The sequence below is a fragment of the Neodiprion fabricii genome, chromosome 5, assembly GCF_021155785.1.
Source record: "Neodiprion fabricii isolate iyNeoFabr1 chromosome 5, iyNeoFabr1.1, whole genome shotgun sequence".
Classification (NCBI taxonomy): domain Eukaryota; kingdom Metazoa; phylum Arthropoda; class Insecta; order Hymenoptera; family Diprionidae; genus Neodiprion; species Neodiprion fabricii.
The window spans coordinates 29,132,111-29,264,026 of record NC_060243.1 but is presented as its reverse complement, the minus strand read 5'-3'; the positions used below and the strand labels follow the sequence as shown (position 1 = coordinate 29,264,026).

At 38.7% G+C, this 131,916-nt stretch overlaps 22 protein-coding genes and 1 long non-coding RNA gene across 42 annotated transcripts; 13 read left to right on the top strand and 10 right to left on the bottom strand.

The window, feature by feature from the left end:
• The first annotated feature begins 362 nt into the window (after window positions 1-362).
• LOC124183380 (protein jagunal) lies at window positions 363-2,765 on the top strand. Its single transcript, XM_046571805.1, has 4 exons — window positions 363-852; window positions 1,431-1,572; window positions 1,981-2,196; window positions 2,365-2,765. Exons 1-4 carry the CDS (start codon window positions 761-763, stop codon window positions 2,491-2,493), a joined length of 579 nt encoding a protein of 192 aa, XP_046427761.1. The 5' UTR covers window positions 363-760; the 3' UTR covers window positions 2,494-2,765.
• Window positions 2,766-2,891: 126 nt separating this feature from the next.
• Window positions 2,892-4,934, top strand: LOC124183379 (tubulin-folding cofactor B). The gene is made up of 6 exons (XM_046571804.1): window positions 2,892-3,315; window positions 3,467-3,610; window positions 3,835-3,922; window positions 4,084-4,275; window positions 4,384-4,456; window positions 4,537-4,934. Exons 1-6 carry the CDS (start codon window positions 3,196-3,198, stop codon window positions 4,652-4,654), a joined length of 735 nt encoding a protein of 244 aa, XP_046427760.1. The 5' UTR covers window positions 2,892-3,195; the 3' UTR covers window positions 4,655-4,934.
• LOC124183375 (pleiotropic regulator 1) lies at window positions 4,598-7,700 on the bottom strand. Of its 2 annotated transcripts, XM_046571796.1 has the most exons (10): window positions 7,452-7,699; window positions 7,209-7,315; window positions 6,968-7,089; window positions 6,578-6,864; window positions 6,258-6,407; window positions 5,882-6,076; window positions 5,691-5,809; window positions 5,419-5,598; window positions 5,098-5,251; window positions 4,598-4,852 (listed from the first exon to the last, which is right to left on the bottom strand). In XM_046571796.1, exons 1-10 carry the CDS (start codon window positions 7,452-7,454, stop codon window positions 4,793-4,795), a joined length of 1,377 nt encoding a protein of 458 aa, XP_046427752.1. In that variant the 5' UTR covers window positions 7,455-7,699; the 3' UTR covers window positions 4,598-4,792. The 2 variants fall into 2 exon arrangements, with proteins under 2 accessions (XP_046427752.1, XP_046427751.1); XM_046571795.1 differs by having other exon boundaries at window positions 4,681-5,251; window positions 7,452-7,700.
• Window positions 7,701-21,193: 13,493 nt separating this feature from the next.
• LOC124183301 lies at window positions 21,194-22,399 on the top strand. Its single transcript, XM_046571616.1, has 3 exons — window positions 21,194-21,347; window positions 21,643-21,724; window positions 21,973-22,399. The coding sequence occupies exons 1-3, from the start codon at window positions 21,261-21,263 to the stop codon at window positions 22,320-22,322; spliced, it is 519 nt and encodes a 172-aa protein (XP_046427572.1). The 5' UTR covers window positions 21,194-21,260; the 3' UTR covers window positions 22,323-22,399.
• LOC124183298 lies at window positions 22,188-38,021 on the top strand. 2 transcript variants are annotated; one of them, XM_046571613.1, is made up of 2 exons: window positions 22,188-22,326; window positions 34,813-38,021. In XM_046571613.1, exons 1-2 carry the CDS (start codon window positions 22,319-22,321, stop codon window positions 36,281-36,283), a joined length of 1,479 nt encoding a protein of 492 aa, XP_046427569.1. In that variant the 5' UTR covers window positions 22,188-22,318; the 3' UTR covers window positions 36,284-38,021. The 2 variants fall into 2 exon arrangements, with proteins under 2 accessions (XP_046427569.1, XP_046427570.1); XM_046571614.1 differs by lacking the exon at window positions 22,188-22,326 and adding an exon at window positions 32,384-32,624.
• LOC124183294 (NPC intracellular cholesterol transporter 1-like) lies at window positions 22,395-27,564 on the bottom strand. Of its 3 annotated transcripts, none has more exons than XM_046571607.1 (11): window positions 27,209-27,509; window positions 25,979-26,225; window positions 25,680-25,750; window positions 25,392-25,604; window positions 24,089-25,290; window positions 23,779-23,903; window positions 23,477-23,638; window positions 23,128-23,398; window positions 22,891-23,012; window positions 22,662-22,809; window positions 22,395-22,502 (listed from the first exon to the last, which is right to left on the bottom strand). In XM_046571607.1, the coding sequence occupies exons 1-11, from the start codon at window positions 27,304-27,306 to the stop codon at window positions 22,471-22,473; spliced, it is 2,691 nt and encodes an 896-aa protein (XP_046427563.1). In that variant the 5' UTR covers window positions 27,307-27,509; the 3' UTR covers window positions 22,395-22,470. The 3 variants fall into 3 exon arrangements, with proteins under 3 accessions (XP_046427563.1, XP_046427565.1, XP_046427564.1); XM_046571609.1 differs by having other exon boundaries at window positions 25,979-26,220; window positions 27,209-27,503; XM_046571608.1 differs by lacking the exon at window positions 22,395-22,502 and having other exon boundaries at window positions 22,675-22,809; window positions 23,079-23,398; window positions 27,209-27,564.
• Window positions 38,022-38,204: 183 nt separating the features above from the next.
• Window positions 38,205-41,743, bottom strand: LOC124183295 (26S proteasome non-ATPase regulatory subunit 2). Its single transcript, XM_046571610.1, has 4 exons — window positions 41,516-41,743; window positions 40,443-41,173; window positions 38,682-40,252; window positions 38,205-38,600 (listed from the first exon to the last, which is right to left on the bottom strand). Exons 1-4 carry the CDS (start codon window positions 41,591-41,593, stop codon window positions 38,299-38,301), a joined length of 2,682 nt encoding a protein of 893 aa, XP_046427566.1. The 5' UTR covers window positions 41,594-41,743; the 3' UTR covers window positions 38,205-38,298.
• A 712-nt stretch (window positions 41,744-42,455) lies between these two features.
• Window positions 42,456-47,830, top strand: LOC124183297 (protein DENND6A). Its single transcript, XM_046571612.1, has 8 exons — window positions 42,456-42,961; window positions 43,581-43,853; window positions 44,024-44,209; window positions 44,385-44,632; window positions 45,024-45,214; window positions 45,335-45,603; window positions 45,740-45,952; window positions 46,066-47,830. Exons 1-8 carry the CDS (start codon window positions 42,797-42,799, stop codon window positions 46,264-46,266), a joined length of 1,746 nt encoding a protein of 581 aa, XP_046427568.1. The 5' UTR covers window positions 42,456-42,796; the 3' UTR covers window positions 46,267-47,830.
• Window positions 47,831-48,349: 519 nt separating this feature from the next.
• Window positions 48,350-52,223, top strand: LOC124183296 (carnitine O-palmitoyltransferase 2, mitochondrial). The gene is made up of 7 exons (XM_046571611.1): window positions 48,350-48,630; window positions 48,711-48,751; window positions 48,958-49,537; window positions 49,751-50,284; window positions 50,442-50,928; window positions 51,017-51,209; window positions 51,312-52,223. The coding sequence occupies exons 1-7, from the start codon at window positions 48,586-48,588 to the stop codon at window positions 51,439-51,441; spliced, it is 2,010 nt and encodes a 669-aa protein (XP_046427567.1). The 5' UTR covers window positions 48,350-48,585; the 3' UTR covers window positions 51,442-52,223.
• On the bottom strand, window positions 51,510-55,123 carry LOC124183300 (V-type proton ATPase 21 kDa proteolipid subunit). Its single transcript, XM_046571615.1, has 5 exons — window positions 54,833-55,123; window positions 53,967-54,015; window positions 53,795-53,878; window positions 53,212-53,605; window positions 51,510-53,017 (listed from the first exon to the last, which is right to left on the bottom strand). The coding sequence occupies exons 1-5, from the start codon at window positions 54,891-54,893 to the stop codon at window positions 52,994-52,996; spliced, it is 612 nt and encodes a 203-aa protein (XP_046427571.1). The 5' UTR covers window positions 54,894-55,123; the 3' UTR covers window positions 51,510-52,993.
• Window positions 55,124-56,834: 1,711 nt separating this feature from the next.
• Window positions 56,835-59,172, top strand: LOC124183738 (loricrin-like). 2 transcript variants are annotated; one of them, XM_046572651.1, is made up of 3 exons: window positions 56,835-57,203; window positions 57,277-57,438; window positions 57,768-59,172. In XM_046572651.1, the coding sequence occupies exon 3, from the start codon at window positions 57,771-57,773 to the stop codon at window positions 58,356-58,358; it is 588 nt and encodes a 195-aa protein (XP_046428607.1). In that variant the 5' UTR covers window positions 56,835-57,203; window positions 57,277-57,438; window positions 57,768-57,770; the 3' UTR covers window positions 58,359-59,172. The 2 variants fall into 2 exon arrangements, with proteins under 2 accessions (XP_046428607.1, XP_046428606.1); XM_046572650.1 differs by lacking the exon at window positions 57,277-57,438 and having other exon boundaries at window positions 56,836-57,203.
• Window positions 59,173-59,922: 750 nt separating this feature from the next.
• On the top strand, window positions 59,923-64,680 carry LOC124183739. 5 transcript variants are annotated; one of them, XR_006871033.1, is made up of 4 exons: window positions 60,249-60,601; window positions 62,028-62,241; window positions 62,323-62,511; window positions 64,092-64,680. It is a non-coding gene; the product is annotated as an uncharacterized LOC124183739 (long non-coding RNA). The 5 variants fall into 5 exon arrangements; XR_006871031.1 differs by lacking the exon at window positions 60,249-60,601 and adding an exon at window positions 60,755-60,909 and having other exon boundaries at window positions 60,989-62,241; XR_006871032.1 differs by lacking the exon at window positions 60,249-60,601 and adding an exon at window positions 60,755-60,909 and having other exon boundaries at window positions 60,989-62,241; window positions 62,312-62,511.
• Window positions 64,681-64,765: 85 nt separating this feature from the next.
• LOC124183733 (SET and MYND domain-containing protein 4-like) lies at window positions 64,766-70,576 on the top strand. 4 transcript variants are annotated; one of them, XM_046572643.1, is made up of 5 exons: window positions 64,766-66,162; window positions 66,257-66,291; window positions 66,371-67,301; window positions 67,712-68,330; window positions 68,430-70,576. In XM_046572643.1, exons 3-5 carry the CDS (start codon window positions 66,378-66,380, stop codon window positions 68,903-68,905), a joined length of 2,019 nt encoding a protein of 672 aa, XP_046428599.1. In that variant the 5' UTR covers window positions 64,766-66,162; window positions 66,257-66,291; window positions 66,371-66,377; the 3' UTR covers window positions 68,906-70,576. The 4 variants fall into 4 exon arrangements, with proteins under 4 accessions (XP_046428599.1, XP_046428600.1, XP_046428598.1 ...); XM_046572644.1 differs by lacking the exon at window positions 66,257-66,291; XM_046572642.1 differs by having other exon boundaries at window positions 66,257-67,301.
• LOC124183732 (dynamin-1-like protein) lies at window positions 69,232-74,944 on the bottom strand. Of its 2 annotated transcripts, XM_046572640.1 has the most exons (9): window positions 74,466-74,944; window positions 72,918-73,482; window positions 72,429-72,676; window positions 71,810-72,340; window positions 71,445-71,630; window positions 71,066-71,215; window positions 70,894-70,996; window positions 70,574-70,785; window positions 69,232-70,396 (listed from the first exon to the last, which is right to left on the bottom strand). In XM_046572640.1, the coding sequence occupies exons 1-9, from the start codon at window positions 74,565-74,567 to the stop codon at window positions 70,340-70,342; spliced, it is 2,154 nt and encodes a 717-aa protein (XP_046428596.1). In that variant the 5' UTR covers window positions 74,568-74,944; the 3' UTR covers window positions 69,232-70,339. The 2 variants fall into 2 exon arrangements, with proteins under 2 accessions (XP_046428596.1, XP_046428595.1); XM_046572639.1 differs by having other exon boundaries at window positions 70,894-71,215; window positions 74,466-74,939.
• A 15-nt stretch (window positions 74,945-74,959) lies between these two features.
• On the top strand, window positions 74,960-78,229 carry LOC124183736 (WASH complex subunit 1-like). Of its 2 annotated transcripts, none has more exons than XM_046572646.1 (4): window positions 74,960-75,138; window positions 75,798-75,927; window positions 76,116-76,671; window positions 77,135-78,229. In XM_046572646.1, exons 1-4 carry the CDS (start codon window positions 75,093-75,095, stop codon window positions 77,945-77,947), a joined length of 1,545 nt encoding a protein of 514 aa, XP_046428602.1. In that variant the 5' UTR covers window positions 74,960-75,092; the 3' UTR covers window positions 77,948-78,229. The 2 variants fall into 2 exon arrangements, with proteins under 2 accessions (XP_046428602.1, XP_046428603.1); XM_046572647.1 differs by lacking the exon at window positions 74,960-75,138 and adding an exon at window positions 75,156-75,494.
• Window positions 78,225-84,174, bottom strand: LOC124183737 (congested-like trachea protein). The gene is made up of 5 exons (XM_046572648.1): window positions 83,811-84,174; window positions 83,481-83,595; window positions 82,956-83,270; window positions 79,310-79,483; window positions 78,225-79,178 (listed from the first exon to the last, which is right to left on the bottom strand). The coding sequence occupies exons 1-5, from the start codon at window positions 83,904-83,906 to the stop codon at window positions 78,991-78,993; spliced, it is 888 nt and encodes a 295-aa protein (XP_046428604.1). The 5' UTR covers window positions 83,907-84,174; the 3' UTR covers window positions 78,225-78,990.
• LOC124183734 (carboxypeptidase N subunit 2-like) lies at window positions 79,735-82,949 on the top strand. Its single transcript, XM_046572645.1, has 6 exons — window positions 79,735-79,877; window positions 80,207-80,344; window positions 80,532-80,669; window positions 80,743-81,587; window positions 81,691-82,240; window positions 82,349-82,949. The coding sequence occupies exons 1-6, from the start codon at window positions 79,836-79,838 to the stop codon at window positions 82,520-82,522; spliced, it is 1,887 nt and encodes a 628-aa protein (XP_046428601.1). The 5' UTR covers window positions 79,735-79,835; the 3' UTR covers window positions 82,523-82,949.
• Window positions 84,175-86,421: 2,247 nt separating the features above from the next.
• On the top strand, window positions 86,422-91,279 carry LOC124182057 (5'-AMP-activated protein kinase catalytic subunit alpha-2). Of its 3 annotated transcripts, none has more exons than XM_046568842.1 (10): window positions 86,422-86,526; window positions 86,968-87,081; window positions 87,189-87,330; window positions 87,649-87,887; window positions 88,015-88,221; window positions 88,337-88,442; window positions 88,673-89,007; window positions 89,200-89,378; window positions 89,460-89,622; window positions 89,715-91,279. In XM_046568842.1, the coding sequence occupies exons 1-10, from the start codon at window positions 86,520-86,522 to the stop codon at window positions 89,804-89,806; spliced, it is 1,584 nt and encodes a 527-aa protein (XP_046424798.1). In that variant the 5' UTR covers window positions 86,422-86,519; the 3' UTR covers window positions 89,807-91,279. The 3 variants fall into 3 exon arrangements, with proteins under 3 accessions (XP_046424798.1, XP_046424800.1, XP_046424799.1); XM_046568844.1 differs by having other exon boundaries at window positions 86,433-86,564; XM_046568843.1 differs by having other exon boundaries at window positions 86,449-86,662.
• LOC124182058 (adapter molecule Crk) lies at window positions 89,879-95,795 on the bottom strand. Its single transcript, XM_046568845.1, has 3 exons — window positions 94,954-95,795; window positions 93,836-94,191; window positions 89,879-93,288 (listed from the first exon to the last, which is right to left on the bottom strand). Exons 1-3 carry the CDS (start codon window positions 94,986-94,988, stop codon window positions 92,804-92,806), a joined length of 876 nt encoding a protein of 291 aa, XP_046424801.1. The 5' UTR covers window positions 94,989-95,795; the 3' UTR covers window positions 89,879-92,803.
• A 306-nt stretch (window positions 95,796-96,101) lies between these two features.
• Window positions 96,102-102,070, top strand: LOC124182055 (structural maintenance of chromosomes protein 6). The gene is made up of 19 exons (XM_046568839.1): window positions 96,102-96,463; window positions 96,659-96,851; window positions 96,928-97,080; window positions 97,205-97,449; window positions 97,537-97,656; window positions 97,818-97,948; window positions 98,076-98,276; window positions 98,522-98,718; window positions 98,851-98,997; window positions 99,226-99,410; window positions 99,510-99,820; window positions 99,921-100,140; window positions 100,278-100,448; window positions 100,567-100,754; window positions 101,002-101,167; window positions 101,245-101,358; window positions 101,436-101,633; window positions 101,710-101,843; window positions 101,934-102,070. Exons 1-19 carry the CDS (start codon window positions 96,353-96,355, stop codon window positions 101,971-101,973), a joined length of 3,225 nt encoding a protein of 1,074 aa, XP_046424795.1. The 5' UTR covers window positions 96,102-96,352; the 3' UTR covers window positions 101,974-102,070.
• Window positions 102,071-104,416: 2,346 nt separating this feature from the next.
• On the bottom strand, window positions 104,417-109,500 carry LOC124182056 (serologically defined colon cancer antigen 8 homolog). Of its 2 annotated transcripts, none has more exons than XM_046568841.1 (9): window positions 108,881-109,500; window positions 108,575-108,709; window positions 108,101-108,455; window positions 107,191-107,980; window positions 106,783-107,021; window positions 106,571-106,691; window positions 106,215-106,332; window positions 105,581-105,657; window positions 104,417-105,491 (listed from the first exon to the last, which is right to left on the bottom strand). In XM_046568841.1, the coding sequence occupies exons 1-9, from the start codon at window positions 109,327-109,329 to the stop codon at window positions 104,677-104,679; spliced, it is 3,099 nt and encodes a 1,032-aa protein (XP_046424797.1). In that variant the 5' UTR covers window positions 109,330-109,500; the 3' UTR covers window positions 104,417-104,676. The 2 variants fall into 2 exon arrangements, with proteins under 2 accessions (XP_046424797.1, XP_046424796.1); XM_046568840.1 differs by lacking the exon at window positions 106,215-106,332 and adding an exon at window positions 105,826-105,979 and having other exon boundaries at window positions 108,881-109,498.
• A 169-nt stretch (window positions 109,501-109,669) lies between these two features.
• Window positions 109,670-111,229, bottom strand: LOC124182059 (UPF0488 protein CG14286). The gene is made up of 2 exons (XM_046568846.1): window positions 111,107-111,229; window positions 109,670-110,303 (listed from the first exon to the last, which is right to left on the bottom strand). The coding sequence occupies exons 1-2, from the start codon at window positions 111,125-111,127 to the stop codon at window positions 109,782-109,784; spliced, it is 543 nt and encodes a 180-aa protein (XP_046424802.1). The 5' UTR covers window positions 111,128-111,229; the 3' UTR covers window positions 109,670-109,781.
• A 403-nt stretch (window positions 111,230-111,632) lies between these two features.
• On the bottom strand, window positions 111,633-131,013 carry LOC124182723 (insulin gene enhancer protein ISL-1). 3 transcript variants are annotated; one of them, XM_046570307.1, is made up of 6 exons: window positions 130,020-131,013; window positions 122,411-122,597; window positions 120,397-120,701; window positions 117,578-117,882; window positions 116,421-116,642; window positions 111,633-115,628 (listed from the first exon to the last, which is right to left on the bottom strand). In XM_046570307.1, exons 1-6 carry the CDS (start codon window positions 130,135-130,137, stop codon window positions 115,395-115,397), a joined length of 1,371 nt encoding a protein of 456 aa, XP_046426263.1. In that variant the 5' UTR covers window positions 130,138-131,013; the 3' UTR covers window positions 111,633-115,394. The 3 variants fall into 3 exon arrangements, with proteins under 3 accessions (XP_046426263.1, XP_046426264.1, XP_046426265.1); XM_046570308.1 differs by having other exon boundaries at window positions 111,634-115,628; window positions 116,421-116,627; window positions 130,020-131,012; XM_046570309.1 differs by lacking the exon at window positions 111,633-115,628 and adding an exon at window positions 115,743-115,827.
• Between the last annotated feature and the right edge of the window lie 903 nt (window positions 131,014-131,916).

The window sequence follows — 131,916 nt, the reverse complement described above, 5'->3', positions numbered from 1 at the left end:
TATATAACGCAGCGTAACCGTGTTGAAGCCTGTGTTTCTCAATTTGTGCACCAAAGACCGGAGCGCTGCAATCTCCGAGGCCGGTGTATGCGTATAAGGCCGTGTTCGTAAATTGACTGACAGTACTCAAAATTCCCTAGGACAGAGTCAGAGCTATTCACGTACTTGGAAGCGCAAAAGAGATAAAAGATTGCTAACAGTACTGTCAGTCAATTTTCAAACACGGCCTAAGTAGGCCTCTCCCTAACTAGCGCTAGCGGCGAAAATTCACAACATCGGCTTCATTTTCGAGCACGATTTTACAGCCGGAGTACCCAGAACTGTCTATAAGACCGTGAGTAAGACCTAAAGTTGTAAAACTACTTTTGCCCTGCGTGAAGGGGAAAACGAGCTGTTTTTTGTATTAAGATTACGACAGAAATCAATGCGAAGGAATACTATTGGTCGGATCTAACAGAATGACTAAGTGATGCCAATTTGTGTTGGAAAAAAAACTAATCGACAACAGGTGACTGGGTGTGATCTAACTCTTTGGTCTAACTATTCGTTCATCCAAGCATGAGAACGTGGATAACGTGGAAGCTAGCGTGTCTTCGGTGGAATAGTATGGCAGCGGTTGAAATACGAGGATTACGAAGATGGCTGCGAGTGTTTAAAAATAGTCGTGTCCTACCTGAAAACTTTTTGGCAAAGACAGGCTGCACGAGTTTTTGAACTAAATTAGTAATCGGAGGTACACAACGTTCGCTTACGGAATAATATGGCTTCGAAATTAACCGCATCTCAGGCGTTGGGCACAGATGGTACTGATTTTTTACACAGACAACGAATCGCCGCACAGTATCAATTCAGGTAAATAGTAAAATAAATAAATAACCATCCATATCAAGCTCTTCAGTATCATTTCTAATATCTATCAGTCGCCCTTATATTCCCACGCGTATAATTATGTATTGAAATAACCCCTCCCATTCATACTTTACCAGATACAACTTCTAACAATCTGTTGAATTTCTTTCATTTATTTGTCAGTAGAATTAGAACGTATTTTCTGTCATCAAATCTCTATCTGTGTGTCTCGCACTTTCTTCATTGCCGTCGCATCGTTCACGTATGGTTTTAACCATAGATTAATACAGATAAGTATGGTTTTAACCTCATATTCATCAACGATATATTCCGATTTTATGAAGTCAGCTGTTTACACAGATTTATATCATTTTTGTTCCTTCCGTTTTTTTTTACTGATTCAAGCTTCTGTTAAGTTTTCAGAACTATAACTACCTCTTCTATTTCACTAACAAAAAATACACAATAACTTACATTAACGCTTGATCATTCAATGATGTCATAATCATTTGCAATGTTAATAAGGCACAAGATGAAAAAATATTTAAAAATGAATAAATATAAGAATTTAACTTTTTCAGCGCCATGAATAAGTCCAGATTGAAGTATTGTATATTTTTCCACTATTTACTATTTTTTGTAATGTTGGCGAAATTATCCGCTGACATACTTGATCACTTGGATATATTTGTGTTGGAAATTGAAGAGCTACAAATACCACAGGTAATAATAGCAACAATATTATAAATGACTCATTATCATCTCATTAATTTGCTGATTTACCTTTTTTGTATCTAAAACCAGTGGTAAACCTTTTTTTAGTCCGGGTGTGCATTTCATTACCGTTTTTAGTTCGAATCTTTAAATTGCATCATTTTAATCAAGGTTACTGGAAATTAGTTACAAGTTATCTCATAAAAACTCTTTGAGTTTTTTTTATGTTTAAAATGGTTTAGCCTCACGTTAACATGTTGAAATTAGTATGAGAACTATGACCATTTCTATTGAGCTCGTAGTAATTTAAACGAAGGGTTGACCCAGTGACTGGAATCAATGTGTCGATAATGAAATAAATTCTTTTCACCTGTTATATCCTATACTATGTAAAAACCGGAAATTCTTGAATTTCAGCCGCTCTGGTGGGAATACATATGGTGCGGAAGCTTATTACTTTCATTTTTAGCTTTATCTGCAATACGCTACAATAGAATTAAGACAATACAGAGGTATATGTTTGGAATTGTGGTACTTGGTTATGGTCCACTCATCTATGGTGTAGTATACTATTTCAAAGATGTCTGGACTTATTTGACTACAAACGACAAAGAAAATATACAAATTTGGCAGGTAAGCCGTACTTTCGTTTTTAAAATACGATGCATTAGAATTAATGATGATGAAAGCAAATTCAAGCTATAGGTTTGAGAACTAAAAAAGATTAAAAAATATTAACTAGTTTTACCAAATATCACTTGTTAGCTTAACTCGTTTATTTATTAATTTAATTTATTACAGGGAATGCCATATGGGTTACTGTGGTATGCATTTCTGCTTCTTGCCTCTCAAGTACATTTCTTTTCGTTATACTTCTCCTGGAATCTCCAGTCAGCTTGGAAAGCTCGTGGATCGAAAAAAACTGAGTAAAGATATGTTCAAGGAGTTCCAGTGAGAACGAAAAAAAGGAGAGTGAAAGATTCGGCAAAGGGAAGAGTGGCGAAGAGAAAAAGAAGACAATTATATCAGAATTATACATATGCATGTACATAATTACAAAGAGTTTTCTTTTTTTCCGACCATACAGATTCAAACTGAATGTTCATACATAAATACATAAATTGGAAATATTCAGTTACGGATATTAAATTATTTTATTTAAGGTCCTGCTGCGGAAATACAATATGTTTCGTATTTTCTCACTTATGTCTTGTCTTTTCATAACTGATGTACTTGCTTCATGAGAATACAGGAAACAGTACAAAATTACGGGAAAACACAAATATGTTTCCAAAATTAGTTCAATCTTTTGGGTCGTTAAGTACGGAAGATTGTGGGTTTGGTACGCCTCATTGCAGCCTACTCAACATACGGCTAATAGTGAATGTTGCGGTAGTGCAGGCGTTTCCCTCATTTATTCAGCCGACGCCTAACTGTCAAATGTAGAAGCTATGTTACATTGTCACGATTGGTACAGTTGTGGTACAGTTTGATGATATTCTTTGGTTTCATCTACTGTGTATATTAGTTTTACTGTCTAGATTGACTGGTGAATATCGAAAATCGAGAATTTTTCCAAACCGTACAGTTGAACAAATCTATTTCTTATTAAGCGAATAGGGGTTGTTCAAAATGACAGAATACAGCGTGGTAACCTCAGACTTCGTTAACCTAAACATCACCAATTCGGGGCAACAAACTTGCTGCGTCGAAAGGAGATTTCAAAAGGGAATCACTCTCGATGATTTTAAGGTTTGTAACCGGTAGACCGATGTTGAAATTTTCTTAAAATAGTTGAGCAAAGTTAGGCAAATAACAGTCAAAGAGTAATCATAATCCAATGTCTCTTTTTTAACTCATATTTAGCTGCCAGAATGTTATTGACAACTGACTCTTGTTTCAGGGTAAACTCGAACTCCTTACAGGAGGTAATTCAGCCACCATGAAATTAGAGGTGTACGATAAAAATGACAAACTGATCTGCAAACCTGACCAGGGTGACCGCTTGTTGGGATCTTATCCGATCGATGATGGAATGAGAGTTCATGTAAGATAAAAACTTCATGTAGAATTCTTTTTTCTGTCATGTAAATTCATCATGTTTTCAGTCGGCTTGTTTTTTCTTTATTAAATTCTCTACCGAATATTTCATTGGCTGATGAAAATCTGAGATAAAGTAAAAGAGAAAAAACTTGTCTATCCGCTTCTATTTATTGATTTATTATTTCTTTATATCGAATCGTTATCAAAATATTTTCTCGCTCTGAACAGGTGATAGATAACTGCATTCGACCTTACGATGAAACTGCACAGGTGGATAAATTCGAACTGTCTGAATCGGAGTATGCCAAACGATCCGGTAATTCATACATCTGATGCATGTATAAAAACTCAGGCTTCCAACAGTAAAAACTGGCCCAATGCTACTTTTCCACTAATCATTACTTGGGCATTAAAGAATAATTTTTGAATTTCATGCTTCAATCAATAATCATAATGACAGTAGAAATTTTTTTTCAGACACAGTGAAAGCATTCCTAGAGAGAAACAAGTTGGGTAAATATAATGAGGAAGAAACTAAGAGAAGGGAAGAAGAGAAACGTCGAGAAGAGGAGGCAGATGAAGCCGCTGCCAGAGCTTGCAAGGTCGGCGATCGTTGCGAAACTCAAGTACCAAATCAACCGAGACGTAGAGGAACGGTCATGTATGTTGGTAAGTAGTGATGAGCAACGATTGCCCAATTGCCACAATATTTTGCCTCCATTGTATCTTTTATGTTCATTTGCACTGGGTTGATAATTTTTGAATAATTCTTTGCAGGTAAAACCGAATTCAAGTCTGGTTGGTGGATTGGTGTCAAATATGATGAGCCATTGGGAAAAAATGATGGATCGTAAGTTACTTTGGTAGTTGGTCATTTTAATGTTGTTTTCTAAATAGTTAATATTCATTCAAGATTATTTGTATTTCTAGCGTCCAAGGAAAAAGGTATTTCGATTGCCTGCCGAATTACGGTGGTTTTTTGAAGCCTGCACATATCAAGGTGGGAGACTATCCGGAGGAAGATTTCAACTTGGACGAGGAACTTTAAAACACCAAATCTAATCGTAATCAGCATTTGTGGAAATGGAAGCTTTATTTACAATCAATTCGTAAATCGTCTCACAATACAACTTATCATTAAATTGTTATTGTATAAACACAACCTTGCTTAATGTTTATACATTCACTAATATTTTCTTCGCTTAATGATGTCAGGCCTCCAATTAATCGGATGACTTTCTTCGGACTGTAAAAAATCATTCGCACATTTAATTAATCACGGAAGTGATTATTAACGATTACAATAAATAATTAATGGTGAAACGAAACAGAAATTCCAGACATAGATTACTGTGATACCATTTGGTCGTTGCATTAAATTATGTTTAAGTTTACGATTTGTTGTAACAACAGAAAATAAAAGTAATATGAATAGGAAACAATCATGGTAAATAAGTTCATGCGACACTTAATATAAATTACTAAACGCACCGCTGTGTCGTCTTCCTTGTAGACTTTTATCGTCTTGTCGGCTTCGGTAGTTATCATACGTGTCCCCGACATGTCGAATGTAATACTAAAAACGCCTGCTTCGCTATCCATTGAACCAGGTTGAACTGGGGCTTGAAGTCTCTGGAAGTTGTAGCTATAAAAATAAATCATTTGCTAGAATTATTTCAGTCCATTGATTAACCATAAAAATTATATTACTAACTAAAACGAGGTGCCGGATACAGATTAATTATTAGGATTATTTGAAAAAAAAAAAATTCAAAGTTTCAACAGATGAATATCTAAGATTTGAAATCTCACCCGGTCCTCCAATCCCATAACTGCATGGAACCATTGTCAGCACCAGATACAAGTACACCATCCGCGTTAACGGCCAGGCAATTGACAATTGCATTATGACCAGACAAGTTTTGGATGAATTTTCCTTCTGGGCATTTCCATTGTTTGATATTATCGGGTGAGGCTGACGCGAACATGTATCTAGAATATCGGAAAAGATCAAATAAATGCGGGAAAGTGGGCAACATAAATCGAGATTGAGATGCAAGATTAGATAAAATTAAGATACGCACAACGTCGGATGAAACACAACAGATCTAACGCTCTTTTTATGATTTGTTAAAGTTGCTCTAGATTTTCCGGCAGCTAAGTCCCACAGTCTGATTGTACAGTCGTGGCTACCAGTTATGACCTTAAAAATTCAAATACATTTAGATGCAAGCCCCATTTATAAAATCGGTTACTGTGGAAATCATTCGTTCACCTGAGGTTCTGCTGCCTGACATATCACACTAGCTACTGTATTTGTATGCCCAGCCAGCGTGTGAACGTTCGCTTTCGTTCGCATATCCCAAACGCGAGCGGTCGAATCTCTGCCTGCTGTGACTAGTACATCAATATTTGGATGCAGAGCCATGGAATAAACTGCTGACAAGTGACCATGGTAATGTCTTATAACCTAGGAAATGCAGTTTATTATTCTTATCTTATTGGTCACATAGTATTTTTAGCTTTGATGTCATTTTCATATTTTGGGTACTTTTAAACTTGTCTATCTTTTTTCTTTTTCTTTTCTGTATTGACACTTTTAGGTATTATTGATAATTCCAAGTTCTTACAGCGCTGTACTATATATTTACCTTGTTGTATTCTAGATCCCAGCATTTGACTTGACGATCTTCGCCACATGAGAATAGATACGGGTGTCTATGAGACACGGCAAGACCACGTACGCTACTGATATGTCCGGTTAAAGATACTTTCAACTTTCCGCTAGCAAGATCCCAAATCTGTAAAAATGTTGCATTTTTCATTAATGCTGTACTAGTCGATGTTTTAATGACATTGAAAATGTAGTTAAAAATCTTGTGAGAAATTTTTAACAAAAATGATGTAAATGCTCAGGACGAAATTAAATAAAATCTTTTAATTAACAACTAAGGAATAGATGCCCTTGTACCTTGATAACTCTGTCAGCTGATCCTGTAGCGAACCAGTCGTTGCCAGGTTCGATAGCACAGCACCGTACCCAACCAAGATGGCCACTTATTACTCTATACAATTTCCAAGGAGCATGCCAGCGTGGTTTTGCTATTGCTGGGGTCTTTTTTGGTGGGAGATTCATGACAGTTGACGAAGTGCTGTTGGTATTAGTGGGCATTGATGAGCTCAAACTGACTGAGTTGCCCATTCCGCCACCGTAAGGTACCATCGCAGATGAATTGTTACCTCCATTGAAGGTATCATCTGGGCAAGATAAAAGCGAAATCGTGTGAATAATGAATTCGCCTGATAGTTTCGATTTATTTTGTTCAGTTAAATTAAACAAAGATCGTGACGACTAGCTTACCACCAGGTGGGGGAGGGTCCGAATTGTGATCATGATTAGATTTTAGGTGATTGTTTCTTCTAACTCGATCTAAGACTGGCGAGTAAGAGTCTTTAGATTTGATGGCTTTTTTCAGCAATTCCCTGTTAACAAAAAGAGACGTTTATTATTAAGACGGTCTTTGCACATCAGAATGTGTTGCATTATGTATATGTGTTTAATGAGTTCACAATTGGGGCTACATTATGAGTATGGTACTTACGTTGAAGGATCAACCGGAGGAAGGGTTCCTTGATTTGACAAAAACATATCATGTGTTCTCTTAAGAGAACGAAACACCAGGGTATGTACCGAGTGTCGTTGCACGTCCTGCCAAACATGAGAAAAGAATGGTGAATTAAGACTGAAGTGACAGTAATAATGACGTGGTACATGCTCCATAAAACGATGCGATAAGATTTTGGTCCACAAGGTTGTTGACGACTTATAGTAGATCAATAATTACCATAGCTAATAAACAGTCACTGGCGACAAAAGCAGTCGGTCACGATAATCGCTATACAAGTGTCGGTCGTATTAATTTAACACAAACAATGTTTTTTGATACATTTGCTGATGATCATGTGAAAAACGTTGAGAAATTGAAAAACAAAATTGAAAAATGTATCTGACGAAAGCCAATCAAAACAGACAGAAAATATAACCAAAAAACGAATCCCGCTTGTTTTCTGAACAACCATGGGACCTAATTGTTCAAGATTACGGCTTAAACCTACGCTAGAGTGCTGCGACAGGCGGTTAAGACAGCGACCATTTTCGCAGGCTTTTTGCTGTAGGCGGCGCTATCAACAACGCTCTGCTTGTGCGCTGCACTACTAGTATCAAGCATATGGTAGGTATCAAATCACAAATGGCTCTTCAAATCCTATTGGATTTTTCCACTGAAATATGCCCAATTGGAGAATATACTTGAATAAATTCTTCGGTGCACTACGGACACATAATTTCGGAGGAGGAAACGACAGCGCCCAGTCCCAACACGCTGCGATCAACGCATCAGAAGTTGCAGCCCAAAAATAAGATCCTGTGTTTTTGACTTTTTTCGACTGGTGCTCTTTCCATCGTAATTCCACTGCTGTTGATCCTACACTCTTTTCGCTGCGTTTTCTGAGTTCCTGGGAGTCTAATTAGTCGAGAAAAGGTCATGCTAATCGAATCTGAGACCAAAAATTTTTCGGCCCAAAAATAAGTAATGCTAACCCCTTTGTATTTTTGGTGAAAATTTTCGCGATTTTGAAAAGTGCTGGAATAAATTCTTTCGTACACTATTCTGACGTAATTTTGTGGGAGAAATCGATTGGGCGCAGTCCCAATACGCTGCGAGCAACGGATCAAAAGTTACAGGCAGAAAACCAGAACCTGAGTTTTTCACATTTTTCGACTAATGCTTTTTCCATCGTCATTCGTCTGCTGTTGGTCCTACGCTGTTTTCGCTGCGTTTTCTGAGTTCCTGGGAGTCTAATTAATCGAGAAAAGGTCATGCTAATCGAATCTGAGACCAAAAATTTTTCGGCCCAAAAATAAGTAAGGCTAACCCCTTTGTATTTTTGGTGAAAATTTTCGCGATTTTGAAAAGTGCTGGAATAAATTCTTTCGTACACTATTCTGACGTAATTTTGTGGGAGAAATCGATTGGGCGCAGTCTCAACACGCTGCGAGCAACGGATCAAAAGTTACAGGCAGAAAACCAGAACCTGAGTTTTTCACATTTTTCGACTAATGCTTTTTCCATCGTCATTCGTCTGCTGTTGGTTCTACGCTGTTTTCGCTGCGTTTTCTGAGTTCCTGGGAGTCTAATTAATCGAGATAAGGTCATGCTAATCGAATCTGAGACCAAAAATTTTTCGGCCCAAAAATAAGTAAGGCTAACCCCTTTGTATTTTTGGTGAAAATTTTCGCGATTTTGAAAAGTGCTGGAATAAATTCTTTCGTACACTATTCTGACGTAATTTTGTGGGAGAAATCGATTGGGCGCAGTCTCAACACGCTGCGAGCAACGGATCAAAAGTTACAGGCAGAAAACCAGAACCTGAGTTTTTCACATTTTTCAGCTGGTGATCTTATCGTCGTGATTCGCCTCCCGTTGATCCCACGCTCTTTTCGCTGCGTTTTCTGAGTTCCTGGAAGTCTAATTAATCGAGATAAGGTCATGCTAATCGAATCTGAGACCAAAAATTTTTCGGCCCAAAAATAAGTAAGGCTAACCCCTTTGTATTTTTGGTGAAAATTTTCGCGATTTTGAAAAGTGCTGGAATAAATTCTTTCGTACACTATTCTGACGTAATTTTGTGGGAGAAATCGATTGGGCGCAGTCCCAATACGCTGCGAGCAACGGATCAAAAGTTACAGGCAGAAAACCAGAACCTGAGTTTTTCACATTTTTCAGCTGGTGATCTTATCGTCGTGATTCGCCTCCCGTTGATCCCACGCTCTTTTCGCTGCGTTTTCTGAGTTCCTGGGAGCCTAATTAGTCGAGATAAGGTCATGCTAATCGAATCTGAGACCAAAAATTTTTCGGCCCAAAAATAAGTAAGGCTAACCCCTTTGTATTTTTGGTGAAAATTTTCGCGATTTTGAAAAGTGCTGGAATAAATTCTTTCGTACACTATTCTGACGTAATTTTGTGGGAGAAATCGATTGGGCGCAGTCCCAATACGCTGCGAGCAACGGATCAAAAGTTACAGGCAGAAAACCAGAACCTGAGTTTTTCACATTTTTCAGCTGGTGATCTTTTCGTCGTGATTCGTCTCCCGTTGATCCCACGCTCTTTTCGCTGCGTTTCCTGAGTTCCTGGGAGTCTAATTAGTCGAGAAAAGGTCATGCTAATCGAATCTGAGACCAAAAATTTTTCGGCCCAAAAATAAGTAAGGCTAACCCCTTTGTATTTTTGGTGAAAATTTTCGCGATTTTGAAAAGTGCTGGAATAAATTCTTTCGTGCACTATTCTGACGTAATTTTGTGGGAGAAATCGATTGGGCGCAGTCCCAATACGCTGCGAGCAACGGATCAAAAGTTACAGGCAGAAAACCAGAACCTGAGTTTTTCACATTTTTCAGCTGGTGATCTTATCGTCGTGATTCGCCTCCCGTTGATCCCACGCTCTTTTCGCTGCGTTTTCTGAGTTCCTGGGAGCCTAATTAGTCGAGATAAGGTCATGCTAATCGAATCTGAGACCAAAAATTTTTCGGCCCAAAAATAAGTAAGGCTAACCCCTTTGTATTTTTGGTGAAAATTTTCGCGATTTTGAAAAGTGCTGGAATAAATTCTTTCGTGCACTATTCTGACGTAATTTTGTGGGAGAAATCGATTGGGCGCAGTCTCAACACGCTGCGAGCAACGGATCAAAAGTTACAGGCAGAAAACCAGAACCTGAGTTTTTCACATTTTTCGACTAATGCTTTTTCCATCGTCATTCGTCTGCTGTTGGTTCTACGCTGTTTTCGCTGCGTTTTCTGAGTTCCTGGGAGTCTAATTAATCGAGATAAGGTCATGCTAATCGAATCTGAGACCAAAAATTTTTCGGCCCAAAAATAAGTAAGGCTAACCCCTTTGTATTTTTGGTGAAAATTTTCGCGATTTTGAAAAGTGCTGGAATAAATTCTTTCGTACACTATTCTGACGTAATTTTGTGGGAGAAATCGATTGGGCGCAGTCCCAATACGCTGCGAGCAACGGATCAAAAGTTACAGGCAGAAAACCAGAACCTGAGTTTTTCACATTTTTCAGCTGGTGATCTTATCGTCGTGATTCGCCTCCCGTTGATCCCACGCTCTTTTCGCTGCGTTTCCTGAGTTCCTGGGAGTCTAATTAGTCGAGAAAAGGTCATGCTAATCGAATCTGAGACCAAAAATTTTTCGGCCCAAAAATAAGTAAGGCTAACCCCTTTGTATTTTTGGTGAAAATTTTCGCGATTTTGAAAAGTGCTGGAATAAGTTCTTTCGTACACTATTCTGACGTAATTTTGTGGGAGAAATCGATTGGGCGCAGTCCCAATGCGCTGCGAGCAACGGATCAAAAGTTACAGGCAGAAAACCAGAACCTGAGTTTTTCACATTTTTCAGCTGGTGATCTTTTCGTCGTCATTCGTCTCCCGTTGATCCCACGCTCTTTTCGCTGCGTTTCCTGAGTTCCTGGGAGTCTAATTAGTCGAGAAAAGGTCATGCTAATCGAATCTGAGACCAAAAATTTTTCGGCCCAAAAATAAGTAAGGCTAACCCCTTTGTATTTTTGGTGAAAATTTTCGCGATTTTGAAAAGTGCTGGAATAAGTTCTTTCGTACACTATTCTGACGTAATTTTGTGGGAGAAATCGATTGGGCGCAGTCCCAATGCGCTGCGAGCAACGGATCAAAAGTTACAGGCAGAAAACCAGAACCTGAGTTTTTCACATTTTTCAGCTGGTGATCTTATCGTCGTCATTCGTCTCCCGTTGATCCCACGCTCTTTTCACTGCGTTTTCTGAGTTCCTGGGAGTCTAATTAGTCGAGAAAAGGTCATGCTAATCGAATCTGAGACCAAAAATTTTTCGGCCCAAAAATAAGTAAGGCTAACCCCTTTGTATTTTTGGTGAAAATTTTCGCGATTTTGAAAAGTGCTGGAATAAATTCTTTCGTGCACTATTCTGACGTAATTTTGTGGGAGAAATCGATTGGGCGCAGTCCCAATACGCTGCGAGCAACGGATCAAAAGTTACAGGCAGAAAACCAGAACCTGAGTTTTTCACATTTTTCGACTAATGCTTTTTCCATCGTCATTCGTCTGCTGTTGGTCCTACGCTGTTTTCGCTGCGTTTTCTGAGTTCCTGGGAGTCTAATTAATCGAGAAAAGGTCATGCTAATCGAATCTGAGACCAAAAATTTTTCGGCCCAAAAATAAGTAAGGCTAACCCCTTTGTATTTTTGGTGAAAATTTTCGCGATTTTGAAAAGTGCTGGAATAAATTCTTTCGTACACTATTCTGACGTAATTTTGTGGGAGAAATCGATTGGGCGCAGTCTCAACACGCTGCGAGCAACGGATCAAAAGTTACAGGCAGAAAACCAGAACCTGAGTTTTTCACATTTTTCGACTAATGCTTTTTCCATCGTCATTCGTCTGCTGTTGGTTCTACGCTGTTTTCGCTGCGTTTTCTGAGTTCCTGGGAGTCTAATTAATCGAGATAAGGTCATGCTAATCGAATCTGAGACCAAAAATTTTTCGGCCCAAAAATAAGTAAGGCTAACCACTTTGTATTTTTGGTGAAAATTTTCGCGATTTTGAAAAGTGCTGGAATAAATTCTTTCGTACACTATTCTGACGTAATTTTGTGGGAGAAATCGATTGGGCGCAGTCCCAATACGCTGCGAGCAACGGATCAAAAGTTACAGGCAGAAAACCAGAACCTGAGTTTTTCACATTTTTCAGCTGGTGATCTTATCGTCGTCATTCGTCTCCCGTTGATCCCACGCTCTTTTCACTGCGTTTTCTGAGTTCCTGGGAGTCTAATTAGTCGAGAAAAGGTCATGCTAATCGAATCTGAGACCAAAAATTTTTCGGCCCAAAAATAAGTAAGGCTAACCCCTTTGTATTTTTGGTGAAAATTTTCGCGATTTTGAAAAGTGCTGGAATAAATTCTTTCGTACACTATTCTGACGTAATTTTGTGGGAGAAATCGATTGGGCGCAGTCTCAACACGCTGCGAGCAACGGATCAAAAGTTACAGGCAGAAAACCAGAACCTGAGTTTTTCACATTTTTCAGCTGGTGATCTTATCGTCGTGATTCGCCTCCCGTTGATCCCACGCTCTTTTCGCTGCGTTTTCTGAGTTCCTGGAAGTCTAATTAATCGAGATAAGGTCATGCTAATCGAATCTGAGACCAAAAATTTTTCGGCCCAAAAATAAGTAAGGCTAACCCCTTTGTATTTTTGGTGAAAATTTTCGCGATTTTGAAAAGTGCTGGAATAAATTCTTTCGTACACTATTCTGACGTAATTTTGTGGGAGAAATCGATTGGGCGCAGTCTCAACACGCTGCGAGCAACGGATCAAAAGTTACAGGCAGAAAACCAGAACCTGAGTTTTTCACATTTTTCAGCTGGTGATCTTATCGTCGTGATTCGCCTCCCGTTGATCCCACGCTCTTTTCGCTGCGTTTTCTGAGTTCCTGGAAGTCTAATTAATCGAGATAAGGTCATGCTAATCGAATCTGAGACCAAAAATTTTTCGGCCCAAAAATAAGTAAGGCTAACCCCTTTGTATTTTTGGTGAAAATTTTCGCGATTTTGAAAAGTGCTGGAATAAATTCTTTCGTACACTATTCTGACGTAATTTTGTGGGAGAAATCGATTGGGCGCAGTCCCAATACGCTGCGAGCAACGGATCAAAAGTTACAGGCAGAAAACCAGAACCTGAGTTTTTCACATTTTTCAGCTGGTGATCTTATCGTCGTGATTCGCCTCCCGTTGATCCCACGCTCTTTTCGCTGCGTTTTCTGAGTTCCTGGGAGCCTAATTAGTCGAGATAAGGTCATGCTAATCGAATCTGAGACCAAAAATTTTTCGGCCCAAAAATAAGTAAGGCTAACCCCTTTGTATTTTTGGTGAAAATTTTCGCGATTTTGAAAAGTGCTGGAATAAATTCTTTCGTACACTATTCTGACGTAATTTTGTGGGAGAAATCGATTGGGCGCAGTCCCAATACGCTGCGAGCAACGGATCAAAAGTTACAGGCAGAAAACCAGAACCTGAGTTTTTCACATTTTTCAGCTGGTGATCTTTTCGTCGTGATTCGTCTCCCGTTGATCCCACGCTCTTTTCGCTGCGTTTCCTGAGTTCCTGGGAGTCTAATTAGTCGAGAAAAGGTCATGCTAATCGAATCTGAGACCAAAAATTTTTCGGCCCAAAAATAAGTAAGGCTAACCCCTTTGTATTTTTGGTGAAAATTTTCGCGATTTTGAAAAGTGCTGGAATAAATTCTTTCGTGCACTATTCTGACGTAATTTTGTGGGAGAAATCGATTGGGCGCAGTCCCAATACGCTGCGAGCAACGGATCAAAAGTTACAGGCAGAAAACCAGAACCTGAGTTTTTCACATTTTTCAGCTGGTGATCTTATCGTCGTGATTCGCCTCCCGTTGATCCCACGCTCTTTTCGCTGCGTTTTCTGAGTTCCTGGGAGCCTAATTAGTCGAGATAAGGTCATGCTAATCGAATCTGAGACCAAAAATTTTTCGGCCCAAAAATAAGTAAGGCTAACCCCTTTGTATTTTTGGTGAAAATTTTCGCGATTTTGAAAAGTGCTGGAATAAATTCTTTCGTGCACTATTCTGACGTAATTTTGTGGGAGAAATCGATTGGGCGCAGTCTCAACACGCTGCGAGCAACGGATCAAAAGTTACAGGCAGAAAACCAGAACCTGAGTTTTTCACATTTTTCGACTAATGCTTTTTCCATCGTCATTCGTCTGCTGTTGGTTCTACGCTGTTTTCGCTGCGTTTTCTGAGTTCCTGGGAGTCTAATTAATCGAGATAAGGTCATGCTAATCGAATCTGAGACCAAAAATTTTTCGGCCCAAAAATAAGTAAGGCTAACCCCTTTGTATTTTTGGTGAAAATTTTCGCGATTTTGAAAAGTGCTGGAATAAATTCTTTCGTACACTATTCTGACGTAATTTTGTGGGAGAAATCGATTGGGCGCAGTCCCAATACGCTGCGAGCAACGGATCAAAAGTTACAGGCAGAAAACCAGAACCTGAGTTTTTCACATTTTTCAGCTGGTGATCTTATCGTCGTGATTCGCCTCCCGTTGATCCCACGCTCTTTTCGCTGCGTTTCCTGAGTTCCTGGGAGTCTAATTAGTCGAGAAAAGGTCATGCTAATCGAATCTGAGACCAAAAATTTTTCGGCCCAAAAATAAGTAAGGCTAACCCCTTTGTATTTTTGGTGAAAATTTTCGCGATTTTGAAAAGTGCTGGAATAAGTTCTTTCGTACACTATTCTGACGTAATTTTGTGGGAGAAATCGATTGGGCGCAGTCCCAATGCGCTGCGAGCAACGGATCAAAAGTTACAGGCAGAAAACCAGAACCTGAGTTTTTCACATTTTTCAGCTGGTGATCTTTTCGTCGTCATTCGTCTCCCGTTGATCCCACGCTCTTTTCGCTGCGTTTCCTGAGTTCCTGGGAGTCTAATTAGTCGAGAAAAGGTCATGCTAATCGAATCTGAGACCAAAAATTTTTCGGCCCAAAAATAAGTAAGGCTAACCCCTTTGTATTTTTGGTGAAAATTTTCGCGATTTTGAAAAGTGCTGGAATAAGTTCTTTCGTACACTATTCTGACGTAATTTTGTGGGAGAAATCGATTGGGCGCAGTCCCAATGCGCTGCGAGCAACGGATCAAAAGTTACAGGCAGAAAACCAGAACCTGAGTTTTTCACATTTTTCAGCTGGTGATCTTATCGTCGTCATTCGTCTCCCGTTGATCCCACGCTCTTTTCACTGCGTTTTCTGAGTTCCTGGGAGTCTAATTAGTCGAGAAAAGGTCATGCTAATCGAATCTGAGACCAAAAATTTTTCGGCCCAAAAATAAGTAAGGCTAACCCCTTTGTATTTTTGGTGAAAATTTTCGCGATTTTGAAAAGTGCTGGAATAAATTCTTTCGTGCACTATTCTGACGTAATTTTGTGGGAGAAATCGATTGGGTGCAGTCCCAATACGCTGCGAGCAACGGATCAAAAGTTACAGGCAGAAAACCAGAACCTGAGTTTTTCACATTTTTCGACTAATGCTTTTTCCATCGTCATTCGTCTGCTGTTGGTCCTACGCTGTTTTCGCTGCGTTTTCTGAGTTCCTGGGAGTCTAATTAATCGAGAAAAGGTCATGCTAATCGAATCTGAGACCAAAAATTTTTCGGCCCAAAAATAAGTAAGGCTAACCCCTTTGTATTTTTGGTGAAAATTTTCGCGATTTTGAAAAGTGCTGGAATAAATTCTTTCGTACACTATTCTGACGTAATTTTGTGGGAGAAATCGATTGGGCGCAGTCTCAACACGCTGCGAGCAACGGATCAAAAGTTACAGGCAGAAAACCAGAACCTGAGTTTTTCACATTTTTCGACTAATGCTTTTTCCATCGTCATTCGTCTGCTGTTGGTTCTACGCTGTTTTCGCTGCGTTTTCTGAGTTCCTGGGAGTCTAATTAATCGAGATAAGGTCATGCTAATCGAATCTGAGACCAAAAATTTTTCGGCCCAAAAATAAGTAAGGCTAACCACTTTGTATTTTTGGTGAAAATTTTCGCGATTTTGAAAAGTGCTGGAATAAATTCTTTCGTACACTATTCTGACGTAATTTTGTGGGAGAAATCGATTGGGCGCAGTCCCAATACGCTGCGAGCAACGGATCAAAAGTTACAGGCAGAAAACCAGAACCTGAGTTTTTCACATTTTTCAGCTGGTGATCTTATCGTCGTGATTCGCCTCCCGTTGATCCCACGCTCTTTTCGCTGCGTTTTCTGAGTTCCTGGGAGCCTAATTAGTCGAGATAAGGTCATGCTAATCGAATCTGAGACCAAAAATTTTTCGGCCCAAAAATAAGTAAGGCTAACCCCTTTGTATTTTTGGTGAAAATTTTCGCGATTTTGAAAAGTGCTGGAATAAATTCTTTCGTACACTATTCTGACGTAATTTTGTGGGAGAAATCGATTGGGCGCAGTCCCAATACGCTGCGAGCAACGGATCAAAAGTTACAGGCAGAAAACCAGAACCTGAGTTTTTCACATTTTTCGACTAATGCTTTTTCCATCGTCATTCGTCTGCTGTTGGTTCTACGCTGTTTTCGCTGCGTTTTCTGAGTTCCTGGGAGTCTAATTAATCGAGATAAGGTCATGCTAATCGAATCTGAGACCAAAAATTTTTCGGCCCAAAAATAAGTAAGGCTAACCCCTTTGTATTTTTGGTGAAAATTTTCGCGATTTTGAAAAGTGCTGGAATAAATTCTTTCGTACACTATTCTGACGTAATTTTGTGGGAGAAATCGATTGGGCGCAGTCCCAATACGCTGCGAGCAACGGATCAAAAGTTACAGGCAGAAAACCAGAACCTGAGTTTTTCACATTTTTCAGCTGGTGATCTTATCGTCGTGATTCGCCTCCCGTTGATCCCACGCTCTTTTCGCTGCGTTTCCTGAGTTCCTGGGAGTCTAATTAGTCGAGAAAAGGTCATGCTAATCGAATCTGAGACCAAAAATTTTTCGGCCCAAAAATAAGTAAGGCTAACCCCTTTGTATTTTTGGTGAAAATTTTCGCGATTTTGAAAAGTGCTGGAATAAGTTCTTTCGTACACTATTCTGACGTAATTTTGTGGGAGAAATCGATTGGGCGCAGTCCCAATGCGCTGCGAGCAACGGATCAAAAGTTACAGGCAGAAAACCAGAACCTGAGTTTTTCACATTTTTCAGCTGGTGATCTTTTCGTCGTCATTCGTCTCCCGTTGATCCCACGCTCTTTTCGCTGCGTTTCCTGAGTTCCTGGGAGTCTAATTAGTCGAGAAAAGGTCATGCTAATCGAATCTGAGACCAAAAATTTTTCGGCCCAAAAATAAGTAAGGCTAACCCCTTTGTATTTTTGGTGAAAATTTTCGCGATTTTGAAAAGTGCTGGAATAAGTTCTTTCGTACACTATTCTGACGTAATTTTGTGGGAGAAATCGATTGGGCGCAGTCCCAATGCGCTGCGAGCAACGGATCAAAAGTTACAGGCAGAAAACCAGAACCTGAGTTTTTCACATTTTTCAGCTGGTGATCTTATCGTCGTCATTCGTCTCCCGTTGATCCCACGCTCTTTTCACTGCGTTTTCTGAGTTCCTGGGAGTCTAATTAGTCGAGAAAAGGTCATGCTAATCGAATCTGAGACCAAAAATTTTTCGGCCCAAAAATAAGTAAGGCTAACCCCTTTGTATTTTTGGTGAAAATTTTCGCGATTTTGAAAAGTGCTGGAATAAGTTCTTTCGTACACTATTCTGACGTAATTTTGTGGGAGAAATCGATTGGGCGCAGTCCCAATGCGCTGCGAGCAACGGATCAAAAGTTACAGGCAGAAAACCAGAACCTGAGTTTTTCACATTTTTCGACTAATGCTTTTTCCATCGTCATTCGTCTGCTGTTGGTTCTACGCTGTTTTCGCTGCGTTTTCTGAGTTCCTGGGAGTCTAATTAATCGAGATAAGGTCATGCTAATCGAATCTGAGACCAAAAATTTTTCGGCCCAAAAATAAGTAAGGCTAACCCCTTTGTATTTTTGGTGAAAATTTTCGCGATTTTGAAAAGTGCTGGAATAAGTTCTTTCGTACACTATTCTGACGTAATTTTGTGGGAGAAATCGATTGGGCGCAGTCCCAATGCGCTGCGAGCAACGGATCAAAAGTTACAGGCAGAAAACCAGAACCTGAGTTTTTCACATTTTTCAGCTGGTGATCTTATCGTCGACATTCGTCTCCCGTTGATCCCACGCTCTTTTCACTGCGTTTTCTGAGTTCCTGGGAGTCTAATTAGTCGAGAAAAGGTCATGCTAATCGAATCTGAGACCAAAAATTTTTCGGCCCAAAAATAAGTAAGGCTAACCCCTTTGTATTTTTGGTGAAAATTTTCGCGATTTTGAAAAGTGCTGGAATAAATTCTTTCGTGCACTATTCTGACGTAATTTTGTGGGAGAAATCGATTGGGTGCAGTCCCAATACGCTGCGAGCAACGGATCAAAAGTTACAGGCAGAAAACCAGAACCTGAGTTTTTCACATTTTTCGACTAATGCTTTTTCCATCGTCATTCGTCTGCTGTTGGTCCTACGCTGTTTTCGCTGCGTTTTCTGAGTTCCTGGGAGTCTAATTAATCGAGAAAAGGTCATGCTAATCGAATCTGAGACCAAAAATTTTTCGGCCCAAAAATAAGTAAGGCTAACCCCTTTGTATTTTTGGTGAAAATTTTCGCGATTTTGAAAAGTGCTGGAATAAATTCTTTCGTACACTATTCTGACGTAATTTTGTGGGAGAAATCGATTGGGCGCAGTCTCAACACGCTGCGAGCAACGGATCAAAAGTTACAGGCAGAAAACCAGAACCTGAGTTTTTCACATTTTTCGACTAATGCTTTTTCCATCGTCATTCGTCTGCTGTTGGTTCTACGCTGTTTTCGCTGCGTTTTCTGAGTTCCTGGGAGTCTAATTAATCGAGATAAGGTCATGCTAATCGAATCTGAGACCAAAAATTTTTCGGCCCAAAAATAAGTAAGGCTAACCACTTTGTATTTTTGGTGAAAATTTTCGCGATTTTGAAAAGTGCTGGAATAAATTCTTTCGTACACTATTCTGACGTAATTTTGTGGGAGAAATCGATTGGGCGCAGTCCCAATACGCTGCGAGCAACGGATCAAAAGTTACAGGCAGAAAACCAGAACCTGAGTTTTTCACATTTTTCAGCTGGTGATCTTATCGTCGTGATTCGCCTCCCGTTGATCCCACGCTCTTTTCGCTGCGTTTTCTGAGTTCCTGGGAGCCTAATTAGTCGAGATAAGGTCATGCTAATCGAATCTGAGACCAAAAATTTTTCGGCCCAAAAATAAGTAAGGCTAACCCCTTTGTATTTTTGGTGAAAATTTTCGCGATTTTGAAAAGTGCTGGAATAAATTCTTTCGTACACTATTCTGACGTAATTTTGTGGGAGAAATCGATTGGGCGCAGTCCCAATACGCTGCGAGCAACGGATCAAAAGTTACAGGCAGAAAACCAGAACCTGAGTTTTTCACATTTTTCAGCTGGTGATCTTATCGTCGTGATTCGTCTCCCGTTGATCCCACGCTCTTTTCGCTGCGTTTCCTGAGTTCCTGGGAGTCTAATTAGTCGAGAAAAGGTCATGCTAATCGAATCTGAGACCAAAAATTTTTCGGCCCAAAAATAAGTAAGGCTAACCCCTTTGTATTTTTGGTGAAAATTTTCGCGATTTTGAAAAGTGCTGGAATAAGTTCTTTCGTACACCATTCTGACGTAATTTTGTGGGAGAAATCGATTGGGCGCAGTCCCAATGCGCTGCGAGCAACGGATCAAAAGTTACAGGCAGAAAACCAGAACCTGAGTTTTTCACATTTTTCGACTAATGCTTTTTCCATCGTCATTCGTCTGCTGTTGGTTCTACGCTGTTTTCGCTGCGTTTTCTGAGTTCCTGGGAGTCTAATTAATCGAGATAAGGTCATGCTAATCGAATCTGAGACCAAAAATTTTTCGGCCCAAAAATAAGTAAGGCTAACCCCTTTGTATTTTTGGTGAAAATTTTCGCGATTTTGAAAAGTGCTGGAATAAATTCTTTCGTGCACTATTCTGACGTAATTTTGTGGGAGAAATCGATTGGGCGCAGTCCCAATACGCTGCGAGCAACGGATCAAAAGTTACAGGCAGAAAACCAGAACCTGAGTTTTTCACATTTTTCAGCTGGTGATCTTTTCGTCGTCATTCGTCTCCCGTTGATCCCACGCTCTTTTCGCTGCGTTTCCTGAGTTCCTGGGAGTCTAATTAGTCGAGAAAAGGTCATGCTAATCGAATCTGAGACCAAAAATTTTTCGGCCCAAAAATAAGTAAGGCTAACCCCTTTGTATTTTTGGTGAAAATTTTCGCGATTTTGAAAAGTGCTGGAATAAATTCTTTCGTACACTATTCTGACGTAATTTTGTGGGAGAAATCGATTGGGCGCAGTCCCAATACGCTGCGAGCAACGGATCAAAAGTTACAGGCAGAAAACCAGAACCTGAGTTTTTCACATTTTTCAGCCTGGTGATCTTTTCGTCGTCATTCGTCTCCCGTTGATCCCACGCTCTTTTCGCTGCGTTTCCTGAGTTCCTGGGAGTCTAATTAGTCGAGAAAAGGTCATGCTAATCGAATCTGAGACCAAAAATTTTTCGGCCTAAAAATAAGTAAGGCTAACCCCTTTGTATTTTTGATGAAAATTTTCGGGATTTTGAAAAGTGCTGGAATAAATTCTTGGCTGCACTATATCGACGTAATTGTCTTTGACGGAATCGATTCATTCGAGACCCCTATAATATCGAGGTCATGTTACAAAGGAAAAGGATTTCGTATATGTGTCTACATTAGGTGTGATGAACGCATCGAATTTTACAGCCGAAAACTGATAAAAAATTTTGAACCTCTTCGCCTGTGCGGTTGCACTGTTTTCCTCCGTCGATAAAAAGTCTTTTCATCGTTACGACTACGTTACGACACGGTACTGTATAACCTCAATGCTGCATGCCTGTATCGAGAGACATGGCGAGCACGAAGGATTTTTTTCTCACGATTTCGGAACGGGTATTGAGCAACTGGACCGCTCTAAACGTATGTAATTATTTTCACCAGCATCTCGTTGTCGTTCTATTGTTAATCACAATAATTATCTCCTTTCAACATCATAACCTCCCTTTGCCCGGAACAAGTTGTCTTCTACAAAGCATTTCTGTAGAGTATCATTAATCAGTTCCGCATAGTTTCATACAAAGCAGCAATACAAAACCTGTAATTAAATTGACTTCAATCCTCCGAACTTGTTTTGTAGAGATAATCGATACTGCTAAGCCACGTATGTATGAACAACAATTTCTCTAAATAATGATAATTCAAATTCTTTTTGTAGCTTGCTGTTGATCATGGAATGGGAAGTAGAGATAGGGCTGAAGATTTCCCGGCATACATTACAGAAGTCTTATACATGAATGGTTAGTCTCCATTGCTTACGTATGTAAATATTGCACTTCTCACATAATCTTCTTTATAATCTGACTTCACATTGCTCATATAACTGATTTCAGTTGTGGAAATAAAGTAAAAGTTACTTTCAGCTATACAAACAGTTCAGACTATTTACTTTTGAATGTTCTAATGTGAATATTTTCCATCCAACTCATTTATGATAATTTCATACGTGCGATAATTTGTATCTTATATGTCGAATCTAAATTTGCAGAGGGACTAGATACTGATGATATAGCTGCGGAAATAGAAGAATATATGGACGAGGCTTTCCAAACAGAGTTGCAAGATGATAGCGCAGCAGATGTTGCCAAAGTATTGTTGAGATTTCATAAATATTGTATGGATGGAGATGAAGCCACAGCGGTAACGGAGATGGCGAAATTGCCCCCACTTCAGCCATGGATAATGGGCAGGAAACCCACCAAGGAAACTTTAGCGCAACCTAAACTTCTGGAAGGAGTAAGAGATGAGATGAAAAATGACGAAGCAGTTGAGAAAATGGATGCTGAGGAGAATGAAGACAATGGATGGACAGAGGTGAAGACTAGAAGACAGAAATGAAACTGTGAGTTGACGAATTACCTACAATTATTTATATTAAAATGCGTGGGGGTATAATAAAACATCGTAATGAACAATAGAATCATTCTTTTATTCGATTAAAAACTCGTTTATATTTAAAAACATTTACATTCTATGCAGTCTTAATTTAATCCTGTTGTTCTACGTCAATACTTTGGCCTGAAACAATAAATATTTTTGTCACCATGGAAGTTAAAATAATAAGTAATATTCCGAGAAAAGTAGGAGAATGATTGCTCCAATTTGTTGAGACCCGAAACATCACTAGCTTTTACCAGTGATTTTTTATTTTCATTAAAATGTATAAGGACCGCTTACTTTTATTGTTCATGGAAATTTGCTGTGGTGTCGTGACAATCTCAGCATCCTTTTCAATCTTCAACTCATTTGGTCCGAATAGGCTAAGTATCACAGGTAAGAATAAGAGACCGTGAAAGAGTCCGAATACCACAACGCATGTAAAGAGCTGAAAAAATTATGGAAAAATATATTAGTATGTAATAGTGTTTAGCTATTCTCTTTCAAAGTCACGAAAATTTGATCATACCTTGAAAAACGTACTGAATAAATACGCTTCGCTAGCACCCAGAAGCACGAATGCTAGGAACGTACTGAGGCCACCGTTGAACACAGCGGGTCCCATTACACTTAGCGTTGCCACAGCTCGCTCTGACAGAAAAAGAAATGAAAAACAAATAAATTATGTGTTCATCGAAATTGCAGATAATAACGTACATTTGCAAAGTGATCTGAAACTTTACGAAATGTCCCGAGTATAACGAACCGTTTTTCGTTCCTTTCATCCTGGTAAATTCCATCCCAATGTGGGCTGCATAATCCACTGCCAATCCAGCACAAAGTAGGACCATTATGCTGGACGATATTTCAATCGTTAGCCCCAGGTAGTACATGGAACCCAATAAATCGACAAGTGTGAATAAAACGCAGCAAATTACCCAGAATGAAGCTTCCAAGTCTTGAAGCAAAATTATCGTTACAAGCCCAACGGCTAGAATTTCCAGACCCAAATTTCTGATTAGTTCTTCGCCGATGATCTGAAACAGCATTGTTTTTAAATAGTTTTTACTCAAATTGAGTGAAAGGTAAATTGGAAGTGTTCTTCATGCGATTACCTTGTTTGCTGTCCACGATACATAATCTGGAGAGAATACTGCTACATGCTCGTTACCCATTGAGAAATTTATTGATTCTACAGTCTCTCTGATTAATTCCATCGCGCGAATTTGATCCGACGTTGTATTTATTAACACGTGCTGTATTTGAATCTGTGATGTCTGAAAACGAGCGTTCGTCGTCAAATGATGTATGGAATATTCTAGATTCTCGTGTGAAATCGTAATATTCTCAACTAGATGACTACATTGACTGGTAATGGAAATTTAAGTAGTATTGAAGAACCAAAACCTAAATTTACCGTAATGTTGTAATCGTTGATTGGTATTCTGTTAAATTTGATGTCTTTTATGTAAGCTTGACCCTCTTTCGTGAGCAGCAAGTACTCTGTCAAGTAACTGTGATATTCGTCGTTGTCTTCGGGGTCTGAGAAACACAGAAATAAATAAAACATAGGGCTTAACATTTCAACCTAAGAGTCTACATGATAGTGTCAGTCTTGCCAGAAGCCTAACATGTGAATATAAATTAAATTTTGAAACTATACAATAACTCTATTTATCAGGAGGGTATAACTGTGAAAACTTGATTCTGCTGGGAAGAATATTGACCTAGACTTCGTGCTTGCAACCACTTATCGAAGGCGATGAACCAGCAATCGACGGTTTGGTTATTAACGTAGGGGTTTGCCTTCAAAGCTTCGGTGAAGTTGACCAAGGCCTGGTGGTCCCGATAGTAGTCAACATCGCCGAGATAAATACCGGCCCGTTTACCATACTTGGGAAAATACTCCTTCAGCTTATTGTTGTACAGTATGGGATACGAGTCTTGATTTAAGTACCAAGTGGGGTCGAAGTTCTGCTCAAGCTGACAGATGCCCCATACGTTCGACCCGAGGATGAAAGTGGTCAGAGCTAGGATTGCTATTTTGACGGGAGTCTTCGTAACGAATGGTCCTAAAAATTTCTCGAATATAGTCTGCTGGATGTTTTTCTGGCTGCACCCGGTCGGCTTCCATTCGGGAGTCGGGCGACAACAGCATCCGTCCCTCTGGAGCTGAAGCCGCCTCTCATCGTACACCAAACAGCTAACGAAAAAGGTGATCTCAAATATGTAGAGGAAGAGAATACCCATCGTTGCGAACATGCAGAACGATTCCAAGAACGGCATCACCGTTGTTACTCCGATTGCAAATGCCACAATGTTCGTAACCGACGTCACAGTTATCGACATTCCCGATTGCTGCAAGGCCCGGGCTATGCGTTCCGTTAGATCCGACGGCTTTTCGACCTTGGATATGTTCTCAAGGCTCTGCATAATTACGAACATGTCGTCCACTCCGATACCGAGTAGCAAAAACGGCAGGATAGGATGTATCGGACCGTAGAAGTATCCCATGTAGTAGCAAATTCCGTAGGCCGAAAGGATCGCTTGTCCTATGACCGACACCCCGACTATGGAGAGGTAAATCCTCTGCTGAACAATGTTGCACCTTCCGATCATCAGAATTATGTAAATGACGATCAACGAGAGGCCGCAGAAAAGGACGGTCATATTGCTGTTCAAGACCTGATGAAGAAAGTCGGTGAAACTTCTTGTCGCTACCGCGTAGATCGCCATTCCATCAGGCAAGGTGCGGTTCGAGTAGAGCACCTTCTTAATGAACTCCAATTCCCAATCCGGTGAACGAGGATGCGATTTTTTTAATAAGAAATTTAGGATCGTCGCTTTTGCCCCAACCACGTATCCCCTTGCGTCGTATTCCACTCCGGATAACAGAAGAGAAATATCCAACAGCATGTTGTTGTTGTTTCTGAAAGAGATGAAAATATTGACTTCTTTTCATTTTCAACAATACGTCTGGGTATTGGAGGACCCCATGAAATGGTTCGTTTCTTTCCAACAATAACTCACTGGTCGCTTAGGGCCGCCGTAACATCGGCAAGTATTGAGTCTCTGTTAGCGTTTTGAAAGTTCGTCCTTTCTTCAGGCCTCCATACCTTTAATAACGATTGATATAAGCAATCGTGTTTTATCGAGGTATTCAAATTCGCCATTATTTCAGCAGTGAATTCCGTTTCACCAAGATCCACTGTTCCTTCTTCGTCTTCAAACCACGTCAAGTATCTGTGGACACGAGTCGAATTACCAAATTACTTCGATTTAAAAATGAGAAAAAACTCTACTCCCAGAGCATCTTACCCCGCGCAAACGTCATTCCAAGTGTCATTGTCGACCACGATGCTTTTAACGGACTCCTCTATCTCGTACAGCTGTAAAATGAATGTATAATACATGAGACGTGTGAACTGAAGCATTATCGTTGTCGAATATCTTCTGGCTTTCGCGTCTTTCGTTTCTAATATAGTGTGCAAAAGAAAGACTATGGAAGATACAAAGATTTTCTCATCAATGATTCTCTCAATTCGGAACACATATAGTTACATTCTACCTCTATGTTTCATTTCAAATATCTCTGCGGGATAATCTTAATCACTTACAGCTTGCAAAACTTCTGAATCTAGCACATTTGGAGCAGTAACTATAATACTTTCGTATCTGAGATCGTCTCTGAAGTGTTCCTTGACCCAGGCAGCGTCGGCCCTGACAATCGAATCCAGGGGCATGAAGAGCTCAACATCGTCTACTTCTTCCGCCCAGAAAAGAAATCCTGGACCACACACCGCGCTTATGCAGAACGATATTATTAACCAAAGCCATGGCCGCGTGGCTATGCTCACCCCTATACTGAAAAAACATTTTAATCGCTGCTATGAAGTTTGAAGGTGTAACGTTTTAGACGTTCGGTGATGAGTAACTAAAATCGTTTCAATAAACCTTATGTAATATATGCTGTACACAAAAAGCATCGGTGTTGGTCGAATATTGCGTTATAAGTAGGGTCTAATCAGCAAAGAACCAGCTAAAGTTCTTCATATATTTAATTTTCAACAAGTTTGGTAAAATATAATTGTGTCTTGATTATATATTTGTTATCGATATTAACAGCAAGAAATTGGCAACCGCTTTTATAGATGTAATCGTCTCAAGCCAACATTGACGTGATATCTTTAAACGGATCACGTACTTCTTTATAACTTAAGTACGTATGAATTGTGCTCAATTAAATACGAAGATGTCATCAAGCACATGCAGTCTTCCTTGCATTGTCTATTGACGATAACAGGCGTTCGGATACCGTAGCTTAAAATGCAATCTGACAAATCGATGACCTGCAGTAGTTTTATAACAATCGCAACAAGTAATGATTGTAACTTGTTTGGCGATTTAGCACGCTATCGTTTTATGGCTATTGGAGATGAATGGAAGTAATTACGTAGTAACTGCTTCAATTTTCACTGTCAAAGATTGAGGCTGGTAGTAAAATGTCAGGAGTTTTGATTACATCTATTAATTAAAGCGTGCTAGACTCGGTCGCGTCTAAAATTATGCATTGGCGCGAACGTCAACTGAGAACGTGGACACACATTATGCACTTTATATAGTAGAACAGGTCCTGTGTCATATGTGATCACCCTATCTTAGTCTTCGTGATTCGTTGTAACGGACGAACTATGCGCGGATTCATGATCATTTGAAAATCCTTGTTTCGATCATTCCAGTCCTCTAAATCAATGTAAGGTAATTGACCACCTCATTCATCCCGTTGACAATCGAAAGGGTTAGGATGAATCATACCTTCATGCCGGTTAAACCGAAATCGAACTTACCGATAGAATATCTTGTCGGTATTGAAATGAATCTTGCGTAGGAAAGCCTTGCACCTTTCCCAGAAGTTTTTCGAACGACCGCTTCGTCCAGGTTCCATCTTAAGTTGGGCGTTTTTCACTTTATATTCAAACGATTACTATTACTGGCGTTTCACGATGTTGTTACACTTCCAAGCATCGCTCGTTCTACTCGCTCGCTCGTTCTACATCAGTACGTGACGCGGCAGACGACAAATGTAATATGAAACAATTACGAGCCTTCCATGCCCGGCTCACTTGACAAGAGGCGCCTTGGGTCTAACTATCATCATCATCGACCAATGAAACTGGGGACGATGATTCGAGCTCTTTTATTGGCCGTTGAACTGTCGCCAAGTGAAGAAAAAAGGTAACAGTAAATACCTTTTAAATAAATAAATGATACAGAACACAAAACTATCATCTTCTCAATTACTGATTACATCGTCAACATCTTTGTGCGCTCTTCATCTTCACCGTATCATCGGTACTGAGAGAGAGTATACCTGGACCACCTTTCGCACGAGAGCTGACACGTAAGAAGAATAACCCTTGAGGCGTTATCGGGACCTGCCCCATGGAAGGAAAAGTACATTGGCATATCTTAGGAATACAACGCGTGGCCTGCGTCAGCCAAAAACTGCGAAGACAGTATAGATTTAGATACATATATGAATGTAAATACGTGTATTGCCAATTTTGTTATGCATGGCCCACTTTTGGATACTATGTCACTCTGGTTGCGTCTAATATCTATGCTAACTTCACCTTTAGACCCTCTTCTTTACTTCGTCTTCTCCTTCTTTGGGCTGACGACTGATGTTTAATTGTAAGACGATTCCGGAACTGTTGGTACGTGTGTTTCAAATCACGGACTATACGTTTAGTTTTTCACGAATTTGACCCGCACCTCGTCCAATTTGAATATATATCAGCTAAAACTTTCTCCTAAACCGCGAACACTGTAAGCAAAATCTTGATCGTCATGCTTTTCACGAAACTTGGCAATGATATGATTTCCATATACTTATGCCCAGATAATCACGCATCTGTCTTTAACGAAAAAATCGCGGATTTATATAGTCCCACATTTGCAGATTAATTGATTAATCGTTTTCCAATTATCGATTAATCGACGGTTTCGATTAATCGTTTTTCAATTAATCGATTAATCGGAGCTACCTCATAATAATTCCGTAGGTCAGTCGGTATATGAATCTAAACCGTCGATTAATCGATTAATCGGTAAAACGATTAATCGAATTCGTCGATTCAGCGAATAATTAGAAAAACGATTAATCGAAAAACTCAATTAATCGAATAAAACTAGTAGCGATAATTGTCGTAAGTTTACTGGCTTATTGTTAACATGTGAAGTATAATATCACGTCGTAATATATGCCAGCAAATATATTACTGCGATATTTGCTACAGTGGCATCTTAGGGCGTTCTACCTCCAAGATTCTGTTCCATTTTTGACGGTAAACTTGGCCTTGTGTGGAAATTTGCTACTCTTGGTCTTGAACCCGTGCCTCGTTTCGAACACCTCACGATGCTCCAAGAATTCTGCTAAAGGTCTTCGGAAGCAGAACGGGTCAAATAATAATTAATGAATCACTGGTTGATGTCGGGATACTTTCACTCGTAGACTTACACGCTTGTTTTTCGCCAGCATTAATCGTTTCACGGCTGTATATAAAGAGGCCACCCTTTTAAATTGCATGCGTGAAATTTCTGTGCACATAAAATAGCTAATGGAAAACAGCAGAAATTTCGTCACATAGCTTAAAAAATTTTTAACGTCAATTAGGTGAACTTGTCCGGTATGCAAATTATGTTATGTGCATGGACATTTACCTTGAAATCCCCCCAAGTTTTTCAGCTTCGAGTAATGAGTAACACGTAACTGTACTTTCGATGTAACTAATTGTACGGATATTTTGTTATTCCGATAACGCGGCATCTATTGAATATATTTCTAATAAACCAGTCTAAACAAACATACTTAAAATATACCCAATTCCCGGATATTTGAAGAACTTGTGCTAGATTTCTCTCTGGAATCTTTGGAAACTTCTCAGCGTTCGAATGATGGAAAGAGAAAAAAAAATTCTAAAACCTATGTACAATGATCTTTTTCTTCTTCTTCTTCTTCTTTCTTTTACGACTTCACGTCATAATTTCATGGTCATGCTAATTTTTTTTTACACTGCTCTCATATTCGATTTGACCGATGATAATCGATGAACCATGGTTCAAAAAGCCATGCGTTATGCCATGAGAAAAAGAAAAATATATAGGTAAAACTTTTTGTAACTTTTAGTTGCTACAAATTAGTAATTCCCGGGAGCGTTCCAATGTATTTATCGAATTGATAGTAAACCGGGTTAATAACCTTCACCAAAAGTTTCAATACACGTGTGAGTTGTGGCACAGTTTAAACGAGATGCTGCCTTTCAAAATTGTGTCAAAAAACAAAAACTTTTTTTTCTGATTCGTTACGGCCTGATTTATATTTTATATTATTACAACGCTTGTTGATTGATAGACGATCACTAATTCGCAAATTTAAAATAAGGGGGTTAAAAATTATTCAACATTAATTGTTAATACCTGGCAAAAAAAATTTTCATGGAAAGCTCTAATTGGTGAATTCTTCGGCAATTGTTTGGACAGTATCGCAAATTAATACAGCATATTTACAAAACAGAAATTCTTCACTTTCCCGTTTACGAGCAATATCCTATCCGTATATAATCATTAAAACCTGCGAAAAAAGTAATTATACTTTCTAAACAATCGGTTGTACTACACCGTACGTGGAGTTTGTTTTTAACTTGACTCGCGTCAGATGATAGAAAAAAAAGCTCAAAGAAATCGCGAGAATTTGGAAGTTTAGCAGTCAACTATTTAGGCGAGGAATTTGTTAGAGAATCGCTCCCTACGATGTACTTCCTCCCACGGATGTAATGACATTAAAGTAATTTTACCCAGACGCAATGTATACATGACAATTCCTGCTGCACGCGACTTGCTTTAATGGAAGTCAATTCCAACGAAGAAGGTCTCATAATGAACCAAATTTGAGTACTTTACCAGGGTTAGTTAACAATTTAACCTTTGCTCTATTCAGACTTAATTCCCGACGTGTTCGTGCCGCACTCACACTTCATTCGTAATTCAACACGCCTGCAAATCACACTGTGCCGACATTCAGAGCCTGAGTCTAGACAGTGTGGACGAAAAGATTGATAAGAGTTCCGGTCGCCTATTCTTGGTAGATACATAATTGTCAGAATTTTTTTGTGACGGCACTGAACAACGTTGAATGAAATTCGGTTGAATGTATAATTAATGAGGAATTTTCGCGAATGACATTATAGTGGCGACGATTGCAGTAATCTGGGACAGTAATAACAATAATAAAGTAAACGAGAAGAAGAAGAAGAAGAATAAATAGACGAACCAAAACCACCGTCACAAGTGGGACATAATTCTTATTTCTAGAGCCATCACGCACACATCCACTTTAGAATTCTTTAACAGACTCGACAATGTTTGTCAAAGTACAATTTGCGGTAAGAACCATTCGCAGACACAGTGGACACGCACAGACACAGTGCGTATTCATATCCTGGTCTAACGGCGGCTTTACTTTCCTCAATGAGCATACATACACCTTGGAATCTTGGTTCAAGGTGGGGCTAACCGCGCCACTATCGTACCTCGGACCTAAGTGCCACTAGCACCACAATAAATTCCTGTCAAACGTTTGATCAGGATAGATTTACTGGTTTCAGTAGTCTTAGTACCATTTGAGGCAACACTCGTTGCGTGTAATCTGAGGTTATGGTCATGAATGGTACCGACGTGCCTGGATCTACGTAAACACTGATCTTCATATAACAAAGCGTATCAACTATTAATAACTACCGAGCTAAAACTTGCTCAAAGACGTATTTTAACCATGAATCAAGTAAGGGCGGATAGTTATTCCGAAACTGTTGTTCATAAGTTGGTCAATTCTACGGACGATGACCTCCTGCTGGGCCCCAATCGTCATGCTTTATCGTTGTGTCTGCATGAACGCATCGGCGGTGGACTTACGAAGCCTTCCATTTGGTCTTCTTTCTTTTCTTTAAATCCTGTTCGTACTCATACGTCCTCTTTCAATGTGTGGGGTGGCATTCCCTCCTTCCTTTCTTCTCTTAGCCCAATCTTGGTGAGCTGAGTACAAAGAAAGTGTTCCTCCGTGCTTATTACTGCCGCCGATGAACGGATCGTTACCTTCTACCATACACGCACGGTTTGGAAAGAAGAGTAGCCAGTTATACAAGTATGGTTCTTGTCTCTGCGTTTCGAGGCTCTTTTTCGGCGGGCCAATACCCACGTCCATCAACAACTGTTTGAAGGCCAACGAGAAACCTGTCAGTGACCACTGAGACGTGGTCCCACGTTTGGATCTGGCACTTTAAGGTGGGATCCACTACTTTGGACGTAGTCTAGCAATTGGTATTACTGGACGTTGCAGATGCAATAATGTTTGATCGTCACTCTGTCATTCCTCTAATTATATGCGAAGACAATTAATTCTCACCGCCTGTGTGATTCGTCGATCCAATTGAAGACTCTTCAGTATTCATCTGTCTGATCTGTCTAATTCATCTTTTTTGGTACGATAGATCTCGGTGACGAACTGGCCCGTTACCCTGTCCATTTTTATCCTGAACGTTGCGTTTAGTGGGCGGACTGGTCGTTGAACGATCCCATATCCTGGTGTTCGGTAGATTCTTGTAATGTGGAAATTTTTTTTATATAAATAAGATACGAACCGAAGTATACCTTTACGATAAATCGTAATTTCTTTTACTGGATTCGAACAAAATGCTAGTTAATGTTGCGATAAAATTTCTTGGTTCGTCGTTACATCCCTAGACCAGACCGTTTGGAGTCTAGACTCCCCCTCTATTGCTGACCACTGAGTCGAAGGTGTACAACAACGCATTTAAAACCATGGCAGTGTAAACGTATAAGATGGATAAATTAAAGTGTATTTGTATATGTAGGTAAAATGTGGCTCTATATGTATATCGTCAAGGTGTAGGTTGACTGAGCATCTTCTGGAGGGAATCCACAAACTCCTTTCTCGCTGTGAGACGAGCTCAGTGTCTTCGAATCCTTTAAACCGGCCGGACTCGACGGATGAGTAGTTCCGCGTTGCGCGGTTTAAATTCATATATTCGCGGGTGATTTTTTCAATTTTATTTCATTCCTTTCCCAATTCTGTTTTTATCACCCGTTGTAGCGTCCGTTTCACTTCACTTTCTTCACACGCCAAATCACACCGCATGATTCGATGATTCACGTGCATGGTCGACTACCAGGATCCAATTAGTTGTAAGTACGCGATTCCTCGCAATAGAAATGATTTACCTTTTTCCGCATCACATGATTATCCATACATCAAGTATCTCATGTTCCTATTTTTTAAAAAAATTTATTAAATATGATATAAATATTCGCACATATTCTATTGTTACTGTAAAAGTTGGACAACGGGGTTTCTCGTAAGTGTAAGAACCGTTTTCAATCCGAGAGCCATGTATAGAATATAAATGAGCTTAGATGAAAATGTAATTTCGAATTAATGGTCAATACTGGATTTTCCGGTTCATAAGGTTCAGAAGGAAATATTCATTGATATAACGGTAAAGACCATGAATAAATTTGCGAAAGGCATATCATACTTTGTGCGCAAAATGTATACCTCATCAACAAACTTAAAGATAGATAACGCGTTATTACGAATGCACGCATTCACGGTTGATCACTCTAGCGTGAAGATATTCATGTATATTCAAAACTTATCATCCGCTTGCTTCGTCGTATCAACTACCTTGCAAACAGATCAGCAGCAATTGGCTTGCAAATGCATGACCATTTGGTAAATAATATTTATAATATACTATATACATATAGATGTGTGTGTAACAACAATAACGATAATAATGTATGTAAGTGGAATCATTTGAATTCCGGATATAATTTATTCGGCCGCCGATCGCAAAAATATATCCACCCGACTTACAATTAGATGCCGCGAATGCAAGTTCTTTCAGAAAATGTAAACTTTTAATTTCAGAAAAGACTGTTTTATCCTCCTAAAAACTTGTACATTACAATATATATACATACATGTGCTTAGCTGTAAGGTGATCGTTTTGTATAATGAAATTAACGGTTTTAGAAAGCCTTTTACTATGCGGACGTTATTGCCGGACATTCGATATCTCTTACTGTGACACACCTCGAACTGCTTAAACAACCCGTGAACGTGAATTGTCAGAGAATGTCTTGATGCTGTTCTTTTTTTTCATTCCAGCTGTATTTTTTTTTTTTTTTTACCTTCTTTCGTTCCTTTTTTCCCTTCCCGGTATGGGTACTACTTTCTCTCGACCAGCGATACGAGTCGGCTGGTCACATTTCGTTTATTTTTCGAGGTCGAATCACCCGCACCGATTTCCTCTTTATAAATTTACACCACACAGAAGAAATTGGCATTGTACAGGATACAGGAGCAACGATTGAGAAGGATATCGAGTTTGAAAGCAACAGTTGATTCTCGTTTTCATACTTTATATCTCTCTTCTCTTTCCTTTTCTTTAGACATTCTTTCTCCTTTTAATCGCATTGCGCTCCTGTTGGAGGTTTATAAGGTTCGCTTCATAAACGAGTTAGGCAAATTTAGAATTAAAAATAGAAGTAAAACAATGAAATAAAACTCGAAAGACTCGAATCTGAAACCAGTATGTATTACGTAATACACGAGATGCCATTGATCATTTCCTTGTACATACATATATTATGCAAACATTGAATCCTAGCACTATTGCGTAATTGTAAAACATGTTTAGCGAGGTTTTGGTTCCCATGATATAAACATAATGAACATCGTAAAATTTATTCTTAGACTTCTAACGATGAAACGAATGACAAAGTTTAAGCAAATTCAATAAATTTCCATACATGTATAATGTGCGTGACAAGAAACCGGCGATCGGAAACGTTCTATCGCATGACTCCATCTCGTGTATTTCGGTCGTTTGCCTTGATATTTGCATTATAGTGTCGTCATGATAGCAGTTTTATTTTTTCAACTAATGACGTACGGAAACAATTTATTACAGCGTACATGAATCAGTGTAATAACCCATCATTTGCATCGATCACTAGAGATGTATATACCGCCAAAAGCCAATCACCACCACCTGTAACACGAATTAATCATTCGCTGTATAAGTACAATTTTACCGAATAGCTTACCGTTATGGTATATTTAACTTGCGAATTATTTGATTTGTTTATTTCCAACCATTTGGTGCATGTTTTTAATTTATACACTGACTTTTATCACTACGGTCCATAAATCTTCAAGTCTGCAGGCAATTTCCCATTGAAGTGTAATACAAATTTATTAGTAATTCCGATTTTAGGTTAATCACCCATAACTTGTACTCCATACGGTGTTTATTCGGCAATTGTGGTACACTCTAACGGAATACTTTTATTTTTGTTGTGTTTGCAGAACCATGCGGGTATCCGTGATTCCTCTCTTTTTAATAACGATCCAGGCAGCCTGGGGTCAGTTGAACTTTGATGGTAATCCTTTGACCGAGGACACGATTTACACGGCCGAAGAGTCGCAGTTGGCAGAGAATGCGGCTAAGGGGCGTTCCCTGGAAATCTCGGATACGGAGACAGATTCGTATTTGCTTGCTGCAAAAAGCCTCCTAGCCGAACGGGCCCAGAACAAATACCAAGCTAACGGTGATAGGTTTGTAAGCCCGGGGCCCCCCCGGCTTTCAACGAGAAACGAAATATCATCGGCGGTGAGCTCCTCCGCGAACTCCTACAAGACCATCACGGATGAAGACCTCAAGTCGCCAGTGTCAGCAGCCGCATCATATCCTGCGGAGAAAACGCATACCTGGAACCAGGCCTACCCGGAGAATGCGGAAACTGCGCATCAGCCGGAATTGCCCGAGCAGTCAGATGCGGCCCTAGCGATGTTCCTGAACTCGAAAACACCCGAGGAGTCCAAGGTGGCCCTCGAAGAGTACCTTGGTGGGGCCCAAAAGCCGAGTGACTTGTCGGCCCATCACCAGCCCCACATATCGGACATAGTACTGCCTCAGCGAGAAGACTTGAGTCGCGGAAACGAGCAAGTTAACCTAGCGGGCCAGCCGGAACTCCAGTACCCTCAGTATGCACAGCCGGAATACGCGAACCCACAAATAAAACCAGCCCAAATGCCGTTTGCGGCGGATCGGGTGATCGGCCATAACGCAAACTGGGTTAATCGACCGGTCCAAGGTATGGTCGAAAAGGGTCCGGCGGTTCTTAGGGGCCCACCGGTCCCCTACAGGAGGCGGAATTTCGTTGTGAGGCCGCCGTACGTGGGCGGCATTTATCGCGCTCAGTCCAGAGTGGGGCCTCCAGGATTTCCGCCCGGAGGCTACGGCCACGGAGCTCCGGAAATAATTTACACCAAGCCACCCGGCTACCATAAACGTTATTACTCTAAGGCTCCGAATCCGTACGAAGACGCAAGCGCTTGGTTTCCGGACGCCAATCATCCTCCGCCGGATCTTAACGTTTATCACTCACAGTTATACGCCCAGTCCTACGATCCGTACTACTACAACTACATTGCCAAGTACGGAAAGATCAAGCCTCATCTATACGGGAAGTACCACGAACACCAAAAGGAAAGCTTCTTCTCCGAACTGTTCAAAAGTTTCAAAAAACACGGGATGAAACACGTTATGCACCCCATGTTTCTTCTCGGTCTTGGGATACCCATGGTCACTCTTATGCTCTCCGCACTCGTCGGCAAACGGTCGTTTGCTCGCTCGATTTCCGTCGACGCCAACGGTGGCCGCATCACTGACGAAGACATCGACGAGTGGATTGACAAACTTCGTAAAGCTCTTGACTGCTACTCGGGATCAGCCTCCGAAACTGAGAAGAAGACTGCGTGCTCGGTCTTCGATTAGTGCGATGCCGATTGTTGTGTGTTCTTGGTTGTGTACAGAGGGTACAGGAAGCATTGTACCTAGTTGGTTCCTTCGACGCTCGAAATCGGCTGGAAAGTGATCAAACCTCGCATCAATTTATACGTATTCAATTGACTGAATAGAGGGGTTGGTCTTGAACTACGCAAACGCATATGAACGGGGAAATACTTACTATGTACAATCACGACGTGCACGCGGAGAAACATTGGGGTGGACATAGGAGTATCTGTTCATGTATCGTTTCTTGATTTCTTTTTGTAAATGATTTGTTAGAAAGAGAAGATAGACAAACGAATCACGAAACAATGAATCTTATCGCGCGTTTGAATTCTTAGATAGTTTCCCTTCAATTATCATAGAATCGTTCAAACACTACATGGATTCGTATCAATCACGATGACGATAAATTTATTTTACCTTCTATAAGGGGTCAAAAATGATCTCAGTCTTGAACATTGTATGCACCGTTTAAACATTTCCTAGTCTCCTGACAGGCCGTGACTAAGTCGATTTCACGCTCACAATCAGACATGCCCGGGTTCCTGAAGTAAGAAGCGAAGAAAATCCCATTTGCATTTCACGATCATATCGTGCTTTCATCACAAACTGAAGTTTTGCACTAATAAATGTGTTAGAAACTCACGTTAACCACAAAATGGAATTCAGTAACGGATGCAATGGAGTAGGGATGTTTACTTCACGACTATGAAATATGCAGTGTGCCACCCAATAGTCAGATTACCGAAAACATGCGCACTCACGGCTATTCCAGTTACTACAGAATTGAAATACGTCCGTACCATCGTTCTTCGAACACTCACACGATCTTGAATTGCGAATGAAATATTTTCATCTTTGACGTCAAGGTGCCGCGCAGTCTATAAGGTGTGCATGCCCTTAACGGGCACACATCGAGTTTTACTTACTTGGCAAAAAATGACTCGAGTTCTGCCGGCGTGGAAATTCTTGCGAACTTCAGTGGCGGTTGATAATTATTTCCCAGAATCGCAGATTAATTATATGTAGTGATTTAACGACATAGTAACATTTTTAGTCACGCGGCCTGGTTAGACCGTTGTAACGTATATGTAGTCATCTTTTGCGGTCAGTAACTTTAGGCTTTCGAAGCCAATAATCACGTGTTGCGATTTCTTCGAAACAGTACAATTTTTTATCGAATACTCTTTTTCATTTCCATTTAGCGCAGTATATTAATTCGTTAGACACGATATGCAGTTACCTTGAAACTATGTAAGATAACGTTTATTCAATGAGAATTTATCGGCAAAATTGCAAGTGTATCGCATAATCGCAAACGTTATCAGTTTCAAGAGATTCACGACGCACTTGCAATTTTAATATTTACTTTTTAGATACTAAAATCGGTAGACTACATTCTATAATATGATATGGCAGTGCATTATTAGTACCTAATGATGAAAATACGACGTTGGTACCTAAATGCGATTAACTTCTAACTCCGTTGTATTTATTCTATTTAATCTATATGAAGTATGAATGGATGTGTATATATTTATAATACGTTTAAATATATATAAGTGTTCTTTTAACCCGAAATGTTATTACCGAATAACTTGGAAGATACGCATAAACAATGAATAATTCTTCCAGGGTTAGATCGGGTAAAATAATGGAAAAGTATGAGTGTAATACTAAATGCGTTTCATATATTTAAATAAAAAATGTGCAAGATATACCCGCCTGATTTTTTAATTAAATTGCATCCTTCTCTTCTAGATCAGTTGTGTGCTATAAAGGATTTCGGCGACGAAGAAGCTACAAAGCTAGGGTTTTACACATGTTCAAATATCGTGAAATTAATCATTCGAATGATTGAAAGAAAATTATGCATGGCAATTTTAGCGATCCACATTTCCAGTCTTCTTTAAATTTCGTTACTTTTTTTATTATTCATCATTCACATACTTATTTTAAAAGTTAATACATTAATAGTGGAAAATAAAAAATCGTTATTAAGGCGTGAAGTCGGGATTTTTTCTTAGAATTACAAAACCTTCCATTATCGGCGTCAGTGGTACGTATTCTTCAGTTGCCATTTCCGCTCTTTCTCCGTGGGCTAGCAGGACGGGTGTCGTGTGCGTTTGAAAGCCCGTTATCGTCTTTGGTTTACCCGCCTGCCCGACAACGTCAACGGCAATACCAACTCGAACAGGTACGGCGAGGGGGTTCAGCTCTTCGTCAAAAGTAACCAACATCCTAGGCTGCATCGCTGTCGCGAGTGTGTACAAAAGATAATGACTGCGACCAAGTATTACTGCAAAAGAAGATGAATAATTGTATTTAACCGCATTATTCCTGAAAACAAATGCTAAATTCCAGACACAAAAATGCTCACTGTTCTTGACATCCAAAAATCCGACCAGAGTACCCAAAAGTCCCGCAACTGCTACAGGACTGAGAAGTTGTCTGTCACTGTGGTAAGGCGACAGGGTCAACGTTCCCTTTCCAAGGTGGGTAAGGCCTTGTGCGATACGAACCATGAATAGGTTGTTCGGGTCCTTGGCGTGATACTGAGCAAGCTGTCTGAGCATTGCTGCAAGTCTGGCGTTGTTGGTACCGGCACCAACAAGTCCCATGGCGAAAATAGCATTGTGAGCAACCTCAGAGTCACTGTCGTGAGAAAACTTCGAGAGGGTATCGAGGATGTTTAGTTTGGGGTTCGATACGGAGATGAGTCCCAAAGCAAGGGGCACAGAACGACGTATGACAGGTTCGCAGTACCTGAGAAGATGCCCAAAAGTCCTGTATGCCATTTCGGCGCCTATTTCTTCGCCCATAGCAATAAGGGCAATCCCTAGTACAGCGATAGATTGGCGGGAGCTGAGCTCTCTCTCCCTCTCTTCCCTCTTTTCGTCCCTTTTGTCTTTTTCCTTACGATCGCTCTTCTCGTCCTTCTCATTACTTGACTCATGATGCTCTGAACAAATGTGAAGCAATTGTTGAATCTTCAACACATTTCCTGTCCCTGCGTAGGCGCAAACCTCGACCATAGTCGTTGCCATCGCCTTGAATGGTTCAGGCACAACTTCCAGAGCAGCAATTATTGCCTCTGCTGCCTCCTGCTTACCCAACAAGCACAAGCCTAGTCCAAGGGGCAAAAACCTCGAATATGTGTCTTTCAGTTCGGCATCAGTCTTCTCCATCAATGCGTGCATTATCGCCGTCGTAACGTAGGCATTGCAAGAGCCAACTGCCACCATGCCGAGGGCCAAAGCAGTACAAGCAATAACTTCCCAGTTAGATTTGGGGTCGTTGAGCACAGGGGTAAGCAGGCTGAGGACAGCCTCACGATTTGAACCTGCGTAAGCCAGTCCCAGACCAACTATCGCGCCTACGCGCATGCTGTTGCTGCTGTGAAGGACATAGTCGGACAGTAAAGCAAGCGCCGGGTCGCACTCGTTCCTGACTCCACAGTTCACGATTCCACAAGCCAATAGAGCCCCGGATTTTATGTAGTCCTCAGCGGAATACAGGTACTTGTCGATCGGGGTCAAGCCGCCATCAACGTCCCACAATAAAACGAGTCCTAAGGAAGCTGTGGCGCTGAGCATTCCGTGTTCCTTGTTCTTGTAGAGCCACTTATTACCGTCCTCTATCAGTAGCTTGTCATGACCAAATGCGGCGTTAACAAAACCGTTTACAAAACTTGCCGCGAGGTTTTGACGTGCTGAATCTACTTGACCACCTCCAAATGGTGGTCGCGAATTTTCCAGATGAGATTTGTAGACATCTTCGGGTGTTTTTGGCTCCATTATATCCAACTCTCGAGCCAAGTTTAGAAAATGGTTGTTTAGGTGGGCGTTGGACATTATTTCAACCAGGTCATCGTACTCATTTGAGTTCTCATTCAATTCCAAAAATATTTGCTGACGACCAAGCATGAACGCCAGCTGCTTTTGAACGGATCTGAAATGTGGAGTCATCTGATTAAAGGATCATAAATTTACATCTCTTTGCGTTTGTTATTTGGTTTTGCTCAATTGCTTCATTACCGTTTGAACAGCTCTGGTGTAAAAATTTTTCTAAAAATTTCAGTGCTATAATAACTAGGTTAAAAAAAACATTTCTCAAAAAATTAGGACTGGATATAACTTACAAATCCTTGCATGAAGTAAAAATATCCTCTATCAATGTCAAGTCATTGAGCTGCATGGCGAGCCTGAGAGCTTGCGGATACTGACCAAACTTCCTGAAGAGCTTGAGGGCAGCGTGAAGGAGTGTACTATTTTCTGGATCAGCAACGTAAGGTACGCAGCTGGTGAGGTATAGGCAAACCCTTGGGTAAGCACTCTCGTCAACATACTGATCAAGCAAATCGAGCCGTTCGATTTCCATGAGTAAGTCACATGCCTCGGCTTCGGCATTGTGAGCCATGTTGTAGGGGACAATTTCACGTGCCAAGTCTACGAGTTTTTCCCTGATCACTTCGGCGTCATCGCCGGTTACTTGATCCCACTCTCCTGCAATCTCGCCTGACAAATGCCTGACGTACTCGTGTCCCCATTCCCCGATTTCTAATGCTGAACCAGTCAAGCGGTACTTGAGACATTCCCTTCCCTCTCCCATACTCATCGCTAGGACAGATATGACATCTGAACAGAGCTCCTTGGTTTTCGGGTCATTTATCTTTTCATATACCACCTTCATTGTATCGTAGTGAGGTCGCATAAATTTCAACGGCTTTGGCACGCTCGTCATTGACGTTGTTGACGCACGTATTTGAGAACGGAGTAGTTCTAATGCCGAGAAGTACAAAGATGTGTTCGAATCTTGCAGCCTTTCGACTAGGTTGCCCAACTCCTCCTGAAGCAGCTTGTCTTCTTCTGACTGTGTGAAAACAAAGTAACCATTAATGATGAGTGAGGTTTTTATACATTCGGATTTTTCATTTCTTTTTTTCTAGTTTTACTAAAAGGTTGAACACAGCTAAAAAAAGATTCTTTTTGTGGAATGAAGTTGGCAAATCCCAGTTGGGTTTCATTGTTATTGATTGCGAAAAATTAATGGGTATGAAGATGCGAGAGTAACACTGAATTATATTTATCATCGAAGACAATCGCGGCAGAACGAACGAAAACGAAGGTGCAAGTCACCGGTCAGAGTTGGTTTAATATTTTTAGTACAACAGGCGAAATGGTTAGCCAGCAATTGGTTATAATATCTACTTACCAAATCATTTTTCTCCTCTTCTTTACCATTCTTCACCTCCTTTGATGGTTTCGCCTCAACTTTTGTTGCCTCTGGCATATTTCTAATTATTACGTCTTTTTAGTTAATTTGATATTCGATATCGGAGCAGGTGATATTCAGCTTCAAGATATTCGGCAATCCGTCAAAACTTCCTTGGTTAGGTTAAAGACTGCCGTGGTGATGAGAACGATTTGCGAGTCACTTTGCCGACCTCAGCGCTATCTGGCGGAAAAAAAATTATAACCCGCATAATTCAAAATATTTATACGGCCGATACAATACAAAATCATTGACCGTGATGTTTTATTCTACACAAAATTACACCACATCCAATTATGCCACAAAAAATTTGATAGTTGGGTGGTGTTTTTTTACAGAAGAATTTATAAAATTACGGTGGGGTTATCTCGAGTTCCGCCCATATAAAAATGAATCCGCACGTCAGCACCGCTATTCGAAAAAAATGTCTTGCACGAAAAATTAAATTATTTTTTACTTGCAGTGCCTTTCAGCATATTAATATTAACGATTAGTAATATTTATTGAGTGTTTTTTTTATTGAAAAATGGGGATATATTTTCTAAAAACAAGTTGAAAAAACATGGATCGGCTACAGGATGCGAACGCTGATCGAACTCCATACAAAATAATGTCTGATTTAACACATAGCTAACTCACGCAATCTATGCAAAAATGAATTTGAATATAATCGATGTTACAATTGTTAATTATAAAAATTACTGATATTCCATTCTTGAAGGTAATAAAAATTAAAAATTTTTAAGTCGAGTCCTGTATATAAGCAAAGCGGCGAACACTAATTGGAGGATCTCGAATGTCGGACACCGAGCCAATCGCAGAGGTCTGTATTTGAGGTTATTTGTACCGTTAGTTATGACTTGTTTTTTTTTTTTTTTTTTGTGCAAAACGTTCCCGCAGTACTCCGACCTCGCGTGTTAAAACGAAAACAGAGTTGCGTATGTATACAAATTGAATGGAGAACAAACTATGGATATTAAATTTTAATAAGCTGACAAGAGTGCTGTGCGAAATCTGTGTATAAACAAGTCGTTACGTAATGACTATTAATTAATTAAAAGAACCAGAGAGATTTGAGGTGCGGGAAGGTGGTTCCGTCTGTGCTGTCAAATGAAATGAACAGATGAAAGGCAAGATGTCGTCGCGTGCATGTGGTTACGATCTGCGTATCTCTCGGCTGATGAAAAGTAAATAGAAAACAACGAATACGAACACAGAATTATGTCGGACCTGGCATCTTGCTCGGCGATAAACGAAACTACAGTCAATGACGAAACGCTCATTGAGGATTTGAAAATTTCTAGAAAAAAATGGGAAAGATTCAGCAACTGGGTCCACTGCATATGTGTTGTTACATTCGATCTCGAACTCGGTCAAGCCATAGAGGTAAACTGATCCAAACATATACATATCAATTGAATTTTCAAGTCAGAGAAATAATCTCGGCCCGTTACTTTATTTTCTCTCTCATAGTTAATTCACTTCGATTCATTGTCACATTAAAATCCAAACGATTCACCGAACCGAGAATTACCCAAATTTGAACCTGTACTATTCGACTTATTTACTTTACATTCACCAAATGAACAGAGAACATCTGCACAAAAATTATACACATGTTGGAATGATTACCACAGTGTGAAGCAAAAATTGACTAATGTGAACAATCGTGTAATTAGAAATAAATTTCTCTCGTTTCAACTTCAACGAGTTTTAAGATAAAATTCTTTTTTCAATATGTTCATATGTAGAGTGAATAAATTAGTTCAGATTACATTAGTGGAAATTATTTCCACTACACACAATGAAAAGCTTAATTTTTAAAAAGAATATTCATCACACCATCTTATATTTTCCTAAAATACAACACTTCAAATTACGATATCGAATTTTTAAGCTTGATTGAGCCAACAATTTTTCAAACTGCTTAATTAACTCTATGAGAAGTAAATTCTCATTCTATTGAAAATGTTAACCTCGTTGACTTTTTTTTATACAATTTCAGCTTGTTTATCCAAGTCATGTAAAATTAACGGAGCAAGAAAGATCAAACATCTGCTACCTGGCGTTTCCAGATTCCAATTCTGGCTGCATGGGAGACACGCAGTACCATGTCAGAATTAGGCAGAATGGAAAAACGACTCACAATACTCAATCTTTAAAAGAGTACGACAGAAAGTGTCCAGTCTTTGTGCAGTCAGACAGAGATTACTACTGGGGATACGTGTACTTCAGACAGGTCAAGGACAAGACGTTGCCTAGAGGATATTTTCAAAAGGTTGATTAACCATAATTTCAAAAAACAGGATCAATTACTCGATAAATTAAATACAATTTGCAGTTGATTTAAATATATCAACGGTTTCTAAAAATGAATCTTCGAAGTTATAGGTATATAATTAACTTCTAGTGTAATTTCTCATTTGACTGATAAATATTCATTTTCAGAGTATAGTGATTATAACAAAACTACCACTAGTGAATCTGTTCAGTGAGATCTGCGCCCTTATAGCTCCAGAATTTTTTGAGTCTGGCATGTCAGTCATGGAAGCTGTTAGTCGAGAAATTGATCGATGGCCACCGCCTGTTCCAGGCCAAATACTTCATCTCACACTGATGAATGTTCTCTTCCAGGTGATGCCAATGATGAATTTTCTATAATTTGTTACTACTGTTATCGTCTGAAATTTTTGCAATCAGACTTCATTTACTTTTAGTTCCATCATTTTTCTTAAAGTTACACAGAATTTTCAAAAAGTCGACAAACAGAAGTGTATAATTAAGTTTGCTTTTGTCTGTTTTTTTGCAGACGTACATTCCAAATCAAAATTACAAAGCAACTGTGCCGACGGTAGCTGCACTCAACCACACAACGAAAAAACATTCCTTGCGGAAGATTGTTCTAACTTCTGCCTACGAGGGAGACATGTTCAGGAGCTTAGCCAGCGTTGTTAGTCATGTACATTTACTGTGGGAATTAGCACTTCTCGGTGAACCAATAGTCGTTATGGCCAGCTCACCAACTACTTGTGCAGAAATGGTTCAAGCTCTAACTGCGTTAGTATTTACCACTTGTTTAAAAAATCAAATACTGTATTAGCCAGAGTATAAGTCAAGGTTTTTTGTCGCCGATATTGCCATCAAAATTTGTACTCGACTTATACGTGGAATCCAATTACATCTAGGACATGTTTGGAAATTTGCTTTATTGATAAATATATGAAAAAAGGCAATAGTAAAAATAAATATACCTACTTCTGTGATGGTAACTTATCATAAACTTCGACTTATGTTTGGTTCCTAAAAGGAGTTCCTGGAAAGAAGTTGAAGATTTGGGGCTTGACTTATATTCAGGACTGATTTATACTCGGGGTAATACAGTAATTCTCGTTAAGATTGTCTCTAGCCTGTCATCAATATATCTATTTAAATTTGTAATTTTCTGCAGAACAATAGCGCCATTGAAGTACTGTGCCGATCATCGTCCCTACTTTACTATCCATGATTCAGAGTTCAAAGAATATACAACTGATGCTCCGTCACCGCCAGCCGTTATTTTGGGAGTAACAAATCCATTTTTTGCTAAAACCCTGCAACATTGGCCTCATATAATTAGAATAACGAATGGTTCAAATGTAGGTAAGTGTCATAAATTACCAGCTACGTCTGACAAATAGCGACAAGATGTTTATGATAGACCATAAATTGAAATTGTATTTAAATTTCGTAACAAACTTATCGTATGTAACTTCTCTTCAGAAAACCAAAAATACAGGATTAAAAAATCTGAAAATCTTAAAGTTTTGGACTCAAAACCGGGCGTGTACACCCAGTACAAACCATTTTTACAAAAAGACAAGGCCATTTTGAAGAAATTGCTAAGAGGAATTCAGACCAAGAGGCCTGGAGAGGTACAAACAGCCCTTCTCAGAAGACATCTCCTGGAACTGACTGAGAGTTTCATGATCCCCTTGGAGAGATACATAGCGAGTCTCATGCCTTTGCAAAAAAACATATCCCCCTTCAAAGTGAGGTGGTATTCACTTATTTGTAACATCAAAGGTTTCAGTTCTTTCCTTGCACCGTTATTTGTTCAATATCCACTTCATTTATTTGTACAGTTGAAGAAAGAAACCTTCAGAATTGATTTATTACCTTCCCCAGGCTACGCCGATACCTCAACTGTTTAATCCTGACGATTTTTTGGCGACATTGAGCAGTGCAGGACCCCAATTGACAATAGGAATTAAGGGTGATTGGGTTGGGTTGTACCGCCGGTTTTTTAGATCGCCCAATTTTTCGGGTTGGTTTCACACCAGGTACACAGAGCTAACGCAGAAGCTGCAAGCTATACAATTGGAAGCCTTATCTGAAGCGGTGAGATGATGACTCTTCTAAATAATATTGTTTGTGGAAACAGTTTAAAATATAGATTACAAAAATTCCCGTTAACGAAATTTCTTATTGACAAGTTTCTCACATGTTTCTAGGACTTGAAAACATGGGTACAGGGTAAACAAGAAGTCGAGGTGGTTGACATGATATTGAGGATTCGTCAAAAGCTTGATAAAAGCTACGAAGACGAAGTACCAATAAGTCATTCAGTCCAGGAAAAGCTGAACGAGCGAATAAACGACATTATCTACACTCTACCCGACGATTTACAAATAATCTTAAGTGTTAAGTCTTGACAATTTGATCTGATCCTTAGCGCGATAATAATTTAGCCATGTAATCAATTTTTTCATTACTGATCGGTTTTCTGATCGAGTTAGTCACTTTTGCCGTGAAGAGACGTAATGGGTATAGGGTAAGAGAAAATGAAAATGAAAATGATTCTGCTCAAAACGACCTGGAACATGTAATTAAACAAAATACGATTCGCCGTCGCTCTATGACACGTAAAATACGTTGAAATTCGTATCAACTTACTGCCAAATATAGTACGTACAAATCGTAAATTTTATAATTTTTTTTCACTTTCTTCAACGACGAACTTCAGAAAGCTCTGGTTCATGATTACTTGAAAATAATCTTACCAACTCACATACAATGTAGTCAAATATTATTAAATAATATCCCCCCTCCCAATATAAATATTATCGAACAACTCAACAGTAATTAATAGTGAAATATTTTACTTTTCAACCGTGTCTGGAGTGGTTTTTATTTACAATATTTGTACATATTTAAACTGCGAGATTGATCCTTCGTCAAAGATAATTAGAAACTGAGATTTTAATTTTTTTACTCCTCCCTTTGCTTACAATAAGATGGAAAGTGCACAACGATTTATATACCAATATTCCGAACAACTATTATTCGGAATATGTATTAATTTATAATTATTTATACTACAGTAATAAGTTAGAAACACTAATACAGATTTTACGATGTTGACCTATATTCGTAATTTTTTTTTTTTTATAGTCAAAGTGTTTCAAACTCCAGTAAATAATTGGAATCAATAATATCTTTTATTGCAATCCATCTTATTGGCTCGCCTGGACTGACGATCGTTGGAACGTAAGCTTCAAGTCAATTTTAATTGGTGTTTAAATTTTTATTCTTAATTGCGCGGATTTCCCCGAATTAATCAATGCAACAATTTCAACCATTATACAACTGCGTATTATATGTTAATAATTGTACTAGACACGTAAAAATAGTACATTATGTAACAAGGGAATAATCGGCTTTATTCCCGTGTTTCATATAGGATTTTATTTCCGATTTAACTGTGGCTACTTTATTGACTTGAAAAGTGGTTACCCAATTAGAGGGACAAGAGTGGTACTTTTTTCCCTAAATAAGCGCGAAAAAATGAAAAGACGAAGTTATTGGCTGTTTTTATCCCGCATTTCAGCTCAAAAGTGTGACCATTATAGTTGAGTCGAGAATAACAGTCATATCTAAAAATGGAGACATTCATGTTATATATTCATAATTGTTAACTTTAACTTTCGGTTACTGAAATGATAATTGACTCGATTATATATATATATGCTTATACGTTTATACTCAAAGAAATTTTTATTTTTTATCTCGATTATTTATTGTGCTGTTGATAATGTACATCTTACCTGTGAATAATTTTTATATTTCATTAATTATGTTGTATCGATATAAATACCTGAGATACCAAACATTGAAGAAAAAGAAGAGAAAAAAACAAAAAATTTACGTGTATTCCAATCTACTTTGTTGCTGTATATACGATTACATTATTGTAAATACAAATCATTAACGTTATTAAATTCTATTTTACTATAAAACTATCCGTTTTATTATTGCCATGTGTCTTCCTATCGAAAAGTGAGAATTCATTGAACTGAAATCCTCAGATAAAAAAAAAAATATTAAATTTAAAAACTTTCGAAAAACCTTGTTATTAACTATTCGGAAATTGCGGTGATGACACGGGGTAGCTCCGCTCCGCCCGTTGGCAACACGAGTTAATCAGAAGCATGACTGAAAAGTGCCCGATAAGCGCCCGGCTGGTGAGTTGACCACGTGGTTCATCAGTGAATCTCATTTCTATTGATATTCGCTAGCTGTTTGTGAAAGAAATTTAATTATTCTTTTACCTTAGATGCCAATTAACCTTCTCTTAACTCATCCCTTTATGATACCCGGCAATGATAACCTCGTTCTAAACAGATTGGAATAATGGAATTCACGAACCGCAAGCGATTATTAACTGAAATGAGATCCACTGATAAACCACGTGATCAACCCGGGTGGGGGCACTTGTCGGGTAACGTTTTGCTGCCGCAGCATTTTGCTGTCCGTGGAAATCTAACTACAGACGTATGTCCAATGCTTATTGTGTGAAAAATGCGTGACGGAATGGTGACGTCAGAAACGAAGTGCAGAGATTGACTAGCAAAAACAAGTGAATGCTAATGAATTGAACGTACAATTCGTGCATCTGTCAATCGATCACATTCGCGAATAAAAACTCAAGATTGTTGCTAGCGAAAAAATTGTTTCGAGACTCACTGAACAAGATGTCGTTACTCGTTGCAAAGAGGCTAAAACCGATATACGTTAAGGTTAAGATTGGTTTCGACTGTCTTTTTCATACGGAATGTTTTTGTTTTAGACGGAAAAAAATTGAATCATTTTTTTACAGATTAACGGATGCACTATTTTACTACCCCTACAACGACCTAGGTATTTATCCATATTCCAATGTTGTGCTATCACAACAGACTGGGTTGTTAGAAATCCGAAAGTAGGTTAAGTGATCGTGAGCTTCTCAGTCTCTATTGAATTCAAATTACCCAAATGAATCAGGAATCACTATTCAATTACGAATTTTTTTTACACGCAACTATTCACTCACAAATCTTTGTTTCTATTATAACCTATGTTTACAGAAGTACACAAACTGCAGCTCAGATTCGTTCCAAAGATGACGACGATTATGAGTACATACAGAAAAGTATACTCAACACAATGCGATTTCAAGGTGGCTTACCTCGCCTCCCGATACCAGAGCTGAAAAAAACATGCGAGCGATATCTAAGTGCACAAAAACCGATACTGATAGAGGAACAATTTAAACATACAGAGTCATGTGTTCAGCGATTCTTAGTTGGCGACGGACCAAAGCTCCAAACAGGGTTAAAGCTGACAAATTTCAGGAAAAGACACACCAGTTACATAACCGAGTATTGGTTCGACATGTATTTGAGGGATCGTAAACCCCTGCCAATAAATTATAATCCATTTATGGTATTTACACCAGAGAGAGATCCGCGGTACGAGAATCAGCTTGTCAAGTCGACGAATCTCCTTATCTCTTCTATTAGATTTATGAAATCTCTAAGAGACAGAGTTCTGGAACCCCATGTGTATCATATGTTTCCTGAGAAGACTGACAATGAAAAGTACAGGAAAGTCATGCGATTAGTGCCTTCATCTTTGTCCTTCTACGGATCCATGCTGTTATTTAAGGTAAACAGTTTGCTTACGTTTTTCTGTTTGTAAACATTAAAACGGGCCATCTACTTCGGGGATGCTTTTAGGTGGTGTTACACTCTCTGATTAAAGAACCAAAATTTATAGACAGAAGAGTAAAAATTTATCATCCGTTTCATTGCGGTCATATCAGAAGTCATAATTCCAAAAAAAAATTAATTTTATATACAAATGACATAACTGTTGCAGGCTTTTCCATTAGATATGTCGCAATATGACAACCTTTTTCATTCGACGAGAATTCCTGAGTTAGAAAAAGACATGATACAAATCGACAATACAACAAGACATGTGGTCGTCATGAGGAAAGGACATTTTTATACTTTCAACGTATTGGATGAAAATGACCACATTTATCCGCCGAAAGAAATAGCCTCTAGTTTGAAATTCATCCTTTCTGACGATGGAGACGCAGCACGTAATCCTATCGGCGTATTAACGACAACTGAGCGTGATTCGTGGGCTGTAACAAGGCACCATTTGTCAGAAATTGGAAACTACGATTTACTCAAAACGATAGATTCAGCTATTATGTTATTAGTTTTAGACGAGGAATCTGTAGCTACTGATTACAAAAAACTTTTAAGGACGTTCTTACATGGAAGCGGTCTTAACAGATGGTTTGATAAATCATTCTCTCTGATCGTGGCAAAGGATGGAACAGCTGGCGTCAATTTTGAACACTCCTGGGGTGATGGTGTCGCTGTTTTAAGGTACTTTGAGGTAAGGATCTAGAACGGCCGACAGTAACTCACTTTAATCTGTGAAAAAACAACACTATTGTTACCAAAGTAAAACAAGTTGAGAATAAAAAGTACGAATAAGTAAGATTTTCGAGATATTCTCAGGTCAATAAGATATCTATCAATCGTTATTTCAGGATGTAAAAAAGGATATAGATGAAAAGCCGAGATTCCACCCTGAAGATGTAGATTCAATATCGTCAAATGCAACTGTTAGAAAATTGAGCGTTATTTCTGATAACAAAATCGATGCGGCAATTGCAGAAGCCAAGAAACAATATAACGAGTGGATTCAGGAGCTTGGAGTGGATTACTACATTTATGGCGGATTTGGGAAGAAGGAGTGTAAAACGTTTGGTGTTAGTCCTGATGCAATAATGCAGCTGGCTTTTCAGTTGGCTCACTATAAACAAGAACGAGAAATGGTCGCTACTTACGAATCTTGTAGCACAGCAGCATTCAAACATGGGCGAACAGAAACGATCAGATCTTGCACTCTCGAAACTAAAGCGCTATGTGAGGCAATTACAAATTCTTCTTCAATCATCTCGAATGCTGAATTAAAGAAGATGATTATTAATTGCAGCGTCACTCATAGCAGATTGACTAGAGAGGCGGCTCTAGGTACGTTTTTTAATAAGGTTTGAGCAACAATTTAATTATGTCTCAGCATTTGATGAGGACATTTTTAAAAAACTTGCATTTTTTTTAGGACAAGGCTTTGACCGGCATTTATTTGCATTAAACAAAGCGTGGAAGAAAGCCGGTATACAAAAACCAGCAATTTTTGAGGACCCTTCCTACGAAACCTTGAATCACAACATCCTTTCCACATCTACTCTGTCGAGTCCAGCTGTTGCTGCTGGAGCATTTGGCCCTGTGGTCAAAAACGGCTACGGCATTGGGTCAGCACTAATTTTTTTAATTCAAATAAAATATTTCTCCGCGGATAATCTGTACTTGAAAATTAATAATTATTTTTTTTGGCTTTGTTTCAACTAATTTAGGTACATGATTCAAGACAACAGACTTGGTGCTGTAGCAACGAGTTATCAAGATCAACGTAACACAAGCGATTATATACAGAATTTAAAGTCTGCCATTAAAGATATTCACAATATATTCTTGGCGAAATAACTCCGACATAAAATATTCATGGCCGAAAGTGTTTCACCCAAGGAATATCCAGTTTTTTGCTTTAAGAATACACAAGAATTTTGTTTCGGTTTAACCGGAAAAGAAAAAGATCAAAAGTGAATTTCAACTCGCTTGAAATTTGCTTTTGGAAATATTTCTAGATTTTCAACAATTTGTTTGATTGATATTCAGCAAGGGATTTTGATTAAGACAACAGTTTTCCTACTTTATGCATAATTTCCAGACAATTTTTGTCAAGCTCAATTCTCATGATAAATGAAAGCCTGGTATACGTATGATCGTCGAATTACTTGTCAGAGAGCATGTTGTGATTATGTATAGAATATTAAAGACTATATTTTATTATATTTGCATTGTAATTTATATGTTAAATATATGAATTTGTAATTCACATTTTTGTTACACGAATTGAATCTGAATGGAATTATTGTACCTTTAAACACCGTAAAAGATTCTATTTGCCTTTTTTTGTTTTTTCGTTGTTACTGTGAATCTGGCGAGTATATTCAATTTCGGGACTCAATTGAAAAGTATAATATAGAATTTGAGGCTCTTATTTTAGTTGTTTTATTATTTAATACCTAACGATACGATTTATTCATCATACCTTGCTAAGCTCCATCTAACATTATTTACACTACGGTTCACTGCATTTTATTAGGTAATAGACTATAGATGATACCAGATAATACTTTACGTAACTTTCCTTACTGGCTAATTGAATTTACACGTAACGGAGGAGCTATGAAATAGCAAAGAAACGGAATCGAAAAAAATAAATTTACATACACAAGAATAAGAAGTAATCAAAGTCCGGCACCAACTAAAAATGATAATAAATTAAAAATATTATTAATAATAGTTACTGGGGCATGATTGAATTTTTTCAAATTCATTTACAATTACTATAATGCGGCGGCACCTATCAATCGCGGTATTTAATTACGATAAATCAGAAAAAGCATAGAATATTTACATTACGAAAATTGACTAAAACGCGACAAAACCATCTAACATTATATATATATATATATGTTTTTTTGTTTTTTTTTTTTTAATAATAATTATTATTAACGAAGTGTACAGTGAAGAGATACGTTAGTCAGTTTTAAAATGGGAGCGTATTTTAAAACCGAGTAACGTTCAATACCTTCCTATTATATCAAATATAATACACCGAGATAAGTAACAAAGTCCAAAAAAATTAAAACGAATACAGAACTGCAGAAATGTTTTTACGACTGTATTATGAACTTTGAAACCGTGTTTAATAAATAAAAACGAAGTCTATAGCTAACACGAGGATAACTTTGCGTTTAGTTTGCGGTTACAACTTTAAAAATCAACCGTTTAAGATGACAATATTCATTTGAAAGTTATATTGAGACGTATTTCATGGGTTTGTGTATGCATATGAGTAATATATACGTTTTTATACACATATTTGTATATACATAATTGCTGATATCGTTTATACGCCACATGTGGCCGTGTTGAAGACCTTTGGCATATGTTACATCTGCATTTAGAATTACCCCATGGTAATCTTTGACGTCTGAAACAAGAGAAAATAAAAAATATTAGAATCTGGTAAGTCTTAGTTTCTTTCTTTGAATATTACTTTGGTCTTCATTTTCGGGAGAAATTTGCAACACTAAATTCAAGCAGTAACTCGTCATCACGTGCTGAATTTTGTATAAAAATTCAATAAAAAACCGAATTTAGTTGGATTCATAAAAATTAACGCACCATGTAAATACCGACAATCAAACCAAAGAGACCGATAGCAGAACCGAAAATCTCAATGATGAGGATCTTGACGAAGAGGGAGGCATTTGCGGCATCTGAAAGAGCCGCTCCTGAACCTACAATGCCGACGGCTATACCGCAAACCAGATTTACAAGCCCCACAGCAAGGCCAGATCCAAACATTATGTAACCAGCCAGCCAGTTACTGGCTTTGCGAGAATCTTCCATGTTTTCAACAGCAAATTCCTCGACGGAGTTAGACAATACAATGGCAGTGATTAGACCATAGATAGCTACAGCCTCACAGAATATGACAGAAATCAAGTTTTTCGTCTTTATACGCGGAGCCTTAACACCACCACCGACTATTGATGTTCCGGTGGTATGAATCCCCCTGACAGAAAAAAATACGAGTCATTAGTGCTTTGTGAAAATTACAGCACATATGTGTTTATAGAACTTTTGAAAGATTAATTTGCCCAAGTTCAAGAAACCACAACAGAATTTGTTGTTATGCATTGTTTGAACCTTCTCGTAAGATGCGACGATTGAACGGGGCAATGAGTGTCAAGGTCATACTCACATTGCAGCTCCTACGACGGACAGAGCAACAGTCAAACCAATGCCAGTGGTTGCCCACATGTATGGGGAGGTTTCTTCAAGGAACCTGAAGGGAGAATGATTTTAGTGTTCGCGCCAGTTGTGGACTTCTGATTGAATCTGGTTGAAATAACATTGAATAAATGTTTTCTTACCATGCTAGACTGATTCGCTCTCCCTTGCCAGTCAATACGTGATACAAAACTATGATGAAAAAAAAGCTGTGTAAGTTATAAACATTGAAAACTATTCTCAAAGAAAACTATTCATCTTATAAAGTGGTGTATACGGAGTATGGTGGCAATTTATTGTTTGATTCAACTGTGTCTAAATATTTATGAATAAGAAAAGTTTTCAGATGACAGAAGCTGCTGGTAATTTTTTGCTTCTTCGCTACGACTCGATGTTTCAGTACTTTGTTAATGAAATCCAAGTGTAAAAGATCTTAAATATTAGTATGCACAAGTTTTGAATATTAGCCATGGCATTCAAAAACGTTAAAGAGTATTGATTACTCGATTGACAAATCCTTGCTAATTAATACTTATTACTTTGTGGTAGGTATAAAAAATGTGAACAACGGTCATTAATTAAAGAGCATACGCATGATCGTAACCTGGTGTAAACACGTGTAAAAATAGTAACTGATTTGAAAAGGGGGTGTGGCACTGGGCCTCCAAATGTTATGTTCGTCAAATTTAGAGGAAAATTGCAATGATTTCTCAGGGTGAAATCAAATACGAGAGGGCTGAGGCGATCAAGGTGGCGATACGAAAGAGTAAGATCTTGATATAGAGGCAGGTCAGATTTTGGAATAAGAGATAGCAAAGCAATGTCTCGAGTATCGAGATTGCAGGTCGGAGTCCGCGTGATTTGGTTCAACGGTAAGAAAGTCGTATGTACATTTTTTTTTCTTGTTTTGTCTTTAGATCAGGTCTATATTTCTCTTCTTTCAGTATCGTCCAACCCTTCGTCGTAGTTTCCACGATAATATTTAGCGAATATTTGTACAATTGCAAACCTAAGACGGTGATGGTTGCCGTGGCGGTGCCAGCGAACGTGTATCCCAAATACGCCCTCATCTTTGGTCTCGTTACCTCGTTCTACCCGATAGAAAACACCCTCGTATTGAATCGAGATTGGTACTAATCTCGTCGATGGTCGATCGTCTTATTCGGTCGTCACTTTGGAATATACCGAATAAACCGATCCTCGCCGACGGTGGATATTTAACCAGACGGCGAAACGAATGTGTGAAGGCAAAAAACGACGACGACCCGTGTTGTCATGTGATGACCGTCGGCCATTGAACATGGGACCGTATAGATCGGAACGCCAACAAACCGCAAGCTGACTCCATCGGTAAAAACTAAAGCAAGCGATTTTTGCGCCCTCGTATGCACTTTTTATCGGACTATTCCAAAAGAAACAGAAGGTGACATGATTTAAGCAGCGTTAACTTGATTTTTATTATAGGTGTTAATTGAATTGTCAAACAAGTAATTTATATGAAATAAGTAATAAATATTCTTCAGCTGAAAGAATTGTTTTAAAAAATCAACCAAATAATGAGGAAAAATAATATGAAATGTTCAAAGTATGAAACTGTCAACCAGAATTTCTGCCATAGTTGAAGAAGAATGCGTATTAAGAGACCTAATTCTCCTTCCGAATACACCTACTTTAACAGCTAACTAACAGATCCTTTCTTTGCAGTTCAGTGAATTAGAAAAACACGTGATTTCTGTAGTAAGCAAAGTCCATAAGATAGTAATCATCCATAATTGATACTGGGATCGTTAACCCTAGAACACACGCACCGGATCGTTTACGATACCAGTTGACGTTTAAACTGTGCTCCAAAGCAAAAAATTTACATTATCGGCCTGCGACCGTCACCATAATTCAGTTTCACTATTTAGCAGTAACGTTGAGCCGACGGTAGCATCAGTTGCTTGCTGGCCATTCAAAATGGCGTTTGAAATTTGGATATCGGTTCATTACAAAAAAAATATATGAGATTATGTTAAAAAAATTACGTTTTTGCTGTTTTTTAGCACTTTTGGTGGTTATTCGAATTTCTCACCAACTAAACTTCAATGAAATTAAATTTGCTTTTCATCATTCGTTTCCCTATTAAAAAACGAAAAGATTTATCTACTTACCAGTCCAATTATTGCTTTCAGAACGATTTTACGAACAAAAACCATGAGTTACATGGTAGAAAAAAAGATACATGTGTCTAGTATTAAGACTCTAAATAAAATATTTAAAGTCATCTAAGTCTCTTATATTATATTCATATCATTTTATAATTACCTTATTTAATTTTTTTCGTTTAATTCCAGCATCAACCACACACGAATCTATGGTTTTTATTGAGAAAATTGATTTCAAAATGCCGGCACCGATTAAATCGATTATTTTTTCTCGGTCGATCGATTACAATCGATTATTTTTTATAGGATTAAAGTATCAATTATCATTGTCCTAACAGAGAGACCTGTCCTAATTACTTAAGTAACTATTTGATATAGTAAGTGAAAGATAATCGAACATTTTCACCTAAAGTGAGAAATATTTTGAATGAAACTGTAAATTATCAAAAAACTTTTCCGCTATTAATTAAAACTGCATACTGAAATTTACAAAATTTTCGTTTCATATTCACTGTTTCAAAAAAATACGAAATAATCGATTAATCTATTCATGTTTACCCTTTCAATCAAGTCGTGTTCGATTATTTTTTTGGACTCGATTCGTCGACGCATCCATAGCAGTCCATAGTAATCATGGATAGTATCCATAGACAAGTTTTAGCATAATGGCCATCTCTACTACGAACGCCATCTGACAGACAATCATCATAAGACATCGCATTTACTGGGGAGGCAACGCGATCGATGGGTGCTTTCCATTTACTGACTCAAGACGACTCGTGTCGCTGTTTCTGGTGTATTCCTTTGCCCAGATTGGCTGGTTACACCAGAAATAGCGACACAAGTCGATTTAAGTCAGTAAATGGTAAGCACCCGATAACATGACAGAACTCAATTTTGGGATGTCGTTTGCGACACGGCTTACGCTATATCACGAATAGGTTACTCAATCCTACAATAAAAACCTGAAAACATCAACCGCATGTTACACGTAGGAATATCACGTGCTGAACTAATGATAATGTACTACTCTGTGATGAAATTTTAGCCATTGACCTTAGTTTTATTCTGATTATGATTACATGGAGCGCCGTTGTTTGGCATATTTTGACTAAAATTGCGTTACTATAAATAACTCCAATATAAGTTCGTACCGCGAGACGGTCTTTTGGTTAACAGCGGTGTGATATAGCCATTATTGATGACTTCTATCTGGTATTAAATCACGAAAAGGTAAGCAGGGAAAAAGTTTGTGGATGGTTTTTTTCGCACAACTCCAAACTTACGATTATCAATTATATTTCAGGCACATATTATATATCTCGTAAATGCGGAGAGGCAAAAAACCACTCAAGCAGCCGAGTCGTAGTGTTCACCATTGAGAGTGTTGAATGGTAGCACCTCAATGCGTGGTATTTTCCGTATCTCGTATAATCAGGGTTTAGAACGCGAGAAACGTTTATAATACGTACGTAATACGTAAAAGATTGATGAAATTAGTCTGCAAGTTCAAATTGTACGGATGCTGCAATTTGGATAAGATCTGAATTCGTAACTGGAATAAGCTATTCCCAATTCTAATAGATATTGTTTGTTTCTATACATGTTAATCATAACATTTTCCCCAGATTAACATTCGTACAATTGGTAAGCTATATACATACCTATACTAGGTCAGAATGAAACGATATATACAATATGACAAGATACAGGTATACCTTTCAAATGCAAGGATATTGATCTTCTAGAGATCGGTACGTTAGGTCAAGATAAACTACACAGGTTGAAACATTTTAGACCATGTCGGACTGCGGAGGAGACTGCGGAAGTGACGGTGGGGACTGTGGAAACGACAGCGGGGGTGGATCGTATGGAGGCGACTATGGTGGTGGAGACTCTGGAGGCAGTATCGAGATTAAATCGTGTGACGACGACTATGGTAGTGGACACTCTGGAGGCAGTATCGAGATTAAATCGTGTGACGACGACTATGGTAGTGGAGGCGACCATGGTGGTGAAGGCTCTGGAGGCAATTGCAAGAGTGGATCGGGTGGAGATGACGATTGTAGTAAAAACTGTGGAGGCAAAACTGACAGTGGAGAGTTTGGACGTGGATACTTTGGAGGTGATATTATTGACCTTGAAGATTACCACCATGGCAGCGCAAACGTCTGGCTTCATGATGACGATCCTAGCACGTACAGAAATGTATACACCTCTCCACACAGTTCTTATTACCGATCCTCACGGCGAGGAGTAGGAAGAGTTGGAAGCAGTTCTTCTGATTGCTATTGTCCGGATAGCGCCTCTGCGAAATGCATAACAATCACAATATACGTAGTTACCGGAATGCTTGTATTCTACATTATATTAGTAATGATGCGATGATCGAAGTCTACCAACTCTTTCAGATCTAGTCTTTACTGACCGCGTTAAATGTCACTTATTTTTGCTATTATCAAAGTCTACGCATCATGGATATAAAAGTGCTGAATACAAACACACAAAGAAAATTAATTTCCGCGAGATCTGATACAGCTCATTAGGCTAATTTGAAAACTGATTAAATAGGGCAGCAGGTACCGAATTGTAAAACAAATCGTTCACAACAAAGCACAATGGAGACGTAAATATTTTTATATGAAAAAGTATACTTATTGTTATTTCTAATAAGAAAATTTTATATCGCAGTAATAATTATACACTTTTCGTGCTGTAGATTTTCACTGGTAATTACCGCCGGTCTGTTTTCAATTAATATAAGGCATGTTCAGCCAATGACGAAATAATGTTTGATAATATTTCAAAATATACAGGAAACAAAAAGGTTTCTGATAACGAAGATGGGGAAAACTCATTGTAGAATAGAATTATTGCGCATGCGCTGCTTTATGACAAATGGTTTTTGTTGCAGGCGTTATTGGGCATGTTCACATTCCTATAGAAATTATTCCACCTATGCGAATTACTGCCAAACAAAAATTGATCAGAATTTTTTGCACAACGCTTAACTGGTTGACTGGCATTGTATATGATACATGATGTAAAAAAAGTTGTGCCAATTCTGCTTATGTATCATACATGATGAAATCGAATGACTTCCTTGTTTTTCAACCAATTTGAATGAAACTTGGTGTACAATGGTTTTTGAGGTCACTGAATCTGAATCTGGCAATGGAATTGCAAAATTCAATATGGCGGATCCCAAATGGCCGACCCAAAATGGTTACAAAAGTTGATATGTTACAGAGATTTTAGCATAATTTTATATATAAATAGGGGTTGGGAGCTGGCAAATCGTAATAATAACCCCCAAAATCGATTCAGCGACTCAAAACATCTCTATATTCCAAATATTATGTGATTCGCTTTATTTTTGGACTTTGCCAGTTCGAGCATGAATAGTGCAAAATGCCATGCCAGTCAACTGGTTAAACATTTGACCTCATATTTTTCTATGTAACTGAAAATATTGTACTTATATTGACGTGCGTGTTTATTGTCACGATGTATATTACAAAAAATGTCTAAATAAATATTTTATTTTAGATACTTTGTTAGATACTTCAGATATTTTGCTACTATGATCTCGTGTGATTGGCACGATCACGTTACAAATTTTGCGTAAGATCAGTTAGCAGATTTTAAACAACAAAAATAGTTCGCAAACGCGCGCCAACTTGCACGACTATATGTCGGAGACAACGAACGTGCCAAGTTGTCAAAAATTGTTTTTGCATATCTCTGACTTTAGAGAGCAACTGTATCAGTAAACAGACCACATTTACGTCGATGTGTATATTTGTACGTAATTTCGTAACACAAATACATGAAGCAAAAAATCATTTCGCGTAATTGACACCTCATTGAGATACGATCCTGCGTAAGTGTTTCATTCGCAATCTTTGTACGTGAAAAGATGCATTATACATACTGTGTGGAATGACCCTGGTAATAGTGCCAAAAACAACATTGTATGTATACCAGCCCCCTGACACTCGCCACTGCTCGTATACTAAAAAATTGTACGCGTTTTGTCCCCGTTTTTTAGTTCCTCTACGTGGCGCTAGTAGACTTTTGACATGCTTGCTGACCGCGCGCAAGCTTTTCAGACACCTACTAGCGCCACTAGTATGGAGATTGGCGGCAGAATCGAGGGACATTTTGCGAACCACTTTTACCAGCGTGTGTCAGAGGGCTGACTAAAGCTTGCCAAGTAACATATATTGGGTGCTTTCCATTTACTGACTCAAGTCGACTTGTGTCGCTATTTCTGGTGTATTATTTTGCCCAGATTGGCCGGTACACCAGAAATAGCGACACAAGTCGATTTGAGTCAGTAAATGGAAAGCACCCATTTGCTCTCGTTTGTTGGAGCGACTAAAATCACGTGATTAATGTGCAAGTCGTTCGAAGTTCGAATTACTATCGTATAAGTCAATTTTTTTACGGTTATGTGTTGGAAATGGGTTTCTGAAATGCGAGATCGTTTATACCGATGTCAAAAGCAAGCGTTTTACCGTAATTTAAATATAGAGACGAAATGATGGGATTATCACCGCTAGCTTGACTAGTTTCCCAAGTTCAAACTAAAATGCACATTTTCTCGTCTTAAATTATCCGGATTCACAGTAAGTTTGCGGTGCTGTTAGAGAAAATTAGTACACGCCCCGACGCAAATAAATCATGCACTAATATTTTGCGATGGGAAAAAATCGTATTGATATAATTGATAAAAAGTCATCCGCGTGGAAAAATATCGTACCTTTACCAGTTGAGGAAGATCAAAATGTAAAATCTAAATTTAGAGGTTTATCTGTTTCGATTAAGTACATACGTACGATTGTTCTATAGTCAAAATAATATCAATTCAACGATCACTCTAATAAATATAGTTATTCTAGCGGATACAATCATTTAAAATGTGTTCAATAACAGGGTGAGTGATACAGAAAGCAAATTAGAATCTCCCCGTGTGTCTACACCGAATTCCGTTTGTTAGAAAAATTTTGTTCCAGAATCCGAATGAATAGCTATTCCGATACAGCTTATCGCTCCGCGACAGAGGGTAAATTTTTAAAAAAATTCGTCGACCAACCAAAGAGTGAAAACGCTAATAAAGTTATTGAAATAGTTCGAGAAATCCCCGAGCTTCGTAATTGTTTTTTACTCCCATGAAGGATGCAATACAATATCAATTTATATGATTAAAGTATCAATTATTATCATTATCTTAGTTACTTAAGTAACTATTTGATATAGTAAGTGAAAGACGAACGAATATTTTTACCTAAAGTGAAAAATATTTTGAATGAAACTATAAATTATCAAAAAACTTTTCCGCTATGAAAACTGCATACTGAAATGTATGAAACATGCTCCAAGGGCCATCTCTACTAGGAACGCTATGTGACAGACAATCATCATAAGACAATCATCATGATCAACGTGACAGAACTTAATTTTGTGGATTTTGTTTGCCACGCGCTCCATGATCACGAATATGGTTACTCAATGCTACTATAAAACACCTGAAAACATCAACCGCATGTTCCACATAGGAATATCACGTGCTGTAAATGATAATGTACTACTCTGTGATGAAATTTTAGCCATCAACGTTACTTTTGATTACATGGAACGCCGTTCTTTCGCATATTTCGACGAAAATTGCGTTACTATAAATATCTTCAGTATAGGTTCGTAACGGGCAACGGTCTTGGTCAACCGCGGTGTAGTATACAGTAATATAGTCGTAAGGCATTTTTTTGCGAATACAGTGGTATAAACCAGTGGTATAAAACGTCGTTGTTTCTGGTATGTGCGGAGCTTAACTCTGGTCAAGTTTATACTATAAGTTGACGTCACACTAAAATGCTCTGGTTCGTTCTGTTCGTGATTAAAGGCGCGAAATATTGGGAAGAAGACTCAAGTGCAGAAATGAATTCCAGTTTTATCAGTATTTAACAATTTCTTCCCCATATTCGTTGATACACTCAACATATTCCATGTCTACTTCCCGATTGTATATTCGCCTGTATTTAAATTTCGACTCAGAGACCGCCCTGCTTCTAATTCAACCAGTTTCGATTACGCTACAGAGTAGGGTTTATTCTGGTTTTATACCAAAACCGCTTACTCCGCCCCTACCGGAAAACACCAGAGTCGCGAAAACGCGTTTGGTACCTTTTGGTACACATTGGTTGCTATACCAGTGCTCGCCAAAAAATGTATTATTGTTGACTTCTCTCTGGTATTTAATGACGAAAAGGTAAGCAGGGAAAAAATCAGTCGATCTTTTTCTTCCGTTTCCAGCACATCTCGAAACTTACGATAACCAGTTATATTTCAGGTACATACCATATAATATCTCGTGCATGCGGAGAGGCAAGCAACCACTCCAGCAGCCGAGTCGTCGTTCATCATTGATTGTATTGAATGGTAGCACCCTAAGGCGTAGTACCGCTGGTAGAACTGACCACAATTTTCCGTATCTCGTATAATCAGTGTTGGAAACGCAAGGAACTTTTACAAGACGTACGTAAGTATTATACTGTATAATACGTGCTAAGTTTTTTGATATCGTATTATACGCGTTTCAAATGGCACTTGCGCACGAAAATATAAAATTTAAAAATGACGATATTCGATGGCTTACCAACAACTTTCAATCGAAGTAACGGAGTGAGGAAATTAATAAAGAGTAGATCGTGATACGTATTTTATTCCGCAGTAATCACCACGTTCTATTATTTATTAATATATATTAAACGGTGGCGTCAATCCCTGGGGACCGACAGTCAACTTGTCATTTATCAATATTTCAAAATTTTTCATTTTTGTGGCAAAAAATTTAACACGTGATATCATTGTTAACGGAAGTATCTATTTTCGTAAACTTTAGAGAATATACTTAAACATTAATATACTTATACATAAACATCTTTAATTTGCGATAATTCTTTGCTTATTATTATCCTTTCTCTGTGAGGTGAAAATGAGATTTCCTTCCTGTATCAGTGCATTCTAAAAAAAATATTGTTCGACCTAAAAAAAACTCTGGGATGCAAGTGTTTATGGGAAACGCAAAAGCGTAAATCACCTTTGTCCCAATACGTATTTATGCGCGCTCATACAAAGTAGCAGTACGACTTTTTTCGCGCGTGCATTACGCGTCGTGCTCAGCGAAGGTATTAATTTGGATGATAATATATTACTTCTGTGATTTCCCTTTAAAATATATGCTAACAGGTCTTAAATGCGTTTCCGGATTTTAGTGGAAGAGAGGGATGCATGTAAAAGTTTTACGAAACCGCTAAGTCGATATACCTGTAAAATACAGTACTATACATGTGACGTACAAAACCTCATTACACGCGTAGATTCCCAACCTTGTTTGCTCTACTGTTTTCCTAGTTGACTTTTTAGAGCTAATGGCTCAGTCCAAATGCATGAAAAGTTGAAAAAAAGCAAGCTTGACGATGAAAACACTGGGGTAACTAGTTACTTTGGAATATCAGTGTAGGGTTAAGCGATCATTGCGAACCTTAACTCGCTTTTGGGGTCTTATCCAAGGTGTAACCACTCATCAAAAAATTGGGGCAGTAGAATTTCAAATGGTGCGAAATGTTTGTAAAATATGCTTTTGAAATAGTATGAAATACCTAGTGTGAAACAGTACGAAAAACAGTTGTGAAATGCGTAATGGTTGGAACACGAACATGCCCAGTAGTTACCCCCTCGGTCTTAGCGGTGCGGCTGGCTTAAAACATTTTCTCCATCAATGGCATAAGCTAGATTGATACATAACGTTTTTAATTAGTCTATTCTTGTAATTTGTCTATTTGATTTCGCTTAGCCGGCACGATATTAGTCTGCAAGTTGAAATTGCAGGGATGCTGCAATTTAGATACGATCTAAATTCGCAACTGGAATAAGCTATTCCCAATTCCAATATATATTGTTTGTTTCTATACATGTTAATCAGAATATTTTCCCTAGATTAAAACTCGTACAATTGGTATGAAGCGTACATACCTATACTAGGTCAGAATGAAACGTTTTTTACGATATGACGAGATACACGTATACCATTGAAACGCACAGGTTGAAATATTTTAGGCCATGATGGACTACGGAGGCGACTGCGGAGATGACGGTGGAGGCTATGGGGGCGACTGTGGAGGTGATATTGGTGCTGTTGAAAATTACCACCATGGAAGCGCAAACATCTGGCTCCATGATGATGATCCTTGTACTTATAAAAATGTTTACACCTCTCCACACACTTCATATTACCCACCCTCGCGGGGAGGAGTAGGAAGTGTTGGAAGCGGTTCCGATTGCTTTTGCTCGGATCCCTGCTCTCAGAAATGCATAATTATCACAGTGTCCGTAGTTACCGGCATACTGATATTCTACGTTATTTTACTAATGATACCATGATCACAATCTACCGACTCTTTCAGATTTGGTCTTTACTGCCCGCGTTGAACGTCACTTATTTTCGCTATTATCAAAGTCTACGCATCATAGATATAAAAGTGCTGAATACAAATACGTGAAGACAATTAAATTTCCGCAAGATCTGATGCAACTCATCGGGCTAATTTGAAAACTGATTAAATAGGACAAAAGGTGCTGAATTGGAAACAAAAAATCGTTCACAACTAACTGCAACGGACACGTCAATATTTTTATGTGAAAAAGTATACTTATTTTATATATTATAGAGTCTTGGTGATCGGTCAATTAAGAAAACGTATTTTTAGTTAACGTTTCGACCCGGATATACTTATTGTTATTTCTAACGTTAAATATATGAACTTTATTTTGTGCTAATAAGCTTATTAATATAAGAAAATTTTATGTCGTAGTATAATGATACAGTAGATTTTCACTGATAATTAACGCCGTTCTATTTTCAATTAATACAAGGCATGTCCAGCCAATGACGAAATAATGTTTAATAATATTTCAAAGTATACAGGAAACCAAAAAGGTTTCCGATAACGAAGACGGGGGAAACTCATTGTAGAATAGAATTATAGCAGACACGCTGCTTTACGACAAATGATCTTCGTTGCTGGCCTTATTGGGCGAATGCGAATTACTTTTAAACAAAAATTGATCACAATTTTTCTCACGACGCTTACACATTTGACCTCATATTATTGTATGCAACTGAAAATATTGCAATTATATTTACGTGCGTGTTTATTTACACAATGCGTGATACAGAAAATGTCTGAATAAATTTAAGTAATTTTAAATACTTTACTACTATCAACTGGTGTGATTGGCTCGATCACGTTACAAATTTTGCGTAAGGTTAGTTAGCTGATTTTCAACAACAAAAACAGGTCGCAAACGCGCGCCAACTTGCACGACTATATGTCGAAAACAACGGACGTGCCAAGTTGTCAAAAATTATTTTTGCACATCTCTGACTTTAGAGAGCAACTTTATCAGTAAACAGACCAAATTTACATTGATGTGTATATTTGTACGTAATTTCGTGACATAAAAAAAAGAAGAAAAAAATCATTTCACGTAATTGTCACCTTATTGAGATACGACCCTGCGCAAGTGTTTCATTCGCGATCTTTGCACGCACATAGATACATTGTACATACTGTGTGGGATGACCCTGGTAACAGTGCCAAAAACAACATTGTATGTATACGCCACGTACTATTGTTCGGTTGAAGAACGAAAGCTTGCCAAGAAATATATACTTGCCCTCGTTTGTTTCGAGCGACTAAAATCACGTGATTAATGCGCAAGTCGTTCGAAGTTCGAATTACTACCGTACAAGTAAATTTTTCTTAACGGATATTTGTTGAAAATGAGTTTCTAAAATACTAGATCGTTTATACTGATGTCAAGAGCAAGCGTTTTACCGTAATTTAAATATCGAGACGAAATGATGGGATTATCACCGCTAGCTTGACTAGTTTCCCAAGTTCAAACTAAAATGCACATTTTCTCGTCTTAAATTATCCGGACTCACAGTAAGTGTGCGGTGCTGATAAAGAAAAGTAGCACAGACTCCGATGGAACTGAATCATACAGTAATATTTTGCGATGGAAAAAAATCGTACCGATATAATTGATATAAAGTCACCCGTGTGAAAAAAGATCGCACCTTTACCAGTTGAGGAAGATGAAAATGTGAAATCTAAATTTAGAGGTATATCTGTTTCGATTAATTACATACGTACGATTGTTCTATAGTCAAAATAATATCAATTCAACGATCACTCTAATAAATATAGTTATTCTAGCGGATACAAACATTTAAAATATACTCAATAACTGGGTGAGTGATACCGAAAGAAAATTAGAATCTCTCCATGTGTCTACACCGAATTCCGTGTGTTAAAAAAGTTTTGTTTCAGAATTAGAATGAATAGCTATTTCGATACAGCTTATCGCTCCGCGACAGAGCGTAAATTTTTCGAAAAATTCGTCGACCAATCAAAGAGTGGAAACGCTAATAAAGTTATTGAAATAGTTCGAGAAATCCCCGAGCTTCGTAATTGGACAATAAAAGAATCCTATCGACCAAAATGTGATAAAGAGGCTAAGAAATTTCTAATTCAATCTGCTCAAACGGTAAAACATGATGAAAAAATATTCCGACTTACAAAAGCGGTATTTGCGGCCAATATTAACAACTCTACAGTGTTTCTGGACGCTCTGATGGACCGTATTCGCTGCTTCTTCGCGGCTGAATATTTTAAAAAATGTTTGATGGATTGTCAACACATGTCTTCAGTTTTGAATGAAAAAATTTTCCCAAATTTAAACGAAAGAGACCATCAAATCTTGAAAATGGAATGTTTGTCCTACGAAATAAGGTGTCTAAAAATCTTGGGAGACACAGAAAAGGCGAAAATTTTAGCCAGAGAAGGTATAAGGGAAGCAAAACACTTCTTTCAATCTATAGAACAACAAGGTGGAGAGCAAATAAGCGATGAAAAAAAGTTAGAAAAACTTTCCCCGTTTCTCGGTGTTTTGAATGAAAAATATAGCCATAGTAGAACATCCGATGCTCAAAACGATGATCAGATAGCTATCCCCAGAGTTTTGGGTAAACAAAATGAAAAGTTACAGAGCTGTTCAGACGCCGTAGCCCTACAGTATGATCAGACAAGGGGCAGGCATTTAGTCGCTACAAGGAATATAAAAACTGGTAGTGTTTTGCTAGTTGACGAGCCTTTTGCTTGGAGCACTGATGAAGCAATGCTCGAAAAAAACTGCCTTCATTGCCACAAGTCTTTAAAATCTACGGAGACCGTTAAAATACCATGTCGCAATTGCCAAACAGTGAGTAATCGCTTAAATATGTAACACAAATTGAAATTCCAAATAGGAATTCTATGCTGGAATTGTACAAGTTTTACTATCATTTTTTCTAAAAACCGAATTGCTTTAAAAATTTTCCAAACAGAAATGAAGTCTGTATAAACAAAAAAAAAATAAAAATATCTGTTTTTTCTGCAATTCAGTTACAATAAATCGTCGCACAGATCGCAAAGCTTTTCACAACTTTTTATCAACTGTTTAGAATATTTCATGCGAAGTTAGCGAGACGAATTTTTACTATAAAAGTATGGACTTCTTTCCTGAAAAAGCAAAATTAAACAATATTGTGTTAATGAGGAGAAATTGTATAACAACAATTATGCACAGATAAGATCAATAATGACAATGATGATAATAACGATAATTTTCAGGTAAATTATTGTTCGGAGGAATGTAGAATAGAGTCGTGGGAAAAGTATCATCGCTGGGAGTGTACAGTCTTTGATTACTTTTATAGTATGAAGGAAATACAAAGTTCACGACTTTTGTTAGCATATAGGGCAACCGTTATGCTGGCGACACGAAACATGGATATAGAGAAAGACGATAAACTGAGTGCTGACTTGAAAAAGTATCATTCGGATAATGATATTAATAAAAAGAGACTAGAAATTGGATTAAATAAAGAATATGACCCGATGGACTATAGCACTGTTTATTCGCTGGAAACGAATTCCAAAGATATCGACCCAAAGGTGAATCTCATGCATGCGTTACACAGCATACTTCTGGCTAAATGTTTCAGATACGTGTCCACCAAAATATTGCCAAAAATTGAAATTGGTGACGACGAAGAACACATTTTAGCATCGGCAACCCTTCGCCATTTGCAAGCAATAAATTCCAATGCATACGAGATAGTCGAAAATGTTTTGGATAAGGGCACTAAAGTCTGGGAACCAAAAACCGTTGGTGGAGCAATTTATGCAACGGTTAGCTTGACAAATCACAGCTGTTACCCGAATGTGGTTCGCCATAGTTATCCTAGAGGTAAATTTTGATAATTTCTCTACAATAATTGGGATGAAATTAATGATATAAGTCTAGAAATATGGCGTCGAGATTTCATTACACAATTTTACATTCAAGGAAAAGTCGTCGTACGAGCTATACGCTTCATTCCGAAGGGCACAGAAATTTTGGATTGTTACGGACCGCATTTTCTGCGCGACATTAAATCAGAGAGGCATAACTACCTCTTTAAAAAATACAATTTTAATTGCAACTGCGAAGCTTGCAGCAAGAATTTGTCACTACCACTTTCAGATTTGTTGTACAAATGTAAAAAATGTGTCCAGATTTGTGAGAAGTTAAAAAATTCTTGCACAAAGTGTGCTACCAGAGTTGATAGAGCGAAAACAAGTAAGATTGTCACCGAATCTGTCCGACATAGATTGATAGCGATTCAAAATATGTTGGATGGAAATCATATGGCCGCTTTGCCTATATTGTTGCATCACGCTGAGCTACTTGATAAAACAATTTCGGATTATAGCATGGAGGCTGTTAGGACTCAGCAAGCATTAATACAATGTTTCAATAGTGTAGGTTGCACATCTAAATAAAGCATTTGGTTCTCGGGTTTCGGTCTTGAATAAATGACAGATAATGTGTTAGTTAAACTATATAAAAACGAAGATGAAAGAAAACGGGCAAACGTTTTTAATATTACTGCTTATGATTTATTATTGGATTCACACTCATGATACTTGGAATTGTCTAAAAAGAAAGAGGAAAAGAAAAACACTAATGAAAAAAATTAAAAAAAGAAAAAAACATAATGTATATATAGAAGAGAAAAAAATCGCCTAGCAATAATATCTAAGAAAAATTAATTATGGATAATAATTAAAAACAGTACAATTGTAGAATCAGAGAATTTTTTGCTCGAGTATATGAATATAAACGAACGACAAGAATATATTAGCGATCTTTGGATTTTTTGCGCAGTAATTCTATTTTTTTTTTTTTTCGACGTGAATTTCACTCAGTTTTTCTTAAATATATTTACAAAGTTTAAGCATGGCAGAAAGTCAAACTTCTGTCTAACTTTTTTTATGTACATGAAAAAATCTAAAGAGAGAAAAACAAGGGGGGAAAAGTATCGATATTTGCCTTTCTAAATTTCGAATTTTGCTGTAATACCTCGGTTACAAAATTCGGAATTACGAACCGAAGTAATAGTGAATTTCTTGATACAGCGAAAAATGTCGGTACGTTTTTTTTGCAGAAAAATGGTTTAAACTGTATTTTTGAAAATTTATATACCACAAAGAATTTCAGAATTTAACGCAGACAGCGAAAACAGCCTATGTGAATTCGGCTTGCTTTTATAGCTTTGAATCGTTTAAAAATTAATGCGTGATTACCGGCACGTGCGCGCGTTTCCTATTTCCTAGTTTTTCGTAATAATTGTATACGTCATTTTTATACAATAGTACAGTAAACATCATTAACAATTAGAATCAATTAAAAATATAATAATTAATACAGCACTACCATTTTACATGTATACCTCGATGCCTATGCCAGGTATACATTCGACACTTAAGTTTCATTCCCGAGTAAGAATTCACACACGAAATTGCAGTCGATAACTACGCCATAACTACGAATGATAACAATAAGTAAGATGGGGGGAAAAAAAAAAATAAAAAAAGAAAAGCTCCCTGAAATAAAAATATACACTCGATTCTATTTTCCATGTGAAGTTTTACACTCTTTGTTCTCCTGAATACCCTGGACATTAACTCGAATACGATAATTTGATTTCTTAAATTATGCATTCGAAGAACTTGGAACTTTGCATTTTTAAGAATTGCATACTCGAGCAGTTTTCAGGATATTGGACAACCGCTTGGAAAACAGAACCGTTTGATTCAACAGGCAAATGGCATTAATTCAATCAATTACCGGCGTATGTCCAGACGCAAGTGATATACCTATTTGTTACTAGCATTTCTGCACCTGTGCATTTCTCATACGACTAGTGACGATGATCACCACATATGTGTCTCACGAATCTCGCTTATGATGTGCCCAGCCTTTGTTAGTGCCTGTAAATGATATAAATATAATTATACACCATTCTTCAGCGATCGAATAATTGTATGAATTATATTTCCATTGTCCTTAAAGCGGGTCTCTCGATCGGTTAACGTTTCGAGGCTCCCAAGTGAACAAACGATAATATTTGTGAGGAAAAAAAAAAAAAAAATAAAAAATGTACGCACTTTAAGCATATCAGCAGCTTCCCTACGCCTCACGGCGATGTGTTCGCTCTCATTAAGTAACGACTCAATGTGGTCCGTTTTGTACAGGTGAGTGACCAACTCGCTCTGTAAATTGTCCTTAACGTAATTAACGAGGAAATGCATAACAGCCTTCGGTACGCTGTCCTGAATTGATTTTCTAACTATGTAAAAATACGACTTGATAAGACGCTCTGAAAAGTATAAAATAACATTAATTATTTATAGTCGAACAAAACTGTAGATTAAAAAAAAAAAAAAAAAGACAAAGATCGAACCATTAATCATTCCAGATATCTTACCGATCACATCACAGTCACGTTGCTCACGATCACTAAGCTTCCGAGAAGTTTGCATCGGAACTTCTGGGAGTAGATTGACTGGTTTTTGCTGTGGCGATCCCCGCTGTAAATCCGAAACAGAATTTGGGCTAGGTGTAGGATTAGGAATGGGACTTCCATCCCTATATCTTACTGGAGATCCATCGATGGAATTGCCGCTTGTTGACTCAGACTTTACTTGCGGCAGCAAGTTGCTCAGCAGCCAATGATTTGCTTGTGCCTCTTTACTTTGTTCGTTATTAAATACTGGTGGCTCCTCACGATTGTTGACTGCTTTTTGATTCTGACAAAACATTGTTACCAAAGCTTTTATGTGACGAAAATATTTGATTGATTGTAGTTGATCAGGAAATTTTTCAACTTGCGAGATAAAAAAGACAATATAGGTATGTTCTGAGAACAATAAAATTTTCTCAAAATTCTGTTCAGAAACATTCAATGGTTGATAGAAATAGACGAAAATATAAAATTGTTCAATTTAAACCAAGAATGGATCAACTATTATTGCTCACTTGTTCGGAAGGTAGAATCGTACTGCCTGTAGAAGTATTTGAAGAAGCAGATATATGTCTTTTACTGGGTCTTACTTGATCCGCCTCTGCGTTCTTTAATAACGAAGAGACTAGTGCCGCATCTTTGTGAAAATCTGGATGTTTGGTATTGATGTAAGCAAGCTCGATAGCGACCAAATTCTCCACCTTGTAAACAGATTCTCTTGGTTAATTATAACAAGTGCCGAAATAAGCGAAAAACTAGTCGCAACGTCATTACAAATAAGGTAAGCCGTTCAGGCAAGTCTAAGTGAAATCGATGTCAATGCTCCATTTTCACAAAACGCAGACCAAAGTTGCGTGTAATGTATTTGAAATATCTTCACCATAGAATTAGTTGTCGGTAATCGTCGGCGTAGAAGATGCGTAACAACGTCGACGATCCGTTCGTGTAGTTTTGGAAAACGAAGCATTTCTTGCTGAACTTCGGTGCCGCAGTGTTGAATGATTCTCTGCATCTCTTCGTGAACTAGTTCGACGCAGCGTAGCGAAGGCTCTTCGAGTCTCCTGATCTGTCGCTTGACCAGGAGTTCAAACGAGACCTCGGGAACAAAGAGAGCCGGTCTGGGACCCGTCGCATTTCGAATTGCAGTCAAAATATCCATCCTAGTTAGACCAGCCAGTGGATGAATGGAATCTAGTGTTCGTCCAAATGTCTCGTGAAATATGTAACAGATACGAGCACCTCCACAGAGCTCGGTAGTCTCTATATTTCTTGCCGTTCCCTCAATCGTCGAACAGTAACTGCTCGCAAACTTGGTTATTATCTGAAGCAGTGTCTGGCTCTTGTCTCCCACATCCTCTCCGTACGAGTTTAAAAGTGTTTGGAATTGGGAGACCATCACATTCACGCGTGTCTGTTGTTTGAATAAATAATTGTTACGTGGCCGAAGGAAGGGACCAGATTTACATGCTCTCCTGACTAACAATTTAGCAAAGGCTTACCTTTAAATCGGGAAGGCAATCGCGAATATGATGCATTAAAAGTCTGTTGAGGGTTTTTGCTAAGTAAGGAGTGCCGTTTCTGTTTGCCAAAGTAGGATATTTTCGTTGCAGGAAGGCAGCTTCGTCCTTAAGAGCTTCCTGGATAGACTTGTTATTCATTATGTCTTGCTGTGAACGATTTACAACTCCTATGATCCCCAGCTTCACAGGAATCACCCGTCCGCACAGGATATCAATCGCATCCGTTCCTCAAACCCAAAATAACAAGCGACTCTCAAGCAGGGTTGTATAAATGAATGATAAAATAATTCCAAGAAAAATATAATTGTTCGGGACAAATTTTCAGATCAAGACTAGCTAATCAAATCAATTCTTAAACTTAACTCCAGTTTAAGAGGGAAAAAAAAGAAGGATAGAAAGAAATACGTCGCCACAAAATTCAATACATCAGATATCAGTTCAAAGTTACTATTTAGTTGGTCAAATTACCAGCGTCCATTAGATCCAGTTTAGTAACAACTGCGAGGGTTCTCCTTCCATCGGGATCAACGTCTTTGCTGAGTTTGAGGCTCTCGCTGGTCGCCATGTCCGTGTTTGCGGTTACAACGGCCAATATTATGGAATTTGGATTGCAAATGTGTTTCAGAACCAAGTTTCTGATTTGCGCTTCAATATCCTCGGGCTGATCGCCAACGGGGACCTTGGTGATCCCTGGCAAGTCGACGAGTGTCAGATTTACAACCGAGGTTGAATAAACCTTCAGATTAATCGGTTCAGGACAAATTCCCTTGTTGGATCCAGCCATCCGATTCGTTTCAGCCTCAATTTCCAACCTGATATCATCGAAGTTTGTAAATATTTTATTTTTAGTGTGCAAAAATACACCCCACTCGTCAAGTGTCAGCGTCCCATCTTCGGCTGTTCTGTGCTCCCTGTCATCTTTCGGCGCATAAACGAGCTGAAGAATCAACGGTCTACGAGTCACTATACCAGTCCCTCTGGGCAGAAAGGAGCGGCCTACCAAACTCTCTATGACGGACGATTTCCCGGAGCTCTGCATAAAATGGAAAACATATATTCTCATTTCATTTGTCGGATATTCTTTTCATTCTCAAATGGGATAATGTATGGATAACACAAGGGAATTGGAAGAGGTAATTGATCATAGAAATAAACATTTTCCTAAACTATTTGTGACTGCACAGTTTTCTGGAGTTCTGATTCATAGTAGAAAATTATTCCTGGAATTAGATTCATTTTAATTTATCAACAATTCTGATGACTCTCAACCTCAAGAATAAGTGTTTTCATAGTTTGGCACAGGGATTAAAATTTTTATCTTTGAAAATCATTAGTAATCACTAAATAACTAATACCGGAAGTGGTAATGAAAGAAAAGTAATTTCGGAATGGGATAACGTTTTTTTAAAGTTTCACTTGTATGTTCATTTTAATGATTGTTGAATTGGAAAAATAGTTTTTGCTGGATCCTGTTAAGAAAATTCATATTTGTTGTCATTCACAGATCATGCAATGTAACCTAACAATGAGAATCTAAAAATTGGAGAAATGTTTTATGAAAGTAGGCATTAAGGTGGACGAATAATTTAGGAGTAAAAATGAAACCAAAGATGGATATAAAATTAGAAAATAGTGTTTACTTCAAAGAATTGATTTGCAAGATTCCATTAGGAAAAGAAAAAAAATATGTTTTCTTTCATCACTGGTCTCATCAGCAAAAAATAAATTCAACTGTAAGAAAATGCTAAAACTAGTAAAAATCATCGATAAAAATAGAAACTTTTAAACGATAGTAATTTTAATGAGTGAAGTAAAATAATTTTAGTATAATATTCTTAGAATTTGAAATACAATACCTGAAAAAGTCATATCGACGACAAGTAGGATCACAAAGATAAAGGATCAAGGATCCGAGGGCAAGATCGGGCTTTTAAGGAAGAAACGCGAGACTGTCTAAATCAATGGTTTGAAACGTACCGACACATTGTCAATAGTATAGGTGAAATTATAATTAACCTGTGTTCCGAGAACGACGATTTGAGGCAATTGTATGGCGTCAGCACCAACGGTGTTGAATACATCTTGGAGTTTATTTATCACTGGAATTAGGGCCTCCATGATCGACGACGACGAGGTTAAGAGTAGTCGAGGAATACCACGATTTCTGTACAGATTAACGGAGCCTGAAATTCTAGCCACCCGACGAAAATTACAAGCTGAAGAACAATCGGAAGATCGAGGATACTGCGATTCCAACAGTTACGAGCATCTACACCACCTTCAACAAATCCGGCTCGAACGTATGCAGAGATCGATGGATTATCGTTTTATTCTACAGAAACTAAAACCTAGGCGGTTTCTGCATCGATCGTCGACGAAACCGAAACCTCTCATTAACCCAGCGATACCCTTTTTAACTCACTACTCCCGTTTAATCCACCGGCTGAATTCACTCGGCCAGGAATCGTCAAGCCGCCATCTTTACTCTCCTCAAGGCGGTCGATTGCGAATTGGATCGCGAATGGGTTTTAAGTGCGGCCGTTATTTGAAATTTGAATTTATTACAGACTGCACGAAGCCGCGATTATAATCACGGAAATCAATCTGCGATCGTATTTTCTTTTCTCATCCTCTTTGCTACGCATGCGATCTTCAGCCGCCTCGCGCTTTGGATTCGATTCGAAACTGGGCAAAGAATTGCAATCTTTGGCCAGTTTTTGACGGACGGAACGGAACCTAACATAACCTAACCTGATAAAGACTTAATGGGCGTAAAGTGGCAGAACTAAGAATGGCAGTCGTTCGCCTATGCAGACGATATGCAGTAGCACTTGTTTTGAGTAGTTTAAACCAGATTTAAATACAACTCGAATGATATGAGAGAGTTTATGGCGATGAGTTAATGGTTCGTGATTGTTGTTAAGTGTCAATACATTTTTCGGGGGAAGAACCCGGCGTCGGATTGATATTTGAATCAATCGTCGTTTGTTTGTATAAAAATTGACCTTATCGAATCAGGAGAAATGCAGGGGCACATAGAAATTGGTAATAATGATACATTCGGCGTAATTTTTATACATTTCGTGTTATAAATACTCAAACATCATTCATTCGCATTGTTTTTAATTGATTCGAGAGATAGATGCGATTTCTAAACAAATTCATTCGAACGCAGACCACAGTGTTATGCAAAATAATTTATGGTCTTTGGATAGATAACGTTATGAAATCGTATGATTTTTAATCTTTAAATATCAGATGACAATAACAGAATAACACAATAATATTTATTTAAACAAATAATTATTCTCTTTTTGGCAAGTTTTAATTTTCAGCATCGTGTTTCAGGTGTGATTCCGCATGATTTGCGACAGGAGGAAACCATAGTCCAGATTGCAGAAGCATTAGATTCGCTCAACTCTGCTGTAGCAAGCATATTTAGCTGTATCGACGAGCGGTTATCGGAAAATACAAAAAGGTATTCAAGACAAAGTTGTTTGTGTTCTTTCGTCATGAAATGTAGTTGTGTAGCGCAAATCTGGTTTTCACTCTCTGAGGTTGAAGAAAGAATAACTAATTAGCATTTTCATTTTTCACAAGGTAGAAAAAAAGAATTAATGGTTGGAAAATATACTAAAAAATCTCATCTTTGATACGTTGTTACAGATTAGCCGGTATAAAAGGTCGCGCTGTGAAACTTCAGGGCAGATTAGACCACCTCCAAAATAACCTAAGCTTGAAGGCGGTGAAGCTATACTCTGCAGCAAAATACCCCTCGAATCATGTCTACAGAGAGTATCCGCTGGCTCTAAAACTGCCAATTAAAAAGGAGGATAAACCGCCGAGTGTCTATAAGAGCCCAGTTCCCATAGCGCAGGAGTTGAACTCGCAAAATATTGTCACCGAAAAGTCAAAGGGCGGGCGGTGGAACGTTGACATCAACATACAAGACAAGCTGCAATTTTATCATGTCAAAAGTAAAACAAATAAAGGCAAGGGCTCTGGACATTCTAGAGCTATTCCAGTTAGACCAACCTCTGTCAGTTCGCTACTGCTACACGACGCCAAAGACAACCAGTATGGTAAACTTCCCGCAAAAAGCCTGGCATCGGCTAATGACAAGAGGGAAATCGAAGATGCTCCTACTTCGATATTGCAGTCATGGCACACCAACGATCTAGAATCTCCATCAAACTACTTCTATGCTCCAACGTTAGGCGAAGTACGTTTTTTAAGATTTATACCAACAAGGGCTTTTAGTTTGAAAGATATAAAATTTCCTGAATATTTTCTCTACTTTTTTAACTGATCGAGGTTTGAAATTTGAAAGAAATTCGTAACCGTTCTACAACATGCTACTACTTTCAATACAAGGGTACCGACTATCAAATCTTATGAAACTGCATTTTTTCAATGGATATTTAAAAACATATTGTAAACTCATCACTTCGGTACTTTAGATTTGAAAAAAAAAATTATGAGTACAAAGAAGTTGAATGTTCAGATCAAACAGATTTACTTTTCACTTTCACACGTCACTAACAACTTAAATTTGGTATGAAAACTAGATCTAGTTTGTTTTATTCAATTGATGATAGATACCACATGATCAATGTTTAAAACTTCAAAACTAGCTCAGCGTTTATGAAGAATTGATTGTACGATTATACCATTTGTGTTTTCAGGTTCCGCAAATAAACGTACCTCTCAGTCTCCCAGACCTGCCAGGAATAGTGGATGACGAACGTTTTGTGCTTGACCTACACAGTCAGAGTCCAATTGCTCCATCTTCGGTGGTAACAACACCGACTGTGAACCTGCCCTTACCAGCAGCTCCGTCCGATTCTGCCCCCGACGCAACTATGGACCCTCAAAACAGTAGAGAAAATGAACCTAGCCTTCCAAATTTGAGCCTACCAAGCATATCGTCAGAGCAAAATCCTCCACCACCTCCACCTCCGGTTGAGATCGGTAACATTTCTCATCCTGGGCCACCACCGCCTCCTCCTCTCAATCCCTCCACACTTTCAATCTCGACATCTCAACCACCACCTTCTGCTCCTGCTCCTCCTCCTCCTCCGCCTCCTCCTCCACTTGTCGAACCTCCAAAATTGTCATCATCGGTTACGAAAGACACTAAAACACAGTCTGTTAAATCTGTTCCAAATGTCGATCAGGTCGATAATCGGTCTAGCCTAATGGCAGCTATCCGCGATGCGGGCGGAGTTGGTAGAGCAAAATTAAGGAGTGCAGCACGTAAGGATGAAAATACAGATAAATGGTCTTCTGCTTTCGTTGGGGGCGATTTAATGGCAGATTTACACAACAAATTATCACTCAGACGTAGAGGTATTTCTGGAACAGCTACCGGCGCATTGGGCAGAATGTCCGCTATGATTCCTCCACCTCCGAAACCAAACGAGTCCGCTACTTCGGAGCGAAATTCTGCCGCAAGTGAACAAGACTCGCAACCTGATACCGATGATTGGGAGGAATGATAGACTAAGATTGCTACTTGAAACTTCCTTTTTCGCTGTATAAAAACATACACAGAGAGTGATAAAATATATATTCTAACAATAACGATAAAAAGAAAAAAGAAAATGTCTTCTTTGCTGTCGTGTACATAATTCAATCCGTTGTTATAGCCGTAATTTCTGAATTAATTTCACGCAATTTGAACTAAAAGCTGGTCAGTATTAACAATTACAGTACTTGATGTATTGGTAAATCGATACAAAAAAAGGTCAACAATAATAAAAATATTGGTACAAAATTCATCGCATATCTATAATAAGTTTCATATCCTATATCAAATGTACATTGTTATTCGTAAGATATGCAATGAAGTAAAACAACTTTGAATATTGATTAACCGTAAAGAATTGTAGATCTTTAATTTTGTGGGCAGGTTACGATATTGGTATCATGATATTCGTAGTATCTGTCAACAATTAGATTAGATAAAACCAGCCTTCTCTACTTTCACGCAATCTACTGGAGTCTATGATTGTAGAAAAATCTCTATTCTATGCCTCATTCAATGAAGCAATAATGACAACTACGACAATGATCAATTAATAAGAATTCAGCACTGGTCAGCAATGCAATATTATAACATTGAACGTTTTAAGTCATCATTTTGATTATCTACTCAGCAACAGGACTTTTAGAAATTAAACAATTTGCAATGTGCTTGGCCACTTTTTACATCACTTATAATTTTTTTTTTTTTCAAGAGTTAAATAAAAATGTTCAATCGCTAACAACATTCCACACTGAAGAATGTTTCGATTTTAAAAATGGGGGGTTGGGCCGACTTTATGGCGGTTATAAAATGCGCGTATAAAATTGTAAAATCATTTCGATTAATTTCCGTAATACTTATCGATAGAGCAGTTCTTCACAATATTCATATACTTATTCTTAACTAATAATATATATAATATTATATACTGTATAAGATTCTTCAGTTAGTAAAGGCAGTTTTTCAAAAATTATAACACCAACGAGGGTGTGAAAATAGGTGATCCAGTAATCGTTATAAATTCGGAGCTGCCAAATTGAGGAAATTCATCGCCACTTCAAAGCCGGCAAAACAAGCTGCGTTTGCAGGGAATGCTCTGAGCATTACAGGAGCACATCCTTTGTAAAGTGCACGAGGTCCCTCTTCCTTCATCAGTTGAGTAAATACAGAACGAATTCCATTTTTGTATGTGCCTTCCGGTGCTTTAGAAAAATTAGAAACACACGTTAAAACCTTCACCCCCTAGTTGAACGATGAAGAAGAATAAACGATTGCTTGCGTATTACTGGACATCGCAGTAATTTAGTCATAATTCGTTGGCTTGTTCACCTACCAGTTTGCAGTCTACTTTTTAATACATCTGGGGGTATCGCTACGATCCAATTTGCAATTCCAGCCATACCACCGGCAAAAATAGTCGACACAACACCCAATTTTCCACCATCAGGTGTCAACCATCTCTGAAGCAATTCGTACATCATGAAATACACTCCACTGGCCGGTACGTCTGTAATGATAGAGGAATAAGACAAAGAGTCGAATAAATGCGTATGCCCGAAGTTTAGGGGTGGCGTATTGTTATTCGCGATGGGTGTGCTTGTTGTGTTTGCTATTATTAATATAACTTAGTAACTTTCAAATTGGAAATCACACCGTAATTAATAATAGTGTAGAACGTGCGTGGGTCGATAGATAACTGACATCCTGCCCGGATATGGGACAAACAATCTGACAGATAAATACAAACGAAATTCAGTTTCTCTCCAGCTAGCTTCTCTTTCGGAAATCTAATTATTCCTCCTTGTCATCTGACCACGGTTACACGCCACATCTTTTGCTATTCTATACGTTTTACTATCATGAAGATCGTCACGCTGTTTTTATGGCCAGTTTTAATCCCGGTTCGTGATCATCGCTTTGTGCAATAATTTCTACTCTCAGAGTTTTTCTCGTTTTTCTTTTTTTTTTTTCGATCTTTGAGAATAAAGTTAGCAGAATAAACTAATTCATTATTAAACGCGTTTGTTTGTTGAATCATTAATTTTGGACAATTTTAGTTCGGAAGGAGATAGTGTTTTTGTTCGTGTTTTATTTTTATTTATTTTTTTAGCAATTTTAACAACAGCTCGCGATATGAATCAGAGCTTCTGATTTCCTACATAATTATATCTCTTGCTCATTTTCCTCAAGACTCAATGAATGTATTGAATATGTTCATGATTTTATTCAGGCTTGGTGTTTTGGACAGATAATAGACATCGGTGGAATATGGGAGATACAATGTCCTCATGTATGCAATTGTCAGATAGCAAAGTTCTATGATTTGCCTTTGTATCGGTGGGCCAACATGAACACGAATAATCAAGAGGTAAATGAGTTGGGTTATTTAGCTGTAACAAGACGTAATAAGTTTGTGAAAATAGATTGTTTGTTTTTTTTTCTCGTCAAATTAGACCATAATTTTTCAATAAATCAATAAATCTTCAAAAGGTTAATTACGAGAAGCACGTTACATTTTGATTTGACAATACTCCACGGTTGTATTAATTCCGCAGGATTTAGAACCGGGGGTGAATTATTATCAAAGTTTGAACAATGACGAACCAATGGCAACCGAGTTGTTGAAAGTAGCCACGTGTGTGCTGACAAAGGACGCAAAGCAGTTGCTGGAATCTCTTCCGATAGATTTGCAGGTTTGAATGATTATTCGAGTATCGCTGACTGGCTGTTCCAACTTTTACTAATGGACAATGATAAAAATTTCAGGTATTGACTATTCTAGAATCTGGAGACGGAGACAAAGAAATCCGGTTGAGTTCCACCGACACTAATCGTTTCACCGATTTGATATCCTTGGATATCCAAGGAATGGGGTACAACGACAGACTCAGAAATTCCGGCGGGAAGCTCAAATTAACCAATAAAAGATATGGAATAGTTCTAGATGTGGACGCGTTGCTTCCGCTCGGTCCGACGCTTCGCTACCTCAACTTAGAACGCGTAAGGCTCTCGAGTAAAAGTACGTTCAATAAAGGTCAAGTGAACTTGGTCGTCAAGCCGGTAAGTCATGCGAGCAATGAACACGAGGATCAGGATTCTGGACCAGAAGGTGAAGTTGTCAACCAGAATGGCTTGAGATTGATATTTTTGAGCCACGGGGGTGACGGAGAGAACGGCGAGGAAGAGGAGCGAGAAATTTTGCCGTATAATTTGTACAAACAAGAAGTCGAGGGCTACAGAGAATCTGCGCATCTCTTTACAGGCTTAGGAAGATTGACGCACTTGAGAGCCTACGATTGCGCGCTAAAAGATATTTCTTGGGAGATGTTTGACGGCTTGGACAGTCTGGTTTTATTGTCTCTGGAGAAAAACGATCTGAAAGTCATTCCTAAATTCTGCTTCTACGGTACACCCATTTTGAAGTCACTATCTTTGGCGGAGAATCAGCTACTGACTTTGACGAGCGTCGAGCTGGCTGGACTATTGGCACTTGAACGATTAGACCTTCGAAGAAATAATTTAACTTTCTTGTCCGAACTCTCCTTTCCCCCGTTTCCAGTACTGGTCGAAGCCGATTTTACTGGAAATCCGCTCGATTACATATTTCCAAGGTATGAAAAAACTTTCACAATTTGATTTCACAATAGTTTATACTAATGTTTACATGCAAATGACTTGTCTTTCTTTCTTTCTTTTTCCTTTTTTTTTGTGTAGCACATTTGAGATCATGAACGCGACAACTAAATTATATCTCGGAGGCGACGGTACGCTTCTCAAGTTGCAGCAAAATTCGTTTCTAGGATTGCGCTTGCTGGAAGTATTACACTTGTTTAATGTAGAGATGCAGGTGTTAGAGCGTTTTATATTACGAGGAATGCCGGCGCTGAAGGAGTTGAAAATGAACGGAAACATAAGCAGCATAGATTTTGACGCGTTTCTCGAGCTTAGAAGTCTGGAAGATCTGGACCTGAGCAATTGTCAAATTCGAGAATTATCCATGGATGCTTTTTACGGTTTGGAAAAAGTCAAGCGTATCGATTTGTCCAGAAATGAATTAGAGACTATTCCCCCTGGCCTGTTTACTCTGCAGCAGCAAACCGACCTGAGGGAAATTCTACTTAATAAAAATAAACTAACCATGCTTCCGTTAGACTTTTTTAAAAGCCTTAAAAATCCTGGCAAGCAACACCAAATATTGAATTTGAGATTAGACGGAAATCCTTGGGACTGCAACTGTGATATGATTTATTGGAACCCGAATCTGGTTCGTATTCGTACCCATTTGTAATTTTTTATGTCACTTCGGACGCTAGACATACAGAATGACATCAATGAAATACTTTTGAAACAATTATCATTATTTTGTACACAGGTGAACCGAGTCAAGGAAACTGCACCTCGTTGTACAACACCAACTAAACTAAAGAATTGGGGAGTTTTTTACGCTCTGCGTAAAGGAGGACTTCGTTGCAAGCGCATAAAACGACGGCATTTTCGGACAGGTCATAAGCTCTCAAGTTACGAAGACACCAATAACATCAGCTAGATTCTAGACAACGATCCGCACAATTTACCGTGTCACTATAAACTTATTATGCACATTTTAAGGTAGATAGCTCGCGTAAAATATCGGAATAAGAAATTGACCAAATCAATTTTAATTTGTAGCCATACTAATTCAACATCTGTATCTTAGCGTCTGAGACAATGCTCAAAGAAGCGTAACAAAGTGAGATTGCCACAGCATCCGTTTTCATGTACTTGACGAAACAATTTTACACTGCGTCATATCGAAGCTGGAAAAATGCATCTTTAATGCCCTCGCACATTCTGTAATCGTTTACTCACAAGACAAATTTTGTAAATTTTACGTTGTTCAAATTGCTGCGCGTTAAACTTTAAAAATAAAAATTTATTTAGACTAGATTGTAATGTTATAAATTCTGTATCATGCAATAAAAAAAATATGAATTGTGTACCTCTCAATAAAGTGGCGTAAGTCCCTTTAAAAATACTCCTAACTCCACCCTCTCTGTACAATTGTTTAATGCAATCGACTGGCCCGTTGTACTTTGGCAGAGCGTCGGCATGCTGTATTTGTAAAAGGCACTTTATACGTTCCCCAGGCGCCATGATACAAGTTGTGCAAACTCCGCTGAAAGCACCGGCATAAAACAATTGCGGCAGAGTTAGTTTTTCATCTGGATTCTTCTGCTGAATTTTTTTACCCACACCGAATCCGAGGAAACTAATGGCAAATATCGGAGCCACGCCTGTCAGCGGTGCTCCCATTCCTACGGACGTAAAATAATTATTATCCTTTTGATCTGGCAGTCGATTCGTTTGCCTGTTACGAGTTCGAGTAGCATACTACATAGGCGGATATGCTTGTACTTCAAAGCTCATTCCCTGTTTGAGGTACAGATAGGTATACATGCCACTTTTATGCGTGGTTGAGACTGACTAACGAGGCTCGATACTTAGTAATAGATCGTATATTGTACCCTTGTAGAGGCCTCGAAATCCCTCTTTGGCTATTGTTTTCTTCGTGCAATCCCACATCCCTGAATAAAGTGGCAAGGCATTTGGTAAGGGCTTTGGCATAGTCTGAAGGCGAACCTGTTGAAAATTGTTTTTGCCTCATCACAGTAAGTAAATAAGGACGATGATTTAAGACCAGCTTATGGCTGTTGAAGTATAATCACAAGTTTAACGATCAACGACCGAAATTTAATTCCAAATAGATGGCTTTTATTTTTTCTTTGTTACTGCAGTCATTTTCTAATTGACGGAACGATTATCCAATCGACGTGTATACTAGTGTATAACCTTACTTTTATCGTGTCCAGGGGATGACCAGCTATAACGAGACATACTCCACCGAATCCACCGGAGAGAAAATATTTAATTGGGCTAACGTTTTCGGACATTATTAAAGATTATTAGCGCCAGATCTGTGAATATCTTTCTTCACGCTGATCAACAAGTCAGAGATTTTGTAACTGATTAAAGTCCGGACTGATAAAAGTATAAAAGAAAAACTACACGTCTCAATTGTACTTAAGTACGGAGGTTAAAGTCCACAAGAATGGGGACGTTAGATAATCATAAAAATTCTACAACACTTCAAGCTTCGTAGCGTATATTTTCCCGGTTATCTAAAAAGACACTTTCACAGTGTTCCATATTTGTGTAAAGTGCACGGAACAGGTTTCTCAAATCTCTATTTCGCAATATTTATTTCAATTACAGAGACTCGTTCCATTTCATATTTTGAATATTGGCGGGTGTGACACCGTCCGCCATTTTTCTTACTGTCCAATCACCGTTTCTTCTGTTTTACCGATTAAACTACACCGTGAAGTGTGTACGGATTGAAGAATGATCTCTGAGGTCGGGTGGACAATCCTGGATAATCTTGAAATATGTATGCCTATATCTACGCGAAGGTTCCCAATGTCGCGGGGTATCAAGTCCACGCACATGAGATACATTACAATTTTCTAATATTATTAATTTTGAATAGTTGGAGAAAAAAGTGGTTTGCACTCATGTTCTAGTGCCGTTTTTTTTTAGAAAGTTTTATAATCATGTTTATTTTACCTGTTGCTCCATTATCAAAATCAGTGATACTATTCTTTCAAGGAACTTTATTAGAGTCGAGCGTTTAAAAAAAAATTCATTCATCACGTTTGCGGAAATTGTTGCCTAGGATATGCATTTTTTGTTTCGCAGCATGGAATTAAAAATGATTGAACGTGGCGTATTTTGAATTTTTTTTTCATATTGAACTTTATTTGAAAACAATTATCGTATCTGATGGATCCAAAACAAGACAAACACAATTCACAATCAATCATGAAACGTATCATTTTATATTTTAACACTGTGCCACACTGGATTCCTAGACTGTTAACAGTGCATTCCATGTAAAATAATTTCAAGACTTTCTAAAAAAATATTCTTCTTTCCAATAAAACGGTAACACGATTTTAAGGGTTTTTGGACATGTGGGAAAATTGGAAACGTTTTTGTTTAAGGTACAATAATTTACTGTGACCATTTCAAACACGTAAAAACTTTTGATATATAGTTATTCTCAAATTACGAACACTCCGCATTATAGGTATAACATTCCAAATGATTTCAGCGCAAAGTGAAACCAAACTCGTATACGAATTTTGTAACATGTTTTTTACTAGTCAATATTGCAAGAACAAATTATTTGTTGCAAGCATTGTCAACAGTCTTTTTTTCCTAAGAATTTTATCAAAAATTTACTCAACACTATCCTATTCATTAGACCTGTCAAAATGGATTGAAAATGCGGCTTGTATCCATCTGTGTCAGAATATTTTCGTAAAACTAGAACAGCCTTTATCGATGAAAATTCGTTGACAAGAGGAATGGTACAATCCAACGACGATACAACTTACAGATCCGAAGTAATGAATGTTTCAATCGTTTCATTGGCTGGCAATGTATCAAATAATGGATTTCATGCGAAGCTTACCCATCACGTGCTGTCTAGGGCATGTTAACTTTCGGAATCTCGTTCACGGTGAATTCAATCCAGTTCGTCTGGTAATGAGTATCCAAGTATTATCACTCTTTTCCACTATTTCACTATGTAACTACACACGAAAACTGAACATCAAGTTTTCTGACAGATTCGGAAAAGGAAATTAGAAATTCATCATTACTTTCCAGATAATATTTACACTTAGCGAAAATATTACGAAAATTAGTATTACAATATTCGACGCATGGGACAGAGTGTAATTACTGCGATAATATTATATGAATAATTCATACCGAATAAAAAGACAAACTTATTACAGCGTCGGTTGGGAATATTTTCAAACTCGCGATAGTCTTTTGTTTGAACGTTTAAAGGAAACACCACATCCAGCATACTTCACACCGAGCAATTATACAACAATCGCAAACATGTCTTGACTTGAATCTCTGTCAACAGCCCAGATTGTGGATTAGCTGTGTTACTCTCCCACTATATTTTTTTCAAGTATTGAACAGCAAGATTCGCATTAAATTTACTGCAGCGTCGGTTGGGAATATTTTCCAACTCGCGATAGTCTTTTGTTTTAACGCATAAACGAAACACCATATCCAGTATACTTCACACTGACCGATTATACGGCAATCGCAAACACGTTCGAATGAATGTCGGTGGCACGCCATGTCGATTAGCTATGCTGCTCTCCGGTCATATTTTCAACATGCAATTATATCAAACTATCAACAAGTCCGAATATAATACGCGAATCAAACACACCGATTTACCGAATGACGACCAAGTTCGACGAAGTTCCGCGATCTTGTAACCAGCGATCGTCAAGTGTTGGCTGTTGCAGTGATGCGAGCGCCGCCCTCGGCGACGTTCGGAAGCTTGAAATACTCTCAACAGTTTCTAAGAACTCCACCAGGTAGTTGAGGCTAGCTGAAGCCTGTGCTCAAGTGCAAATGCGGCCCTGCCTCCTGGGTCAAAAATATAATATTTTTACAACCATGGATAGTAAATAATGTCAGGTGATAATACACGTTCCCACATCGCTTATTTACCTTAGGTATATTTTATGTTGCTTAAAATTAACAATGTTTCCTTGATCCGCGAACGGAGGTCATCATATTCGTCACCGCATGCATAATTGACACCCTTAAATAGGTAACAATCAATTATTCTTTACTTCAATTCAATTTTCGCTAATGAAAGTGTCAGACGACAATATATTACCGCATACCTGATTATATATCTATTATCATGTCATAGACGCAGAATTATTGACTGTCTTATTATTTAATTTTCAAATTTACATTCTCCTTCTCTGACTCCGTTCATCAATACACCTTTGCCTGTAATGGAAAAATTTTATTTATTTTTCTGCTGTCAGAGCCGTTAGCTAATCGAGCCAACTGCTAGTTGCTCTCCAAGTACTGGACTAATAATTGTGCCTTGAAATCGTATTTTAGGGCATTCAAAAATGACTGATAAAATTCAGTCAGGTCAGCCTCAGCCCATCGTCAAGATAGGCCACTACACTCTCGGGCCAACACTGGGCGTGGGAACATTTGGGAAAGTTAAAAGTTTGTATTCAAATTGCCTTCGTTTCCTATTTTAAAACCCTTGTTACGTCGATTACTTTGCTTTGCTTACAAGAGTAAGCTGAATCTTTTTCTGATTTGTATTTTAGTCGGAGAACATGCGCTGACCAAGCTCAAGGTCGCTGTGAAGATCCTGAACCGTCAAAAAATAAAAAGTCTCGATGTTGTTGGGAAGATACGAAGAGAGATTCAAAATCTCAAACTGTTTCGACATCCTCACATTATTAAACTGCAAGTTTCATGCTGCATGATATTTTAATATAAATATACTTGCTTTTATTTTACTTGATACATGTTAATCTTAGCAATAGAGCTGTTTAAAACAATGAACTAATTTCTACTGAGCTTCTTTTGGTGTTCATGCACAAAATTACAGCGATTTCTGTGCTAGGTAATTTTAAAAGTTGCCTTTGATTATTGCCAGCTTATTATGACAACTTATAATGACTGGTAGTTCTTCAGATGATAAAAACTTTCCAGTTAATCTTCTATCTTTGTTAATCCTATTTTTTCTTTAAATTTGAATGCAGTTTCAATTTTTCAATACAGATATCAAGTAATAAGCACGCCAACGGATATCTTCATGATCATGGAATATGTATCTGGAGGGGAATTGTTTGATTATATAGTCAAGCATGGAAAGCTCAAGGAGCACGAAGCCCGAAGGTTTTTTCAGCAAATTATATCTGGTGTGGATTACTGCCACCGACACATGATTGTTCACCGTGATTTGAAGCCTGAAAATTTACTGCTAGATCATAATCTCCATGTTAAGATAGCAGATTTTGGTAAGAAATAACCATAGCTAACAATTTTCGTTGATAAAATTTGTAATACAACTAAAATTAACTGATGAAGAACTGTTGATTATAGAAGAAAGAATGATTCAATTTTATTTTACTGCTTAAACTTTAGGCCTATCCAATATGATGACCGATGGAGAATTTTTAAGAACATCTTGTGGCTCTCCGAATTATGCGGCACCTGAAGTTATCTCAGGAAAATTATACGCAGGTCCGGAAGTCGATATTTGGTCCTGCGGAGTTATTCTTTATGCACTGCTTTGCGGCACATTACCTTTTGACGACGAGCATGTGCCAACTTTGTTTAGAAAAATTAAAAGTAAGTTGTACGACGTAGGATTAATATTTTTATTGATTTTGCAACTTAGAGTTCGATTCATTCATCGAATCACACATGGATAGAGTTTTTGACGATTTATTGTTCCCATTTTCAGCTGGCATTTTTCCTATTCCGGAATATTTGAACAAATCTGTGGTCAGTCTGTTATGTCATATGCTGCAAGTTGATCCGATGAAAAGGGCTACCATAGAAGATATAAAGTAAGTTGTTCAAATTCAATACATTTTTTCAAATACCTCCGTGTCACAGGTCATCTCTTATTTTGATACCAGTAGATTCTCAGCATAATACATTATTTTATATGCATCATTGGATATCGAGAAAAAAAAAATCTGAATGTTCAATTACCAATTTCATTTCTGTCATAATTATTTCTATGATATAATGATTGAAATGGGTTTTATTTTTTTTACCTTTCTTTACGAAACAGAAAGCACGAGTGGTTCCAGAAAGAGTTGCCCACTTATCTATTTCCTTCGCCTGTCGAGCAAGACTCTTCCGTGATCGATACAGGGGCTGTTAGTGAGGTTTGCGAAAAGTTCAACGTCAAGGATAGTGAAGTACATTCTGCGTTACTGAGCTGCGACCCTCACGATCAATTGGCAATTGCTTATCATCTAATAATTGATAATAAAAGGATCGCCGATGAAGCTGCGAAAGCGGAATACAAGGACTTTTACGTCGCCTCCAGTCCTCCACCAGTTGCCTTTAGTCCGAGCGAATCAAATAACAGTCCATTACGTCCTCATCCGGAGAGAATCGCTCGTTAGTATAAACCACCTGCTTTTCGAATCAAAGACAATTGAGCCTCTAATTTTGAAAAAAAAAATTTAGATTATCTATGTGCAACAGAGTTGAGAGGGTTTCAGATTTATTCCAAACGTCAAGAATTCAGATGTATTGTATAGAGAGGTTTCGTACTTTTGAATTCCTTGACAGTTGATTGACGTTTTTCAGCATTGCGCGAAACCAAAAACTCTCAAGGTGGAGCTTCAGCGCAGACTCAAAGTGGAGCAAGTGGTGCGAGCCGTGGAACACCTGTGAAGCGATCCAAGTGGCATCTTGGTATTAGGTCTCAGTCAAAGCCTAACGATATTATGAATGAAGTGTATCGCGCTATGGCAGCTCTCAATTTTGTGAGTGACATATCGAATTGCAAAGAGTCATGCGTCAACTTGCTAGTTTCAACTCTTTTAACGTGCCTATGTTTAATACAGGAATGGAAAATTATCAATGCGTACAGTGTCCGAGTTAGACACAAGAACAAAGTGACTAATAAATACAGCAAGATGTCTTTGCAACTCTATCAAGTAGATTACAAAAATTACTTGCTTGATTTTAAATCGAGATCAAGCGAGGACACAGAAAGCGTCAATGAAGGTTTGTTACTGACAATTTCGATAACTTATTTGCAGAATACGAAGAGTTTGATCCGCAATTTATAGCTACGTCTTTTGTTATTAATTTTACAGATTCTATGAATACCCAGTCGCAACTAACGGGTCACCACACAATGGAATTCTTCGAAATGTGCGCAGCGTTAATAACGCAATTAGCTCGTTAAACTTTCAAGAACGAAAAATAAACTTATCTAAAGTACAAGATGAAAGCCATTGATACTTCTTCGCGGAAAAGGTCACGCGAAAATGGAGAGGATATAACAGAGGAAACTTGAATGAACAAAAAAGAAGATGATTAAATTACCAATGTTTAAAATTGAACGCAAGTCAAATTTTTAACGATCGATGTTCAAGGAATGAATTGTACAAAACAAAAAATGAGGATCCGATTATTTATATTGTATGTATTAGCCGAACTTAACTTGATACCTAAATGGGGAATTTGGCGGTATTTAGCAGTCAGTTCTGTAAAAGAAAAAAATCTTTATTTTAATAACTAGGAATTTAGAGCTACTGTGTAGTGTGTATTTATATGTATATTATTTGTAAGCGGTAAAAAATATATATAACGTAACAATTCAATTGTTCGAAATGCATTAAATTTGTAGATTTTTCTCCCGAGTAGGTGTTCTTGGCTAAAAATGACTGTTACTTTTTATTTTAAAATCATGTTTTTTTATTTTATTATAAATTAATAATACAATTACTTAATTAGCTACCTACCGCGGCTTCTTTTTTTTTTTTTTATTCTACTCATACATAATTCTCTATGTTATTTATCTAGTTTTCATCCTAAGCATTTTATTTTATTTATCGAATAACCAGCTCAAAAAAGAGTGTTCTGCTCCGTATACTATTATCAACCAAAATAACTAACGAAACCTGAATATACATAGGTAGGTATGTGCGCATGTTACAAAAATATACAAATATCACTTTTATTATAAACATTTCCCAGTCATAGTGATCATGTTCGGTTCTCTACACATTTAAACGCGCTGAAGGAATTTTTAATCATACCAAGCGAACAGCGATAGATAAAAGTATGTGGCATACTTTTACCCTAATAACATACACATTATGCGTGTCTTTTATACATACCTGAAACGCAATTTTTACTTTTATTCGTCTCTTCTTTTGGTCAGGATTTTTGTAGGATTGTAATTTTGTTCCTTTCCTTAGTGTTTGCATGTGATGTTAAGAAATGTATATTTTTTTCTTTAAATTTCACGGCTTGCAGACATTTTGGTTTCAGGTATTCATCATCTATGAACATATTGCGCATTTATAAATCGGTCTAGTTTATTATTGCGTGACGGCATTGTAGATCGAATAATCTTATAACGTTTAAACATTTAATTACTATACATTACAAGAATTTTTACCTATTATAAGTATGGTAAAACGTAATCTAAATATTATTTAATAAATTTGGTAAATACATGCCATATTATAATGTTATTATCATCTAAAATGGTGTTGTGACAATTCAAATTATAAATCTTAAGCACCAAAGACGACGAATAGTATACACAATGGCACGGTCATACACTATTTTTAATCTATACAAAATATGGCCAGACTTTTTCTGTGATTCTGCCAATGCAGGTGAATCGAAAATGGGAAAAATAGTTAAATTTAAAAAAAAAAAAAACAGAAAAAATCCACCCACAGTGCTGCCTATTTTACATTCCAAGTTACTGACAATATTTGTGTCATCAAAACATACATATGTTTCGATCAAAAGAAACTTCACATCTTATCAGACAATTCTTACGTCGTAAGCTGATCACATTATTAATGATAATTGTGTATAAATGAGATAAAAAACAATACATTTTTTCTGCGTGTATGTGCATGATTATTTTGAATTATCGGACAATATACGTCCTTTGGTAAATAGATTTATTGCAAATGTGATTAGATTTGTGTTTTTTTCAAGACTATACATATATTTGTGTATGTATATTATATATATATATATAATTATTTTTTTTATATATGTACGAAAAATATGTGGCAATAGAATCATTCAGCTATTAGATATTTCCTTTCCCGTTATTTCAACCACAGTACTTTTATTCAATTCTTTCCTTATATTCTTATTTCTGATTAATACTGCACGTACTAACTGGAAGATTTTTGGGTTATCGCCTGTACAAATTGTTGAAGAGTGAAAATACCAGCTTCGGATATTATGAATAGAAAATACATTTCATCAATTTGTGCGTTGTAACGAACGAATGTAAGGAAGAATTTAGAGGTATCAAAAATAGCAAAATGAAATGAAATCTTGCTTTGTCTTTCCTCTGGTTCGTATTATTTTTATGAAAATGTTTTGGTCATTAGAATGCAGATCTTCGTGAAGAAAAGAAGTTAAGGTTTGGTATTCAGACTTTTCAAGTGAACGTTCTACAACCCTGACTTGATGTATTAGTGGCACGATTTATGGCTAACAAAAGACTGTCTATACTAATGCATGGGATATTTCGCACATAACTATACAATCACTTGTTGATTAAAGCAGAATAAAAAAATTAGTCGAACCCCAAATTAAATGCCATTTATTTAAAAATGTCGGATTGCGTAGAGCATTTGGTCTTTCTAACTTCAACTATCTACATATTAATTTTACGTAAGTATATTATGTTTGTACAATATTTTTCAGCAAAATAGGTTTAAATTGGAAGTTTCGTTGATTTAAAAAAAAAATTGACAACAATTTCTGATACTGCTGAATTTGGTAGATTTTTGTGATTTTAAAAATGTACTTCACCTTGTATTCAAATTACTAATACATTCGCAGCAATTTCATCGTCGTTGTCGAGTGTCCAGCAGAACTGTTCACTTTCATAAAATCAAGTACTAATTGGAATTATCAAGAACCGCCTAATTTTAAAAAAATTCACGAATATTGATATGCAATTCATATAAACTGAAATAGAATATATACGAAACTGCAAAATTGGAATGGACGAATAGAAATGATTGATTAAATTTTTTGTTTGCTTTTCTAATATTATGTAATAAATGACTCAAATATTTTTCCTGCATTAATATAAACAGCAATGAATGACGATGGTGATGATAGAGGGGGGGGAAAAAAAAAGTGCTTACGACGCAGCCTTCTAAATTGATTACACATTTGCTGCACCTTGGTTTCACATCTCTTGATTACCGTCGCCATTCTCACTGTCGACGAATTCGACATGCGTGAAAGGAAAGTGTCCAGTCTTGCCATGCAATTCACCCTCCCACTGACCATTGATATTTGTTTTAGTAACTTTAATCATGTCACCAACCTCAAGCTTGAGTGCCGTTTTATCATAAGCATTTGGTACTCTGGCTTGTTTAACCTTAGCAAAGGCAGGCAGAGTTCTCTGAATGTTAGATCGCCTTGGTATACCGGTTTGTCCGGTCTCTTGAAGAAGTAACTGGGATTGTGTCTGTTGCTGTTGCTGAAGTAAATTCGAATTCGAACTACAGCTACCCCCAGAATCAGGCCGTGAACTATTCTCCAACAATGTCATACTGTCCTCCTCGTATTTCTGGATGTATGGAACTGGAACAGATCCTGTTTGACCCACACTGTTCCTGGCTGTCCACCACTGCTCCTCATCCTTCGATATTACCGTCAGTATTTCACCTTTGAAGTAAATCAATGGAAATCTTAGTCGTCATTCAACTTGTTTTTTTTTTTGTTTCTGTCTGTTTTTTCCTTATCCAATGTAACAGAATTCTATTTTTGTCCATTTGCCTACATTGAACCATTGTTGAATATCTTGGATACTGTGATTCATCAGCAGTAGTAAGAAGGAGTGTACGAGTCATTACATTTTTTTGCCCTCTTTGCATTCATATAATTCAACTATAGTCATAATTACACAACATTACCGCTTTACAAAGTTCACAATTTCATTCAACGAGTTGTGCGATTGTCTGTTTCTAATCACGGCAATTTTATGTCTATAAATATTTAATAAAAGAGAAAATTTTTAGAGCTTGTAAAAGTTTTTTAAGGTTGAACCCCTAAATTACGATGCTTTACAGGTTATTTATTACATTGATTTTACTGTCAGTGAAAAGTAATTTAGTGATTTTATAGTAATTTTAATGATATTTGATAATGATATTGATATATGAGAAATCTAATGAACGCAAGTTATACAGTAAGAGACAGGAAACAAAATTACCTTTTCTAAATGGTAAGTCATCGGAATCACTGCCTTCAAAGTCATACTTGGCAATAACTTTTTGAATCCTCCTAGACGCAGGCCTGATAAGTGACGTTGTATCCAGATAATGTAGTTTATAAAAAGCCAGAAGGTTTGGTATGTCAGGGAACATTTGATCGCCAATCCTATACCGTATCTGATCTCCTTGTTGTATTTTGTTTATAATATAATGACTAACTTTACTATCCTCCCTAACGCATAGGACAAAATCTCCATGGATAGTCGTACTGTCTCGCACCAAAAATACACCACTTTCTTTTTCACTCATCAATAGATCCGTCGCATCCTGCCTTGACATAGTACCAAAATACCAACTAAAAAAAGAAAACGTATTCAGTTAGCATTACAATTATTTATACCAGAAAAAGACTTGAAATTAAGAACGTGAGAAAAATGACGAGGTTTAAGTCTGCAACGTTATTGTAACAATGCATTTTTAGAAAAACTTGTTATTTCGCAATTCCAGGAATATTATCTGACACTCATTGGTAGTTTCAAATTCATGTCAAATTCAAACTCCGATAGAACGAATCATAATAATCATATTTGGAAAAATCAATTCCATTAGTCATACTCAGGAAACAAAATATTAATTTTTTACCATCCACATTCCGTGACATCATAATTACTAACTTTAATCTCGTGAAAAGTAACGAGCGGAAAAAAAATTGACAAAGTTAAAGAAAAAACAACGATAGAATAATTACGAAGAAGAACGTGATTCATTACTTTACGTCAATTTCATTTGTTCCTCTCCAGCTTCATTGTTAAAAAAATATCAATGAAATTAATAAAAATTATGGCAAAGAGAAACGAAGAATTCCGTAACTATGTTAAGCACATGATATGAGCTGATTGCGTGTTGGAGATAGAACTAAAAAAATAATTGTATTTGGTAAATGGATGTACGTGTGTGCATGCCGAATAGATTTGGGCAATAAGTTCTTACGGAACGTGTGTTGGAATCGAAATGCAACACAGAGGAATTCCGACGTACGATTACGAAGCAATGTCACGAGCGATTTGAGTCATGTATACACAATGTGCGATGCAAGTGACTTTGTAATTATATGTACCTGGATTTGTCATACTGGTCGAATGTAGCGGCCATCGTTGATTGCTCGAGTGAAAGGTTTTGTTTTAATTGAAGAGCCTTGAATCTTTTCCGCTGATTAGCCGATCAATTTGCAATAAACTCGCGGCGATAACAGATGTGGTCAGCCTGAAGTCGCATATCGAATAAAATCATCTGTTACGCTCTTGTTAATGCTATACGTTTCAACGGCTAGGATTCGACGCGTTACACGATTATGGGTACCGTTCTATTATTATTTTACTCCTACGGCACAAAACAAGTGCAACTCGCCGTGCGGAGTCTGCACAAGTGTCTCTTCACAAGTGACGATGATTGTACTTTCTTACGTCAATTTTTTTGCTCAAAAATTTCTGGTCGCACGTCTTGGTCGATGCTTGTTCGGCGTCTTTTTTCTCTCTCCGGATATTCAACACAAAGATGATGCACGTATAATGCGTAACAAGGAATCACGATGTATACGCTATTTATTGACACTTGATTACAACAAAGTAAGAAACTAAATAACCACCCAAGTTAGTCACTCGCCGCAAGAATTAAGACTGGGGCAATGCCTGTTAACGTCCCGTACTTATTAACTTTGCACAAACACAACACATTCTCGTCTCCCTCCCTGCCGAAGACATACTATTTTCAGGATGTCCTCGATAACGGAATAGTTATTTTATTGTCATCTATATACTACGTATAAGAGGTTCTCGTTACTTCGCTACATACACCGAATAATACATCCTCTGTTCCTGATAATTAGACACATTTCTTGTCGCAGTAGAGATACGCGACGACTTGTACAGCCACGGGCTTTTGTACAATAAAATACATCACGGTGTAGGAAGATAAACCTAGACCACTAGCTCACCGAGTGAATCAGTACCGAAGATGCGTTCATAAAGACAACTTTTGTTCCGCATCTGCCGATCATGGTCAGCTTGGGTGCTTTCCACTTACTGACTCAAATCGACTTGTGTCGCTGTTTCTGGTGTAACCGGCCAATCTGGGCAAAGGAATACACCAGAAATAGCGACACAAGTCGACTTGAATCAGTAAATGGAAAGCACGCCTTCTGAGTCCATGATTTGAATCAGAATTTTAGAACGCAGCGTGAGAACTGAGAAGTAAAATCATCTGAAATGAAGACGCTAAATAGTTATGATGACGTCAATGTTGTACTATTCTTGCGTTTATGTGGTTTGCATTTTGAATTGACAAGAGCGCCGCTTTCTCGTGGATCCAACGGATAACATCGCGATATTCATAGAAGCTCTGTATTATGCGAGTTGGTGCGAGTCAATCGGAAACCCCAACAACGGCGATACAGTTCGGTGGTTTTGAATCGCGGTAAAGTGTACGATGACCTTTTTTGCTAAATAATCTCAAAGATTATGAGTAACGAAAGAAGAAAACGGAAAAACTCGGATCGCGATGCGTATCCGAGTAAGGTTGCCAGACGTTCAGTTTCTCAAGCTAATTCGTCGACAGATGAAGATATCACGGTATGTGCGATTTCTTATTCTTCGCAAAATAACCTCTTATCGTTTAATTTTTTTTCTGTGGTAATATTCGAGTTTCTGTTTTCGCCTGTTGATCTACGTCGCAATTATTTAGTGGGATTAAATTTCTATAGAAATATGCTTAATTAGCTGTTGCTAAAATTCGCAGTAGAAATTGATCAAATAAAATTTTTACAGGAGACTACTGGAAAAATAAAGCGGATATTTGTGAGAAATTTTATGTGCCACGATGCATTAGAAATATACCTTAACAAGAATGTAAATTTCATCGTTGGGCGCAATGGCAGTGGTAAGAGTGCTCTTCTAACAGCATTGGTTGTAGGACTTGGCGCCAAAGCAAATACAACAAGCAGAGGATCTTCTGTCAAAGGTATTTTAGAAGCATATTAATATTGCGTACGCAAGATATTAAGAAAAATGCATCAATTCTGTCACGGTATTTTTAGATTTTGTCAAGAAAGGGAGGAACAGTGCGGTCATCGAAATCACCCTTTGCAATGAAGGACCCATGGCTTATAAACCGGAGATATATGGAGACAGTATCTTGGTTAGACGTACAATTGGATCTGCTCCCGGATATAAGATAAAAAACTCAAACGGTATTCTTATCATCTTTTTTTATATATGTTACACATAATTTTAGATGTGATGGAACTTTGTTCTTCAAAGAATTAGACATACGCACCATTTGTGTTAATTAATTTGTGACAATTAAAAAATCAGGCGAAGTAGTATCGTCCAAGAAGGATGAGCTGGAACGTATCATAGCAGAGATGAGTATTCAAGTGGATAACCCTATTTCGATCTTGAATCAAGACGTCTCGAGGACATTTCTTGTCACTGCTGGACCCAAAGAAAAATATCAGTTATTTATGAAGGCCACCAATTTGGAGAAAATTGGAAACAATTATAAAAATGCCCAAATAGCAAGTGAAGAGACCAGACAGCGGTTAATTGAAAGCATAGAGGTACTTCTAAATTTTCGTCAGTTCCTTTGGATTTGTTAAATTGCAAATTGGCGTAATAATTTATGAAACTTTTACAATTTATTCCAGCATCTAAGTGCCACGAAAAAAGAAATCGATAAACTCGAAAAAACTGTTCAACAGTTGGAGTCTATAGAAGGAGATCGTGCTCAACGTGAAGCTTTAAACAGTGAACTACACTGGGCACTTGTTAGTACTCGATATTTCTAATGGCACAATTCATATAATTCCGATTCCATTTCATCACAGACAATTGTCTATCAAAACTCTGCCAATGTACTTGCCAAAAATAATCGAGTTTTTTGTACCCAACAATTTGATTCAAGGTTTTTTATTTCTTTTAAAATTAGGCAATCGCAGAAGAACGTAAACTTAGCCAGATTCAAACGAGGCTGGAAGAGCAACAGAACAATGTGGAGAATCATCAAGAAGAAATAAAGACAAAAGAAATCAAAGAGAAAAGGATAAAAGCAAAAATCAAGTGAGTTACTCAATAGATTAATTGTTCTTCTTGTTCCTTTCTATTCGCTTCTATCTTTGCGTGTTTGTTCGATTGTATTGAAAATGCAAAATTAATATTTCAATATATTTATTCCAATTATCTTCAGCGAATTCAAAGAGAAAATCCAGGAAATTAAAAATGAGGCTGCAGGCAGCTCAGAAGCATATGCAACAGCAAAACAAGAACTAGTATCTAATAAAGAAGCTCATTCTGTAAAGCACAAGGAATTGGTATTGGCACAGAGTAAGATAAAACGGATGCAACAGGACATTAATGTTTTACGTACGGAGATACAGCGGCAGGAGGCGTAAGAATTTTATTTTACATACCTATATACAACAGTGTTCCTATACTTGAAAATAATTGAAAAGTTACCGAAAATTGATCTAAAGCGAAAACAAAAAACGTCTTACTGACGTAAATTTTTCCACATGATATTTCTGTATATTCCTTGGGAGTGATCACGTATTCAAATTTGGAAAAAAAAGTTATGCTTAGTTTTTTTAAGTATCCATAAAAACAAGGTAATGCAACGTAAGTATTTTTCCATAGTGATAGCAATCAAGTTGAAAATGAGAAACGCCGAGTTAGGGAAGAATTATCCAAACTGGAAGAACAATTGAATGAAATTGACGCAATGTTGCTTACTAAACAGACAGAACAAATACATCGTAATAATAATTACAATCACCTGATTCAGGAAGAGCGTGCGTTGAAACAACAGATTGACCACAATGACACGATAATTAGTAAGTGGTGGCACCTTATTCAATACCTTGTCCTTGTAAGTTTATTCTCAATTTGCTGCTTCAGCAATATTAAATTCCACTATTTTAGAAACACTTGTGTAAAATAGTCTGTTATTTCAATTTTGTTTCCAGAAAAAATCAAACGACAGTTGAACGATTTGAAGCAGGAATCTGATAACGCTGTGACAATTTTCGGTCATAATATGCCACGCCTTTTGCGCCGTATCAAAGAAGAATATGACAGAGGAAGGTTTAAACAAATGCCGCGTGGTCCGTTGGGTAATTATATACTGTCTTTAAAATATGTTCCAAATATGTCATTGGTTGTATTGATACATGTACAATGGTTAGTGTTTTAAGAATTGAATTTTTTTTGCCAATCAACCAGAAAGTGTTGGAGAATTTTATCAGTTTCCCCTTATTTTAAAATACCTTGAAGCAATTTTATTTTCTGTTTCAAATAATGATAGCATTTCAAGTAAATGCTAACCACTTATGATATTGCAGGAGCTCATGTAAAAGTTAATGATCAAACATGGGCAGCAGCCATCGAAAATTTTCTTGGCTTTGGAACTTTACGTTCTTTCTGCGCAGATAACATGCAGGATGCCAAGTTTTTGGGTCAGATAATGAAAGAAATCTTCGGGAATGAACATAATCCACAAATTTCCGTCAGTAAATTTTTTCACAAGGTGTGTACACATTTTTTCTAGTTACTTTTTTCAGATAAAATTAGGGCATTTCGAGAGTGGACTTTTAAAAAATTATAACCGTGGTAAATCTCTTTACAGATGCATGATGTGAGTCAGCATTGCACACGCGCGCCTGGATTCAAAAATCTATTGGAAATGATGGAGATATCAGATCCTATTGTTGCTAACTGTTTAATAGATCAACGAGAAGTTGAGTGTATTTTATTGATACCCACCAGCCAAAAAGCCAGTGAAATGTTATCCGACAGACGTAAAGTACCTCGAAATTGTAAGAGGGCCATAACGCTGCAGGGTGATGAGTTCTTTCCTGATCCAAATTACAAAAGCTATGGTGGACGACATGGAATGAGAGCAAAATGTTTACAAGTGTCGACAAAAGAAGCTATTCAGTAAGTAATCTCGATTCTAATATCTGTATTGATTCAGTCACTATTTAAATAGTTTTTAAATTGGAATTACACATCGTCAGTAATTTTTCTCTCTCTACAGAGCCTTCGAAGAAGAACTAGTCCTTGCTCAAGAACAGAGAGCGACAATACTTGACGAGCACAAGCAGATCCAGAGGAGTATACACCAAGCTAAAACGGATCTGAATCAAGTTAACAGCAACATTTCCAGACTTCGCTCAAACCAATCTAAAATAAAAACTAAGATCAACGAGCTTCGCGACAAGTCCGAAATTGATGAATCTAATTCTATTGCTGTATTTGTGAGTATATGTTGAAGATATTTGCACAATTCACTAGCAAAAGTACCAATATAAAGTGGTCAGTCTCTTCTTGAGGCCATCGTTGTACTTTTCATAGTACAAAGTCGCCACATGTATTGACTAAGTCGTTTTTGCAGACGACGGAAATGAATGAGTTGATACAAATAGTAGAAAAGGATTCGAAAATAGTCGTGCAACTGAAGAAGGAAACGGTTGGATTACAAAAAGAAGTTGAATCATCTGAGACGGAAGTAAAGAGGTGTAGGGATCTCATGTATTGCCTTGATATGAAACTTGAACCAATTCAGGTAATATTTTTGCTATAAATGTGGGTTGAGCGTACGCAATAATATATCAATCAGTTTTCGAATAAGTATTCAATAAGCAAAAATCAGCTACTTGATTAACAGTAATTTTGTGTTACAGAAATTGATAAGGGAACAGGAGAACGAGTTAGGATTGTTGAGTATGAATTCACAGTATGGAGAGCGAAGGTTGTTAGAAGCTCAGCAAGCTCTACAAAAACTTAACGCTGATCTTGAAATACAGCAGCGTGTCACTGGCAAAGCAGTAGCAGGAGCAGCCAAACTTTCTGCTAGAATTAACACACAAAGGTAATTAAAGGTTTATTTTCGCAAAACGAGACTATTATTATTATTATTATTATCCAAAAATGGTTTACCATTAATTGTAGAATAACCACTTCCAGCAGGTTGCAATCAAATTTTTAAACAATATGACCAATCATATGCAATACATTTGTCAAATATGTAGAACCAGGTCAAAGAAAACTTGAAAATTATTTCGATGCTGAGTCTTCGGTAATTTTACCTCCGCTTTGACATCTATTTCTGCTTGTAGATCTGCAAAGACAATCAAAGAGAAGCTAGAAGAATTAAGGGTAACTATTGAAACTGCAGAGAGGCAGTTTGGCACTCTAGACCAGATTACTGCTGACTTGGAAGAAAAAAAGAAAAAGTATGAAGAGGTATCAGAATTTGCTTCTGCCTTGAAAATCAGTAACGATGTAAGTCATCTCTCGCTTTTGACAAGTTTTCCTGAGATTATTTGTCAGTCTGTTAGAATTGTGTGTTCAATCAACAGGAACACTTGCAACGATTAGAGGGACGAAGACGCATATATCAGCAAATGAAAAAAGAGATTGGCACTAAAGTACGCCAGTCGTTCCAAAGCATCCTAGCTGTAAGACAATATAAGGTATAGACTTTTTTTCCGTTGTATGTACCCACTGCTTAAGTCGACGTACTTCTTAATAACTATAATTGTTTACACAGGGTAGTCTTACAATAGACCATCAAAACAGACTGTTGTCACTTGACGTCAACCCTGCAGGCAGCGCTAAGAGGACAACCAATGATGCTAGATCACTATCGGGAGGTGAACGTTCATATTCGACTGTAGCATTCATCTTGGCCTTGTGGGAGTGCGTTAAACTGCCATTTTACTTTCTTGATGAGTTCGATGTGTTCATGGTAAGAAAATGATTAATTCTATTCAAAAAATTGCTAATTAGTAAATTTGATAAATTGTTGTATAAATAATTTATAGGACACAGTCAATCGACGGACTATTATGGACATTCTGCTAGATCATACGAGAAACCATCCAGCACACCAGTTTGCGTTTCTAACTCCGCTAGACACTTCGAGTATATTAGCTGAGGATTTTGTAACCATTCATCAGTGAGTAGAATTACAATCACGAGGAAGCTGTCGGTAATATTTAGTGTTATCTTGATTGAACATAGGTTACAAACCCTTATTTTTGTTCAGGTTAGCAGCCCCCGAACGGGCTGTAAATGGTGAAAATTGAGCAACTGTGACGGAAAAGGAGGAAAAATGAAAAAAAAAAAATGGAGGAACAAAGAGATGTCATAAATCTCGCCATGGGTCAGAGCATTGAATGGTTGGCTATACCATGTCTTAAATTTATAGAGTATTTATTATAGCAAGCGATGAAAAAGTTTGATTGAAGTATGTTGACCAGGATTTTTTTTCACCAAATCTTCTCAAAACAACAATCGAACGACTTCGTCTCATACAGCACTATGTGTACGTAATAACATTTTTTTTTTTTTGCTTTTTAATGTAACGAAAAAAAGATGATACAGACATTCTCTGCAAATTCTGATAATATATTTACAATTCGGTAAGCCGTATATCGTCCGAAATGGGAATTTTTTTTTTTTTCAATTTTCCACTACAGGTATAGTAATGTCGAGAAACGAGAAACAATATTTTTAGATTTAAGCAAACAACCAAATGCATGATGTATTTTATTCCAATTTGGAACATTATCATATTAAATGAGAGAATGCAAAAAAAATTGTATAAAATACATCTCTAGAAGTATAAGAAACAGAGTCTTTCTGTTATGCTACATTTCACCGCGTACCAATGATCTTATTGCTAAAATAACTGATCTGTTCCTGAGGTGTTTTTTTTTGTTTTTTTTCCGAGGATCATGTTTCCTTGACCTTATCCAAAATTTTCACTATTAGTTACTTGGTATCTCAGATTTGTGAAAAAAAAAAACGAGAAAATTCTTGTTCTTACCTGATAAGTGTTGTCCAATCTTCCCTGTTGCGTTGAATGTGGTGCTTTTTCTTTTACTGTTTACTCGTGGTAATACCATGAAAATTAGAAATGAATACGTAGAATACTGACGTCTCGCATATGCATGAAAAAAAAAGCAGACAAGCTAAAAACCAGTTTTCTGTCCTCTGATTTTCATTAGGACATATGCTCAATACTTTTTATTTTCGGAACATGATAGCACACTTACGTCGCATACTTACTGCATAGTTTTGAATTGGTTTTATTTTATTCGTACTGATAAATTCAACTCTTTCATTTTTAGTATGTGTCCGTTTTGGACCTATGTTGATTTATCATTTTTTTATTTACTATTAATCATAGTAAATATTATAGCCAATGACAGAGAAAAAGAGAGAGGGTAAAAGAAGTGGAAAGTTGTAGTACTAATTGCGTGTGATAATACTATCTGGTATTAATGAGAAAGAAATATGCATGTGTATATATAATATACATATAATATATCTATTGCATAGATATACATGTATAATTTACATATAAAGATGTACAGTGAAAACTAATCATATTTTCCGACGATTTTACTATTTTTGTATTTTGCACAATAACATGAAATAAATAAATTTCAGAGTTATATATGTATATTATATGTTCGTATATAATGTACTATATGAACGTCCATCTAGATTTATGTATCGGAAGATAATATATTGGTAGATAATTATGTCTTACAGCATACGAGCCACCTGCTACGTAAAACGTATTGAATTTTGTACCTGACGTACCCATAATATGTAACCTCTCTCAGCCTCTGTACTTTATAATTTTTTCTTTCCTAATAATATTAAAATACGTACTTGTAAAATCCATTTTTGCATTATTTGCATGCCTCAGTGAAATGGTATCTTCAAATATCCACGTAAAAAAGGCGGAGAGATTCGAATATTTCTGGATACCATTAGCACCACTTTCATCAGCCTTCTCCAGTGACTTATTTACGCCATCTAAGGCAGTCAGGATTCTGGAGTACCCATCGATCATCAGGTGTGGTGCATGAAATGAATGAAATTTAATAATCGGGTCCTTAGCTTCAAAATGAAAACTTCTAACGGTTTACTTGTTTCAGATTCGCTAAACTTGTTTCCGGAGTGAATGATGACAATGTGTTATTTATTACGAGTAATTAATAAACACTTTTTGCTGACCAAACGGCTGTGAGAATTGATTGTAATCTGCAAAACGTCAATCATTACAGCAAAGTGATCGAGGCTGACGTTTGCCAAATGGTTTAGTGGATGTCGTCCTTGAAAAGTACAACCATCGATACTATCATAATTTGCGTTCTGCGATAGGAGTGGTGAAATGGCATGCCTGCATTTCGTTTAAACTTTTATCTATTGCAGCATAATCGTAGTTACTTTCAACATCTAACAGTGCTTCTTGCTACAACGTATTTTGATCCACAAAGTCTATGGTACGGGATTCAAGTAGTATGAAGCAATGAGCCGGGAATCGCAAATATGATCGATCTAAATAAGCTCGTCATTTTCCATATCTCCTTCCATTTTTCCAGTTTCAGTTCTACAGAGTATAATATATATTTACTTTCAAAAGTAGCGCTATAAACAAGCTTTTCAAAAATTTCATAATTACAACAACGAGCTGCAGAATTCCGATTGTTTGATCACGGTAAACGGCTAGTGTTGTTTTTGTTGCCCTTATAATCCCTCATAGCACACTTTATTATCCAACAATAATTTGATACATCAATTACACCCCCTTCACTAGACCTATTGCTATTTAATATTACCCTACGAATTCACGGTGTAAGTCATTTCCACAATATATTTCTTAAGTGAGTCCACACGTGGAATTAACCGGATATATCCAAGTCGAGTTTACAGTATTTACGTAGAGAATGAAAATTTAACAAATAAATTACACAGATCATGTCGTACCGTACTTAATGTTCTGCGACGTTATTCGTCGGCCCGGATTCGTCAAATGCAGGAGCAGCTTCGCCCTGTGGTTCTCCATAATTCTCGGGCTGCACAGCACTTGGCTCAATGCTCCCGTCATAACCAGCAGTGTAATTCTGGTCGTATTCCTGCTCGTACTGCATGTTTTGATAACCATCTCCACTCTCATATTGCCCCTCGGCTGCCGCCTGGCCTTCTTGGTAATCGTGCTCATCCTGTTGATCGTATTGGTCCTGACCGTATTCCTGCATGTTGTACTGGTCGTAGGATTGATCTGTGTACTGGGGGTCGTAGTTCATCTGATTGTCTGTGCCATAGTTTTCCATTTTGTAGTCCAATTCCGCGTTTTCTGGCTCGTAATTGTTCTCTCCCTGTACCTCAGCCTGGCCATGCGATTGTTCAGAGTCATTTGCGACGCTGTATTGCAGTCTTTCATTGCGCTGATCTTCGGATTCCGTTGGAGTTTCAACCGCGTAATCTTGATCCGTACGCTGAGGAGCGTAATCACCTCTTACATCCTCGTTTTCCTGCGGATAAGCTACTTGACTTTGTTGCAAGACCTGTTTTTGATGTTCTGTCGTCCTCATCGAGTACGGATCGTCGACGCTTGATTTGGTCAATGCGCCATCGGGGCTGCTCGTCGATTTCGCTCCTTCCGTCGTGTTGTAGGTTTCGTCTGGTTTTTGTGAATATTGTAGCCGCTGATCTTGGGCTGTTGCAATTCTGCTGTTCTGGTCTGGTTCATTGTAGTTTGAATGATCTGCCGCAGACCTGACATTCGCGGGTTTAGCTGGAAGTTCTGCATGAAGAATATTTCAATGAATCACCAAACCTTATTAATAATTATTATAATAATTGTATGTCACGTGTAGGCGAATGATGTATTACCGTTTTGATGGACTAGTGAGTCTTGTATTTGGGATGTTAGATACTTTAGGTTGTCTTGTAGGCTGGCCATTTCTTCCCTGAATGAAACAGTGAAAATTTTCTGTATCAGAACTTTTGCGTTTGTTCCTTTTCCTTCAGTTACGAATAGGAAACTAATGATTAATATTATTATTAATCGTATCTTAAATTAAATGACGTTCCAAAATATATCGTTTTGCATTTAAATCTTTGATACGTGCTATGACTGTGCTGATAGAGGCGTCTTGGAGGTATCTGAACGACCTGACTTCTTTTTAGGAACAACTTTAACTTTGAGATCGACCTTAACAGTGCGTTTCTTGGTTGGGGGAGGCGAAGCGGTCATGGCAATGGCTCCTTCATCGCTCTGAACGATTCCCTCTGTCAACACAGAATATATACCCCCGAGTTGGTACATCATAGAGTGTAGCAACAGGTGTATAAAATGATCACAACTAACGCACGGGTCGATATTCAAGTAGTACATGTTATAACGCCCATTGACGGAGTGCGGAATCTACGATAAGCCAGTGAAAAATGACAATGAGAGAAACTAAAGAAGAAGAAAAGGAGATAAAATGGCGAAAAATAATTATAGACGAATGTTAATTTATACTTGTGTTTCACGCTGTTGGCTTCTAGCCGCTGTGTGAGAGATTGGCACTCGAGTGATAGTTGAGAGACAACAGAAGCCTGATTAGCCAGAGCATCTTCTAGGCCAGCGACCGTTGTAGCTAAGAAATTCAATTCCATAAATGAATTCGAAATAAATTGGCTAACGCGTCGTCGTCCTGCCCATGTTAGGCATATTGCCAAATATGGTGCCGATTTCTCACACAGATGCCAACGGAGCATGCAATTATGTACGTACATACACAGGATATTGATACTATTCGTTCATCACAGACGTACACGTAACGCTAGAGAAAAGACAGTATACCTAACACAGGCACGTAAAAATTAAATTCTCACCATGCTTCGTTTCTATGTCCATTATCATCGATGCCAACTCCTTGTCATTATCTATTCCTCTTGGAGTAACACCCGCGGGAGTACGGTGTTCCTCCTCCTTCACCATCTTGCTCAGGTTCACCTGAAACAAACGTAAACTTTGAATCACTGTCCAACTTGTGGTGTAAATTTTCTATCAATCATTTAGTCGACGAGAAAACGCTATTCTTCACCTCTTTCTCCAGAGATGCAATCTGTTCGGACAGTCTTAAATTTTCACGGCGACAGTGGACCAGGTCTGCGTCTGCTCTCTCCAGCCTTTGCTTGTACGAATTTATCTCAGATTGGAGTCGACTCTGCTCCTGTCGAGCCTGTCTGTCCGCCCTTTCGGTGGACAACTTCGCAGCGGATATCTCCTGTTCAGCGGCGTCTTTTTCGGCCACTGCCTGGCTTAAGTCGCTTTGCATGGCGGCTAGATATCGAGGAAATAACAAGTCAGGGTACCTGAGTTCAACCATTGCTTGGGATACTTTCGCCACTACTGGAGTGTCGAGCATGGGTAGTGTGCTCACCCGCGAATTGCTGGACTCCAATGCTTCACTCTCTGCGAAAAATGGTGAAATAGCTGTTGTACAACTTACATATTTTGCTTTGAAGTTCCTTCTTCAGTTCGTCAATGAGGGACTGTTTCTGTGCCAGTTCCCTCCTGAGGTCTCCGATCTCCCTGCGTTGTTTCTCAGCCTCTAATTGGGACTTGCTGGCAACGTCCCAGTGGGAGGCAGCGTCAGCGGAAAGCTGTTCAACCTGCTGGCTGTACCTGCGTTCGATCTGATGTCTCTCTTCGGCGACACGTCGGTTGGCTTCCTGTGTAGCTTCCCTGAGTCTGTCGTGTTGCCTGTCGAGCTCGTCCTTGAGCCTTCGCATTTCTGCTTCGGCCTGAGTTTTTTCAAACTGAGCTTGTTCGAGAATGTCCAAAGTCCTTTTGGCCTTGTGCGCCGTGTCGGCTTCTCTATCTCGCACTGACGAGAGGGTTCTCTGAAGTTCCTCCACCTTCATCTCGACTTCCCGCTTGTCTCGAAGGGCCCGTTCCAGCTGAGCTTTCATCTCTGGTCCAGCCTCGCCCCCGCCGCTCTCGGAAAGCCTCCTCAAGTTCGCTTGGTTCTCTTCCTGTGCTTTACGAAGCTCCACGCGAGCTTGCGTAAGCTGGGCTTCGAGCTCGCTGATCCGTGACTCAAATACTATGCTCGGTCCCTCCAAGATCTTGTGGAGCTTGACGCGCGTTCCTTTACCGAGTTCAAGGGTGTTCCCACGAGACGATGACTCCTCGTTTGGTTCCCGATTTTCTTCCTCTGAATTATTGTAGTCGTCAATAACGGACTTGAGAAACCCATTCTTATTCTTGTCCTGCAGTGTTTCGTTCTCCGCGACGACCTGAAAACATAATCATTTTAGGTCACAACAATGAAATTCACAACAAACTGCTTTTGGGAATATAAACCCCCTCTGGTCTCCGCATCCTCGCGTAATAAATTTCTTCTTTGTATATCCTACCTCTCGAACTTTGCCTAATAAATTCGTTAGCTCGTCTCTGCAGTACTGCGACTCTCTTTCCAACTGCTCGATGTACTCCTCCTGACGTTCTATGAACGACATTAATTCCGGTGGTGCAGATTGAGGATCTCTCGAGAGCAGAGCCAAGTTACTGCAGCCTCGCGATAATTGGGAATTCTTCTGACGAGGTAAATACGGGCTGGAACGAGGCGGAAGATTTCCCAGCATCCCAGTTGACGCTTTTATCTGTGAGACTTCGCTGACCAGGCTCCGATCATCCGTATCTTCTCCAGACTCGATGTTTATCTTGGGATTACTGTCAGCGTTGTATCTTCCGCCACCGTGCAGTAATTTCCTAACAACGTTTTTTCATAGCCACATATAAGAGAAAAAACAAATATGGAAAATAATTGCATCAATTATACATATTCTGATTTTTTTGATAGATCTCTAGCAATTACATCATCGTTGTACCTAGGAGTTACTCTCGGTGTGTATGACTCCGCCAACAAATATTTCAGCTTGGAAACCGCTTCTCGGTACGCAAAATCGGTATAATCGGGCGCCTTCTTTTTCGTAGGTTCTATCTTCTGGTACCCGTTCAATTTTCTGTAATAAATTTCTCTGTTCACATTGACGCAATGATAATTATACTAATGCGAACGCTGTTTTCTGGTTCGAATATCTCATCCTACAACGTTTAAAAATTCTTTTTAGAGACTGAAAAAAGGGACTAAGAACACACGTATGATAAAAAAAAAGATCGTTCCTCTCCGTTACCTCGATTTCAGTCTTTTGGATCTTCCGTAACCGGCGACGTCGCCGCTCAAAAGATTGGCGGTGGTCTTCGGCCTTGTGTACGATCTCAACGGTAGCCTTGGGCGGACTAGAAAGGTGTTCGAGGCTCCTGTTGATGGCGCAGGAGCTGTGGTGAGGCCGTAGCGTCCTCGGCGAGGATAAGTGCTGGCTCCGAGCATTCTGTGAGAACTGTGACTGCTAGTCGTAGTGCAGCCCCTAAATATAAGCGTGGGGAAAATCGATTTATCACGTACGGTACGCTCGCCACGCAAGGCGATTGCTCTCCTATCCGTAAGACAAGAGGGGCAAATCGAGGAACTTCGGAATCGCGAGTTGTAGCCGGAGCCTGGCAGTGAATCGCGTGCACAAGAACACTTTGTTTTCGTCAAGGCAGGATGGGAAGCCGGAGACCGCGACAGGCACCGTACCATCGAACCTCGACGTCTTATCGTTACTAACTTGAATTATTACTAAATGATCGTACCCGGTAATATCCAGGGACCTCATGAACAATTTTTCACTTCCATATTTATCCTCAGACAACGTTAGACGTAATTTAATTTCGATTATGGTACACACAATTGGCAATCTCTGCGTTGTCTGAATCACGTCATAAATGGATGGAAATGTTGAATAAAATTTTAACCGTTTTCGACGTCATTTTCAGTTCACGAAATTTCCTCAGAAGTCGTGAGACCGAAATATTTAATAGAGTTTTCTGAAAATATTCTGTGATGTTGAATTGTATAAAAATTTTAAGTTCTCTTGAGAATGCGATTCGGAATGTTGAACAAATGGAAATGAGGCATAGTGTACAGAATATAAATACGGTTTATTATACATGTTGAAAAATGCTTACACCTAATTATGTTTCGTAATAAATTTACACTTGAGGGTCGCTGAAGTTGAATTTGAAAGAATTATTATCTGACGGCAATATCCGGAAGCCGGTAGTGTTTTTTGTTTCTATCGGTTTCGGATGAGCATCCGTGGCTGCGGCCTTTCTGAGAAAAATCGATTTCTTGTTATCGTTGGTCGAGGGTGTAAACTTAACTTGAGTGGAAGTTTTTCCGAGTTTTTTCTGTTCGTTAGCCATTTTGGTTCTATAATCGCCGAACGTAGTCCGCATGAATTGTCTTTTCTTGATCAAAGGTGCTGTATTACTCTTTAACACGTTCAATGTCTTGCTAGTATCCAGTGTCTGTTTTTCGGTAAGCTTTCCGGATTCCAGAGCTGTCTGGAGCTGTTGAATGCACCAGCATAGTTCCACCTCAAATTTATCTTCAGCTTCGCGATCCAAGCTATTGGAAGTAGATGTCGATGCGGATTCGGCGCCCGGGATGCTGTTCAGCGTTTGAGGTGGTAACGAGGTCGGTTTAATTTTCGGAGGAAAGGTCCTTCCACCCTGCATGAAGTGTGGTTTTTTGATAAAACATATAAAGAACGTGATTTTAACTTTTTGGCTGTAGCCACCAACGTTGCTACCAATGAGCAATGTGGCAACGAAATTATCAGATTGAGTACTTGATTGCTCTAGGCACATTGTACGAATATCAATGATAGAGAATTGTTTGCAAATTGTGAAGCATTCACTTCGTTACATCAAGATATCGTATCATTGGAAATACGATTAAAAAAAAAAAAAACAAGCTACTTTAACAATCAAATACGACTTTCGCAAACATAATGTTTATAAAATTGAATCTGATTTAACTAACATTTCAATTTGACTTGAAACCAGGATGAAATCGAATAAATCATGAGGTTGAAGTTAGTAACGTTACTATAACGATGCAAGTTTAGGACAAATCGTTACTTCGCATCTTTGGGATTGTCTGAAATTTAGTAAACTATACTAAACGAAACATAGTCACATTTTGTAAAACCAGCTCTTTGAAAGTTATTTTGAAATTGCACAATAATGAATTTTTTCCTCTCGTTTCGTTACGTTATCGTTACAAACTTCGATTTCATAAAGAATCGATACCACATTGTCGGCGCTGTTCGCATTCTATTTTATCCTGTGAGTGGCAGCGCGGTAGACACAGCAGTGGATCTTGTTAATTCGACCTAACCTCAAATTTCAAAACACGTTGACGATAAGTAAAATTACGAAAATTATCCATGCAAAAAGAGTGCGGGAGTTAAATCCGAGCGTTAAACAGTTTAATTGATAATGTATAAATTATATGGCGCGGTATTATTTACCGGTTTATATTTCGGTGGCATATTTTCTTTAGCGTTCGTTCGAAATATTGTATGTGACTCGTACTTGCTGCACTTCACGTTGCCTTTACTGAAACGGACGCATTGACGGTTTGAATACGAAGCTTTCTTCGTACGGCTGAAACCGTTTACCATACGCGTGGTGCTTTGTATTAGTGGTAGCGCAGAGTGAGCGATCAATATCTGTTTTACCGACAGAAAGTAAGATTACCAAAGATCAGCCTTATCTTTCAATGAACAGTTACCTACCGCGGAAATTTGCGTCTGGCATGAAATACTATGATGAAAATTAATCAATTGACCGAGTAACATCATTTTGAAAGTTAAAGATTTATTTGTTTGCAATTAACTAATGAATTCTTTTGCGTAAATGATGACGGTGAATTCGTAAATAGGTAATATCTCTTCCATTCTCTTGACGATAAAGCTGGGAAAATTAATAAATCCACGAAAAATAACAAATTGACCGACTAGCCTCATTTCGACAGTTGAGAATTTATTTGTTTGCAATTAACTAAGTAATTCTGCCACGTAAATGATAACGTTAAAACTCGTAAAAACGTAATATTTTATCAATTTTTTTAACAATCAAGCTGAGAGCTATTAGAAAAATTTTTATAGGTATCCGTGCGATACTTGAGTAAGCGATAAAACGGTAAGGTATATTGAAGTCGACAATTTATTGCGCTTATTTATATATGTATATACATATGTGTATACACATATACATATATTCATGTAATCATCACACTAATCTGTATATGCATATAATACACATATTTATAATATGTGTTGTGTGTATGATATATACATATTGTGCCGGTGTAGAAATATTATACAAATCCAATATTTGACCAAATTTTGGAAACATATTACGTTATTACTATTATAGATAATTACTACATAAGAATTGATCGTACGATTCTTTATACCTATTATATAATACATATACAAGAGAGCTTGTGGCGTACGTATATATAACGAGTTTATACAAAGCTACCGCATAGGTGCAGCAGATGCAGTAGTATACGTATATAATTATTTCAATATACAGGATACAATACAAATATTATCAGATTTGTTCTTGATTACTATTAATATTATTATTGTTATTATTGTTATTATTATTATTATTACTATTATTATTCAATAATCAATTAGTTATTACAGTTAGTTTGAATTAAAATATTCATCAATATTATTTACAATCTTATATTTATATGTATATGTATAGTTTAGTGCGTTTGAATTATGTATCGCGACCTGCACACTTTGGTATTAAGTAAAAATGAAAGGCTAAAGTAAATAGAGAAACGTAATGAAAGAAAAATAAAATAAAACATGTAACAAAAACAAATATTATATGTATAATATTTTACGTATACATATAACATTGGTTAAAATTTGATATTAATACAAGTATATATAACTTATTTTGGGGTTATGACATACGCGTATCCGTAATGGCAATATAATAATATTAATAATAATAATAATCTGTATATAATATATACACTTATATGTATACATGTACGTTATTCGATATTTATACTAAATTATTTCTTGTGCCTGAGTATATTATAGCGACGATATCTTCTCAGTGTTTCGACGTTTGTATGCATATATGTATAGCTGTACATACAACGATTTTCCTGTGTACAAACAGCGTGTGATTTATGTTTCAGGACAAGCCTCGCAAGCTTAAGATACACATGTTATGTGCATGTTTTAGTGAATCCACGGTACATCTAATTTTGCCAAAATTGATGTATCTATAAACTCTACGAATTACATATCCATGGGTATTAGAATTTCAGGATCCTTTTCAGCTTTGCAACAAATTACTCTGTCAATTGATTATACAGATGAGTTGAAGTTCGTGACCGTGTGGATACTATGAATATTTGATTTCGTTGGATCACGGTCAGAGTTGGAACCACGCACATTAAGCAACCAATTTTATTTTCTGTACGACGTTTCGGCAGGTCCCGCCTACCATCGTCAGGTTTCTTTAATATAAATAATAACACATTTTTATATGACTTACACTTGTTCACTAACTGTCACGTTAAGAATATTGCACAGCTGGTTAATTATTTATCTCTATTACATCTAAATACTTTATACTGTTTTTAAATTTCATAATGTACATAAACGCCAACGTTTAATATTTTATCTTATTGTTTAAACTACTATGGAAGATTGAATTTTTTAAACACTTGTATAAATCGACATTCTTTAACGCTTGCGATGTTAATCGCATGGTGTTCGAGAAGGAAGTGAATACCAACATAACTATACCACCAACCGAACTGTTCTTACGATGGTCAATTTTAACAACAATATTTGTAAGTCAAGTACCTGGTTACGTACTTGTTTGTGTACTGGCGCAATTGCTTACATAAAATTCTATGCCAATTTCTATTGACAATTTAGAGGACGTCCGAATAGAGGTGACTCAGGTATTGTATGGCAGTTCTTCTGTTGACTGTATTGTTTCTAGATATGTGTATCATTTCGTTGATAAGCGTTCTATGCCAGTTGGTTTGTTTGTAAATTATTTTTTCATTTTCAAAGTCGAAATCATGCCCTTCAACCAATGAATGCTGAGCCAGAGCAGATCTATCAGGATCACGCGTTTTTAAATCATACTTATGATTTGCTATTCGTTTTTTTGAGGTGATGTGGCGATTGGCCTATATAACACTTGTCACAGCCTTAGATTCGATTTTATATACAATGTTGGTGTGTTCTAGTATAGCAGTTTCGACTGGCACAAAAGGCTTATCAAGGAAATGTTACACATACCGAAAAACAGTAGAGTCAACAAAAGAACTGACATACAAAACCTGAGTGACCTCTATTCGAACATCATCTAAATTGTCAATAGAAATTGGCATAGAATTTTATTTAAGCAATTACGCCAGTCCACAAACAAATACGTAACCAGGTACTTGACTTACAAATATTGTTGTTAAAATTGACCGTCGTGAGAACAGTTCGGTCGGTATAGTTATGTTGGTATTCACTTTCATCTCGAACACCATGCAATTAACATCGCAAGCGTTAGGGAATGTCGATTTATACAAGTGTTAAATAATTTAATCTTCCATAGCAGCTTAAACAATAAGATAAAATATTAAACGTTGGCATTTATGTGCATTGTGAATTTTAAAAATACTATAAAGTATTTAGATGTAATAGAGATAAATAATTAACCAGCTGTGCAATATTCTTAAAGCGAAAGTTAGTGAACAAGTGTAAGTCATATAAAAATGTGTTATTATTTATATTAAAAAAACCTGATGATGATAGGCGGGTCCTGCCGAAACGTCGTACAGAAAATAAAATTGATTGCTTAATATGCATCGTTCCAACTCTGACCGTCATTCAACGAAATGAAATATTCATTAGTCATACACGCGATATCTGTCACCCACGGTTACCTGTTTGAAAATATTTTTATTTTAGCAATTCTGGGATGGAAGAACTCTTAAATATTGTCTGACGATCGATTGACGTTGCACGATTGAATCTTCCCGGAGGAATTGTCCAAGAATGAAACTTCGCAAAATTAATTAATATTATTCATGCCTTGAAAATTAAAATTTCATATTTTGAACGATGAAAGTTCATACAGATCCTGATTCATTAAAGTCCGAATCACCGATCCTTAGTTTTTCGATTAATTTCGCAGAGAAAAACCAATAAGATAATTATAATTACATCTTGCACTACAAGGTTATACGCAAATCTGTCAAACTCCCGCGCCCTTATAAAAAATTGAAACAACAGAGTATCAATTCAAATGTTAAAGGAAAGGTAAAAAAAAAAAAACAAAAAAATAACAATCAACGAGACTTTCTCGGCGTTGCATACTTATCGCTTTATAACTTTTCGATCAGATTGATTATTTCCTGCAGTTTTCGCTGTCGTACGTTGAAACGTAACAGATGCAACATTAATAGAAAATAATTATAATAATGAGAACAACGAGCCCGCACTTGATTCGCACAATATTCCGTTCCGCACTAAAGATGGTAACAATTTTAAACAGCAGTAGCGCACAAACACGCACGCACACACACACACACACACACCTACCTCTATTACTTCACTATTTACCGACTATAACAGTTTTGGAACGCTTTTTAAACGTTCTTGGCTAGGGCACGCTGTAGGTGATGCACGGTACTATTTCGGACGAGGCTGCAGGTGCGACGACGGCAGAGGATTGGTAGTAGGTGCAACACAAGTTGAGCGGATGGCACTATGGACTTCCTGTGTCGTGGTGAAGGGAGTCGCTGTCGCTTTCGAGATACGTCACGTAGCTATCCGTGCTGTCCGGGTGTTGGCCCATGTCCGGACCACCTCCGCCAGGGTGGTGACCACCCGGGGGTGGCAAAGGGCCTCCACCGCCGCCTCCGTCGCTCATCGGACCGCCAAGCATACCTGGAGGAGGCAGAGGGGGTGGGGGTCCTCCGTGAAGGTCGTAGCCATGCATCTGCGGAAGGAGAAAACGGGGAGATAGTTCAGCTCTAAAGGATTTTATACAGTCGGTTTTTACCGATCAAGTCAAACTTTGCTTATCTTTACTGTCATCTGCGGAGCAGCCTACGCGGTGTATTACTGATGTGAAAACTTGGAACGGTGAACAAAATTCGCGTGCAAAACCTTTCTCCTTCCATTCGTTGAATGTATTACTGCAATTAGCGGTAATTCAATTACAGGAATACATTTTCTAGCTTTATACTGGGTAAAAGAGTTCCCTTTTTTTTTTTTGAGGTTATTCGTGTCTCGCATTGAACACCGAATAACGTCAGCTAACTGAAACTTTTCAAGATAAATAATGGATAGATCGCGATAATAGCCGAAATAAATGATATCGAGTGCAGTTAGTTAAGACTGACTATGTCTGGAACGAGAAAAGAAAAAAAGTAGAAGGACAACGGTATTGAGAGATTCAATATGGCGTCCAAAGGGTTGTCAGCTGATCGGGTAAGGTGAATTGCACGAATACACCAAGGCATGAAAAACTTCTTGTAAGTTTTCGACTTTTTATTTCGTTGCATCAAGTTAATGCATCGTCAAGGTCTATGCGATGAGAAACTACATTTGTTATTAAATACGACTGCGGTGCAATGGACCGCATGTAAATGTATTTTCTACCACAAGGTGGTGTCTTCCGATATGTTGGCGATCGCAATTAATACGAATATTCCAGTACTTAGGCAGTTGTATAGTTTTAATTACACCTGTTTTTATCCAATTCTTATAAAATTGGCCCGCGACTCACCTGCGAGACCAGGTGATGAAACGGCGGGGCGTTTGGATCGAGCCGATCGAGATCCGTGTGGAGGGCGAAGTCTGAAAGAGCCTTCCAGGGCGGTTGATACGCTTGGACCTCGAGGGGCGTCATTCCGATTGGACTTTCGTGGCGTACCGGACTGCTGGCTACCATTGGGATCCCGTGCATCCCGCCGAAGCCCAATTTTCGCCCGTCCTGCAACGGGAAATACTTCGAGCCATTAGCTTATTAAGAAAAAAAAATATATAAAAATAAAAAATCCGATTATTGATAAAAACTTCCGAACTTTTTTAGGGTTTGACATGGTGGATTTGAAGGAGGTTTGTTATAGCGCAACTGCTTTGTGCTGTAGCGAGTTTTATAAATCTTTGACAAAAGTGTGAATGTTTGCAAACGTTCAAAAGAACCGCACAAGGAACAAATTATATTGATCTGAAGATTAGAGAATATGGATGGGGGTCAAAACTTGGAAAGATCAATGTGCGAAAATAAAATAACGAAGGATGAATTGTTTGAAATTGTTCGAACTCCAACCGAAAATATGATCAAGTATTCGGAAAAGCTGGGTGAAAATTTTTCAAGCACAACAATTTGGCGGATATTGAAAGATGACCATGCCTGTTGAGGATCAAGTATGTACAAGGCATATTGCTATACGCATATGACACATAACTTAAACATCATTTTAACAGATAAAATTATGGTGTTTGACAAGCTCGGGCAGCGGCGCAGAAATGTTCTTGAAGCTCTGAATGCCTGGCGTGAAATAGCGTAGGTATAACATACATATATCAGCTACAAACTTCTACACTGGGATCTCGGAAATATTGTTTAAAAATTTTTGACAAGCTTAGCTGTCAACGCTGACACTAAGTCAACATAACCGGCGTGATTTCGCGCTTGTGATTCCATTTCTGTAATACACGTGATCGTTTCTAACGCTGATCAGATGCCGAGCATCTTTAAACGTCCAGCAAAATGCGGTCGTGAATAGTTTTGTTATAATTTCACTCGCCGTAGACGAAAGTCCGAAAACTCGGCATTCGGCTCAGGAAATTCACAATTCTTCGTCGCTAGGGTTTATTCTCAAAGATTATACTCGTTTCGGATCCCGTCGCAGAATTGCGTGAAAAAAAGTTTATTACCTTTTCTTGCTGCATCTGTTGCTTCATGGCGATGGTTTTCTTCTTGTCCTTGCACCGTTTGTTCTGAAACCAGACCCTGATGACCCTGGGACTGAGTCCGGTCATCTCGACGAGTTGTTCCTTCATCAGAGCGTCCGGTCTCGGATTCGCCGCGTAGCAGGTCCTCAAGGTGTGTAGCTGTTTTTCGTTAAGCACCGTCCGCACCCTGGTCGGTTTCCCGTCGGATCCACCGCCACCTTTGTGACCTCCAGATCCTCGAGGTCCACCGGTTCCAGCCTTGTGAGACCCGCTTTCTGACCCGGAGTCTGTAAACGAGCGGTAAACGAAACCCCGAAAATTATTTTCAGCCAGAAGTTATAAGTCAAGAGCAGCTGGCCATTCAGGCTACATCGAGAAAGTAAGCCGCGCGGCGTTTTTGTTTAGTCTCTTTCCAGTCTCTTACACACACTATTTTTCCTCTTTTACCATTTCTTTGGTCTACTCTGATTTGAGGCGAGCCGAGGCTGCGGCGGAGAGATGTTAGTAGAGTAAGAGGAGAAGGCAGGAAAATCCCACCGGTAAATTGTCAATGTCCTAAGCAAACTGGATGGACGAGGAACGAAGAGCCCTAAAGCGTAGAGAGGCTCTTCACCTCTTTCGACGTGAAGCTGCAGCAGTGAACAGTGGTCCTGTTGCAGGGGGCGATCCGGATGTCGCGCAACTGACTCTGGATGCAGAGAAGAGCGGCGAGCACTGCCGACCACAAAGCTTTGAGATTGTCCCGCTCTGTGTGTCCAGTTCAAACACACGCTATCGTGACAACAACTGGTACAGCTCCGAGAACCGTGTTTCTGATATAATGTGTATCGCAATCGACATCGATGACTCCTTTACATTTCACGAGTACAAATTCAACCTCATATACCCAACGATAAGTCAGCAGTATCGATTTATACCATCTCGTGCACGTATGGGGCACAGTTTACTTCGTCTTGTTATACCAGTACAAGATCCGTGTAAATGGGCATTGTGTCACACGCTAAAGTCCAACATACCGGGCTGATAAACGCGTGAAAATCTGATAAACTATTAACGTTATAACATGCGCCAATTTTTTCCCCTCTTTGTATCATCGCTACATTAACGGCTCGTACGAGTCGTATATATATAAGGCGACGGAGCATGCAGCCGCTTTATGGTTTTGAATCTCGTCTCTGCAGGACCGAAACTTTGAGATTAACAATGGCACGTACACCAGTGATGCCGGACCTGCTTCTCAAGCTTCTGCTACTGCTGCTGCTGCTGCTGCTGCTGCTGCTGCTGCTGCTGCTACTCGCTGTGAATCTACAAATAAACGTGAAAGTCGTGCGTCGATGTGTGCCCCGGTAGTTGGCAGGGTGGTGCTACATTTGACACCTCTCTCCCATGCTCAGCGTTCCTATATACGCGACTCCGTATCGCATTAATCGTTCGGTCCAGTCGAAATCCACATCCTGGGCTCATCTCGGTGGCATGTGAATCCGGTATGAGAAGGACGTTCGGGCAACGGGATCAGCCACTCGTCGAGCAAAACGAATTCAACGATTCCAAAGATATCACACGGCTTCTCGGTCACGTAGCAATCGCGCACCTGAAGCCGGTCATTCGTTTTGATCTTCCTCGCGTTCCATACGAGAGGACGATTTGAGTTCGAACGGAAATCATTGGCACCAGACGCTTCTCAAACAATGCAAAGTTAGGTGGGTAGGTAATGATCGGCTTTCGAAACTGGAAACCCGTGAACCTGAGCATTCTGTATGCACCTTACACACTGTTTTCCCCCGTAAAGTACCATAACGAGGTAGGTACATCCTGCCTGGTTGATCCAGACAATGTTTATCTCCGAACACTGTGTGCACACATTTGTAGGGTGTATATTTATGCGTACAGATTATAGGTACACAAATTAAGGGTACCTGCACACATACGCGGCTGGAGGGACGCGTGGGTGCAGAAGAAGCTGCTACGCGCCTCGGCCTAAGGTTTATAAGCTCTTTCGAGCATCCAGCATCATCCCGATTAATCCCTACTTAATCCCTTGAGCCGTGGAAGGTCCGGTGGTCAAGCCTTTACGCCCGGAGTAACTCCAATTATCAACACCTAATTATTCCTCCTGATCCTATCGCTATGGCCACGGCACGAGCTCCGCACTTCGATCGCCGATGTGCAGGGCCACCCTGATGGTGCGAGAACGTGATCCTGCATTAGCCGAGGTGTCGGCTCCCTCGTTTGATCATAACCCGTACCAATTACTACATGCCAATTTCGCGCCTCAGTCAGCTGCGCGATTCGTAAGTGGAATGAATTTTATATGACGCGAGCATGTTTCACGCCTTTTTCCATGCGTGTTTTTCATACGCAAAGTACCCGTTTCTATGTAGACGTTCGAGTTAGTCTGCGTATACGCATGCGCGGAGTACAGAAAAGATCACTTTTCAGTTCTAGGAGTTAATGGGCATGCGCTGTTGCGAACTAATCTGATATTAAGCGACTCTGACATCAATTTCGTGCTTCGTGAAAAAACAGGTAACGTATTCTCGTTATATAAAGAATCATGTGCAAGAAGAAGGCAATACGATCTTTTCGCCTTGCGTATTTGCAATATTAGGCTTCGACTTCACCTACGACTCATGTTAGAAACTTACGCTCGGCCCGAAAAGACCGAGTTTGCCTTCTTGTTACACAATATACTGCATCGTGCGTGAATGTATGACAGCGCTTGTTTTAATTCATCTCTTCAATTCAATGTCCGTTACAATTTTACATTGAATATATAATTGTTTATCTTCTTTTTTACTTACCAGACATCGAACCGTCGTTCGGATGGAGGTGGTGGTTGTTGTTCGTTAGGGAGGCGTTGTTGTTGTTTTCGCTACCGGGGACTCCACCGGGGCCAGAACAGAGCTTGCCACCTTCGAGAACGTCGTGGTCGTGGCGACAAAAGAGCCCGTCGTGTCTCAGGGCGAATTCGTCGCCGGGTACCAACTGCCGCATGCAGGCTGAGCACCGAAAACACTCGATATGGTAGATCTTGCTCTTCGCCCGCATTACGAAATCGTTTTTACTAAAGGACTGGCTGCACTTGTCGCATTTCGTACCGAACAACCTGGCGGAAAACGGGTAATTAAATATCATTCATGATCGTGTGTGATGGAACATAAATACGCGAGATCATTATAACTCTGAAGAGGATTCTCTCAGGCAAAGAATAAGCGCACTGCGTACACAAATTGCACTAAATTCAAAGCTTTGTCACTGGAATCTCATTAGAGAATTTAATAAAAAGCTGTACTCTTATTGTACCCAGATCTTCTTATTCCTTTGCCAATAACATATAGATTATTTACCATGCCTTTGTCGAACTTATTCACCGATCGTCGGTGTTAGCTTTGGCTTGGGTTGGCAAAAGTTGAATGTACTTATGAATTGAGCGTGCACGGTTTCTCAAAACACGTCTATCGAATAATTTGGATTTAAAGTCACATGTGAGAAGCATACGTCTTTTATACGTTCCTTCTATTATAAACACCCACAATTCAACGTCTGATAAAAATATCTCAAGACGATCGATTTGCACTATGTACATTTGTAAGTATCTCAAAAACCGTCCACGTCACATAGAAAAGAGAAACTCAACTGACGTTTGATTTGGATTTTGGCTTCATCGGACGTATTATATTAAGCATTCTGAGAATTCTTTCGCGTTGTTATAAATCTGAATTTTTGCGGTGCTACGCTGACTTCAATCCGACGGACAAAAAATCTATTTCGGGAAAGAACGATACCTTCTCATGTAGGATAATAATCCATTAAACGCGAGGTTAAAACTTTGGTTGTTAAACAATTTCCGAAAATAGTATACTTTTCTCTGCCGGATATGTCGAAACTGCGAATGATATAAAACGTTTAGCTGTCTAAAGTGGTGGTATACATCGTCCATATCTCTGTGCGTTCTATTACTTCTCTTATAGCACGTGTACACGGTTTGTTTTTACTCGATCGCATATAGATATTGAGAGAAAACAAGAGTCGTACAAGCAGGCATAAATACGGCGGGGGTGGTTCGGGGAGTTTTTTAACCGATCGTCGCCTATACGCATTATACGCATAACGCCGATAGGAAAAGAGACATTTTGTTTATTTGAATACGTCGTTGGAAGGTCGGACGCATATCCGACAGCCTAAATCACCACGAGGTCCGCTGCCACGAAACTGGGTAACGGACACGCGTTTGTTGTTCCTGTCCTCCTGTCTCTCTGACTCGAAACTTCGGCACGGCGTGGGTGTTCCTTCTTCCTCGGCCACCCGCGCTATACATATATCGCCTTATCTCCTATTACACCCTCCCTTCTACTCGCCTGAATCTCTCTTTCTTTATTTCTCGCTTATTCCCACTCAACTATAGCGTGCTCGGTTTTTCCAATCCACGTCCCGATCTCCGAATCTGAATTAGCGAATTATAGGTATTTGCCCATTAATCACTGTCGCATGAGTACTCCATAAACAGTCAAGTACATTATACTACGTCACTGCATCCATATACTATAGTGTGACAATTTCTATCGTATAATCAAATAAGATTGAGGCACTGCGCCTGAAATTGCTTGGAAGAAAATAATGGATCAATGAAGAATAAAATTCAACCACTGATACTCTAAATCGCAGAAGCGTCACAATTGTATGATCGTTTATGTACTTATAATCGCGTATATTTCGGGACAGAGAGAAGAAGGCATCTAGGAGTAGGTGCAGGAATAACTTTGACTGAATATGCTATGCAGAGTATGCTACGGATCGTATGATTATAGTACGTACTTGACATAGTCTCGTTTGCAGTAGGTTTTCCCATCGCGTACGAAGCAGGTACAAGTTTCGTCTAAGAATTGCTGGCATTCGGCGCATCGCAGACACGCCGCGTGCCATTCGAGGTCAGGTGCAACCCGGAGTATCCATTGGTCGTGTATCCGTCCACCGCATCCGACGCAGTGGGAAGTCCTGCTTGCTGAAATGTAGAATATTCGAATAATTACGGATAAATTTATACAAGTGGTAGAAATTTCACTGGGCACACCTACGTGTCTGATTATGAGTCTGCAGCTAGCATAATGTGGCAAAGGAGAACCTATCAGGCTAATCACCGTCATCAATATCATCGTCGTGGTCGTCGTGATGAGATGCAGGATAAACGAGTCACCTTGAATCATCGATGTTACGTTACAGAATCGCGTGTGCATGACACCTATGTGAGACCGATCGCAGGATCTGCGCAGTCTGCTGCCGATGGTAGGAGAGAAGGAGCCGAGTGAAGAGAGTGAAATCTACGTCTGGACACGTTAAACGGATTGAAATCGGACATCGCGCCTAACATATATCGCGGTGGTTTCACTACTCGAGTGAGACTAGACTCCTATGTGCATGCGAAAATGAAAAAGGTAAACGTCAACGTGAAGGAAAACCTGCTCGATGGGCGGAGTGCGTGAGGAGCGGAGAGTTCCTAAAGTGGTTATGGGCGGAGTTATGTGTCCAGTTCCCCGTGCCGCTACACCGCTCATGGGCCTCAAACTCCACCCTCCGGAGGCTCTTCGGCAGAAAATCTGCGCCAGCGTAGAACGAGCCTGTGCTCACAGTCTGCGTGCTAGTGTGAGTCTATGCGTGAATGCCATCAGATTCGAAAGCCGCGCGGCGCGTGCGCGCACACATGCGCCCTTCGTCTTCTCGACGCTGCGCTGTAAGATGTGGATTGCGAAAATGCAAGCCTGCGAAGAGCCGCACACCGGACTACTAGCTCTATATCCGTACTTGATCACTACTGGCGTTAGAACAGTTTTAAAGGTCGCTTTGATTTCAGGGTGAAACAATATGCCTAGATAAATAGTGCGGACGAAATCTATAATGGAAATTATAAATCGAAAGTCTTCAATAGGGCTTCCTAGAGATAGTTTAAACCATAAAAGTATAACAAAGGCACTTTTGAAAATATCGTTAAATCATTTCTACGAAAACATATCCCAGTACATATATACATATATATGTATGTATATATGTAAGGCTCAACATTGATCATTATTCCATTTGCCGGACTATGAAAGGGGACACTTTGAGAGGGGGGACCGGTGTTTCCGTAGAGAGATTTTTTGTTTCGGGGCACGGTTTACTTAGGGTTTTCAAGTATTATCAGGTGAGAGTCAGGATTTGTGAGACGCCGGCTCTCATAGCTTCGGGCAGTTAAAGTAAAAGCGATTGTTGTCAGGTACAAACTCCGTAGTTCGAGGAAGAACTTTGAAATTTGTTAGGAGACATTCTGTAACCGATCACTCACTAACAGATTGGCCAACAATGTACATTTACAATTTGTTCCCGAATTTTGTAATTATAGAGTCGCTGTGTCAAATTGCTAATGCTTTTGACGAACGATCAGATCTGTGCTTAAACGTTTTCTGCCAGGTTTTAGTTTGACTGTGCATGTGTACCGATATACGAGAGAAAAACGTCTTCAGGATCGATCTCATAACACTTTAAAAATTGAGTACAACGATTTAATTGTACCTATACCAGCACGTTCCAGAAATTTACTATCAAATTCACGCAGTATTTGCTTTATACTAATCCACGCATTTTCGGCCAGAAAAAATTTGCAAGTAGTGCTGAAATGGATCGAACAATATCAGTGCACAAGTATAATTTATGAATGGTATTTCGCTTGGTTAGAAATTTGATGTGATATAAAACAAAAATCAAATCAAAACAATAAATGAATGTATGATATGAACGGGCGTTAAAAACAATTACAACTATACATAAATATCGCCTCAAATGATTATTACATATAATAAAAAATAAGCGCGCGTGAATTTCAGTCAGAAGAATTGCTCTACATTTCTTTGAAATTTAGCTCTCAGGCATTTCTGATTCTCGAGAATATATGTGTAGTAATCGAGATGACAGTCGAAAAAAAGCTTCAAGAATCGCTTTCACAGTAAATCACTGATAAATCCTTTGAAAAATCCATCTATCTTGACACGTAAAAGTACAGAAACCGAGTGAAGTAATAATCAAGATGAATCGAATATTTGTTGAACGCTTTGGTGTAAAAGGATTCCCGAGGTTCAAATATTTGTTATAAAATACCGCAGATCAGTTTCAAACTTACACATTTGTAGTGATGAAAAAATTTCAAAACTGTTTAACAAATATTCGTAAAGTGAATTCTAATGCTGGCACAAGACACTTGTGATTAAATTTGTAACAGAAAATTTTCGATGAAATTTACAAGCTTGTAACTCACATACAGGAGGCTTAGAATTTATTAACGATACTCTGTAGTTTTCTTAAAATATCATTGAGTATAATATAAAAGTAATAATCGAGCTGCTCTCTAAAATGTAATGGCAGTCGTGAATCTTGCATAGTAAATAATAATGTAACTTCCAACTCTCGAACATTAGTATAATGCATAAAAGATATCATTATCCAGACGTAGAATAAAATATCTATTCAAATACAAACCTATGATAAAATTTACTTGCGCGAGAAGAATTGATGTGTCGGGTTTAAATAAATTATGGTTGAATCAAATAAAAAATTTTATCTTCCAAATAAATCGAATAAGATTTTTTTGCGAGTTCATCGTAACTGCACTGTTAACTATTACGTAAGTACGTCACCCTCAGTTTTTTGAAAAAAGATAGATCTGCCGAAAAAATTCTGATTTTAAATTTACTTTAGCAACTTCACGCCTGCAAATATGTTCCATAAATATTGAAGCATATTAAAAAAAAAAAAACGAAATAAGAATTAAAACATCAACTGCAGAGTTTACTCAGGATATACCATCGCTAAAAATGCGGCATCGTATGAAAACATCTGTTCATGGCCTGACAGCGACTATAATATCAATCTCAAAAAGATACCAAAGAGTTTTGAATCGATACGTGAAAATGGTATTCATTGAATTGTAGTAGCAATATCGTTAAAAAAAAGTGAGACCGAGTCTCTCGCTGGTCACACGCAAAGCTGTGTACCTACTTATCTCCAAGTTGAAAGTGCATATTACACTGCCATGCAGAGAAACTAGAAAATTGAGAACACGGATAAAAGAGAACAGTCACCCGAAAGTAAATTATATTTTTTGACAACAACGTTAAGGATATCACTGAGAGAAGAAAACCAGCAGATTTCACTCAAAACTATACGAAAAAAGGTACGCATTAATGTTCTTGGTCAAAAATACCCGTGTCAAGAGCTTTTCTTTTTTTTACAATAAATAGAGTAGATTTTCCAGTGCAAATTCTGCATTTTACGAGGTATATTTTACCGATAAACGTGATGTCACCCACATATACTGCAGTTTTTGAGTAAAATCTACACTTTTATTTCCTCCGTGATTAGACGAACAAAGACTATTCAAATTTTTTTTTTTAAAGCATAAACTTCGTTGAAAGAAATGCTATCCTCTGAAATGCGCGGTGACTTACGTCGAAACGATTATGAACAGCGGTTAATAGGGGATGTAATAACCTCGGATACAAGGCGATTGAAGATTAAGATAAATTGTCGTTGTTGTATAGCGACGTTGTGTTGCGTTCGAATGGTTGGAAGGGAACGGGGGGGGGGGGGGAGGGGCAATCGAAATGATCGTGCAGTGTAATATGAAGATGGCAAAAGGAAAGGATAATAATTAGCGGAGGTGTTAATGAAATACCGAGCGAACGCGGTCGGCGTCGGACACCCAAGTCGGCGTCTGTGAACTGCTAACCAGACATTCCTGACACGCGGCTCGGCGCCGATCCGGTCACCCGGCTGTCCCCGGCCCTCCCTCACGATCTATATCCCAAAAATCTTCGGCCCTTAGCCCCGGTGGTGCCGGGGTGAAGATAGACAGAGAGAGAGGAGAGAAAAAAAAAATATGAAAAATTTTATACAGACCCTGCAAGTTCGTGAAACTGCTGAGAATCACAGACGTTTTAATCCGAAAATTTGAATACCAGCAGATTCGACTTATAAACAATGTCGCCTATTGTACATCATACTTGTACATGTACCTATGTTACGTACCAATAAGGGTTGGTATAACGAGGAAAAAAACAAACAAAAAAAAAAAAAAATAAAAAAATAGAAACAAAAACAAAAACGTGAGCGCGGTTGAAGGGTAGAAGATATACTCTGTTGGGTACTAAATTTAGGATGTACGCTTAAATGAACCAAAGGTTGTCTTTAGATATCCCCGTTAAATTTATGTAGGTGTTGGTCGAGGCTTTATCAGTGGCCAGCATTCCTACGCGTCCTGGCGGCGTCCTGCCGGCGCCCCAGCGTCGCCGAAGAGCAGGTTCTAATTCCTTTGACTCAGTTCTGCTTTAATCTTTTATACTTGTATAATGTCGGGCGCGAGTCCGAGCTGCCGGGTCACCGGCCATTCGGTGTGTTGGTGACGCTGCTGCACCGGGAGACGCCGAAAGATATATATACGGTTCGATCGAAAACCGCTGCTGCACCTGATCAACCGCCGCAGGACTCTTCTCCGATCCCCGAAAATCGGTAAGTTTAGTAGAAACTCCGGAGACCCTCTAAATCGGACCCTGATCCTCCGGATTCGCCGCGCCAATTAGCGCCTGTATCCGTTATCTCAACTTAAATCCGACGATTCGATCTACGATTTTTTTACCCTAACCCTAAAAAGAAACAAGAAAAAAAAAAAAAGAAAAAACAACTACAGTACGTGCGGTAATTTTCGCGACGACTTTGGTAGGCAACGATTAGACCTGAACCGTCAGCCCGTCTTACAATACAATAGCAGGTATAATTATTCGTTTTTTCTCTTCGCAGCAGCTCTTTGAGACCTTGTAAATACCGCGATAATTGAAGGCCGGAGGTTCATTTTTTTCTTGTCAAAAAAACCCCGATAGGATCGCGTAAATGCTCTCGGATCAGATAAAAGTCGAAGAAGAGTAAGCGAAGGCGCTTTGCAAAGCCGTAAGAGCCCGCGTAGTCCGGAAGTAGTTTGAGCCTCGTTACCGTGCACCGGATTAAAGCCCGCAATTAGCGCGGGGATTCCCTGGGTTGACAGTTACGGTTTAAGTGCAGGGCGATTCCTCTCGCATTATATATGGAACGTGCCCGCGTTCGCATAACTATATAATTCCAACGATCTCTAAATTACCGTTGTCATTTATGTCTAAAATCGAAAATGACAAAATATTATACTCTGAAGGCGATTCGGGTGTTTTGGAAAGTGTCGACAGTGACAGAAAGCAGGCGGCTCAATCCGACCGAGTGTCCAATGAATGTCCTCGGACATCCGGGTCCCCGGTTTAAGGTTTGAGGTTTAAGGTTACTGGCGCTTGACCTGCGTCGAAAACGGACACGAGGCCTTTTTTCCGGTAAAAATTTCGAGGCCAAAGTTTCTACGACACCCTCGAAACGGCGCTTACCCTTCTTAGTCTTCAGGCTATACCTGGCGTGCAGTCAGCGTTGAAAAATCCGTGTATACTTTTACGGTGGCGCCTATAAGACCGGCTGATTGCATCGAAACACGGAGCGTCGCTATTTCGCCTTCCGTCCGTGAGACATTATAGCCTGAAATTCTCCATTGTTTAAGGGAAAATTTTCGAATTTCGATGAGGATGAAATTACGCGGTGCTTTACGCCACGGCAAAAGAATTTATTTATTTTTTTTCCTCTCTCTTCTTTTTTTTTCTTCATACGCATAGAATAACAATCTATCTGGGCTTCGTACCGATATACATCGAGAGAGTGTTCAGGTATTTATAGAAATGATGGAGCGAAGATATTCGGCTTAGGCGAGGTGGAGTGAGACAAAGAAAAGTCTGGTACAGAGATATAAGATGTTCGGGTGTACGGGGGCTAAAAAACCAAAAGGAAAAACGGAGCGAGAGAGAGAGAGAGAGAAAGAGAAAGAGAGAGGGAGAGAGGCTGCGGGCTTCCTTCAGCCGGATAGCAATATAGGCCTAATTCAATTGCAGGCCGCCGCTCCGCAAACACTCATGATAATTCAATCAGGCTCACCCTGTCCCCCGCCTTATACCCTGCAGGGCGACCCTGGTCCCCGGCGGAACTTGCGTTCCCCTCGGCTAGCCGGCTCGGTAAAAGTCCCGTGGCCGTTGCTGCAAGCTTCGAACATCGCCAAGTATGTCCCTCTCTCTCCCCCCCCCCCCCCCCCCCCATTCGCAGGCGCACGACTCGCGAACCCTGCTTAGAAGTGTGAGGACATGCACATCGGGCATATCCGCATGCTACGTAGTGCAGTTCGAGTATCGGTAGAGTATCGGTGCCCCTTAGGTCTAGGTAGAGGAGGGTGAAACGAAACGGTTCCGACGATAATCTTCGGATGAGAACATCTGCACTCTAATCGGCTGATCATACTCTAGTTGTTTCGTTGCATCTCGGTCACCCCTGCAGGACGCCGTGTGCGTACCGTGAACCGAAAAGTAAATCACCCACCCCGGACTATTCGCGGAGCAACCCTCGACGCGTAAGTATAGGTATACATGTGGCGTGTATGTGTATGTGTGTGTGTGTGTGTGTGTACAGGGTACCTTATACCGAGTCAGAACTGTGAGTCTACTGCTCAGTAGCACTTTGCCTGATTAAATCGGTTCGCATTTCTAGGAGGCATGGGCACCCACGCCTGAACTATGTGCTTGGATCTCATCCCGAGGATCCGCCGCTCTATAATTGTGAACTACTATATACGCCTCGTCGTTAATAATCGCTCGGGGACAACCGGCTTACGCAACTGTATCGGGGATAATAAGGTGGTAAACTGATCGCTTGGGTACTGTAGTTGTAATATGCCACGCGGTGAGTGGTGCCAGCCCTTTGTATTACGTTCCGAATTTTAGTTGAACTTTGTCGAGAATTCTGCTATTCACTAGGCGGGTAGTTTTGCCTACGGTACTCTGATCGTATCCGACTGCATACGTTGAAAACGATGACAACAAGACTGATGATTATTTTATTTTCGAACCGATGAATTGTTGCTGAGAACGATTCAGCTTCCCCATTTACGTTGATCGGTATTATCGTATCGTTGGTATAGAATATCGCTGACGTAACGCTGTAATGAATATTCTGATGTGAATTTCGTATAATGGAATGGAGCTTTTCCTCTACGCAGGCAGACGGTTTACCTGGTCCACCTTGTGCCAATGGAGAGTCGTGGATGTTGAACCGACTACCAGCGTGAGATCGTTACAGTACAAGGTCGTGAATTAAACGACCGCCGATCAGGTTTGCAAAACCGATCAGAACCCGATTGATATACGCTACTCTATAATGACTTCGAGGTATGCATGGTGTCGAGTTGTCTAGCTGCTTGCAAACAAAACGGAGAGCATACGACGGGCGTAATGTTTTTTAAATATATATATACAGTGTTGCATGCGGATAAGGCAAAGGGTATACGTACTTTGGGACAAAGGGTCTCCGGACTCATCTTGAATTTTGACAGGCGATATTTTTAGGGACCGTGGGGGCCCCTGCAGGCCCAGAGGCCCGGGACCTCCGCCAATGCTGGCCCTCTGCATAGCGCTGGGACCCCCTATTTCTGCGCTTCTCACTGAGCACTTCACCCGATGATTAAATCGTTGATTTGTAATTAACGGTGTTCGACGGTACTTGGTCACTGTTAAAACACCACTACTCCGATAATCCAGATCTGCAGCTTTGTCTGATCTGCACTTGTAATTCACGATGGGCGCAATAATGCCGACGATGTTGATAACAAAGTGTTTAAATTTCGATTTCCAAACAACTGATCATCGGTAATCGGTGAGTCGTGTGAAGATAATCTATATGATCAATTGTATCTTGTACCGAGCATCTGCTGTCTTATTACGTCGATAATATTCGAACTCTTCAGTCGTATATGATCAAAAGTTGTAAACAAAAATCTCCGCACTGAGTAACAAATTGTTGCGATAAAATTATACGTTAAAAATTTCACTCTTCACCATCAGAACTCAGCAGTAATTAAAACATTCCTACATGTGTCCTTATAAAATTGAACAATTACAAAGTGAACATGACGAATTACAGCACTGCAGGGTTTTGGTAGTTGAAGGAAATCTTGAACTATCTCGTGCACGTTTTTTCTTCTTCTCATTATTTCGCTTCCGTCGTTGCAGTTAAATTGCACCCCGTTACTGAACAATGTATCAATACCAGGTACTGCACCGCCGAGGGAATGATCGGATCTAGGTTCACGTTCACGCGTTTTAACTTATAAACTGGCGTCAGCTGGGGCAAGGAAAGGTGGTGGTGGTGGCGGTGGTGGTGAACTTTTTTCGCGTTGCACCTTGGATTTCGGTTTATCGTTAGTTGCTGACTACGTCTCTCCGCCGGCGTAACTCGACGCACGTCAGCCCCGACAAAGTTGACAGCGCGGGGCCCAGCGAGGCACTGAAACCGTTTGGCGCCTACCCGCCCACGACCTGGGTTTCCCCCACGAGAAGCCTTGGCTCCGGGTCGGTGAGCAGCTCGATTTCAGGCGCGTTCAGCAACTAGCCGCACACAGCGCGGGTGGCTGTTTCCACGCCTCCTCGGATTCCCATTGGATAAGCTCTCCGATCCAGCAACAAAATGGCCGACTCCCTAATCGATTACGTATTCCGGCCGGGCTCCCCGCGCCCCTCGACTCCCTGGGGAACGGGGAGCACCGCGCCCACGGGGACGACACGGGGTTGGGCTGGGTCGAGGTTTGGGCTGGGCTCCAGGCTCAGCCTCGGCTTTCCTGGGACTCTTGACGCACCTGAACACCGAATCACAATTCTCCGACTTACGCCTTCCAGGATGAAAAAACGGGAGCTGGAGAACCGGGACTTCGTACAGTGGAAAAACCCTGCACGCTTGGGCTTTTCCTGCATCAGTCAATGCCGTTTTTTCTATGCTCCGAGTATCGCAAAGTAGTAGCGATTAACTGACGTATCGAAACACGGAACGCTGCTTCCGGTTCGAATGATAAATAAATTTCATATTTTCACAACCCTGTAACGTACATCCACAGCACTACGCTGTGAGTATGCAGCTACACGTTGTACTAGGTAATCAGTACTTCGCGATAGTGTTGATTCTCTTCTATTATATCCAATCGAAGTCAAACTTATAGGTCTCTTCGGAGCTTCTAAATTATGCGGTGCAGGTACATGCCCATCGGCAACGAGGATGATGACGATTATACTATGTACACGAGTGTTTACCGTATTCACATACGCGGGCAGAGTCCAGTTAGATCAATCGACTGCCTATAAGACCATCGGGAAGATATTTTGCTCTGACGTTATAGAAATATGTAAATATATAACGAA

Bases quoted from the DNA above. Each gene is read 5' to 3' on its own strand.
- LOC124183734 (XM_046572645.1), top strand. From the start codon at position 79,836: ATGAAGATCGTCACGCTGTTTTTATGGCCAGTTTTAATCCCG. The intron at 79,878-80,206 runs GTTCGTGATCAT...GATTTTATTCAG, and splicing joins TATGGCCAGTTTTAATCCCG to GCTTGGTGTTTTGGACAGAT. The intron at 80,670-80,742 runs GTTTGAATGATT...TAAAAATTTCAG, and splicing joins CTCTTCCGATAGATTTGCAG to GTATTGACTATTCTAGAATC.
- LOC124183737 (XM_046572648.1), bottom strand. From the start codon at position 83,906: ATGTCCGAAAACGTTAGCCCAATTAAATATTTTCTCTCCGGTGGATTC. The intron at 79,484-82,955 runs GTACACAATTCA...CTATCATTACAG, and splicing joins TTACGCCACTTTATTGAGAG to ACGTACCGGCCAGTGGAGTG. The intron at 79,179-79,309 runs GTAGGTGAACAA...ATTTTTCTAAAG, and splicing joins AAAAAGTAGACTGCAAACTG to CACCGGAAGGCACATACAAA.
- LOC124183738 (XM_046572651.1), top strand. From the start codon at position 57,771: ATGTCGGACTGCGGAGGAGACTGCGGAAGTGACGGTGGGGACTGTGGA.
- LOC124183295 (XM_046571610.1), bottom strand. From the start codon at position 41,593: ATGCCAGAGGCAACAAAAGTTGAGGCGAAACCATCAAAGGAGGTGAAG. The intron at 40,253-40,442 runs GTAAGTTATATC...TCCACATTTCAG, and splicing joins TTTACTTCATGCAAGGATTT to ATCCGTTCAAAAGCAGCTGG. The intron at 38,601-38,681 runs GTGAGCATTTTT...CTTCTTTTGCAG, and splicing joins ATTTTTGGATGTCAAGAACA to TAATACTTGGTCGCAGTCAT.
- LOC124182057 (XM_046568842.1), top strand. The intron at 87,888-88,014 runs GTAAGAAATAAC...CTTAAACTTTAG, and splicing joins TGTTAAGATAGCAGATTTTG to GCCTATCCAATATGATGACC. The intron at 89,008-89,199 runs GTTAGTATAAAC...GACGTTTTTCAG, and splicing joins TCATCCGGAGAGAATCGCTC to CATTGCGCGAAACCAAAAAC.
- LOC124183300 (XM_046571615.1), bottom strand. From the start codon at position 54,893: ATGAGGGCGTATTTGGGATACACGTTCGCTGGCACCGCCACGGCAACC. The intron at 53,879-53,966 runs GTAAGAAAACAT...TTCTCCCTTCAG, and splicing joins GAGCGAATCAGTCTAGCATG to GTTCCTTGAAGAAACCTCCC. The intron at 53,018-53,211 runs GTGCGTTAATTT...CTCTTGTTTCAG, and splicing joins TGATTGTCGGTATTTACATG to ACGTCAAAGATTACCATGGG.
- LOC124183294 (XM_046571607.1), bottom strand. From the start codon at position 27,306: ATGGAACCTGGACGAAGCGGTCGTTCGAAAAACTTCTGGGAAAGGTGC. The intron at 26,226-27,208 runs GTAAGTTCGATT...ATGTTTTTTCAG, and splicing joins ACCGACAAGATATTCTATCG to TATAGGGGTGAGCATAGCCA. The intron at 22,503-22,661 runs GTAAGCGGTCCT...TTATTGTTTCAG, and splicing joins AATTTCCATGAACAATAAAA to GCCAAAGTATTGACGTAGAA.
- LOC124182059 (XM_046568846.1), bottom strand. From the start codon at position 111,127: ATGCCACCGAAATATAAACCG. The intron at 110,304-111,106 runs GTAAATAATACC...CACTTCATGCAG, and splicing joins TGCCACCGAAATATAAACCG to GGTGGAAGGACCTTTCCTCC.
- LOC124183380 (XM_046571805.1), top strand. From the start codon at position 761: ATGGCTTCGAAATTAACCGCATCTCAGGCGTTGGGCACAGATGGTACT. The intron at 1,573-1,980 runs GTAATAATAGCA...CTTGAATTTCAG, and splicing joins AAGAGCTACAAATACCACAG to CCGCTCTGGTGGGAATACAT. The intron at 2,197-2,364 runs GTAAGCCGTACT...AATTTATTACAG, and splicing joins AAAATATACAAATTTGGCAG to GGAATGCCATATGGGTTACT.
- LOC124182055 (XM_046568839.1), top strand. From the start codon at position 96,353: ATGAGTAACGAAAGAAGAAAACGGAAAAACTCGGATCGCGATGCGTAT. The intron at 98,277-98,521 runs GTAAGAATTTTA...ATTTTTCCATAG, and splicing joins GAGATACAGCGGCAGGAGGC to TGATAGCAATCAAGTTGAAA. The intron at 98,998-99,225 runs GTAATTATATAC...ATGATATTGCAG, and splicing joins AATGCCGCGTGGTCCGTTGG to GAGCTCATGTAAAAGTTAAT.
- LOC124183375 (XM_046571795.1), bottom strand. The intron at 6,077-6,257 runs GTAAATATATAG...TGCATTTCCTAG, and splicing joins GGGATCTAGAATACAACAAG to GTTATAAGACATTACCATGG. The intron at 5,599-5,690 runs GTGCGTATCTTA...CCGATATTCTAG, and splicing joins GTTGTGTTTCATCCGACGTT to ATACATGTTCGCGTCAGCCT.
- LOC124182058 (XM_046568845.1), bottom strand. From the start codon at position 94,988: ATGGCCGCTACATTCGACCAGTATGACAAATCCAG. The intron at 94,192-94,953 runs GTACATATAATT...TTCTTTTTTTAG, and splicing joins GACCAGTATGACAAATCCAG to TTGGTATTTTGGTACTATGT. The intron at 93,289-93,835 runs GTAATTTTGTTT...TTTACTTCAAAG, and splicing joins TGACTTACCATTTAGAAAAG to GTGAAATACTGACGGTAATA.
- LOC124183736 (XM_046572646.1), top strand. From the start codon at position 75,093: ATGCGATCTTCAGCCGCCTCGCGCTTTGGATTCGATTCGAAACTGG. The intron at 75,928-76,115 runs GTATTCAAGACA...ACGTTGTTACAG, and splicing joins TTATCGGAAAATACAAAAAG to ATTAGCCGGTATAAAAGGTC. The intron at 76,672-77,134 runs GTACGTTTTTTA...TTGTGTTTTCAG, and splicing joins ATGCTCCAACGTTAGGCGAA to GTTCCGCAAATAAACGTACC.
- LOC124182723 (XM_046570307.1), bottom strand. From the start codon at position 130,137: ATGCAGAGGGCCAGCATTGGCGGAGGTCCCGGGCCTCTGGGCCTGCAG. The intron at 122,598-130,019 runs GTACGTATACCC...TCTACATTTCAG, and splicing joins CGGAGACCCTTTGTCCCAAA to CAAGCAGGACTTCCCACTGC. The intron at 115,629-116,420 runs GTGAGTCGCGGG...CTCCTTCCGCAG, and splicing joins TTCATCACCTGGTCTCGCAG to ATGCATGGCTACGACCTTCA.
- LOC124183297 (XM_046571612.1), top strand. From the start codon at position 42,797: ATGTCGGACCTGGCATCTTGCTCGGCGATAAACGAAACTACAGTCAAT. The intron at 42,962-43,580 runs GTAAACTGATCC...ATACAATTTCAG, and splicing joins AACTCGGTCAAGCCATAGAG to CTTGTTTATCCAAGTCATGT. The intron at 44,633-45,023 runs GTTAGTATTTAC...AATTTTCTGCAG, and splicing joins ATGGTTCAAGCTCTAACTGC to AACAATAGCGCCATTGAAGT.
- LOC124183732 (XM_046572639.1), bottom strand. From the start codon at position 74,567: ATGGAGGCCCTAATTCCAGTGATAAATAAACTCCAAGATGTATTCAAC. The intron at 70,786-70,893 runs GTAAGATATCTG...TATACTTTTCAG, and splicing joins ACGTGACTGTGATGTGATCG to AGCGTCTTATCAAGTCGTAT. The intron at 70,397-70,573 runs GTGCGTACATTT...TATCATTTACAG, and splicing joins AAGCTGCTGATATGCTTAAA to GCACTAACAAAGGCTGGGCA.
- LOC124182056 (XM_046568840.1), bottom strand. From the start codon at position 109,329: ATGGTACGGTGCCTGTCGCGGTCTCCGGCTTCCCATCCTGCCTTGACG. The intron at 107,981-108,100 runs GTAGGATATACA...TTATGTTTTCAG, and splicing joins TATTAGGCAAAGTTCGAGAG to GTCGTCGCGGAGAACGAAAC. The intron at 105,492-105,580 runs GTAATACATCAT...TTCTTCATGCAG, and splicing joins CTCACTAGTCCATCAAAACG to AACTTCCAGCTAAACCCGCG.
- LOC124183296 (XM_046571611.1), top strand. From the start codon at position 48,586: ATGTCGTTACTCGTTGCAAAGAGGCTAAAACCGATATACGTTAAG. The intron at 48,631-48,710 runs GTTAAGATTGGT...ATTTTTTTACAG, and splicing joins TAAAACCGATATACGTTAAG to ATTAACGGATGCACTATTTT. The intron at 51,210-51,311 runs GTCAGCACTAAT...CAACTAATTTAG, and splicing joins AAAAACGGCTACGGCATTGG to GTACATGATTCAAGACAACA.
- LOC124183301 (XM_046571616.1), top strand. From the start codon at position 21,261: ATGCCTGTATCGAGAGACATGGCGAGCACGAAGGATTTTTTTCTCACG. The intron at 21,348-21,642 runs GTATGTAATTAT...TTCTTTTTGTAG, and splicing joins GCAACTGGACCGCTCTAAAC to CTTGCTGTTGATCATGGAAT. The intron at 21,725-21,972 runs GTTAGTCTCCAT...CTAAATTTGCAG, and splicing joins AGAAGTCTTATACATGAATG to AGGGACTAGATACTGATGAT.
- LOC124183733 (XM_046572644.1), top strand. From the start codon at position 66,378: ATGAATAGCTATTTCGATACAGCTTATCGCTCCGCGACAGAGCGTAAA. The intron at 67,302-67,711 runs GTGAGTAATCGC...GATAATTTTCAG, and splicing joins CATGTCGCAATTGCCAAACA to GTAAATTATTGTTCGGAGGA. The intron at 68,331-68,429 runs GTAAATTTTGAT...TTTACATTCAAG, and splicing joins TCGCCATAGTTATCCTAGAG to GAAAAGTCGTCGTACGAGCT.
- LOC124183379 (XM_046571804.1), top strand. From the start codon at position 3,196: ATGACAGAATACAGCGTGGTAACCTCAGACTTCGTTAACCTAAACATC. The intron at 3,611-3,834 runs GTAAGATAAAAA...CGCTCTGAACAG, and splicing joins ATGATGGAATGAGAGTTCAT to GTGATAGATAACTGCATTCG. The intron at 3,923-4,083 runs GTAATTCATACA...ATTTTTTTTCAG, and splicing joins GGAGTATGCCAAACGATCCG to ACACAGTGAAAGCATTCCTA.